A 144179-nucleotide genomic window follows, 5' to 3' on the forward strand; every position below is an offset into this window, starting at 1 on the left:
GAACACGACTGAAGCGACTTAGCAGCAGCAGCAGCAGCAAGCTTCCCCTTCTTAGAGTTCTCCATTCTTATGGGTTATGGAGTGCTTTGGTTTGAATGTTAGTGCTCCCAGAATTCAAGGGTTGGAATATTGATGCCTAATATGACAGTGTTAGGAGGTGAGGTCTTTGAAGGTGCTTAGGTCACAAGAACAGAGTCCTCATGCATGGGATTCATGTTCTTAGGAGACACTCCACAGCTTTTTGGCCCCTTCCACCCCGTGAGGACACCATGAGAAGTCCGCGACCAAGAAGAGGGCCCTGCCCTGACTGTTCCAGCCCTCTCATCGTAGACTTCTCGTCTCCAGAGCCATTTAACTTCCCAGTCTGGTATTTTGTTATCACAGCTCAAACAGACTGAGGTATGCAGGTTTATATTGTTCATCAAACCTGGAAATGTTCAGCTCTTATTTTAAAGACATATATTTTAAATTCTCCCCCTCTGCTCTACTCCTGTCCTCAGGAATCTCCAGGTCCACACATGCAAGGCTGCTATTGTTCCCAGCTCACTCTGCTTCTGTGCAATTCGGTTCCATTTATTTTTCTCTCTGTGCCTCATTTTAAATGTTTTCTAAATGCATAGTAGTCAATTAGTTTAGCTTCTTTGAGGGATTCTGAAGCAAGTCTTAGCAGAAACGGAAAAACAGAGGAAAAAATTTAAGAAGGAGGCACCAGTGTCTGTGATCGCTTCCATTTACAACTTCCTCAGGACCTCGCTCTCATGCTCAGCTCTGCCTCAGTGGGAACCGAAAAAGCACACGTGTTAACACATCCTGCTGTTCAGGACGTCGCTCTTGGCTGATGGCGTCACTCCCCTTTTCTCGTAGGCACACAGCCTCTGTTAACTGGTTTGGGGGAGGTGGTAGGAATTGAATTCTCTATGAGCGCTGAACTCTCCACAATAGCAGGACCACTGCCCTTTAGCTGTTGTTGTGGTTCAGTCGCCAAGTCCCGTCCACCTCTGCGACCCCATGGACGGCAGCACGCCAGGCTTCCTTGTCTTTCACCGTCTCCTGGAGTTTGCCCAATTTCGTGTGCATTGAATTGGTGATGCTATTCAACCCTTATGGCAGAAAGTGAAGAAGAACTGAAGAGCCTCTTGATGAAGGTGAAAGAGGAGAGTGAAAAAGTTGGCTTAAAGCTGAACGTTCTGAAAACTAAGATCATGGCATCTGGTCCCATCACTTCATGGGAAATAGATGGGGAAACAGTGAAAACAGTGGCAGACTTTATTTTTTTGGGCTCCAAAATCACTGCTGATGGTGATTGCAGCCAGGAAATTAAAAGACGCTTACTCCTTGGAAGGAAGGTTATGGCCAACCTAGATAGCATATTTAAAAGCAGAGACATTACTTTGCCAACAAAAGTCCGTCTAGTCAAGGCTATGGTGTTTCCAGTGGTCATGTATGGATGTGAGAGTTGGATGGTGAAGAAAGCTGAGCACTGAAGAATTGATGCTTTTGAAGTGTGGTGTTGGAGAAGACTCTTGAGAGTCCCTTGGACTGCAAGGAGATCCAATCAATCCATCCTAAAAGAGATCAATCCTGGGTGTTCATTGGAAGGTCTGATGTTGAAGCTGAAGCTCCAATACTTTGGGCACCTCATGCGAAGGGTTGACTCATTGGAAAAGACCCTAATGCTGGGTAGGATTGGGGGTGGGAGGAGAAGGGGACGACAGAGGATGAGATGGTTGGATGGCATCACCGACTCGATGGACATGGGTTTGGGTAGACTCCGGGAGTTGGTGATGGACAGAGAGGCCTGGCGTGCTGCAATTCATGGAGTCGCAAAGAGTCGGACACGACTGAGCGACTGAACTGAACTGAACTGATCCAACTATCTCATCCTAAACCTAAGGAAAAATATCCTGCTCAATTCTTGGTTGTACTACATGGGAAAGGTCATTCTTAAGACTCCTTTGTCCTCAAATTTAGATACAAATTGCCAATGCCCAGAGGAATTCTATTTTTTTGAAAATTAAGGTTGCCAGACAATATTCAAAAAAATTTTTAGAAACATTAAAATTCTGTTGGGTTAATAGTTCAATTTTCTGTAATAGGCATTGGCAGTGTTTCCATTTTTGACTACTATTTAAAGGAAATCCAGATTAATGGACATTAATTCAAATATTCACTTTAAACATGAAAATTTTAACATTGACTAGCTAAGACAAGAGTCAGTTTCCAATCCTTAGTCTTCTCAGAATTAGCAATTGGAAGTAATTAATAGCTATTATACAATAATAATTGATCCCATGGTACACATACCCTTCCCCTGCAACTCATTAAAATAAAAACACTTAATTTGATGATCAACTAAAATACCACTCAGCTAGCAAGATGTAGCATTATTTACTGGTTTTATAGTCATTAAATGTGGCAGAATACTAAATATCTTACAGGAACATCTGGTAATCCTTTAATCATTGAACCCTCAGCTTTGTTTATATAAATCTCAATTTGGGCCTATGTTGCTTAGATTTCATAAGTTTAGTTTACCTTTGATGATTAAGTAACTTAATTATTTGGTTACTCTGTTATGTTTTACATTCTAAATAAACATGAACTAATTAGAGTACAACATTATAATCTAACACTTTATATTCTAAATTCATTTATGTAAAAAAAATCAACATAGAAACCAATTTCTTTCTAAATATTTAAAATATTTCCATATCATCTTGTAATATGAAAAGCTGATTTTGAAATAATGCAAAACAGTGAAAGTCAAAATGATTTTTATATAAAATTACATAGTTCATATTGTTGTCTACTTCTTAATTCATCACAAAATACGTTATCATCCTTTAAATTCATCACAAACTTATGAAGAAGTCTGTGTTATCCCTAATTTGCAGATAAAAAAGTGATACCCAAAGAGGTTAAGTCACTTGCCTGGGTTATTAAGTGATTCAGTCAAGATTGAAATTTTTGCCTATTTTATTCCAACAGTTATTCACTGTACCATTATTCTTTTCTTTACTTTTTCATAGTAAGTATACAAATGCATTTTTATTTCTGGAAATTTTAAAGGAAAGGAATGTCATTTTTTTCTTGGGTTAAAATAAGAGTTGCACGACTAAACTGCTCTCGGCTGAAGAAGTCAAAGCAGTAGGGAGAGGAGATGGAGGAAAAGGAGGAGGGAAACTCAGGGACAGAAAGAACAGGAGCAGGAAGATGACTCCTTCCACCACATCACCCATGTCCCCATTGTATCCTTGTCTCCAAATTAACACATTTGTCTCTCCTCTTAAAACTAGGTGACTGTTTTCTATTGGTCTCAGCCTATCGATAACCAGTGTTGTGGCTGGACCGGCCCTTGGGGTTCTTATGATTGTAAGATACCCTCAGGAATAACCATCAGGGAGCTTTGGGAGAAAACACAAACAAACAAAAAGTCTGTTAGTCACAGGTCCTGGAGAGCAATGGCAAACGGGGGCCACACAGTGAGGTGCTGGAGAGAGAGGGCGCGGGGAGAATGAGCCTTAGGTTCTGCTTTTGTTGGGGTCAAGGGCAGAGGGGATTTAAAACGCAGGAGGAGAAAAAACCAAGTGGCCTGAATGTTCACTTACAGAAATCAACCAAGATCTCTAAACCAAAAGAGGGAGCCCCTGGGGACAGGGGCTTGGGGTGTGGGGTGGTGAGTGGTGGTGCGGCCGACGTTTTATCTAGTCCTGTAGCTGGCTGTGTGCCAGTTTAGAGATAGCCATCTTTGAAGCGGATGGCTTGACACTCGTATTACCAAAAAAAAAAAAAAAGCCAACTTTCAGGGCTTACACTACAAAGTGATAGCTTAATAGTCAGTGTTTGTTTTCACCAACCTATTTTTGTATTTTTTTAATCTATATCGGTTGTTGTGTACTGGATTGACCACACATAGGGAGGTCATGAAACTTTCAAGTTTGCCTCCTAAAGCGAAGTTCCCTGGGGTAATGTAATGTACTGATTTGAAAACAGAAAGGACTTATCCTGGAAACCCTGATAGTATTTCCCAGAGTACTGCTAAATTATGCATGTACTAGGATCCTGAAAGTACTACTCTCTCTGTTTTTCTTTCTTCATTATAGGATAATAGTGAGTCGAATTTATGTAACTTGATAGAATAACAATTATCAATAGCAAATTTACAATTTATTATCATATCACATATCAGCATGCTTTGCAAATATGATTTTATATGATTCCACTTTTTTCTTAGTATAGAACTGCTATTCATTTCTTGATTTCTGCTTCAAGTTCCTTATCTGGGAATACGTAACTAATCCAAGTCACAGAATAAACCAACTAAAATAAAGGTAAGGGAATATCTAACACTATGTTTTCTCTGATGCATTAATTTACCATAATTGAATATTCTAGAGTTAAAAGTATATCATAATTTAATATTCTAGAATTACAAGTTACCAGTAGGCAGATATCACTTATAAAGAAAAGTTAAATACCTATCTGGAATACTAACAAGCCAATATCTTAGAGGAGGAAGGATTCAAATCATTTCCATGAACTTGACCTAAGACTGAGACAAATCTCTCAGGACATAGACTATGAAGTATGAAACCTGACAATCTGTTATACTGCCAATTTAGAAAATAATCTCATCCCCTACTGATTCACTGCCAACTTGTCATGTTGCAAAATTTCCTCTTATTCTGTCAGATCATTCAACATAACCACTGTTTTTTTCTCAAAAAACCTCTGGGGACAGAGGTTAGAGGAAGGCTGTTTCTTCTATGTTAGGAATCTTTTATTTCTCCTTAGAAAAATAAAGGTGGGAAATAGAATCCAGGAGCTGAAAGGTACCCAAGTGTATTCCCAGTCATCTTTTGCTGCAGGAGCAGAGAGTTTTCCAAACTCCATGAAAAAGAATATAAGTTTTGTTAAATTGAAAATCACTTGATTGGTAGAATGTGGTTGTGAATCAGGTTTTCTTCAGGATAGCTGTCTTTTCTTTACAATAATATCTATTATTATATCACAGTCTTGCAGTTAGTTCTATATACACCTGACTCTACAACTAGAAGCTAATGTGCGAATATTTTTGAATGTAAGAACCTCCCTCACACTATTTGCAATGATTTTTGCATCAATGGGGTACATTTTTTAAAAAGGAACGTTTAGGGAATACACTGTGCCGTGCTCTGCTTTGTCACTCATATCTCATGCTTTCCGATCCCAGGGACTCCATTCTCCAGGCAAGAATACTGGAGTGGGTTGCCATGCCCTCCTCCAGCGGATCTTCCCAACCCAGGGATCAAATCCAGGTCTACTGCATTGCAGGAGGATTTTTTACAATCTAAGCAAACAAGGAAGACCACACAGATCTTTTTGAAAATGATCAGTTCAATTTAGTTCAGTTCAGTCACTCAGTCATGTCCAACTCTTTGTGACCCCATGGACTGTAGCACACCAGGCCTCCCTGTCCATCGCCAACACCTGGAGCTTGCTCAAAGTCCTGTCCATCGAGTCAGTGATGCCATCCAGCCATCTCATCCTCTGCCGTCCCCTTCTCCTCCTGACTTCAATCTTTCCCAGCATCAGGGTCTTTTCCAAAGAGTCAGCTCTTCGAATCAGGTGGCCAAAATATTGGAGCTTCAGCTTCAGCATCAGTCTTTCCAATGAATATTCAGGACTGATTTCCTTTAGGATTGACTGGTTTGATCTCCTTGCAGTCCAAGGGACTCTGAAGAATCTTGTCCAACAGCACACTTCAAAAGCATCCATTCTTCTGCGCTAAGCTTTATTTATAGTCCAACTCTCACATCCATATATGACTACTGGAAAAAACATAGCTTTGAGTAGATGATCCTTTGTTAGCAAAATAATGTCTCTGCTTTTTAATATGCTGTCTAGTTTGTCATAGCTTTTCTATCAAGAGGCAGGCATCTTTTAATTTCATGGTTGTAGTCACTATCTGCAGTGATTTTGGAGCTCAGGAAAATAAAGTCTCTTACTGTTTCCATTGTTTCCTCATCTATTTGCCATGAAGTGATGGGACCAGATGCCATGATCTTAGTTTTTTGAATGTTGAGTTTTAAGCCAGTTTTTTCACTCTCCTCTTTCACTTCCATCAAAAGGCTGTTTAGTATTCTTCACTTTTTGCCATAAGAGTGGTGTCATCTGCATATCTGAGGTTATTGATATTTCTCCAGCAATCTTGATTCCAGCTTGTGCTTCATCCAGTGCAACATTTCTCATGATGTACTCTGCATATAAGTTAAATAAGCAGGGTGACAATATATAGCCTTAATGTACTCCTTTCCCAATTTGGAATCATATTTGGAACCATTATTCCTTATCTGGCTCTAACTGTTACTTCTTGACCTGCATACAGGTTTCTCAAGAGGTAGGTAAGTTGGTCGGGTATTCCCATCTCTTTAAGAATTTTCTACATTTTCTCTGGATCCACATAGTCAAAGGCTTTGGTGTAGTGAATAAAGCAGACATAGATGTTTTTCTGGAACTCTCGTGCTTTTTCTGTCATCCAAAGAATGTTGGACATTTGGTCTCTGGTTCTTCTGCCTTTTCTAAAACCAGCTTGAACATCTGGAATTTGTCAGTTCATGTACTGTTGAATCCTCACTTGGAGAATTTTGAGCATTACTTTGCTGGCGTGTGAGATGAGTGCAATTGTGCTGTAGTTTGAACATTCTTTTGCATTGCCTTTCTTTGAGATTGGAATGAAAACTGACTTTTTCCAGTCCTGTGACCACTGCTGAGTTTTCCAAATTTGCTGGCATACTGAGTGCAGCACTTTCACAGCATCATCTTTTAGGATTTTCTGCAGGAAATTGGGACACATCAAGTCGATGTATCAAACAAATATATCCTTCGCATAATACAGTCTGTGGTAATCTTTCTTACAGTAAGTTTTGCCCAAGGAGTTGGGAGTGAGAAGGGAGGGAGAGCATATGTACTGCAATTACCCCCATGTGCCTTAGTCTACATCAGAAAGGATATTCTCTCTTAGATTCACGGTCTTTGTGACTTTATATTTTATAATACATAAGCATCCGTGCCACTAATATATCTGATATTGGAAGAGGGAGTGGGAGGAAAAGAGACAAAGAGTTTGAGTGTATATGCACATTTATGTTTATATTTCTGATAGATTGTGAGTTCTTTGAATGAAGAGATCGTACTGTATTAGTCAGGGCTCTAGAGAGAAACAAAACCAATAAATTTCATGTAAGTTTGTGTATATATGGAGAAAGAGAAAAAGAGAACTGGTACATGCAATGCATTCATGGGATCTCACAAGGCCAACATACACAGAGCAGGTCAGCTGGCTATAAGCCTGGGGGAAAGTTGGTGCTGAAACTTGAGTGCAAAGGCAGTCTAAAGGCAGTCATTAAAAGAAATGTGGTATGTATGCATATATGTCTATAAAATACACACACACACACACATATATCCATTAGTATTTTAATGGAACACTATTCATCCATTGAAAAGAATGAAATAATACCATTTGTAGCAGCATGGCTGGACCTGGAAATGTGATAGTAAGTGAAGTAAGTCAGACAGAGAAAAACAAATATCATATGCTATCAGTTATATATGTACAATCTTAAAAAAAATGATACAAGTGAATTTATTAACAAAACAGAACTATACGCATAAACAGAAAAACTTATAGTTACCAAAGAGGAAATGGGGGAGAGATAAATTAAGAGTTTATAGAATTAATAGATACACATTACTATATATGTATAACTGAATCACTTTGGTGTATACCTGAAACTAACAAAACATGGCAAATCAACTTCAATTTTTTCAATTGAAAAAAAAAAAAAAGAAAAAGAAGAAGTCAAAGGCAGTCTAGAGGCAGAATTCCTCATTCTTTGGGAACCTCAGTCTTTTTCTCCTAAGACCTTCAACTGATTGAATGAAGCCCATCTACATTATGGAGGGAAATATGCTTTATTTAAAGTGAAAAAGTGAAAGCACTAGTCACTCAGTCCTGTCTGATTCTTTGCAACCCCACGGACTCTAGCCAGTCAGGCTCCTCTGTCCATGGGATACTCCAGGCAAGAATACGTGAGTGGGTGACCATTCCCTTCGCCAGGGGATCTTCCTGACCCAGGGATCGAACCCAGGTTTCTTACGTTGCAGGCAGATTCTTCACCATCTGAGTCACCAGGGAAGCCCTTTACTTAAAGTCTACTAATTTAAATGTTAATGTCTTCTGAAAAAATATTTTCTTAGAGATATCTATAGACTTGTATTTGATCAAATATCTGTGAACAATGTCCTGGTCAAACTGACACACAAAATTCACGACCACATATGCCATACGTTTGATCCCCCATGGGATTTTCATCCCAGGTATACTTCCCAAAGTTGGATGATTTTTCATATTTCACATATTAGCTTATAATTACTTCCCTTTGGAAGCTTTCACTGATCATGATTCAGTTATAATGACCTGATCTTCATTCTAAGATCAATTTCTGAATAAAAATATTAAAAAATAAATAAATAAAAAGAAATATACAGAAAGCAGTCTTGTTTATCAACTAACTGTAAATGGTTAAGGGTGGAAATTTAGATGTATATCACCACATCAATAATTTAGTAAAATTAACTTCTATTTCAACTTTGTTTACTATCAGGACATTAATCATATATTCTATGAATGATAATCCTATATAACATGATTTGACCATCTTGAAGAGAAACTCATTTTGGCCTTCTGTCATAAAAATATTACTTTCTAGTGATACAAGATCTGCCCAAGATGAACTCTGTATCAACAGCCACTGTTACTTCTCTATTGTCTCAGTAAAGTATAAGTATATACAAAATGTGAGAATGAACATCCTAGAGGAAATCAGTCTTGAATATTCATTGGAAGGACTGATGCTGAAGCTGAAACTCCAATACGCTGGCCACTTGATGTGAAGAGCTGACTCATTTGAAAAGACCCTGATGCAGGGAAAGATTGAAGTCAGGAGGAGAAGGGGATGACAGAGGATGAGATGGTTGGGTGGCATCACTGACTCAATGGACATGAGTTTGAGTAAACTCTGGGAGTTGGTGATGGACAGGGAGGCCTGGTGTTCTGCAGTCCATGGGGCTGCAAAGAGTCGGACATGACTGAGCGGCTGAACTGAACTGACCTGAGTATGAACAAACACGGTATATTTAAGAATTCAGAAATTTCTGACTGAAGTCATAAAAGTCAAAAAGTGTGGTTTTAGAAAGTAACAAAACATGTTTGAGAACTTATTCTTATTGAAATAAAAAAAAAAAAATTCTAACACCATCTCAGATGTCGTCAGTCCTGACTAAGTAACATAACATCAACAAGTAAGCTATAGCTGGTTTTTTTGGCGTTTTTTTTTTTTTTTTTTTAATGATATATTAACAGGGAGTAGGGCTTTTCTGCTGGGTCAGTGGTAAAGAATCTGCTTGCCAAAGCAGGAGATGCAGGTTCAATTCGTGGGTCAGGAAGATCACTTGAAGAAGGAAATGGAAACCCACTCCAGTATCCTTGCTTGGAGAATCCCATGGACAGAGGAGCCTAGTGAGCTAAAGTCCATAAAATCACAAAGAGTAAAACAGGACTTAATGACTAACAACTACAAATAAACAGAGAGTCAGAAGTCAGAAGCAGGATAATATTCCGAAAACGATTATTCTTCTGCAGTGTGCCCACTTAGCAGAATGCTTGTTTCCTACTGGCAGGGCCCTCAAGCAGAAGTAGTTGCTTTTGGGGGAGAAAAACACAATTGAAATTATTTAATTCCAGGAAGGCTTGATCATTTTTCATTATAAAAGACTGAACACATCATGGTTGATGAATTTTGTCTCCTTTAATTTATCTAGCCACTTGCCTCTAGACCAATGATAGCTCCTACCCCAAAACCAATTCTGTAATATATTACCTAGTATATTAATAAAAATTGAAGCAGCAATATTACTAATAATGCTTCACACTATGAAAAGGCATGACTTCACTAGACTGCTATTGTTTTTGTTGGTTTTTTTTGCAAAAGTTTGACTTTGAATAAAGTCTTACAGTCAACAGAAGTACTGATTCACTAAATGCAGAAGCTCCTGCAGTTTCAATTCATACATCTTTTAGGCAAATCTATTTAACATCTTTGCTGAATTTGACACAGACGGAAGCTTAGGCAAAGCCAGCATAGTTAGTAGCCTTATTTTCACATAGGCTGTAAGCATCTACAAACTATTATTCAAATAATATTATACTCTAATGTTACTCTAATAATATTACGAATAACATTTCTGGGTGAACATTAATAACATTCTATTTTGTTTTTCCCTTGTAGGAGAGTACTTCAACCCACTCCAATATTCTTACCTGGAGAATCCCATGGACTAAGGAGCCTGGTGGGCTACAGTCCATAGAGTCTCAGAGTCAGACACAACTGAGGCAACTTAGCACACGCGGCATTTTGTTTGACATATAAAATGCAAATACTTTATCAGGTGAAAGAACTGACTGTTGGACATTAAGCTCTCTAATAGGTCACAGAAGGTGACAGGAAACCAAAATCTGCTAAATTTTTAGGAACGGACTTGCTGTCAGATGTTAAAAAGGAATTCGAGGACGATTTTCCCTCCTTTCTTTCTTTCCTCCATTCCTACCTCTCTCATCCTTTCTAGCACTTATTTCAGTGCTTTTTGTTTTTGTTTTTTAATACAACTCAATCTTGGGGGCTAGGAAAGTACCACTTGTGCAACAAAAATCAGAGAGACTTTAAATAATAGCAATTAACTAGTACATTTCACCCAGATTTTCCCTGCCCTAAGGAAATTATGTTGGGGTCATAGTTTCTTTAGAAAGTAAACAAAGTACTAACAGTAAATCATGACACCTCTTGGAATACATAAAAATTACCAACTATCTTAATGGACCATCCGAATGACTCTGAAGCAGTGTTCCAGTGGGATTCTGAGTAATTGACATTATCCTGACACAACTATTGTGTCACCCCTTACCCGCCCCCCTTACTAAGAAAGACAATTGCTTAATGAATGCAAATGGCAGCAGGTCAGGTACTCCACGGTTACAGTGAGAGTCTGTGGTACAGTAATTCCTGCCCTGTGCAACAAGCATGTCAGCAAAGATCTGTTAATCATATTTTCCTTTTATATTAATGTGCAGGGCAAGACAATAACAGGAATAAATGTCAGCAACCTGTTTATCTTTCTTTCTACCCCTCAAGGTGGAAATACACTTATACAACTATGTCATAGAAAGAAAAGAACTGTATGTTGTCAGGATTGATATAAAACTTACCCTTGCAGGTGATGGAGAAAGACCTACATGCTCATTTGCATAGGAAAAAGTTAGTGCTGTTTTATGGGTCTGTTCCCAGGGAAGGAATGAAAGCTTTGTAAACATGCTCTAAGCATCTCCTTTAAACATCAGCACAGCATAATCATCCAGATCTCTAGATTCACATGGCAACTAGACAGAGGACATGAGCTCTTCACTCTTCTATTAAAAAAGAAAAAGAAAAAAAAGGTTAGAAGGATATAATCTATTTAGTTTTCTCATGGATATTTTTTTTTTGCCAATCAGACTTGCACTATCAAGTCCTCCTTTTATCTGATAATGAATTTCCTGACAAAATTTAGGCATAGATCTGTGGTTCACAGATCTTAATTTATTCTATTTAACTCAGATCTAAACTTAAGGACTGCATTATATCTGTCTTAGGTAATTCAGATTGGAGTCTGCTTCCATTGTTGCAATGAAACTGCTCTTGTCAAGGACACCACTGAATTTATGCTGTTAAATGAATATTTTCTGGTCTTCTTCATGAAACTGAGTAGGACCCTACAGGGATCCTGAGGATGAAAACCTTTCTGTGACCCACATTTCTTGACTTTAACTGAGTTTTAAAGCATGAGTTCAAACAGATGTTGATTGGGGAAGGGAGGAGGTGCAGAGACAAGGGATAAACAGTCAATAAAAAAAATACTACTTTGGGGCAGTTTCCTGATACTGCCTCAAGGAATATGCACAATATATTTAATGATTTTGGTATTGGCCATCTGTAATGTCCATGTGTAGAGTCATCTCTTGTGTTGTTGGAAGAGGGTGTTTGCTATGACCAGTGCATTCTCTTGGCAAAACTCTATTAGCCTTTGCCCTGCTTCATTCTGTATTCCAAGGCCGAACTTGCTTGTTACTCCAGGTATCTCTTGACTTCCTACTTTTCCATTCCAGTCCCCTATGATGAAAAGGTCATTTTTTTTTTAATGTTAATTATAGAAGGTCTTGTTGGTCTTCATAGAACTGTTCGACTTCAGCTTCTATGGCATTAGTGGTTGGGGCATAGAATTGGATTACTGTGATATATTTTTTTTAATTTTAAATTAGTTTATTTATCTGTTTTTTAACTTTACAGTATTGTAGTGATATTTAATGTTTCACCTTGGAAACAAACTGAGATCATTCTGTCATTTTCAAAACTGCACCCAAGTACTGCATTTCAGACTCTTTGGTGAAGGCTACTCCATTTCTTCTAAGAGATTCTTGTCCACAGTAGCAGATATAATGGTCATCTGAATTAAATTTGCCCATTCCAGCCCATTTTAGTTCACTGATTCCTAAAGTGTTGATGTTCACTCTTGCCAACTCCTGTTTGACCCCTTGCAGTTTACCTTGATTCATGGACCTAACATTCCAGATTCCTATGCAATACTGTTCTTTATGGCATCAGACTTTACTTTCACTAGCAGACACTTCTACAAGTCAGTAAAAACAAGACTGGGAGCTGAACGTACCTCAGATCATGAACTCCTAGTTGCAAAATTCAGAGTTAAAGAAACCAGGGAAAACTGCTAGGCCATTCAGGTCTGACATGAACGGAAATGACAAATAGGCTCCAGGGATTTAATCTGATAGAGAGAGTGCCTAAAGATCTATCAATGGAGGTATGTAACAATAGACATGAGGCAGTGATCAAAACCATCCCCAAGAAAGAGCTGCAAAAGGGAAAATGGTTATCTGAGGAAGCCTTTCAAATATCTGAGGAGAGAAGACAAGTGAAAACAAAGGAAAAAATGAAAGATATCCCCAACTGAATGTAGAGCTTCAAAGATTAGCAAAACGAGATAAGAAAGACTTTCTCAGTAAACAGTGCAAAGAAATAGAGGAAAACAATAGAATGGGAAAGACTAGAGATCTCTTCAAGAAAATTAGAGATACCAAGGGAACATTTCATGCAAAGATGGGCACAATAAAGGAAATGGTATGGACCTAACAGAAGCAGAAGATATTAAGAAGAGGTGGCAAGAGTACACAGAACTATACAAAAAAGATCTTCATGACCTGGATAACCATGATGGTGTGATCACTCACCTAGAGCCAAACATCCTGGCATGTGAAGTCAAGTGGGCCTTAGGAAGCATCACTATGAACAAGGCTAGTGGAAGGTGATGGAATTTCAGCTGAGTGATTTCAAATCCTAAAATGATGCTGTAAAAGGGCTGCACTCGGTATGTCAGCAAATTTGGGAAACTCAGTGGTGGCCACAAGACTGGAAAAGGCCAATTTTCATTTCAATCCCAAAGAAGGGCAATGCCAAAGAATGCTCAAACTACTGCACAATTGCACTCATTTCACATGCTAGCAAAGTCATGCTCAAAATCCTCTAAGCTAGGCTTCAGCAGTTTATGAACCAAGAACTTCTAGATGTGCCAGCTGGATTTAGACAAGGAAGAGGAACCAGAGAGTCAGAGGAGCCAGAAATCAAATTCCCAACATTTGCTAGATCATAGAAAAAGCAAGAGAATTCCAGAAAAATATCTATTTCTGCTTCATTGACTATGCTAAATCCTTTGATTGTGTGGATCGTAGCAAACTGTGGGAAATTCTTTAGGAAGTGGGAGTACCAGATGACCTTACCTGCCTCCTGAGAAAGCAACAGTTAGAATTGGACGTGGAACAACAGACTGGTTCCAAATAGGGAAAGGAGTACCTCAAGGCTGTATACTGTCACCCTGCTTATTTAACTTCTATGCAGAGTACATCATGAGAAATGCTGGGCTAGATGAATCACAAGCTGGAATTAAGAATGCTAGGAGAGATATCAATAACTTCAGATATGCACATGACATCACCATTATGGCAGAAACCGAAGAGAGACTAAAGAACCTCTTAATGAAGGTGAAAGAGGAGAATGAAAAAGCTGACTTTAAACTCAGTATTCAAAAAATGAAGATAGATCATGGCTTCCGGTCCCATCTCTTCATGCAATATAGGTGGGGAAGCAATGGAAACAGTGACAGAATTTACATTCCTGGGCTCCAAAATCACTGCAGATGGTGACTGCAGCCATGAAATGAAAAGATGCTTGCTCCTTGGTAGAAAAGCTATGACAAACCTAGGCAGCGTATTAAAAAGCAGAGACATTACTTTACCAACAAAGGTCCTTCTAGTCAAAGTTATGTTTTTTTTCCAGTGGCCATGTAAGGGTGTGTAGGGTTGGACCATAAAGCAGGCTGAGCACCAAAGAGTTGATACTTTGAACTGTGGAATTGGAGAAGACTCTTGAGAGTCCCTTGGACTGCAAGGAGATCAAACCAGTCCATCCTAAAGGAAATCAATTCAGAATATTCATTGGAAGGACTGATGCTGAAGCTGAAGCTCCAATTCTCTGGCCACCTGATGTAAAAAGCTGACTTACTGAAAAAGACCCTAATGCTGGGAAAGATTGAAGGAAGGAGGAGAAGGGGATGACAAAGGATACGATGGTTGGATGGCATTACCGACTTGATAGACCTGAGCTTCAGCAAGCTCCAGGGGATGGTGACGGACAGATTAGCCTGGCATGTTGCAGTCCATGGGTTCTCAAAGAGATGGACATGACTGAGTGACTGAACATCAATAAAACTAAAACGAGCAACAAATTGAAGATGTGAGCATTCTTCTTGTTAAAGAAGGTCACGGATTGATAACCTCAAGAAGCTCATCAGGTGGCCACCTGAGGCCAGATAAGTGGTATATCGGTGAAGAACTGACTCATAGGAAAATACTCTGATGCTAGGGAAGATTGAAGATGGGAGGAGAAGGGGACAACAGAGGATGAGATGGTTGGATGGCATCACCAACTCGATGGACATGAGTTTGGGCAACTCTGGGAGCTGGTGATGGACAAGGAGGCCTAGCGTGCTGCAGTCCACAAGGTAGCAAAGAGGAACTGAACTGAACACACCCTAATCCTTATCAGCAACCCCACCCTCTAACCCTCTAACCATAGCTCTAAAACTCCTCACCTAATCCCCCTGGGTTGGGATACACAGTTTTGAGGGACGTGAGTCAGCTGTGTTCCCCTTTGCCTGGCAAAGTGGTGTTTTCTACTTCACCTAAAACCCTGTCTCTGAAACTTTGATTAAGCCCCAGTGCACAGAGGCCTGTTCTCCACATCCTCCACGTTGGTCACTCTCAGTCTTTGAGGCACATCCAAGTTGGCCTCTCCCTTCCTCTTAAGCAGCCTCTTCATTTGACCTCTGTGATGTCTCACTTCATTACTTCCTGCTGAGACCTAAGCACTCTCATTGTCTCTGCCCCATTCTTCCTCTTAACTTTAGATTTCAGACTTTCTCTTATCTCAATTTTGCAATTCTCTTCTTTTTTCTATGTGTCTCCTTAGAATGATGTGTAGATTTCCATGCCCTTAAAAGATATTTTAATTTAGCGATCCAAAAATTTGCATCTCCAGTGCCAACTTTTCCTCTAAAGTCAATTCTTACACCACCAACTTCTTCCTTGATTCCTCTATATGTGTCAGTGGCACAATGTATTCTACATGTTAAACTGAATTTGCAAATATGGCCCTAAAAACTTGTTTTTATCTCCTCATCTCAATAACGCCACTTCTTTCAAGGTAAAAGATCCTGAAAGCTGGGACTTAACTTTGATCCCTTTTGTACAATCATCTGAACATCTAGTCAAATGCCAGAGCCCATTATTTTTATCTTTGACAGAGAGCTAAATCTATTTTCCTTGCCACCTCAGTTGTAACCTCTTCCCTTGATATCTCCAAGAAGAGTTGATTCATTGGAAAATATCCTGATGCTGGGAAAGATTGAAAGCAAAAGGAGAAGGGGGCGGGAGAGGGTGAGATGGTTAGATAACATCACTGATTCAGTGAACATGAACTTGAGCAAACTCAGGGAGATAGTGAAGAACAGAGAAGCCTGGCATGCTGCAGTTCACGGGATCACAGATTTGGACACGACTTAGGGAATGAACAACAGCAAATAATCATAACCTGAGTATCTGGTTTCCAGTCTTGGCCACTTGAACTACTGCTAGTACTTCTTAACTGCCTCCCTATTTTCAGATTTATGCCCTTGATAGATTCCTCACCATGGTGATCTTTCAAAATTATAAAGTGCATTCACGTTAAATCATGTTACTTCATTGTTTTATGTTGATAACAATTCACAATAATCCACAAATGAATCTTTTTGCCATCTAATCTAAATGTGCTTGTATACCTGCTATGGATTGAACAGTTCCCATCAAAATTCCTGTGTTGAAGCCTTATCTCCCCAATGCTGTGGTATTTAGAAATAATCTTTACAAGGTAAATAAGTTTAGATGAGGTCAAGAGGGTGGAGCTCTCCATAATAGAATTCATCCCCATACAAGAAGAGACATCAGAGATTTCTTCCTCTCTATTTCATTCTCTTCCTTTTGCTTTCTTTTTCTCTGCAAATTGATGACCCAGTAAGAAGGTGGCTATCTACAAGCCAGGAAAAAAATCCTCACTGGAGAATCAAATCAATTATTAAAAACAGAAATTCAAGGTTGAGAGTCCCTTGGACAGTAAGGAGATCAAAACAGTCAATGCTAAAGGAAATCAACTCTGCATATACATTGGAAGGACTGATGCTGAAGCTGACACTCCAAAACTTTGGCCACCTGATGCAAAGATTCGACTCATTAGAAAAGATCCTGATGCTGGGAAAGACTGACAGCAGGAGGAGAAGGGTGTGACAGAGGATGAGATGGTTGGATGGCATCATCAACTCAGTGGGCATGAGTTTTTCGAGAGAACTCTGGGAGATGGTGAATGACAGGGAAGCCTGGCATACTGCAGTCCATGGGGTTGCTAAGACTCAGACATGACTGAGTGGCTGAACAACAACAAATACATATGTCTTTTATGTACATTTGATTTCTTAATATGTTTCCAGCACTAGACCCTATGACTAAGATTCATGAGAATTGTTTCTGTGTCTGTTTTATTCACTTGTTATCTCCCTACCTGACCCAAAGTGCTCTTCTGAAAGTGTGCCCTGACCTTATGAATGACAGGAACTAAGCTGGTTCCAGGAGGTGAGGACAGACCAGTCCTTGTTGTCAGGTCATCATAGTCTTAATAGTTAAGTAATAGAAACAAACAATAACCCAATAAATTCATGATTACAGTAAATGTTGGGAGGAAAAACTGTAGAGGCTATATGTATGCCCACATATTAGTATGACTTTATGAGTTCAACCAGGCAAATCAAGAGCAGAGAAAGACAACATCATCCCATAGGGAGTGACCAGGTATGGAAACTCCAGTGTGTTTACCAGGAAAGAGAGTAGAACGTTATGACTGGAATAGAGTAAGTTTTATTTCTGAAAATACTCTACTATTTGAGCGTATTTCTCATGTGCTGGGATTCCCAAGAATCCTCTATGAAGAGTCTGCTAGCAAATTTACATAATAGCAGAAGGGACTGGTTTTTCTCTTTTAAGAATTGAAGCAGTTAATCAGGGACATTCATTGACCATGGGTGTGTGACAGTTTCATGACATTCTGTTGTGATGATTGATTGACTTACTTGATACACTGTATATTTAGTATTATCTTATATTCAGGGGGAATTTTTTCAATAAGATATATTTCTACAGCCATTAGCTAAATTATACAAATTTTGGAAATTTCTGTTTTTCAACCATGTGAATTAGTATAAATAAAGCTACAGTGAATGTAGTGAGCCCAGCTATTCAGAAGCATGTTAGGCATCATTGCAATGCTCAAGAGAATTAGTTAGTTATCTGCAAAATAGAAAAGTGCTTGTCAAGAACCACAACATGAAGTGATGGTATGTTATACTTTTCTTCCATTCTTTTCTTTAGCCAAAAAAATCTATACATCAAATTATGCCTTTGTAATAATTTTAGCGTCAGTACACAATACATGTGGCTAAAAAAAAACCTTCAAGTTCAAGGCATTAGAATCCTCATTACAAAATAACTTTAATTAGTTTGAGTAGTGGGTTTTTTTATTATTATTGTTGGATTGGATCCAGTGGTTATTTTCAACAGACAGATTGAAAAAGAAGCCTCTCTAGTGTTGGGACTTCCTGGCTATAAACAACTTAATGCTTAATTAAACAACTAAAGCTGAGAAAATAGAATTTAGGGCCGCAGCAAGGTGTTTGGTTACAGTCATCCATAAAGAAAGGAATCCAGGAAATTATTCATAGAACTCTCTGGGCTCATTTAAATATTGCTTGGAGACTTGAAATAGCACTCCCTACAATACATGGAAACATCTAAATCATTCCTAGGTACATTGCATTTTATAAGTTTGTGTGTGTGTGTGTTTGAAGGTGTGGGAAGCACATTCATGTAGACAGAGGTTTAAGGGAAGCAAAACAAACAAAAAGACTTCATATATTCTCAGTTGTATTTGGCAGAAGTAGTACCAAGACTATAAACACTAGAAAAGAGTCTTGTAAGTTTCACGAAAATATTCAGACTGGTAGAAAAGATAAATATATATGTATGTGTAATCGGATGTGTTAATTTTTTGTTGTTGTTTTGTAAACTTTTTAGAACAAACCTTTGCAAAATTCCAGGAAAGCAGGAATGCTTTTGGGTACAAGTACACATTGGTCAATAGGCAACTGCTATAGAGAAATCTGAGCCAACTGCTTTTAATTGCTGGGAATTATAAATGTGTTGATAAGTCTATGACATATGGATTATTTTGGAGGCAGTAATAATAGCCGCTAACACTCTCTGAGTGCTAACCGTGTGCACGTCTTCTTAGAATTTTATATTTAACCTTCAAGGTGAGGGGAGTGCTACTAATGGTGTTTATGTCTCCATGATAGAAATGAAGGAGCTGAAACACAGAGAGGCTAAGTAACTTATACAGGGTTACAGCTAGTAGGTGTAAACACAGGAGTCTGGCTCCAGAACATGTGTTTCTTAGCCATCATACTCTAGTGAAAACAGAAGAAAGAAAGAAATAAGTGGGGAAGGCATAAAAGGGTGTAATAATGAATGAGATAATACGCAAAAACTTAGTATGGTAACCGACAGAGTAGGCACAAGATAAATTCAAATTGGATTGAATTTTATCATGCCATATTATGATGATAACAAGTTTCATAAACAGTAACTATTGTCCCTAGAATGTCCTCTTAAACATAATAACTACAAAAAGACAGCCTGCTCCACAAATAACTAAAACTGTATTCTAAGGGCTCAACATTTATTCAACTGTTTAATTCCCACAAACATCACATGAATTAGGTAATGTTTTCATTCCAGTTCATGGATGGGAAAATTTAAGCACACAAATGTCAAGAAATTTGGCTAATGCCACACTTCAGTTCAGTTCAGTTCAGTTGTGTCCGACTCTTTGCGACCCCATGGACTGCAGCACGCCAGGTTTCCCTGTCCATCACCAACTGCCAGAGTTTACTCAAACTCATGTCCATTGAGTCAGTGATGCCATCCAGCCGTCTCATCCTCTGTCGTCCCCTTCTCCTCCCACCTTCAATCTTTCCCAGCATCAGCGTCTTTTCAAATGAGTCAGCTCTTCGCATCAGGTGGCCAAATTATTAGAGTTTCAGTTTCAGTCCTTCCAATGAATATTCAGGACTGATTTCCTTTAGGATTGACTGGCTGGATCTCTTTGCTGTCCAAGGGACTCTCAAGAGTCTTCTCCAACACCACAGGTCAAAAGCATCAATTCATCCCTGCTCAGCTTTCTTTATAGTCCAACTCTCACATCCATACATGAGTACTGGAAAAACAATAGCCTTTACTAAATGGACCTTTGTTGACAAAGTAATGTCTCTGCTTTTTAATATGCTGTCTAGGTTGGTCATAACTTTCCTTCCAAGTAACCATCTTAATGCCACACTATTAGTATGTTTTTGAAATTTAAGGTGGTCTAGCTTTCTAGTCTGTCCTCTTAATACTATACTGTACATCCTGAGACAGTCTAAGTTTACAGTCAATTATCCTCCTAAGTCTGTAGCTCATATCATAGCATCAAATGGTCCAAAACTCCCGATAAACTCACAGATGCCTTTATGACTGGTAGCAATAAGAAACTATGGGTCCAGATTTCAGTAAACATGCCTGATTTACTAGAATTTTACAAAGATGCTTAAAACTCTTAGCAAGCTCTTCATTCTCCATTTTGGTGCAATGTTCTGCTAAAGGGTGTTATTTCCAGTAATATTTATCAATAGAGCCAATCACACTTGAATGAAAGAGATGGTAATATAATACATTAGACATACAGACTCAGAAGATAGAATTAATCTTAAGCAAAATTAGCATAGTTTCTCCTTGTAGAGTGTCCTTTGAAGGGAGAGAGCTCCCATGGATCCTTCTTTGTCTAAAAATATGTACTAAACAAACAACTTTCATTAACTCATCATTCAGTTTACTAGTTTTATGTCATATTGTTCATTGTTCATAACACCATTTCCCTGTATCCATTCTTCGCTCTCAAGTGTGGAGGAATTGGGTTTCCCAGAATCCTTGGCAGGGGGTTCTGGGTTAGATTCAGCCAATGAGAGTCACTTTCTGGCAATCTCATGAATGCAATGCAGAAGCCATCATTGCTACCGAGGCAGAAGCTAGTCACCAGGTGAGCTTAGAGTAGAAGAGAGTGTTGGTTAGGAGATTTCAGACAGCCTTGCATAAAACATGTTCTGTCTTTCCAGGCATCTGAGATCTGAGCCAGTAGCTTCTTCTGACTTCAGTACCCACTGGTCTGCTGAAGGCTACTGGTAGCTTTCCTGGCCTTTGCCCTATTAGCCTTCAATAAGCCTTAACTCCCTAATACTTTGTTTTAAATCATGCTCTTAAAATACTTAGGATGCCTTCCATTTTCCTGATTGAACCCTGACTCATAAATGCATTTCTTCATTTTAGCAAGACTAGTATTATTATTACCTCATGTCGCTATGTCATATATAAATTTGCAAAGTACCATCATTTATATTTATACCCCAATTTATTTTAAAATACATCTATGAAATGGATGCTGCCTTTAGTCTCTAAGTCATGTTTGACTCTTTGTGACCCCATGGACTATATATAGCTCTCTAGGCTCCTCTGTCCATGGGATTTCCCAGGCAAGAATACTGGAGTGGGTTTCCATTTCCTTATCTAGGCATGAAATAGATAGAATGGGTATTATTTCCAATACATAAATAATTTGTTTGAGCCCTGATTTCTGTAAGGAATGACTTAAAATGAAAAAGAAACTGAAAGTGAAGTTGTTCAGTCATGTTCAATTCTTTGCAACCCTATGGACGGTAGCCTACCATGCTCCTCCTCCATCCACGGGATTTTCCAGGCAAGAATACTGCAGTGGGTTGCCATTTTCTTCTCCAAGAAATGACTTAAGCTAGTCACAAAATCAATACAAGAACTTAGCCCAACTGATCACCAACTGCTCTTCATATCATGTTCAGTTCTTTCATAATGCTCTCCACTGAGAAGGACCTGAATTCTCAACTAAGATGAAAAAGAAAAGCTGAAGTACTGTGAGTTACTGAAATGTAGACTTTTTACTTTTAAAATTTTTATTTATTTTTTAATTGGAGGAAAATTGCTTTGCAATGCTGTGTTGGATTCTGTCCAACAGAAATCAGCCATATATCACCTCCCTCTTGAGCTTCCCTCCCATTCCCCTATCCCGCCCCTTTAGGATCATCACAGGGCACCAAACTGGGCTCCCTCTTTCATATAGCAACTTCTCACCAGCTATATATTTTTCACGTAGTTGTGTAGATATGTCAGTGGTTGCTTTCTCCATTTGTCCCACTCTGTCCTTCCCCCATTGTGTCCATAAATTAAAGATTTTTTTTTCAAAGGTGAATATGAAGCCTAGGGTTATTTTTCATCCCTTTACTAACTCTGTAGAAAGTTTAATCACCATTTTGTAATGTAAGCTACATCTGCTTCAATTAAACACAACAAGCAAATAAAATAGTACCTTAAAATGCAGTTTAAAATTATATACATTTATGCTTATGCAACCCAGTTTCCCTATGAAACAAAAATAGAAATTAATAATTGAACATCAAATAAATCAGCAGTAGCATCTCTTAACTGTAGTATCTTTTTAAAGTTCCTCCTTTAAAAAATTTTCTCTGTTTTCCCTTCCTTCTGAATTAAACAGAGGAAACAGTGAAATTGAAAGTTTAAAAATGGCTTTTAATTAGCAAACCTTTCTTGTTATTGTATTTAGCATTTCCATTAGAGGAGCAAGGCCTTGTGGAAATATTTTTAATACTTATTTGTTTTTCCTTTGAAAATTTATTTGACTATTACCAGTAAATGAATTTTTTATAATAACATTGCTTTCAAAATTATAATATGCTGTATATCAAGCTAGAGAGTTGTCATCATATTAACCGCATTGTGTTTGCAAGAGAAAGTTTTATAAAATAAATTATCAATTATCTGTAAAATTTTCTGCATTTATTGACAGTTAGAGGTGATAATTTTTCTCTGTTTATAAGTTCATTATTTCATCAATCATGTACTATTCCTTCTTATTCTCATTCATTTCTTCTGTGATAGACATATCTGTTCAAAACATTTTACATTAACTTTACCCATACATACCCTTAGAGGCAGTGAGGGAGAAAATGTGATTTTTATCCTCTTTGTTTTCATGAATTTGCATATAAAATATGTAGTTGTAAACTCACTACATCTTGTCCGACTCTTTTTGACCCCACAGACTGCAGAATGCCAGGCTCCCCTGTTCTTCACTCTCTCCTGGAGTTTGCTCAAATTCATGTCCATTGAGTCAGTGATGCTACCTAACCATCTCATTCTCTCCCACCCCCTTCTTTTGCCCTCAGTCTTTCTCAGTATCAGGGTCTTTTCCAATGAATAGGCTCTTTGCATCAGGCAGTCAAAGCATGGGAGCTTCCGCTTCAGCATCAGTCCTTCCAATGAATATTCAGGGTTGATTTCCTTTAGAATTGACTGTTTTGATCTCTCTGCAGTCCAAGGAACTCTCAAGAGTCTTCTCCAGCACCACGATTCAAAGTATCAATTCGTCGGTGCTCAGCCTTCTTTTATGCTCCAACTCTCACATCTGTCTGTGACTCCTGGTAATACCACAGCTTTGATCTACAGACTTTTGTTGACCAAGTGGTGTCTCTGCTTTTTAATGCAGGTTTCTTTTTTTAAAATGTAGGTTAGAGTTTTTATCTAGAGTTTTCATTCTGTGTTTCACCATAACTAAAAACCTTATTAGAGGTAGGATTAAAAGAGTCATTGAGAGACCTTGTAGAGACATTGAAAGTTTTCAGGGAAGTGGAAGACACAGTGGCCGTTGTCAGTCTAATAGGTTGTGCTGGTCATATCCATGCTGCTACAGGCTTCGACTGACAACTTCACTTCAGCTCCTGGAATCACAACTTCATCACCTGTTAATGGGAAAGTTCCAAAATAAGCATTGCAAATACATTTGAGGGCTCCAATGAGTTCCTTAACCTCTATGATATCTATCATTAATATTTCTCACACAAATTGATGTTTCTATTTAAGATACATTGACTAGACTAATTATAAGAAATGGAAATAATAGGAATGACACCAGCCTTTCTCCACCACTAAGAATGACCACCACATGATCTTTCCCTCTGTGTCTTTCTGTATGTCTTATGCATCTTCTCTTTTTCTATCTCTCTTTTTTTTTTTTTTTACCATGTTGACCTTTTTTTTTTTTTTTTTTTATAAATTTATTTATTTTAGTTGGGGGCTAATTACTTATAAGTATGTTTGTCATTGGATTTGAGACAAACTCTCATCCTGGAGGACTTCATTTCAAGATCATTATCTTAGTTCTATCCGCAAAAAAAACAAAAAACTTATTTCAGGAAAGGTCATACTCTGTGGTTTTGAATGGACGTATCTTTGGGGTCGCCACTATTCAATGTACCATGGTAACTAAGATTTATCAAGAGGATCTTATCTTTAGGCTCTGACCAAATGCTAGCCAAAGAATTGAAGCTTTTGAATCATGGTACTGGAGAAGACTTTGAGAGTCCCTTTGACAGCAAGGAGATCAAACCAGTCAATACTGAAGGAAATCCACCTTGAATATTCAGGGTAGGACTGATCAGGAAGGACTGATGCTGAAGTTGCAGCTTCAATACTTTGGCCACCCGACACAAAAAGCCGACTCATTAGAAAAAAACCTTGATGTTGGGAAAGATTGAGGGCAGGAGAAGTGGCCAACAGAGGATGAGATGATTGGATGGTATCACTGACTCAATGAACATGAGTTCGAGCAAATGCTGGGAGATAGTGAAGGACAGGGAAGCCTAGCAAGCTGCAGTCCATGGGGTCACAAAGAGTCAGGCACTACTGAGCGGCTATAAAATAACAACAACATGAATCTTCTGTAGTTCTCACAACCCTCAAGGGGTGGATGCAGTGGGAGAGGAATGATAAAATGAATGTGTTAGTATCTTAGTAATAAATTATCACAGATACAGTGGCTTAAAATAACAAAATCTGTGCTGTCATAGTTCTGAAGCCCAGAAGTGTGAAATCAAAATTATCAAATGGCTAGGATCCTTCCAGAGGCTTCAAGGGAGCTTCTAGTCCATGTCTCCTTCCCAGCTTCTGGGCCTGTCAGCAGTCCCTCCTGTTTCCTGGCTTGTAGTTGCATTACTGCAGTCTCTGCCACCACCATCCCATGGCCCTTTCCTTTGCGTCTCTCTGTGTGTCTTCTTTCTGTCTCATATGTATACTTGTCATTGGATTTATGACAAATTCTAATCCACAATGATCTTGTCTTTAGGTTCTTACCTTAATTCCATTTGTAGGGACAATGAACTCAAATAAGTCATATTCTGTGGTTCTGCATGGACATACCTTTTGCGTGGCCACTATTTAAAGCACTACAGTGAATATCCAGCTACACAATTTAGTATTTGAATCAGTTCAGTTCAGTTCAGTCACTCAGTTGTGTCCGACTCTTTGCGACCCCATGGACTGAAGCACACTAGCCCTCCCTGTCCATCACCAACTCCTGGAGCTTACTGAAACTCATGTCCATCGCGTCAGTGATGCCATCCAACCATCTCATCCTCTGTTGTCCCCTTTTCCTCCCACCTTCAATCTTTCCCAGCATCAGGGTCTTTTCAAATGAGTTGGTTCTTCTTATCAGGTGGCCAAAATACTGGAGTTTCAGCTTCAGCATCATTCTTTCCAGTGAATATTCAGGACTGATTTCCATTAGGGTGGCCTGGTTGGATCTCCTTGCAGTCCAGGGGACTCTCAAGAGTCTTCTCCAACACCACAGTACAAAAGCATCAATTCTTTGGTGCTCAGCTTTCTTTATAGTCCAACTGTTACTTCCCTACATGACTACTGGAAAAACCATAGCTTTGACTAGACAGACCTTTGTTGGTAAAGTAATATTTCTGCTTTTTAATATGGTGTCTAGGTTGGTCATAGCTTTTCTTGCAAGAAGCAAGTGTCTTTTAATTTCATGGCTACTGTCATTATCTGCAGTGATTTTGGAGCCCCCCAAAATAAAGTCAGCCACTGTTTACACTGCTTCCCCATCTATTTGCCGTGAAGTGATGGGACCAGATGCCATGATCTTAGTTTTCTGAATGTTGAGCTTTAAGCCAACTTTTTCACTCTCCTCTTTCACTTTCATCAAGAAGCTCTTTAGTTCTTCTTTGCTTTCTGCCATAAGTGTGGTGTCATCTGCGTGTCTGAGATGGAGAACAACAGGTCAACAATAATTGCAATCTCTCTTTCATATGCACACCTAAATTAATTCAATTTACTTATATTATTTCCCTTCATTGCTTCAGCCCCCTTTTATTTTAACATAGTATAAATCCCTTCCACACTTCACTAAACATCCCACCTTCCCCTACATGGAGCTACCCAAACCACAAGTACCTTCTGACTTCACCTCTAATGAATAGTTACATGACTTGACATTTTTTTAAGAAAGGAAAGGGTTTCCTCTTGCCATGGCTACAGAGAGGGCAACATAAGGAGTTAAGTCTGAGTTAGTCCTTCTATTCGACTTTTCCAACACCAACTGGAATTTTGTTTCTTTTCATATTTATAGTCAGAAAATGTCTTCACATAGACTCTGCTTATGAATTTGCCTCTTCCTAATAGTCGAGCACGATTGAAGCAACTTAGCATAAGGTCTTTGTAGGAGGTTTCTGGTGACTCAGTGGTAAAGAATATGCCTGAAGTTCAGGATACGCAGGAGATATGAGTTTGATCCCTGGGTCTGGAAGATCCTCTGAAGAAGGGCATGACAACCCATTCCAGTATTCTTGCAGGAAATATCCCATGGAAAAAGGAGACTGGGGGACTACAGTCCACGAGGTCACAAAGAGTCAGACAAAACTGAAGTGACTGAGAATGTGTGCAGACAAGATCTTTGTAACCTATAGTCATTGTTTTGTTTTCACTGACTTCCACATTCTTCTCTACTAACCAACATTGATAACTTCCTTTCCTCCAAAACAATAGATTCTCTTCCAGTCCATAATGAGAAACCAATAGTTTTCAGTAGAGAGATGGATAAAATAGCAAAGATACTTCCTGTGGTTGAAAATGTTTTTATCACTAAGTAGGTGTTTCTGTGTCAAAAAACAAGAATAATGTTGCTGCTCACGAAAATAATGCCTCATTTCTCTTGGTTGTCTTCATAAATATCTTGTATAAATATATAATCATCTGGGATTTTAAATTGCAGTCCTTATGAAAAGTCTATTTCTATATGTTTCAGTAAGAATTCAAGTTCTATTTTACTTAGTGGTTGCTTTATAAACCTATATTTGAGATCTACTTAGAAATCTATTTTAGAATTTATTGCTTACATTTTTTAGTATAGTAATTATAATTTTAAAATGTCAGCTAGAAAACAAGTAATATATGAGAACTCATTGATTTGTCACTTGGCACAAAGCACTTCTATCAAAGTAGAAAATGTATAAGCATTTTAAAAATGATTTATATATAATTTATAAATTGGATATGAGTTAGAGTGGAAGTCTGACTTTTTTTTTATATTAAAACTTTTCCTTGATGTCACACTTGATTTGCACCTCACAGACTGTCAGAATGGATAGGAGGAGACTGGTAATTGAATGAAAAGGGGGGAGTTAGTATCAAGAAGGTAGTAAGAAGTACTAGACACCAGGAGGCTGTCATGCTGGTTACTGTATTGATTACAAGGGTTGACTTGGCCAGTAGGGTCTTCATGAGAATTCCTTAATCTTCACCAATTACTGTAATAGAATTTCACTCTAGGGACTATCTATGAAAGGTCTCTGCTGTGCTATGCTTAGTTGCTCAGTTCTTCAGTCCAACTCTTTGTGACGCCGTGGACTGTAGCACCCCGGTCTCCTCTGTCCATGGGGATTCTCCAGGCAAGAATACTGGAGTGGTTTGCCATGCCCTCCTCCAGGGGATCTTCCCAACTCAGGGATCAAACCCAAGTCTCCCGCATTGCACGTGGATTCTTTACCGTCTGAGCCACCAGAGAAACCCATGGAAGGTCTAGTTAATGTCAAAAGAACAAGGTGAAATCAGAAGGTGAAAGAGGATGTAGAATCAGACATGTTCACTTAGAAACATATGTAAGTGATAAGAAGCTTGGATACGTTTCTAAGTGATAAGGGCTGAACCAGTTTCATCATGGGAAAGTTTCATCATGAACCAGATTCATCCTGGCAATGGTACACAATAAACATTTAGGAGTTAGTTACGGCTATTTCAACTTTAGGTATTCCACTATTCTTATAAATTGTTATTTTATATTTAAGTTAATTTTTGTAGTATAATTTATACACAATTAAAAGTACCTATGGACAAATCTATGAATATGTGTAACTGCCACTACAACCGAGACTGTATCCATTATCCCAAGGAGATTTTTTTTTTTTTGCCTCCTTGTAGTCAGGAGGCCCATCTCCAGTCCCAGAAAATAAGCGATCTGCTTTCTGTTACTAAATGCAAGTTCTGCCTATTCTAGAAGCGTGTATAAAAGGAACCCCACAATAAGTAGTTGTTTGTCTTTTTATTCAGCAGTTTTCGAGATACAGCTCTTGTGTATCTATCAGTCCTTTGTTTTTATCTATTGCTGAGTTATATCCCACCGTATGAATGTAACACAAGTCATTTAGCAATTCACCAGCTGATGGGCATTTGGGTTGTTTGCAGCTTGTCACTATTATGAGTACAGCTTATATGAATACTTCTGTACATCTTTGCAGATATGTAGTTTCAATTATTTTAGATGAATGCATAGGAGTAAAATTTCTGAGTGATATAGTAACTTTATGTTTGACTTTCTATGAAACTGTCAAAGAGATTAACAATTTGCAGTCCCACCAGGAACGTATGAGAGTTGTAATTATTTTGCATCTTTGCCACTTTTGGGGAGTGTAAGTTGTTTTTTTTTTCTTTTTCAGTTGCTTACATAGGTTTCCGATTGTATCTCATTGCACTATTACTTTGCAGTTTTCTGACTACTGATGGTTTGAACATTCATCCTGTGGTTATTAACTGTTTGTATACCTTCTTTTGTGCTATTTCTGTTCAGTTTTCTTGCTCATTCTTAAAACTGAGTTGTCTTCTTTGTACTGAGTTGTAAATTTTTTTTTTTTATTCTGGGTGTGCGAGAGGGTCTGCACTGGTCTATGGGTTGATCACTTCCTTTCTGGTTGCTGGGGAAAAGAATACAAGAAGTTGCTGCAACTCAGCGCCATTGTGCAAAGACGTGCACCCCAGAGACACGATTTGGTTCTGAATAATCTGCTCAGGGAAGGGAAACATTTCAACCTAATTTAGGCAACAGTGCTAATGAACAATTCCTATGTCCCAGGGATTTCAACTATAGTTGTTTATTTTTTGCTCGTGTTACATGAGGGTGAAGAACAGTCGATACTGCTCTAAGCTGCAGGCCGGTGCCAGGCTGTGGGGTCTCCTCTTTCTGCAATTCTAGCAAAGGGAGTACCCCTGATCTGGTCCTCCCATTCTCATGGCGGAGGGAAAGACCGAGAGTGACAGGAGCATCGCATGGTGACACTAAGCCTTCTGCTGGGATGTGTGTGCTGCGTCACTCATATTCTTTGGCCAAAGCACACCACAGGGCTGAGCCCAACATGAGTGAACAGAGTGAGAATACTTGTTCCAAGATAGGGGTGGGGAAATAAAGCTCTGTGAATAGCAATATAATCTACCACGTACACGCTCAGTTGCTCAGTCCTGTCCAATGCTGCAGCCCCATTGACTGTAGCCTGCCAGGTTCCTCTGTCCATGAAATTTTGTTGGCAAGGATACTGGAGTGAGTTGCCATTTCTTCCTCCAAGGGGTCTTCCCAGCACAAGGATTGAAACTGCATCTTCTGAATCTCCTGTATTGCAGTGGATGAGCCACTGGGGAAGCCCATAACCTCCTATTAACAATCAGTTGCAAAAAAAAGAAGAAAGACCACGGCCCAGACAGAGAACTTTCAACAAGAATTACATGCAAAGCTCAGAGTATAAAGCCTGCACATGACAAACTTTGAATAAATGTTCACTCTTATTTTTATTATTTCTTTCTATGGAGACCAGACCCTATATCACATTATAAGAAACCACTCTCTGGAATGTATAGGACAATTTTATTAATAGTGCTGATTGTTGAATTGCTTAGAAATCAGCTGGCATTGTTATCTCTTATTTTCTTAGTTCTAGACCTTTACTCAGAATGAGATACAGATTTCATTCTGTTACATGTGAAATGCTGAATTATGAACCATTAAAGATTTCACATACTAAATACAGAATTAAAGCTATTGATAATGAACTAAAAATGTGTATGCTTGTTTAGATATAGAGTTGATTTTTATGCTTGTATGTTAAAATCTTACATAGTATAAAGACTCATTAGTTTGTGATAGGTGCGGTGTGTCTTACATAGAGGTTGTCTAGGAAATGTACCTTTGTTCCTCTCTAAAATATCTCTTCCCAGTCACTCTTACAGTACCTTGTCCTGGAATTCTGTATTATTGTGTGCCATCTTCTCTAAACAGTCACCTCCTTCATGATAGAGTCATGTCTCAGAAGTTGGGAACACTATAATATATTATCTAAGACTATAGCAAGGTAAAAACACAGCACAAAAAAATAATAACAAGGAAAATAATGATGATGATGATATTTAAGACAAAACTTTCTATAACACTTTCTATGTTAATAATAAAAAGATGCTTACTCCTTGGAAGAAAAGTTATGACCAACCTAGACAGCATATTAAAAAGCAGAGACATTACTTTGCCAACAAAGGTCTGTCTAGTCAAGGCTATTGTTTTTCCAGTGGTCATGTATGGATGTGAGAGTTGGACTGTAAAGAAAGCTGAGCAGGGATGAATTGATGCTTTTGAACTGTGGTGTTGGAGAAGACTTTTGAGAGTCCCTTAGACAGCAAGGAGATCCAACCAGTCCATCCTAAAGGAAATCAGTCCTGAATGTTCATTGGAAGGACTGATGTTGAAGCTGAAACTCCAATACGTTGGCCACCTGATGCGAAGAGCTGACTCATTTGCAAAGACCCTGATTTTGGGAAAGACTGGAGGTGAGAGAAGAAGGGGGCGACAGAGGATGAGATGGTTGGATGACGTCACCGACTTGATGGACATGAGTTTGAGTAAACTCCGAGAGTTGGTGATGCACAGGGAGGCCTGGGATGCTGCAGTCCATAGGGTTGCAAAAAGTCAGACACGACTGAGCGACTGAAGTGAACTGAACTGATCTTCTGTGTGACAGTCCCCATTCCAAACACTTTACATCTGCTACCGGCTTAGTCTTTAACCCATTGCCATGAAAGAAGCACTGCGTTTAATGCCATATTACCTAAGCAGAAGCTGATATCAGAAAGGTTTAGTAACTGGCTCAGGGTCCAGACACTTAGAAGCTATGTTAGACTGGTTCATAGTGGCCTACAGTGAACCATGCTTCCTGCTGTTCACACCCTAATTGTTGCCTTGGCCATGTGACTTTCCTTGGTTAATAGGCTATTATAAAATGTGGTGTGAGCAGAGGTCCAGAGGTCTAGTTATCTTAGAACATTCCCTTTTGGAAGTGAGCCACCATGTTAGATGCCTGGTTTAGGCTAATGAAAGATTACTGAACACATGGGAAGAGAGATACTGAGTCCACCATAAAAGCAATGTTCCACCATTCTGATGCTCTAGCTGAGCCTCGTCCCAACAAACCCACTAGCTGAAGGCAAATACATGAGCAACCTAAGGAGATAATAGCAGAATTGCCCAACCAACCCAAACTTTTGTGAGAAATGATGTGCTTTTCATGCCACTATATTTTGGATTTTTTTGTTTTGTTTTTAATGGAACAATAATTGCTTTACAGTATTGTGTTGGCTTCTGCCAAATATCAACATGAGTTTACAACTGCAACAGGAGGCAAGCCATTGTCTGCCTCAGGGAATTCTGTTGTTATTGAAGCAGCTTAGAAATTGCTATGTAATATAGTTAGTTAATATAGTTAGTATATTATGTTAACCTCATCCATATCTTCTGGATTTTCTACAGAATCTTCCCCCAATTACAATCTATCCTGCAGGAGACTTCTCCTTGTCACAGAATACCGAGTGCCAACTTTTTACTGGCACATAATACAGAACTTGCTAAATTAAATAACCTGATTTCCTTAAGTCCCAGAAATCTCATTTTAAGGACAATGTCAAAATGAACTCTGATGAGATTTCAGTAGCGATCATGGGGGTTTGGTTACCAGTGGGTGTTTGACACTGTTTCCTCACTCTTGGCCAAGTGCTCCTAAACAGAATCAGAGGTATTGTTTAACTGGCTACTGATTAATGTTCAGACAATATGGTGATCAGCTATCCAAATGAGCAATTAATCAGAGTAGTGAGAAATGAATGGCCTCTTTAGACCACGCTTTAATGCAGCCTGAAAATCAAGTTTGTTTCGAGAGTTCTCAAACCAGAAATGACGTGAATATTAGCCATGAATTACACAATCAGTCATTTAACACTTGACCTTTAGAGTTACATTTCCCTGAAAGAAATCAGTGAATGATTTTGCAATCATAAAGAGAACTAAGAATATATTCATATTGGAGGTTTATTATGAGGAATTGGTTCACATGATTTATATAGGCTGAGAAATCCCATGGTCCACTATCTACAAGCTGGAGACCCAGGAAAACTCACAGTGTAATTTAGTCTGAGTCCAGAGACCTGAAAACCAAGATCACTGATGGTGTAAATTCCATTTACTGAACTTGTATACTGACCAAGAGAAGTTGAGATGAAATGCCTTCAGCTCAACCAACGCATCAGGAAAAAAAAGGGTGAATTTTTCTGTTTAGGCCCTCAATAAATTGAAAGATGCTCACCCACACTGGAGATGGCAATTTACTTTATTGAGTTCACTGATGCAAATGCTAATCTCATCTAGAAATACCTTTATAGAAACATCCAAAAATAGTGTTAATCTGGAAATCCCATGGCCAGTCAAGTTGACACATACAGTTAACTATTACAAATATGAAAAATGAAGTTACTGCACAGTGAGGTGTTCAAAAATAAATGTTGATGACAATGATGATTATTAGAGTACACTGCAATGGAAGCAAGGTTCACCTTGTAATATTGGTCTCCAAAGTCCCTTCAAACGTTAAGAAATGTTCTTTTCTCCTCTTAACAATACCCGAGTTTCATCCTGAGAGCCCTTTCTAGCTCTGTTATACTTCAGGAATTCCTGGAAGAAAGATTCAGAGATTTGAGACTGCTGCCCATCCTCCTGCTGGGGAAATACGAAGGTTCCAAAGAGCCCTAGGACTTTGAAAATTCCCTGGCACACAACAGACCAGTGCGAACTTGAGAGACAGAAAGCCTTGCACCTGCTTAAGATTTCAAAGTTTTAGATCAAGAAGATGCTCAACGTCGCTATTTATTAGAGAAAGGAAAATTAAAATTGCAATGCGAGATATCACCTCACACCAATCAAAAGGGCTAACATCAGAAAATCCACAAACAATAAATGCTGGAGAGGGTATGGAGAGAAGTGAACTCTCCCACGCTGTTGGCAGAGTGTAAATTGGTACAGGCACTACGGAGAAGAGTATGGAGATACTTTAAAAAAACTAAAAACTGAGCTGCCGTATAATCCAGCAATCCCACTCCTGGGCATATACCTGGAGGAAAAAAAAATGGTTCAAACAGATACATGCACCCCAATATTCATTGCATCACTGTTTATAATAGTGAGGACATCAAAGCAACCTAAATGCCCATTGACAGCGGAGTGGATAAAGAAGTGGTCCATGTAATGGGCTTCCCAGGTGGCTGCAGTGCTAAAGACTCCACCCGCCAATGCGAGAGATGCAGGTTGAATCCCCGAATCAGGAAGATACCCTGGAGTAGGGAATGGAAACCCACTCCAGTATTCTTGCCTGGAAAATTCTGCAGACAGAGGACCCTAGCAGGGTATAGTCTAGGGGGCCACAAAGAGTCGGACATGGCCAAGTGACTGAGCTCAAGCCACAAGACACATATATACAATGGAATATTACTCAGTCATCAAATGAATGAAATAGTGCCATTTGCAAGAACATGAATGGACCTAGAGATTGTGATACTGAGGGAAATAAGTCAAACAGAGAAGGAGGGATATCTTATGGCATCCCTTGTATGCAGAATCTAAAAAGAAATGCTACAAATGAACTTATTTACAGAACAGAAACAGACTCACAGACTTAGAGAAAGAACCTGTGGTTGCCAGGGGAGAAGGGTGAAGAGAAGGGATAGTTAGGGAGTTTGGTATTGCCATGTACACACTCTATGTTTAAAATGGATAACCAACAAGGTCCTACTGCACAACACAGAGAACTCTGTCAATGTTGTGTGGCAGCCTGCATGGGAGGGGATTTGGGGGGAGAATGGATACATGTATATGTATGGCTGAGTCCCTTCATTGGCCACATATGGTATATCGATATGTTGTTGGGAATACATGGAAGATATCTCTTAACTCCTTTAATGGTTCCTAATGAAATAGAAGATAGTCATGTACTTAAAAAAAAAAAAAAATCAGGCAAAGGTGGTAGAGGTTTGCCATTGAACCAACAGGAATCAGAATCCTGGCCCTGCAGCTTTGAAAATGCATTCTCTTTGGCCATAACCTGGTCTTCTCGATTCCTCAGTGTCCTCAAGTATAAAATGGGATAATAGTACCTACCTTGTAGGACTGCTATTAACATCAAAAGGGAAAATATACTTGAAAACATACTTCACCATAGAACTTTCATCCATAGAGCTTTGGCTGTATACATTGGCAAAATCTTTAATTTTTAAATTTTATTGCAAATTTTAATTTTGATTAACCATAAAAAATCATAGCATCGTAGCACCAGAGAAAAGGAAAAGAGTGTTATCATTAGTAGCTACTCTACCTGGAAGAGTTGCAGAACTCAGAATTCCAGGTCACGACTATACTGTATCCATTCTAATACCAGTGGCTTGATAATGGCATCAAGCTCTTCTGACAATGGCACATATAGTAGATAGGATGGAGTCCTTTTCAGAATTTGTACTAACAGCGTTTGTGATATTCTTTTCTCCTTGGGAAAAAGAGAGTTATAGCCTATATGTGACTAGCAGCCTCAGTTACCATGTTCCTTTCTACATTTTTATAAACAGCAAGTCAGAAATAAAAAGAAGTCAACAATCAGTAGCTAGTCAAAACTATCTCTATTGCTTACATAGATACGCTCCTAAATGACATATATAAATAAACACATGCATACATATACATATAGTGAATGTGAAAAGTATTTACATGAATAAATATATAGCATAGGTTTGAGAAAGCATCTTTTATAATCAAGTCACTTCTAGAACTCAAGAACTTCAGAGACCCAGGTGAATTCCAGATTGTGAGACTCAGCAAGAAAAATTTTAACAACTCTATGGTAATACAATTGACAGGCATAAACTGTATATGTTTTGATTGTACAGTTTTATGAATTTGAAACTATCAGCACAGTCAAATTCCCTGATGGCTCACTGGATAAAGAATCCACCTGCATTGCAGGAGATGCAAACTCAATCCCTGGGTCAGGAAGATCCCCTGGAGAAGGAAATGGCAACCCACTTTGGTATTCTTGCCTGGAAAATCCCATGGACAGAGGAGCCTGGCTGATTACAGCCTACAGAGTCTCAAAGAGTCAGACACTACTGAGGGACTAAGCAAAGCAAGAAAAAAATACTCTGAAATGTTTCCTTATACTTTTTTATAATCCCTCTCTCTAGCTCTTCTTTCAGGAAACCACTAATTTGTTTTCTGTCAGCCTTTGTTTTATTTTCTTAGAGTTTAGATAAATTCAATCACGCAGTAACTATTCTCTTTCCTTTGTCTTCTTTCATTCAACTTGATTATTTTGAGATTCATTTATGCTGGAGTATGAATCAATGTTGTTGTTCAGTTGCTAAGTCTTGTCCCACTCTTCACAGCCCTATGAACTACAGCATGCCAGGCTCCTGAAAGTAGCATTATATTGTCTGACTGTACTAAAATTTCTTTATTCATTCATCAGTTGACATACTCTCATTGTTTCTAGCTTTTCCATAACAAAGCCACTAAATAAAAATTTGTGTGCAAATCATTGGTTCATCACACACTTCCTTTCCTCTTAGAGTGGATGTCTCATATGGTAGGTGTGCACGTAACTTTTCTGCAGAGTGGGGGCTGCTTTTCTGGTGGTTCAGTTGGTAAAGAGTCTGCCTGCAATGCAGGGGACCTGGGTTCGATTCCTTGGTCGAGAAGATCCCTTGGAGAAGGAAATGGCAACCCACTCCAAAAGTGGTATCCCTTTACATTACCATCAGCAGTATATGGGAGATCCGAGTACCTCCGCAATTACCATCAGCAGTATATGGGAGATCCGAGTACCTCCGCATTCTTTCCGACATTTGGTATAATCAGCCTTTTTAATTTTAGCCATTTTAGTACCATAGGCACAGTGGTATCTCCTACGCTTTTAATTTGCATTTCTATAGTAACAAATGATATTGAATTTCTTGTCATTTGCACATTTACCATGCATATTTCTTCTTTGGTGGGACGTCTGTACTTTAATCCATTTTAAAAATTGGGTCGTTTGTTTCCTTGTTAAGTTTTGGAATTTCATTACGTGTTGCATATACAAATCCTACAACAGATATGTGATTTGCAATAGCATTATCCTGCTCTGTGGTTTGTTTTTCCATTCCCTTAATGGTGTTTCTTGAAGAACAGAAGTTTTTAATTTTGATGAAGTCCATTTTTCTCTTTTATAGGCTTTGATTTCTTGTAATAGCTAAGAAGGGCTTTCCTGGTAACTCAGCTGGTAAAGAATCCGCCTGCAGGCAGGAGAGAGACCCCAGTTCGAGTTCTGGTTTGGGAAGATCCGCTGGAGGAGGGATAGGCTACCCACTCTAGTATTTTTGAGCTTCCCTGGTGGCTCAGCTGGTAAAGAATCTGTCTGCAATGTTGGATACCTGGGTTCGATCCCTGGGTTGGGAAGATATCATGGAGGAGAGCATGGCCATCCACTCCAATATTCTTGCCTGGAGAATCCCCAAGGACGGAGGAGGCTGGCGGGCTGCAGTCCACGGCGTCGCAAAGAGTCAGATATGACTGAGCAACTAAGCACAAGTACAGCACAAGAAATCTGTGCTCAATCCAGATCTCAAAGGTTTTCTCCTGTTTATTTCTAGGAGCTTTATAATTTTATATTTCATGTTTTCATCTTTGATCCATTTTAAGTTACTTTTCAATGCAGTGTGAGCTATGGATTTAATTTCATTTTTTTGCATGTGGAAAACAAGTGCTCTAGCACTATTTGTTAAAACAATTATTTTCTTTTCTCTGCTGAATTATCGGGGAAAATTATTCAAGTTATGATGTATAAATATAGAACAGATTATACCCAAAGTGTGTTTAAGCCTCACTGTAAAAACGCCTGGACTATTGAGGAGAGATTTTGCTTTCACTCACAGTTACAATTGCTTTTAAATACAATAGAAGTATTGAAGTGTAAAAAACCAAGCAAACCAGACCCAACAAATTGATCTGAGGTCTATTTTGAGCCTGTGGCCAAGCTCCGTGACCCGGCTGAACCACACCTACTCCTACTGACTGTGCTCTTTATTCTTTAGCCAAATATTGACCTATTTTAGACACAGGATGGTAGCCGATTATTGCTGAGGACTAGAAATTTCCTATATTGTTACATTATTAATTTCTTTTCAAGGGATACACTACTAATTTTGAAGTCACGTGTCAGAAACTTGTAGAAAGTGTACTTTTCCCCAGAGAGTCAGCCCATATTGAGTTTCATCCTGCATATGTAACACACAAGCCCATCTCGTTAAAGGAGTCCATTCTACTCTATTTTGAGAGAAAAAATTTCTAGTATTGAAAGTACAGAAATTTTGAGATCTTAGTGACTGCTTTGCATCTTTCTATTGTCTAAAATGTTCATTCTAGTTCTATAGTCCTGAAATAATATTTGAGGCATAACAGTATTTTTTCAGATTTTACTTTATAAAACATAAACAATGATTTATATTAAATCACTCTGACTTCCTCTTCTGAGCACAAATGAAAGCCTTAAAAACATTGTAATCTGAACCAATAAATCAAAGGAGAGAAGCCCATAAACTTAGCCTGACTTTGATGATCACAACCACTGATGCTGGAAAATTGATTTAATTTTTAGGGTCTACCAAGAAAGCTCCAGCTCCCACGGGAAGCAAAGACACACACACACACACACACACACACACACACACACACTTGAATAGTCACTGCTTCTACTTTACCAACAAGTAAAACCATGTTCATTGCTTTACAAACAGCCCACCAAGTCTCCATAAAGCAGCACTATTTTGTCTGAAGCTGTTCCCCAATAACCTTTTATTTTGCAGTTAAATAAATTCCTCTGGCATAACTCCTGGGTTTTGTTGGTCAACATTGTCATCAAGTATGGGTGCTGTGCCAGGGAAGAAGGGCCTGGCATAGTACTGACCGGAATGTCTGTGCTAATGATGGTACAAAAACTGTGCTTTTTGTTAGTGTTTCACAATGCTAATTATTTTCACACTATATTAGAACAACTAGAACTGAGACTTGTGTTTCATACAACGTAGAACTCATTCATAATCTGTGACATTTCTGAACAATTCTAATTGTACACTGGGACATTATATTGTAATGCTGAAGTAAAGATTTCATTGTAATGTGGAAAGGGAATGCTATGGTCTGAATGATTGTGTCCCAGCAAAACTCATATGTTGGAATCTTCATGCCCGATGTGATGGTATTAGGAGGCAGAGCTTTTGGGAGGTTCTTAATTTGTAAGGGGAAAGGCCTCATGAGTGAGATTAATATCCTCATAATAGAGATCCCAGGGAGGTCTCCAGCCTCTGCTTGCATGTGAAGACATAATAGGAAGTCTTCATCATGGAAGAGGGCCCTCACCTCACTAAGCTAACACCTTTATCTCAGACTTTCAGACTCTAAAACTACAAAAGATACCTTCTGTTATATATACTATTTTCAGTCTGTGGTTTTTGTTAGAGGAACCAGAGTGGGCTGAGACAGCGAGGCACATGTACCCGTGGCTTCCTGACTCGATGGGCATATTTATAATGCACTATAGTCCCAGGTTTCTGGACAAAGGATCTTCCTGACCCAAAGATAGAACCTGCCTCCCCAGCTTGGCAGATGTATTCTTCACTGATGAGCCACCAGAGAAGCCCCCCAAAAAGGACTGGAGAGCAACTGCAGGTCTCTAACAACCACCCTCAAAAGTGTAGCTGAATCACAAGGTAGTCAAAGGAAACACATTTGACTACAAATGGCCTCTTTAATACGTTTTATGATTTTTGACGCTCTAAGCATCATGAATGCCAGGCTTTGTCTCCCCCCATGCATATATGATAGTTGCCTAGCACCTTGTAGGTACACAAAAATGGGTGGCGAGGGAATAATTATATCTGTGAAAAATCAAGCACATGCAATTCCTACTTGACATCATTTTGCAAATTTTGTTAAATGTCTATAAATATCTTGCCTACTGGGCAAGATTCTAGAGATACAAAGAAAATAATATCCGCTATCTGATTTCAAAGAACTTGGAATCAATATAAGTTTGGTTAAAACTGGAGTATTTACTTTAAGATGCTTTTGAAAGGAAAGATCAAAAATTGTTACTCGTAAATTAGCTCACATTGTATATTTTTGTCAAGTTTTATAGATCTTATACAGTGTTATAGCTCTTTATCATTCTCTATCACACCTGAATATCATCATTGTAATCTAAAAGCTAAAAGGCTTTCTAAAGTTCAGGGTCAGCTGAGTGCTGTGAAATGTCAATATAGGTAAAAATGTTAAGATTTAAAGAAAAATGAGTGGTGGTATCAATGTTTATAGGATTCTATCCACATTAATTATTGATAGAACAGTTTTTAAAACAATTTGAAATGCCAAAAATTTCTATATTAACTTACATTTATTTTACAGGCAAATACAATTTAAATCATGACTCTATCAGTATATTATATATTATATATACATTATATATGTATTTAATATTAAATACATATATAACATATCTACTATATATTATGACAAAGGAAAACAGAGTTGCAGTATGGATACGAAATAACTAGTTCTTTACATAATTCTGTTATGATCAGAGAAGAGTCTCGGTCTATTGTTAAGCCATTCATGAGAATATATACAGAAATTATCCTACTTTATGTAGAACTTCTCAATGGAAAATGTTGAAGCATATATTGTTTTGTGCTTTGAATGCCAGTACAGGCTTGATTTATACCTTGACTTGACTTTTAATTAGAATATCTAGACCAACCAGTCAAAGTATGAAAATTCAGCGGAAGGAGGCAAAGCTACGTTACTTTGTTTTGAGTCTCAGTGTTTTGATATTAATAGCTTCATAAAGGCCATGTTGAGAGGAAAGGGAAAACTGAGACTGGACAGGAAAATTTCAAAATGGGAAGGGGGCATTCTCATAGACATGTGGGGTCAAAAAGGGGAGTGGGATGAATTGGGAGACTGGGATTGACATACATACACTATTGATACTCTATGTAAAATAGATAACTAGTGAGAACCTACTGTGTAGCTCAGAGAACTCTACTCACTACTCTGTGGTGACCTAAATGGGAAGAATTCCAAAAAGGAGAGGATATATATATGTGTGTGTGTGTGTGTGTGTGTGTGTGTGTGTGTATAAAGCTGATTCATTTTGCTGTACAGTAGAAACTAACACAACATTGTATAGCAACCATACTCCAATAAAAATTAATTTTAAAAAAAAGTATAGGATTGTAAACCGTCTGAAAAATCATTGTAGTCACTTGCATCATTTTACATCCTCATATAACCATGATCCACAGAGGTGCTGTAAATTTGCCAGCTTCACAAAGTAGGTTATGGACACAAGTAGAATAAAACTCCAAAGAATTTTAATTCTTAGTTCAAGATTCTCTCCAATATTAGAAGCCTTTTAAAGGAACTGCTGTTGCTTTAAAGCAAAGTGCCTCCTTCTAAGTCTAATTGCTGAATAAAGTCCCTTAAAGACACATCCTGAGAACTGAGACTTTTTAAATCATATAGAAATTACATTCACAGAGACCCTGCTTCAAAGAATAATATTCAGGGGAGAAGATACTTATAGAAAAGCAAGTAAATACTCATGCTATTATATAGCTGATTTAAAATCTAGGCACCAGTATCATGGCAAAGAAAAATATATTTCAAGACATATGAATAGAGGAAACGCTCTTTTTTGTATCCATCAGGCATTCCATTAAGAAGTCCATAACTTGTCACTTGTGAAATGAATTCAATTTGCCACTTCAATTCTAACAGAATCTTCAGTTCATTTCTCCTTTCCCTCTTCATACTTTCTTGTACAATGTTATCAACTTCTATTGGCTTCAATTATCATCCATTGGGTTAAACCTCTTCCATGTATATTTCTATCCTCCACTTTTTCTTTTGCATTCTAGACTTACATGCATTGGACTCATCTACCCAGAATACTTACAAGCACCTCTAGTTAAACACGCTGGTTATTGAGCACATTATCGATTTCTTTCAGATCGTACTTTTTCCTGCATCCCTTATGCCCTTTGAAAGAACTGGCACCTTGTACTTCTGCTGTGGCCTCACCCTTCATATCTGTTAAATCTAGCCTGAAATCGTTCTTAGATTTATTCCCTTCTTTGCATTTCAGCCACCTCCACATGACTCCTGGAATTCACCTCCTCCTATGTGCTTTCTTCATCTCCTTCACTTGTCTCATCCAACTCCATTTCTTTATTCAGTTTGTTGCTGAGGCAATCAGGTCATGTCCGCTATACACAGAATAGTCTATACATTATAGGTGAGCAAAAGACCCTTCACAGGTGATCCCTGGCTTTCCTCTCTCATCTCATTTCACATCAGTTACCTAACTCTTACTCTAGTTTTCTTATACCCAAACCACTCTGAATTTTCAACAGTTTTTGAACGCTGTTCACCACTTCATGCTTCCTTCTCATGTGATAAAATTTTATATATTCAAAAAGATTTGGTTCTCTCGACTCTCCATAAAGGCTTCATTCAACCCCCAACACATCTAATAGAGCAAGCCCCTCTCTCCCTTATGTTCCCATAGCAATCTGTCCATGTATCTGCTGTGACATGTAACACATTGTACTCCAGCTCTTTGTGTATCCAGCATTCCTAAGCACTGTAAGCTCTCTTACATCAAGAATTGTATCACATTTGCAAGCAATCAACCTGGAAACAACCACAGTGCTTAAAACCAGGGAGCATTCGGCAGTGTATGTTTGCTAAAGAAAAGAATAATGACAGATAGGTAAATGCACAGATGGATGCCAGAGTGATGAGTGAACCAAACACAGCCCCTCAACTTCACATATCAAGGTGAGACTGGAGTAGCAAATAAGTAGGAAAGTTCCCTGAGCCTGGTGTTGTAGGAATAGACACATGTAGGATAAAATCTCAGGCAATCAATAGGGCTCTTGTCCTCAGATACCTTTGATGCTTGTAATTATCTAAAATAGAACAATGGTTTTCATTATATATAATTAGGAAAGAAGTTAAATTTTAAAATGCCTGTCACTAATTCATAGTGCAATGTGGAGTAAGGGGTCTACATTGCAGTTCATCTCTACCCCGTATGGAATGTTGCTACAGAACTGGAATACCTGAGATTAAGACCCAACTCTGTGATGTACTGATCTGATGAATACACAGATCTCTCTGGGCCTTGGATTTTTCATATGTAAAACAGGAATATTTTTATAGGTGTGTTACAATGATAAAACTCAGTAAGTTACTACATGTGTAATGCATACGGGAATGTCTTATATTTTGTTGTTATTTAGTCGCTCAGTCTTGTCCAACTCTTTGCAACCTTATAGACAGCAGCCCATCAGACTCCTCTGTCCATGGGATTTCCCAGGAAAGAATACTGGACGGGGTTGCCGTTTCCTTCTCCAGGGGACCTTCCCAGCCCAGGAATCAAACTCACATCACCCATATTGGCTGGCAGATTCTTTACTGCTGAGCCACTATGGCAGCCCATCCTACACTTGGTCTACGTTGAATAAATTACTTTTAATTCCCAATAATTTATAATCGATATCAGAATTTCTATGAAGGGAAATTTGTAATAATAGAATTAGGCTATTTGTAATAATAGAATAGGGTGGGATGCTACAGAAGAGTCAAGGAAGACAGAATCAGAACTATCACATGAAATCTTAACCTCTTGGAACATGTTTGAGCCTCTACCCAAATCCATAATAATAATAATAATAATAATAATAAATCCATGGATTTTGGTTTACTTTTCAGAATACCCTAAGATGCTTTCTTACAATAAGAAGGTTGAATATTGATGAAAAATAAAGAAGATCCAGTTTCAAAGTATTTTGTATTTGCTGGAGAAAAAAAAATATTGCGGGAAGAATTAGAAGACAGTCATCCACAGTTGAAAACACTCATTATTAAAAAAAAAAAAAAAAGCAGTAAAAAAAAAAGTGCAGTAAATCAGAAAGACAAATACCATATGATATGTGTGGATTCTAAAACATGACACAAATGAGCCTGTCTAACAAGCAGAAAAAGCCTCACAGACACAGAGAACAAACCTGTGTTTTCCTAGAAGGAGGAGGGGAGGAGAGGGCTGGATTGGGAGTTTGGGGTTGGTAGACGGACACTCCCCTATAGAATGGGCGAATAATAAGGCCCTACTCTACAGCACAGAGAACCATATCCTATATTCTCTATAGTTCCTGGGATACACATAGTGGAAACAAATAGTAAAAATGTGCATGCATGCATAACGAAGTCCCTATGCTGTACCGCAGAAATTAACACAACACTGTAAATCAACTATAATGCAATTGAAAAAATTAAAAATTAGAAAAAAAAAATCTGTAAGACAAAATGGAAAACAGGAAGAAAAAGACCTAAGAGTAACTCTATGAGAGTGAGGGAGGGTATGATTGAAAATGTCAAACACGGGTGTAATTTTGTAAAAGGCCATGAATCTATTGCAACACTGTGGACGAGAGCGTATAGTCCCTCCCCTAGAAAGTGAGAAATATGTACTCAGGTTTTACTTTAAAATATAGAGATGTGCAGATAAAGCAAAGAGAAGAAAATAATAGGCAAATACAATCCATATAATATTTATTCAATGCAAAATACTATGTATAATAAATACAATATGATATACAGTGAGTATAAAAATCTGAAATATATAAACAAAAAATGTGACAAGTCAAAGGAGCAACAGAAAAAAGCTATAAAAATTAAAAATAAAAATTCAAGACACATAAGCAATCCGGGAATAGTAAAACCAAGGACATCTATAGCTACAGAAGAGAAGTACTGTATTATCTCAGAGGCTAAAAAAATGATGGATATTCACACTTAAAAAATTAACACTTAACAGAAAGTTTAAATTATAAAGAATGAATGCAAAATATTTAAGAGAAATGCCTGCTTTTTATTGCTATGTTTTGCATCATATATGTAGAAAATTTACCTATATGAAACATTTCATTTGAAGAAAATGATGGGAAAAAATGACTACTGCATTTATCAGAACTATTCTGATCATGGTAAGATTGTAAATTAACTATCTCACATCCCAAGTAGTTAAAAATAGCTGAACTGCTTCTGATATCTTTCTTTTATGGGCGGTTTTAAAAATGGGTCCTATGTTGGAGATAATTGAAAAACAAATAAATACTTCAGATTATTATTTCAAAATACCTGAACCTTGAAAGTCTTTATTAAATTTAATTTAAATAGAAATTCAATGAGGATAAAAATTGTTTTAGTATAATTTCTAATAATTAAAACCTTTATTTAAAATAGTAAGAGGAGACATAAATGACAATGCTGAGCACAACAGAACTTGCATTTCACTGTTTCCCCAACCTCTAAATGTTTCCCTCTGTTCAACGTAAAGAATACAGGTCTCAAGGAGCCCTTTGAACTATTCGAATCAATCAAGCAATTCTTGGAGGCAAAGCAAGACAGGACAAAATGCTGTTATAAATCTGTACTGTGGACTAGGTATGGCTGAGACAAATAGTCTAAGCTTACCCACAAATCACTGAAGGTCTAATCTGAAAGTTTCTTATCATTCATAAACCCACTAATAAAACATACCAAATGACAGTGCTAAGGAGATGGCTGTGTGCTCACTAAAATTCCTCCTTCCCTTTGTTCAAACGTCTAATCTAGGTTATTTTCCAGCCTCTCTTGAGGTTAGAAGTCTCCATGTGACTTAAGTTTCTCTATAGAAACACAAGCAGAAGTGCTTTTGTCAAATTCACACCTGACTAGGATGCACACCACACCTTCTTCTTTCTCCTGGAAATAAGAGACTATATAAGGTCCTACCTAGGTGGTGACTGAGCTTCAAGACCCAAGATGCCTGGATATGTATGAGATCATTTGGAGAAAGTGATCCTGCAGACCGGAACGCTGGTCCATCACTGTTACATGAGTGAACAATCTACTGTGCTAAACCACTGACATTCAGTGTCTAACTTACCCTAACCAATTCAAATGGTTAAGTAGAACGTTTGGAGTTATATAAATCTAGCTTTCAGTCTCCGCTCCCTATTTATTAACTGTGTGATTTTAGGTAAGTCTCTCAAGCTCTGAAAACCTCTATTGCTTCATCTTTCTAAAGAGAAACAGTAAAACTCCATACCCACCTCAGAGCGGTGCTATAAATTTTAAATGAGATAATGTACAAAAAACATTTTAGCACAGTATCTAAGAAAACATTTACTATATGGGAGTTATTATAATTTAGTTTGGTGAATAAATACCATAACTACTATTTAAAAGAAAGAAAATGAATATCTGAATAATTTTTCAAAACTATCAGTTCAGTTCAGTCGCTCATTCATTCGTGTCTGACTCTTTGTGACCCCATGAATTGCAGCACGCCAGGCCTCCCTGTCCATCACCAACTCCCAGAGTCTACCCAAACCCATGTCCATGGAGTTGGTGATGCCATCCAGCCATCTCACATTCTGTCGTCCTCTTCTCCTCCTGCCCCCAATCCTTCCCAGCATTAGGGTCTTTTCCAGTGAGTCAACTCTTCGCATGAGGTGGCCAAAGTATTGGAGTTTCAGCTTAACATCAGTCCTTCCAATGAACACCCAGGACTGATCTCCTCTAGGATGGACTGGTTGGATCTCCTTGCAGTCCAAGGGATTCTCAAGAGTTTTCTCCAACACCACAGTTCAAAAGCATCAGTTCTTTAGTGCTCAGCTTTCTTCATAGTCCAACTCTCACATCCATACATGACTACTGGAAAAATCATAGCCTTGACTAGACTGACCTTTGTTGGCAAAGTAATGTCTCTGCTTTTAAATATGCTATCTAGGTTGGTCATAACTTTCCTTCCAAGGAGTAAGTGTCTTTTAATTTCATGGCTGCAATCACCATCTGCAGTGACTTTGGAGCCCAAAAATGTAAAGTCTGACACTGTTTCCACTGTTTCCCCATCTATTTCCCATGAAGTGATGGGACCAGATGCCATGATCTTAGTTTTCTGAATGTTGAGCTTTAGGTCAACTTTTTCACTCTCTTCTTTCACTTTCATCAAAAAACTCTTTAGTTCCTCTTCACTTTCTGCCATAGGGTGGTGTCATCTGCATATCTGAGGTTATTGATATTTCTCCTGTCAATCTTGTTTCCAGCTTGTGCTTCCTCCAGCCCAGCATTTCTCATGATGTACATATATATATAGACTCTCACCTCAATGCAACTCAAATGGTAATTCAGTTTTCTCTATCAGAAAACTGTATAAGAAGAGGATCTTTGCAGGTTTATAGGTTTAAATAGTATTAAATTCAAAGATACAACATCAAATGTGATCCAGACCCCTCAAAGCAAGGAAGTAGGACCATTTGTATGCATTACCTAACATGCAAATGTACACACGTGCACATACACACACACACACATACAACCTATTTAGTGAAGATCTTTCCAAGAAGACAGCTTTATTCCACTTTAGGTAGAAAAGGTAAAATGACTTTATAAAGATAAAATAATTACCTCACAGTTCTAATATTTGAAGTCTGTGAAGGGGAAGTCCAAGTTGTTACTCGTGTTCTATCTGTTTCACAAGCTAAAAATTAAAATGGAAATATATAGTCTCCTAAAGACAAAGAGTTATCCCTTATCAAACTCACATTGATGACACTTTAAAATAACTATTTCTATAAATAAGAGTGTCAACATTATAATTTGATTGCTCATCGGCCTCAAGTGCATTGGAATTAGATTCAAAACAGGAACGTGAGAAGAGTAAAGTAAGCAAGACCTTTTCCTTTGTAAAACACATTTCAGTAATGCATGGCAACATGCCTTTGTCTTTATCTTTAGTTTTATTAGTGCTATCTTGAATTGCAAGATCTTTATCCCAGCCCACCAGCTCCCCCACCCCCGCCCCCTTGCCTTTTCTTTCTTCACCATTGTTCCTCCAAACTACAAGACCATCTGTTCACTTGGCAGATGCAAGTCAGTCCTGTAATTGTTGTCATTCTTAGCATAGTGCAAACCCTGCACAATCAAGAGGACGAGAAGTACTGCATTCATGAGTTAGCCAAATGTGTATTGTTGTTGAAATTACTTGTCAAAACGTCAAAGGGAACAATATTTGATTTTCAAAGCACAGCGTACATCTACCCAGATTACAACATGAGGGCTCTATTATGCTGTTACTTATGCAATGCATCATTCAGATTTTGACGAAAGTAAATGGCATGAGCTCTCACAGGCTTTGATTTCTATTGTGTTAAAGGAGCCTAGGAGTTAGTTACAAAATCCTTTGTTCAAACAGTGAATTGAGAGTTTTTTTCTGAAGTGTATCAAATGCACACATTTGGAAGATAGAAGTCTCTGATATGAATGCAGCACACTTTTAAACAATGCCAATATACGAAAATCAGGATTTAAACACAGAACATATTAAAATGTAGAATTGGAGGATTTTCAAGATGGAAGGCAATAAGATGTTGTATGAGAGTTTCACTTGTGCTGTAACAAATCAGGGCAAATTTAGTGGCTTCAAACCACATAATTTATTATCTTACGTTTCTACAGATCAGGAATCTGATATGAGTCTTTCTGGACTAGTATCAAATGTCAACAGGGCTGCTCTCCATTTTAGAATCTCCAGCAAATAATTAATTTTCTTGGTCTTCCAGCTTCTAGAGGTAATCTTTATTCCTTGGCTGTGACTTCCTTCCGTCTTGAAAGCCAGCAGCATCGTTGAATCTCTGACCATTCTGCCGTGATCACACCTCCCTCTCTGACAATAGCCAGGGAAGGTTCTCTGCTTTTAAAGAATCATGGGATTTCTCTTTCTGACTTACATACTAACATCTATATACGGAATCTAGAAAAGTGGTTCCGATGAACCTGCTTGCAGGGCAGGAGCAGAGACAAAGAGAACTGTCCTGTGTACTCGGCCTGAATTGGGAGACTGAGGTTGACGTGTATACACCGTGTGTTAAACAGATAGCTACTGGGAACCTGCTGTTTTAGTGCAGGGAGCCCAGCTTGGTGTTCTGTGTGGCCTGGATGTACAGGATGAAGGGACTAGGAAGGAGGGTCAAGAGGGAGGGATTGTATGTATTCGTACAGCTGATTCACTTCATTGTACTGTAGAAACTAACACAACATGGTAAAGCAAATATAACTCAATAAAAAAAAAGAGACATGGGGTTAATTTGGGCTTATCTGGGTAAACCAGGATAATTACTCCAACTCAGAGTCCTTAGCCTTAATTGCATCGGCAAAACCCCTTTTCCAAGAAAGGTAACATATTCGAAGGTTCCAGGGGTTAGGTGCTGGTATCTTGGGGAAATATTTTTCAGCCTTTTTCATCCATCTCAAGCTCCTCTTTTACAAGTGAGAAAAGAAAACTGAAAAATTAACACTGTAACCCTGAGATTCCATTTCCCTGCTCTTATAACTAAAAGATGCCATTTCTTTGTAATTTAACATAACTCATCTTCTGAAAAAGAAATGAACCAAAAAGTCCTCTAAGTAGCATTTGTACTTCAGGGCTCTATTAACAGACCTAGGCTATTAGTTGATGATACACATCAGTTCTACATGTAAATTTCAGCAATGCATAGACCTTCCAGACTTAAAATAGGTGTTTAATTAATATAAATGTGCATATATATATATAATTAGATGATATATATATTATTATTTGACAACAGGGATGATTTCACACCACAACACTTTCTCTAAGGCTTTAAAAATGCTTTTAATTTCTGACTGATGTATGAAATAATTTTAACATACTCACATTGAAGATAGATGAGTAAGAAACCAACTGATCAGAATGTTTGTACATGCAAACCCTCTACAAAAATCTATTAGGTGAGTGCTCCAGGCTAAACTTTGAACTAGATGCTGGGAGATGAAGGGTAAGTAGGTCCTGGAACTGCCCTGGATTAGCCTGGTGTTATTGGGTACTATGGTTTCTCACAAAAGTGCATGAAAGGTGAAGTGAAGGAAGTAGCTATGAGCAGAAGGTACATCAATAGAGAAAGTGGCATTTAAATTAATTTTGAAGAATAATTGGTATTTTAAATGTTCAGAGAAGTAGTAATAGGCTTTCCTTTGTGTTCTTAGGAACCATAAAATATCAGGTTAAAATGCAAAAAAAAGTCTAGCGAAATTAACCTTTAGGAAACTTCTATGCCCCACATCATATGGGGCCACACATATGATACAACACCCCACTTTATATGCCCCAACTTTTCTTCTATATTAAAAGATGGATCTGGAGATTATCATACTAAGTGAAATAAGCCAGAGAAAGACAAAGATCATATGATATCGCTTATATATGGAATCTAAAAAAATGATACAAATGAACTTATTTACAAAACAGAAACAGATTCACAGACATAGAGAAGAAACTTATGGTTATTAAAGGTGAAAGGTAGGGGAGAAGGATAAATTGGGAGCTTGGGATTGACATATACATTCCTGTATGTAAAATAGATTATCGCCAAGGACCTATTGTATAGCACAGGGAACGCCACTCAATATTCTGTGATAACCTAAATGGGGAAAGAATTTGAAAAGGATTAGATATGCATACAGGTGTAACTGAATTACTTTGCTGTACCCCTGAAAGTAACACTACATTGTAAATCAACTATTGTTTTTGTGGTGCTGTGTGCTCAGCCTTCAACTCTTTGTGACTCCACAGACTGTAGCCTGCCAGGCTCCTCTGACCGTGGAAGTTTCTGGGCAAGAATACTGGAGCAGGTTGTCATTTCCTCCTCCAGTGTATCTTCCTGACACAGGGAACGAACCTGCGTCTCTTGGGTTTCCTGCATTGGCAGGCGGATTCTTTACCACAGAGCCACCTGGGAATCCCATAAATCAACTCTACTCCAACATAGAAAAAAAAAAATTAAAAAAGAAAAATAAAAATCGTGGCAAACAAAAAATAAAATAAAATAATAAAGTGAAAATAAATAAGCGTTAAAATGTAGGTCTGAGGATGGATAATAGCACACTCTACATCTTGCAACCAGATTGCTTTCCCCAGTAAGCCGTCTTGTGCTCTTGAGGTGAATGTACAAGTCCGTTCTGCTCAGTAAGTGCTTTAGGGAGGAAATAAGGCCCTTATCTAAAACTTCCTGTCACATGAAATACAACCTTCAGCTCTGGATGCCCTTTTGAAGAAGGGCATTAAAGAAGGAAATGGCAACCTACTCTGGTATTCTTGCCTGGGCAATCCCATGGACAGAGAAGCCTGTTGGGCTGCAATCTATGGGATCATGAGTTGAACACAACTTGGCAACTAACAGCAACAACAAAGAAATAGTCAGAAGTCAGAAACAAGGATAATATTCTAAACAAACCACCACCAAGCAAGGAGATAATTAGGAGCCCATTACAAAGTTATTCTTGCCACTTTTCAAAGTGGAAATTTTGGATCTATCTGTACTGGCATAGAATGATAATAAAGTTAAATCCATGTGACCAAGAAGGGCTGTAAAGCTTGTGGAATTGGGAATATCTAGATATGATTCCTGAGTATCACAAAGACATTGAGTAGTACTGAAAACTATTGCCACAGATCATTACAGTCATTATTTACAAGACATTGTTTAGAAAATATTTATGGTCAATTGTGAAACATAGTCAATTAATTTCCCTCATTTTAAATATTTGTGCTGAGTATTTATTTTTAGTATACATTCTTACAAGCCTGCTTACTTATTATATTCATTTGTTCTATTCAGTAACACACATATTAGAAAAATAGTATCCTAAAATTACTACAACTCTATAAAGTTGCTAAATAACATTTTCAGATATAACCATCAATATTTTCTTTGAGATAGTCAAGTTTACTAGCTATTATCATAAAGGTCAAAGGTTAAACAATGGTTAATGTGTATTTATACAGATAGAATCACATCTATAAATGTGTACTTCTGTTATTAGGAAAGTCTTTAATAAGTCCATATACTTTAAATCCCCCTTTCTAATGAAGCATTTATGATATTTAGTTTCCAGGCCATATGTACAATCACTTCAGAGATTGCTTGGTACATGGATAGCACTGGTTTTTTTTTTTTTTTTTGGTTGGGTATTGGTTGCTAAGGTTACAGACCCTTTTCTCTGCTAATAGCAGACTCTACTGGGTGTGAAACTTGAGTCTCCACCGCTCGCAGAATCTGATCGCCCCAAGTCTCAACTTTCTAGGCTTTCTTTGTATCCAGGGCCGAATTTTCAGGTTCCTGCCCTGTGTCAGCTGACACTAGTCCTCTTGCTAACTGCATGTACCCTTTTCCTCAATGAATAAGGGCTTAATTGTGCATTGATTAACATGGCTTATTTTAGTGTTAAAGTAAAGTACACACAAATGGCATTTCCTCCCAAACAAAAATAATACCATAGTAACACAACCTTGACACTTCCCTAATGCTTTAATCTGACAATCTCAGTGCACTTAACAAAGAGCAATTAATTAACCCTTACAACATTCCTGTCAGGAACACCTGATTATACCCACTTTACAAGTTAAATGCTAAGAGATACGTACCTTGGACAAGGTTACACAGTTTGTTTGTGACAGACCAGAGACCATAACTCAACAGCCTTGGCCCTGGTCTCCGGGGCAGTCACCAAGCAGTCACCAAGCAACAATCAGGAAAACGTATTGTTTCTGTTCCTACTACTAAAACCCAATCCTCGTTTCACAGGAATCTGTGAATGGCTAGTTACCAAAGGCTTTATTCTATTTAGTTATCTTTCTCATTCAAGAGGAAAGAGAACTTGAAAACCTATAAGCTTGAAAATCCATAAGCACATCTTGTTAAGGGTACTACTCTTAAAAAAAAAAAAAAAAAGACTGCATTAAATGTTAACTAGCAAAATACGGCCACAGGAGAGGTTTGCCGGAAGAGTGTTAGAGCCCCAGTGTGCCTTCGGGTGAGCTACAAAGAATAGCAGTCAATGTGTTCAATCTCGATTTTCCTTATAAATTCACATCCATGTATATAATACCAGAAAGTGGAAATGTTTCCTTATGATTCATACACACAAGCAGAACCAGCTGGTAAAAAAGATGCAAAGCCATTTGAGAACACTACTGGATACATCCATTTGGTGAGGTTTTTTTCTTTTTTTATAAGCAATAAATGTTGTGACTCCGTGGCCAGTCATGTGGCATCTTCAAAAGCTGTGCCCGCAGTTAAATTGGGTCCCAAAGCATCGGCAGGGATGGCTAGCATCATACTGACATTGTAGCTGCGACGTCTGTAATCACCAAACTTCAGTGGGTTCCTGACATCAAGGGCAGAGAGCCCACATCATTCCCCTTCTCATGCTGTTCCAGGAGAACACAAACTAGTCAAGCCCCTCATTAAAATTTATGTTTCCTTAGAAACGTCCCTAATGAGAATCTGATTTTAGTAGTTTGCATCTGGCTTCCCCTGCCTGAGACACCAAGCTTATTGAGGCTGTGGATGATCAACAGCTGACTTGCACTTAAACCATTATCATGAGCAGATAAAGGGGAAATAGACTCGAGCACTGACCTTCCTCTTGAACGCAGCTTCGTTTCCGCCTATCCCCTTCTCTTGACCTGAAGGAGCTTGCTCTTATGCACCTATGTAACTTGGATGTCCATTTTTGGTACTTTTCCATTTTCCAAGTTCATCGGCCTGTTTTTGGAACCACGTCTTTAAACCAGCAGCACCCCAAGCCCAGTCAAGGCACCATGTTCTCGTCAACATCCCGTAACTCTGTCCTTCTCCGGAGGTCACCTCTGCAACTATTTCTCCAGTCTCTAATTTCAAAGAAACACGTTTCCTGTCTTCATCTCTCTGCCCTTCCAATATATGACCTTTCATCAATCATGTGTCAATTCTCCTTTATATTGTTCTGATTGTTCAGCTGCTAAGTCATGTCGACTAATTAAGACCCCGTGAATTGCAGCACGCCAGGCTTTCCTGTCCTTTGCTATCTGCTAGAGTTTGCTCAAACTCATGTCCATTGAGTTGGTTCCAGTTCCAGTTCAGTTGCTCAGTCATGTCTGACTCTTTGCAACCCCATGAACCGCAGCATACCAGGCCTCCCTGTCCAACACCGACTCCCGGATTCCACCCAAACCCATGTCCATTGAGTTGGTGATGCCATCCAACCATCTCGTTCTCTGTCATCCACTTCTCCTCCTGCTCTCAATCTTTCTCAGCATCAGGGTCTTTTCAAATGAGTCAGTTCTTCGCATCAGGTGACCAAAGTGTTGGAGTTTCAGCTTCAACATCAGTCCTTCCAATGAATACCCAGGACTGATCTCCTTTCGGATGGACTGGTTGGATCTCCTTGCAGTCCAAGAGACTCTCAAGAGTCTTCTCCAACACCACAGTTCAAAAGCATCATTCTTCGGTGCTCAGTTTTCTTTATAGTCCAGCTCTCACATCCATACATGACTACTGGAAAAACCATAGCCTTGCCTAGACGGAACTTTGTTGACAAAGTGATGGCTCTGCTTTTTAATATGCTGTCTAGGTTGGTTATAACTTTCCTTCCAAGGAGTAAGCATCTTTTAATTTCATGGCTGCAGTCACCATCTGCAGTGATTTTGGAGCCCAGAAAAATAAAGTCAGCCACTGTTTCCACTGTTTCCCCATCTATTTGCCATGAAGTGATGGGACCGGATGCCATGATCTTAGTTTTCTGAATGTTGAGTTTTAAGCCAGGTTTTTCACCCTCCTGTTTCACTTTCATCAAGAGGCTCTTTAGTTCTTCATCACTTTCTGCCATCAGGATGGTGTAATCTGTGTATCTGAGGTTATTGATACGTCTCTCAGCAGTCTTGGTTCCAGCTTGTGCTTCCTCCAGCCCATCATTTCTCATGATGTACTCTGCATAATAGTTAAACAAGCAGAGTGACAATATAAAGCCTTCCCGATTTGGAAGCAGTCTGTTTTTCCATGTCCAGTTCTAACTATTGCTTCCCGACCTGCATACAGGTTTTTCAAGAGGACGGTCAGGTGGTCTGGTATTCCCATCTCTTTCAGAATTTTCCACAGTTCATTGTGATCCACACAGTTAAAGGCTTTGGTGTATTCAATAATGAAGAAATAGATGTTTTTCTGGAACTCTGTTGCTTTTCCCATGATCCAGTGGATGTTGGCAATTTGATCTCTGGTTCCTCTTTCCTTACTAAATCCAGCTTGAACATCTGGAAGTTCACGGTTCATGTACTATTGAAGACTGGTTTGGGTAATTTTGAGCATTACTTTACTAGCGTGTGAGAAGAGTACAATTGTGCATTAGTTTGAGCATTCTTTGGCATTGCCTTTCTTTGGGATTGGAGTGAAAACTGACCTTTTCCAGTCCTGTGGCCACTGCTGAGTTTTCCAAATTTGCTGGCATAATGAGTGCAGCACTTTAACAGCATCACCTTTGACGATTTGAAATAGCTCGACTGGAATTCCATCACCTCTACTAACTTTGTTTCTGGTACCCCACTTGACTTCGTAAGGCCCAAGACCTAAGCCCCACTTGACTTCACATTTCAGGTTATCTGACTCTAGGTGAGTGATCATACCATCATGATTATCTGGGTTGTGAAGATCTTTTTTTGTATCTTTTTGGAGAAAGATAGACTATTAAAAATGCCATGATGTTCACATAAGAATGAAATTCTTAATGGATACCTTTAAAAAGAAATTAAAACTTGATGTTTATTTGAACAGAGATAGTAGATTCCAATTATTTAATAGCTGTTTGGTCTCATAGGTATTTGAAGTGAAAGTTAAAGTGTTAGTAATTTAGTGTTGCCCGATTCTTTGCGACCCCATGGACAGTAGCTCACCAGTTTACTCTGTCTATGGAATTGTCCAGGCAAGAATACTGGAGAGGGTTGCCATTCCCTTCACCACGGGATCTTCCCTACCCAGGGATTGAACCGGGTCTCCTGTATTACAGGCAGATTCTTTACCAACTGATTCACTCAAGAAGTTCTAATTTGATCATACTTTAAAAATTACTTGATTTTGTAATAATTTAATATTCTTTATTAAAATGTTAAAATAAAAAGGAAAAAGAAAGTAGGATAAACTATAAATCCATTCACTACAGACAATATTTTAGTTTTTGCCTTCCAGTTTGTTTTGTTTTTACATCTTAGAATTATGTTATATGTGTTTTGTAACTATTATTTAAAATGTATTATGACATGCGCAAGAAAAAGAGAAAAGAACTTACTGTACACGTGATTCTTAAGTTTGCTTTGTAATTTCTAAATCATTCTAAGAGGAAAATATCCCATTATGTAAAGGTATTGTTCTTATTCAAATCTTAATTTATAGCCATTCAGAGTGGTTCTAGTTTTGAAAGAAACACATTTGCATTCTGCACAAATGTTTTTTAGAAAAAAACCTATCAAAAGTCAAGTTGAGTCAACACACTCATTCTTAATGTCTACTTTAAGATTTGAAAATTAAGCTTTGAGTAAAAATAATATCTTCATAAACTGGGATATTTTGCCTCAGAATCATTTCAAAATTGCAAAGCAAACTTAAGAATCATGTGTATAGTAAGCTCATTTTTTACTTAAAGGTGAAGTTAGGTACAAGTATATATATACATATATATGTATGTATATATATGTATATATATACAAATGTCTAGAAAAATGTCTAAGTGAAAGTGAAAGTCACTCAGTTGTGTCTGACTCTGTGATCCCATGGACTATACAGTGCATGGAATTCTCCAGGCCAGAATACTGGAGTGGGTAGCCTATCCCTTCTCCAGGGGATCTTCCTGACCCAGGAATCGAACCAGGGTCTCCTGCATTGCAGGCAGATTCTTTACCAACTGAGCTATGAGGGAAGCCCCAGAAAAATGTCTAGAAAGATTGAAATTCATGGGCATATATTTTGTAGTATTATTACGATTGCTTTATTTTCTATGTTTACCCTTTTCCTATTTTGTCACTATGAACATGCATTTATTAGGTAATTAAAATCTTAGCTGCTATGGCAAAAAAGTTTATTCAGATTAATGTTTATTGACATAAATATTGTGCATGTCTTAAGACATTTTAAATGATAGTTAGATGTGGTCAAAATTGCCCGCCAGAATTTTTTTTCATGTTTAGAATTTTGCCACCCGCATATGTCGGTGTATTTTCCTACATCCTACCTAGCAATTGCTATTATTATTCTTTTTTAAAAATCTTGCCAATATTCCAAGTGAAATGTTACCTTTTTATAAATTATATTTAAAGGATTGTTGATATGATTTAAGTGTCTTCATATTTATCGATCCACTGAACTTTTTCAATGTTTTTCTGCAGATGCCAAGTGCTCATTTTTTCTAGCAGATTGTTTATCTTTTATTTATACTGATTCTAACAAAATAATATTTGCTTACATGTACTGAGCAGTTGGGCTTCCTTGATGACTCAGACAGTAAAGAATCTGCCTGCAGCGCAGGAGAGCTGGGTTCAATCCCTGGGTTGTTAAATCTCCTGGAAGAAGGCATGGCAATCCACTCCAGTATTTTTGCCTGGAGAATCCCCATGGACAGAAGTGTCTGGCAGACTACAGTCCATGGGGTCACAAAGAGCCTGACCCGACTGAGTGACTGAGAGAGAGAGAGACTGTGCAGTTACTGTGTGTGCAGTGCTAAGACTATAATATCATTAGTTATCATTTTCTCTGTAATACCTAATATGGCTTAAACTTACAAATTTGAAACATCTCTTCATATAAAAAGAATATTTATCATTTTTCATCATATATGTTATCATTTCCCCATAATTTATAATTAGCTCTGTACTTTCTTAATTGTTAATGGTGTTAAGGATGTTAATGGTGATTCTTTCTTTCTTTTTTTGGTCAAATAAATTTGTAATAATATATTACACAGATACATCTTTCAATGATTTTGCTGTCAGACACAAAATGACTTTCTAGATCTCTAAATAAACAAACAAATGTTACTACAATTTCTCCTAGCTCTTCTGTGGTTCAATTTTTTACATTTAAATCTATTCCCTGAGAAATTTATTTGGTATATGATGTAAAGAGAATTCTAAATTCTTATTCACAACTAATAATTCATTTGTCACCAAATCTACCTTTTCAAATAATGCATCTCTTCTACTCTAATATGAGGTGGCCAGATTTATCAAATTCATAATTTTATCATTAATTTTTCATGGCTTCTAATTTTCTTCCTCATCCAACTATCTTTATAATTTATGTAGTTTAAAATATTGTTTGTTGTTTAGTCACTAAGTCATGTCCGACTCATTCTGTGCAGGGAAGAGCTTGGCAGACTCCTCTGTCCATGGGATTCCCAGGCAAGAATACTGGAGTGGGTTGCCATTCCCTTCTCCAGGGGATCTTCCAGAGGCAAGGATCAAACCATCGTCCCATGCATTGTCAGGCAGATTCCTTACAACTGAGCCACCTGGGAAGCCCAGTTTAAAATATAAAGGAGTATAAATACCAATGTTACTTTTTTCTGGCAAATGATTTTGCTATTTTATAGAAAAATTAGAAATCACTAACTTTATTCATTAATTTGGAGAAAAAATGATATATTTTTATTTCCATTTTTTCCAAAAACATTTAAAATATTAGCGCATAATATCTCTTGAGAGTTTATTATCAGTGGCCTGCATTTGTTTCCTAAAATGGCTGTAACAAATCAAAAAAAAATGAGTGGCTTAAAATAACAGCAATTTGTTTTCTCAGTTTTAGGGTCTTAAAATCTGAAATCGAGATGTTGGCAGAGCTATGTTCCCTCTAAAGGCTCTAAGGAAGAATCCTTCTCTTCTTCTTGGCTTTTGGTGGCTCTCGGAAATTCTTCACTTTTCTTGGCTAACATTTGACTCAATACACTCTCTGCTTCCATCTTTATTTGGTCTAATTCCATATATATATATATATATATATATATGATCTGTCCTCTACTTGAATGTCATGATTGAATTTAGTGCCCACCCGAAACCAGTATCATGCTTTCTTAATTAATTACATCTGCAAAGGATCTATTTCCAAATAAAACCATATTCCAAAGTTCCAGGTGGACAATAATTTTGGAGAGGACATTACTCAACCCAGTACACAGCCCATAAAATTATCCTGGGATGGAGGAAGATCTCATGGGTCTGGGTTTTTTTTTTGCCTACATGCAGATTAAAAAAAATATAATTAAAAAGAAAAATAAAATCACTTTAAGATAGTACATTCAATCTAGACCCTCTATGCATATTGTGTTAGAAGATAGGGTAGTTAACCAAATGATAATTCAACAGAATGTTCATGGCTTTATTTATTGTACTGTCAAATATGTAAAATTACTCCTACTGATTTGGAAATACAGATGGATCTCACTCAAAAATATTTTAAGGCAATGCTTAGAATTTGTCTGTTTTATCTACACAAGGGTGTGATAAGGGGAACAGAAGCCACTCATTGTATGCCAAATATAAAAATGTTGACATTAATCAGTGCTTGCATGATTATTGGAACAGCTGAGGAATAGACATCTGGGAAACTGCCAGTGAAAGTCATGGTAAAACTGCCATCAGTGATCTCCCAAATTGACATTTAGAGTCTCAAGTGGAAGCACACAAATGTTAGATCTCAAGAGCTTGCTGGAAACCTCAGTGATTTTTGGTCTACCTACAAGTCTGGCTGTGATCACTTCTGGAAAAGAATGGCTCTGGTTCACTTCTACTTTCTAAGTTTAGTGTGAACTCCTCTCTGGGAATTTTCAAGTCAGAACTGCACAAGAAAGGTGACTCTGAAAAAAAAGAAAAAAAAAAAGGTAACTCTGGGAAATAGCTTCCATCCTTTCAAGGAGTGGAGGTGGTGTCACGTTGACATTAAGTAACCTAGCATATTTGGTATCAATTAGATTAAGCCTCACACATAGAGTGGTCAAGGGATTACATTGGCAGAGATTTTGATTATTTAGCTGTGAACTGTGCTGTTAACAACTGTAAGGAAAAAGAGTTGAGAATCTTGGTAGATAAATTGCACAGATACTTGCATTTTGGATCTTAAACTCAATTCTTTGCTGTTTGAAACATTGCATAAATTAAAACTTTATTAAAAAGGAAAGAAAGTACCAAGACTCTTAAGCAGGCAATCATTTTCTGTATTATTGTCATATTTTGTAGAGAAACAAATGATAAGTAAATTGCATTAGCTATTATAAGTGTTTGATATATATGAAATTTTAGAGACATCTCTTTGCTTAAGCATAAATATTATCAATAATATCATAGCTAATATTTACCTATTATACACTCACTATGTACTAGTCACTGCCTGAAACCTAGTTGCTTATTTAATACTCCCAGAAACACTATTAAGTAGATACTAAATATCAAAATCCACCTTTTAATTATAATAATTCTGAGAATAATAAGAAATAAAATGACTCAGAACTCAGAGTGGAATTAATCTTTCTATTGGTTGGACATGTAGCTACTGTTCATTAAGTTGTGTAACTTGTTTTGCAATGAGTTAAAGATCTAAGTAGCCAAGATTTGAAGAGATTCTTCTTAAAAGAAATTGTATAGAATTTGTGTGAAATATTTACATTATTTTATTGGTCTAAAATTTGTCCATTACATATCCATCCTTAAAAAAACTGAGCAAATTAATTGTGCCTTTCCTAGACTAATTCCTCTATAGTCCATTTGGATCACTTGTGAGTAAAGGAGAAATTCTAATCAGAAAAGAAATTTCTTTCCTTATTTTGAGGTCCTGACCTCATTGGAGGATAAACAGAGCTACTTTCAGTAAAGGAAAGAAAGTAAAGAGCTCTCATAACTAAATGTCATGTGTGTTAGTTTAACTGAAAATGTTCAAATCTTAATAGACAGTAAATCAGGACATCCTATGACACAGTAATTGAGAAAACATTAGCCTTTTACCTTTATGAATTGGGGGATGATTCTGACTTAGGTTAAAGGGAAAATAAATCTATTATTTTTGGTGTCCACTGGTCTGTGATGCAAAATTGCATTAGCCTCCACTTTGGTTAAAGAGGCCTGACAGATGGATCAATTTCTTCAGCCACTCATATATACACTGACAGGGGAAAGTATTAAGAAACTGAACAATACTAACTCAATAGTTATCATTTAAGTTTTAAACATATGTTTAAAATAAAAAAAAACTTAAAAACATAATCATTCGACAGGATTTTTCAAAATAAAATTTCAGCAAATAAATGCCCTTTTTGCACTGTATTATTTTACAGTGTTAAAAATCTCTTCAATTATGTCGTCTTCAATTGCATGTGTTGAGAATATTAAATGCATGCCCAAAGTAAAAACATGCACTGACCAACAGACACCAAGGAAACAAAATGGACCAAAAGTACAGGCAAATATGTTCCAAGTTAAATCAAATCAGTTCAGTTCAGTCACTCAGTCATGTCTGACTCTTTGCGACCCCATGGACTGCAGCACACCAGGATTCCTTGTCCATCACCAAGTCCCAGAACTTACTCAACCTCATATCCATTGAATTGGTGATGCCATACAACCATCTCTTCCTTTGTTGTCCTCTTCTCCTCCCACCTTCAATCTTTCCCAGCGTCAGGGGCTTTTCCAATAAGTCAGTTCTTCACCTCAGGTGGCCAAAATATTGGAGATTCAGCTTCAGCATCAGTCCTTCCAATGAATATTCAGGACTGATTTCCTTTAGGATGAACTGGTTGGATCTCCTTGCAGTCCAAGACTCTAAAGAATCTTCTCCAACACCACAATTCAAAGGCATCAATTCTTCAGCACTCAGCTTTCTTTATAGTCCAATTCTTACATCCATACATGACTACTGGAAAAGCCATGGTTTTTACTACATGGACCTTTGTCGGCAAAGAAATGTCTCTGCTTTTTAATATATTGTCTAGGTTTGTCATAGCTTTTCTTCCAAGGAGCAAGTATCTTTTAATTTCATGGCTGCAGTCACCATCTGCAGTGATTTTAGAGCCAGGAAAATAAAGTCTGTCACTGTTTCCAATGTTTACCCATTTATTTGCCATGAACTGATGGGACCGGATGCCATGATCTTTATTTTTGGAATATCAAGTTTTAAGCCAGCTTTTTCACTCTCCTCTTTCACTTTCATCAAGAAGCTCTTTAGTTCCTCTTCACTTTCTGCCATAAGGGTGATATCATCTGTGTATCTGAGGTTATTGATATTTCTCCCAGCACTCAAATACATGTAAATTAACCTAAAATGAATATTATGCTTTGCCAAAAAACTAATAATGGTACCCACTATTAACTGAGGTTATAAAAGCAATTACTTTCATTAAATCACTGTACTAAGCATAAAATATACAGCCTTGATGTACTTCTTTTCCTATTTGGAACCAGTCTGTTGTTTCACATCCAGTTCTAACTGTTGCTTCCTGACCTGCATACAGATTTCTCAAGAGACAGGTCAGATGGTCTGGTATTCCAATCTCTTTCAGAATTTTCCACAGTTTATTGTGATCCACAGGGTCAAAGGCTTTGGCATAATCAATAAAGCAGAAATAGATGTTTTTCTGGAACTCTCTTGATTTTTTGATGATCCAGTGGAGATTGGTAGTTTGACCTCTGGTTTCTCTGCCTTTTCTAAAACCAGCTTGAACATCTGGAAGTTCATGGTTCACGTATTGCTAAAGCCTGGCTTGGGGAATTTTGAGCATTATTTTGCTAGCGTGTGAGATGAGTGAAATTGTGCAGTAGTTTGAGCATTCTTTGGCATTGCCTTTCTTTGGGACTGGAATGAAAACTGACCTTTTCCAGTCCTGTGGCCACTGCTGAGTTTTCCAAATTTGCTGGCATATTGAGTGCAGCATTTTCATGGCATCATCTTTCAGGATTTGAAATAGCTCAACTGGAACTCCATCACCTCCACTAGTTTTGTTCGTAGTAATTCTTCCTAAGGCCCATTTGACTTCACATTCAAGGAAGTCTGGCTCTAGGTGACTGATCACACCATCGTGGTTATCTGGGTCATGAAGATCTTTTTTGTATAGTTCTTCTGTGTATTCTTGCCACCTCTTCTTAATATCTTCTGCTTCTGTTAGGTCCATACAATTTCTGTCCTTTACTGAGCCCATCTTTGCATGAAATGTTCCCTTGGTATCTCTAATTTTCTTGAAGAGATCTCTAGTCTTTCCCATTTTGTTGTTTTCCTCTATTTCTTTGCATTGATCACTGAGGAAGGCTTTCTTATCTCTCCTTGTTATTCTTTGGAACTCTGCATTCATATGGGAATATCTTTCCTTTTCTCCTTTGCTTTTCGCTTCTCTTCTTTTCACAGCTATTTGTAAGACCTCCTCAGACAGCCATTTTGCTTTTTTGCATTTCTTTTCCATGGGGATTGTCTTGATCCCTGTCTCCTGTACAATGCCACGAACATGTATATTGTCACCCTGGTTATTTAATTTATATGCAGAGTGCATCATGAGAAGAGATGGGCTGGAAGAAGCACAAGCTGGAATCAAGATTGCCAGGAGAAATATCAATAACCTCTGATACGCGGATTACACCATCCTTATGGCAGAAAGTGAAGAAGAACTATAGAGCCTCTTGATGAAAGTGAAAGAGGAGAGTGAAAAAGTTGGCTTAATGCTCAACATTCAGAAAACTAAGATCATGGCATCCGGTCCCATCACTTCATGGAAATAGATGGGGAAACAGTGGCAACAGTGGCTGATTTTACTTTTTTGGGGCTCCAAAATCACTGCAGATGGTGATTGCAGCCATGAGATTAAAAGATGCTTACTCCTTGGAAGGAGAGTTATGACCAACCTAGATAGCATATTCAAAAGCAGAGACATTACTTTGCCAACAAAGGTCCATCTAGTCAAGGCTATGATTTTTCCAGTAGTCATGTATGGAGGTGAGAGTTGGACTGTGAAGAAAGCTGAGCACTGAAGAACTAATGCTTTTGAACTGTGGTGTTGGAGAAGACTCCTGAGACAGCAAGGAGATCCAACAATCTATCCTAAAGGAGATCAGTCCTGGGTGTTCATTGGAAGGACTGATTTTGAAGCTGAAACTCCAATATTTTGGCCACCTCATGCGGAGAGTTGACTCATTGGAAAAGACCCTGATGCTGGGAAGGATTGGGGGCAGGAGGAGAAGGGGGCGACAGAGGATGAGATGGCTGAATGGCATCACCGACTCGATGGACTGAGTTTAGGTAAACTCTGGGAGTTGGTGGCAGACAGGGAGGCCTGACGTGCTGCAATTCATGGGATCGCAAAGAGTCGGACACGACTGAGTGACTGCACTTAACTGAACTGAACTGAAGCATAAAACGGTAAAATTCTTCTGGAAAATAGTTTATAAGCATATACCCACATAAACTACAAAGTATATACTTTTCACCAAATTAATTTCCTTGTAGAAAACTTTCTTAAGAAAATAAATATCCAAAATATAGATATATATACACAAATTATATATATATATATCATATTTGATTCAAAACTATTTTAATGATAAAAGTATAACCCAAATATTTAATTTAAAATAAAATTACAACAAATTAGAGTACATCCACATAATGAAATAAAATGCAGCAAATAAAAAGAATTTATAAAATCTTTCATGAAAAAAAGTTTGTAATAAAGTCATCACTGGAAAATGTAGAATAAAAATTGCTTTAAAAATATTGTCTTGACAATATTGATGGATGTAGAGAGTTTTATATTAAGTGAAGTAAGCCAGACAGAGAACAAGAAATATTATAGGATCTCACTTACACATGGAACTCAAAAAACAAAATGAACAAACAAGATAAAATGAAAAAACAAGATAAAATGAAAGCAGACTCATGGATACAGAGGAAAAAATGGTGGTCACCAGAGGGGATGGGGGTAGGGTCCAGTGAAATAGGTGAAGACAAGGACGAGGTTCAAACCTCCAGTTATGAAACAAGCTGCAGGGATATAATATACAAGATAAAGAATATAGTCAATAATATTGCAATAATTTTGTATGGGGACAGATAGTTACTAAACTTATCATGTTGATCATTTCATAATGTATGCAAATGTCCAACCCTTGCAAATGTCCTAGCAAGTATCCAACAATGTCTTAGCAATGTCCAATCCTTCAAATGTCCAATCCTTGCAAATCCTAGTAAATGTCCAACATCTGAAGCTAACATAACATTGTATGTCAACTATATTTCAATTAAAGGAAACCTCAAAATTGTAAAAACAAAACAAAACAAAAATTGAACCTCTTTAGAAAATACTCCAATCCTTAAGGAAATCAACTCTGAATATTCATTGGAAAGACTGATGCTGAGGCTGAAGCTCCAATACTTTAGATACCCAATGCAAAGAGCTGACTCACTGGAAAAGATGAGAAAATTGAGGGAAGGAGGAGAAGGAGACAAGAGAGGATGAGATGGTTGGATGGCATCATTGAGTCTCTGGACATAAGTTTGAGCAAATTCTGGGAGATAGTGAAGGACAGGGAAGCCTTGCGTGCTACAGTCCATGGGGCCACAAAGAGTCAGACAGGACTTAGTGACTAACAACAAGAGAAAATACTCAAAGAGAACTAGATGAATTTCTAATATTGACTGTCTTTGATGGTTGATATTGTGGGAACATTGAAAATTTCTGTTTGGGACATTTTACTTTGGAAAATAGATGCATGAGCATATTGTACCTTTCTGTTTAAAAAATAAAGACATACCTATTAAAATATTTAATTTCTTATCCTTTTTTTTCAAAATGGCCCATTAGCTGAACCGAATGTCTAAATTTAAGTATGATATTTAAAACAATTATATGCAAAGCAGCAGATAAACTGTATCAAGTTACTCAACTCAAGATCTATGATAACATAAAGAGTGAACACAAAATATTATAAACAAGATCATATTTTCTTTGGTTCTAAATTGATTATTATAAACTAAGTTCAATTTATAAATCATTAGCTAAATCTATAACCTGCAAATTCTTTGGTTCATCACATATCCTCAGATGTGCTCTTTTACATGGGTTAGAGTGTTTACCCTACTTCTCTGTTAACTCAAGAATTGCATAGCTTAAGCTTTGAGGGAGCTTTATTGTTTATAGGGCAAAAATGCTGATTATAAAAAATAATAAATCAAACTCCATGACTAATTCAACCAAGTATATTTGGTAAGGCAGGACAATTTTCTTCTCATATAGCAAAAGATACATTACTATTATGGTTCAGTTCAGTTCAGTTCAGTTCAGTCACTGAGTCGTGTCCGACTCTTTGCGACCCCATGAACCGCAGCACGCCAGACCTCCCTGTCCATCACCAACTCCCAGAGTTTACCCAAATTCATGTCCATTGAGTTGGTGATCCCATCTAACCATCTCATCCTCTGTCGTTCCCTTCTCCTCCTGCCCCTAATCTCTCCTGGCATCAGGGTCTTTTCAAATGAGTCAGTTCTTCGCATCAGGTGGCCAAAGTATTGGAGTTTCAGCTTCAGCATCAGTCCTTCCAATGAACACCCAGGACTGATCTCCTTTAGGATGGACTGGTTGGATCTCCTTGCAGTCCAAGGGACTCTCAAGGGTCTTCTCCAACACCACAGTTCAAAAGCATCAATTCTTCGGCGCTCAGCTTTCTTCACAGTCCAACTCTCATATCCATTCATGACCACTGGAAAAACCATAGCCTTGACTAGACAGACCTTTGTTGACAAAGTAATATCTCTGATTTTAATATGCTTTCTAGGTTGGTCATAACTTTCCTTCCAAGGAGTAAGTGTCTTTGAATTTCATGGTTGCAGTCATCATCTGCAGTGATTTTGGAGCCCAGAAAAATAGAGTCAGCCACTGTTTCCCCATCTATTTGCCATGAAGTAATGGAACCAGATGCCATGATCTTAGTTTTCTGAATGGTGAGCTTTAAGCCAACTTTTTCACTCTCCTCTTTCACTTTCTTCAAGAGGTTCTTTAGCTCTTCTTCACTTTCTGCCATAAGGGTGGTGTAATCTGCATATCTGAGGTTATTGATATTTTTCTCGGCATCTTGATTCCAGCTTGTGCTTCCTCCAGCCCAGCGTTTCTCATGATGTACTCTGCATATAAGTTAAATAAGCAGGGTGACAATATACAGCCTTGATGTACTCCTTTTCCTGTTTAGAACCAGTCTGTTGCTCCATGTCCAGTTCGAACTGTTGCTTCCTGACCTGCATACAGGTTTCTCAAGAGGCAGGTCAGGTGGTCTGATATTCCCATCTCTTTCAGAATTATGCTTAAATAAGTACTATTCTCTACAACTAGCGGTGGCAGAGCGCTAACTACAATTCTCCCTATTAATGCATTTTGCATGCATTTCATTCATTCACTTCAGTCATGCCTGATTCTTTGTGGCACTATGGACAGCAGCCTGCCAGGCTCCTCTGTCCATTGGATACTCCATGAAAGAATATTGGTGTGGGTTTGGGTTGCCATTTCCTCCCCCAGGGGATCTTCCCCACCCAGGAATCAAACCCACCTCCCTTACGCCTCCTCCCCTCCGTTGGTAGGTGTGCTCTTTCCCACTAGTGCCACCTGGTGAGCCCATCAATGCATTTTATACCTAATTAAAAGCTGTGAACTATTCAAGACTCTCAAAATGACATGTCAGAAGGTCAGAGGCAAATAGTACATTCAGGTAAAGTTCTCTATAGCCTATTAACTTATATTTACTCCTTTTACCTGTATTACTCAATAATTAGAGAATAATAAATCCTGTAAGTTGAGGATTCGCAGATGGTTCAGCAGTAAAGAATCCCCCTTCTAATGCAGGAGATGCAGGAGACACAGGTTCGATATCTGGATGAGGAAGGTCCCTGGAGAAGGAAATGGCAACCCACTTCAGTATTCTTGCCTAGAAAAGCCCATGGACAGAGGAGCCTGACGGACTACAGTTCATAGGGTCACAAAGAATCCGACATGACTGAAGCGACTTAGCACACACGCATGCAAAAAATGTTGAGCCATGTGCTTTTTTCCATATTTCATAGTTCCAGCAAACTTTAACTGCAGAAATGATAGTAATGATGATGTTGATGAAAATGCTTGAAGAAGAGGTTGGCATAAAATGTAGCCTTAAGAAAAAAGAATGCAAACAAGAAAAACCGAAAATGACTTCTTTTATTCACCTCTTGAAATAAGGTTTTGAGAACATGGATAAAAAGAAGTTAGAAAAGAGGGGTTGCCATTGTAAAAGAAGCAATAGAAAAAGGTCAACAGAGAGAGAAGGAATGGATTTCTAACATATGTATATTTTAAAAGCTCCTTTTATCTTCTCTGTACCTGAGAGCACTTTTCAAATAGCTCAAGAAGCCGCCTGGATGCACTTACCTGGTAACAGGTGGACAGAATTAAGCGCCAGTCAGAATGTCACTGCATATTATGTTTCCAATATGCTCTTCTAGTTTTAGCAAGTCGGCTGTGATCAGGGTGCAAAATAAACACATTTTATTCTGTCTCTGATTAAACTAATGATAAACCAATAACTGCTGTTAGAAGAAAAAAAAAAACACTAAAGTTCAGGCTGTCGGGATGCATTCTATCTCCAACTAAAGATTTTCATGCCTGATAAGCTTTCATTTAAAGCAAAGATTAAGCCATATGTCACTTTAGTCATTGATATTTTAATTTGCATATGCCGATATCATGTATAGGAAAACTGTTCTAAATCTGTAGAGTGGGTGGTACTTAGCAATTCGGAGGAACTGCATATTGGTAGTCAGATGATTTATACGGAATTGATTTCACAGAAACCCAAATGTTGTTGTGGTTGATTTTGCCCTCCTGTTACATAAAGGCGCTCTCTTTCTTTAAACCCCTTTCCTAACCACTCCCTACTAAAGCTGAGGCAGGGAGTGGGGAGATGAGATCAGAGAGTATGTGGATTTCTTAGTAGAATATGTTGATTTGCTTATTTTTCCATCAGTCTATCCATCCATACATCCATCCAATATGTATTAAGAACATATTCTCTTCTACACGCTGGCAGAATTAGTGGTTGGGGATGGAAAAATGAATAAAGCATAATAAATTAAGGACTTTTTGGCTTAAAGACTGTTTCTGTTAAAGGTGAGGCAATACAATGAGAAGAAAGCTAGGGCACAATATGATTTTGTTAGCTGAGACCTGCAATCGTGGTATTCATAGCAAACTCACAATTCTAGGGGCTTCCCAGGTGGCTCAAATGGTAAAGAATCTGCCTGCAATGCAGGAGACCTGGATTCAATCCCTGGTTTGGGAAGATCCCTGGAGAAGGACATGGCAACCCTCTCCAGTATTCTTGCCTGGAGAATCTCCATGAAACCAGTCTGGTAACAGCAGAAGAGGTGACTATTTAATGTGCAGAAAGTGACACAGAGCATCAGGTAAAAAAAAAGAAACAGGGAAAATATTCAAAACTCAATATAAGATAAATCTCCAGAAACAAATCTTAAGAAAACGGAAGCAGATAATTTACCTGAGGGAGCTGAAAGTAATTATTAAAGATGTTCACCAAAGTCAGAAGAGCGATATTTGAACAAACTGAAATTTTCAACAAAAGTATAAAAGCTGTTTAAAAAAAAAAAACAAACCAGAAATCATAGAACTGGACAGTATAATAATTCAGCTAAAAAAAAAATCAGTAGATAACTTAACATTGGTCTAGATCAAGCAGAAGAAAGGATCAGCAAACTCAGAGAGGGCAGTGGAATTAACCCTATCAGAGGAACAAAAAGAAGGAAAGAAAGTAAAGATAGCTTAAGGAATTTCTAGTACATCATCAAGCACTGAATATACATATTATAGGAGTTCCAGAAAGAAAAGACAGAGTAAAAAGGGCAGGAAGATTATCTTAAGAAATAACAGGCAAAAGCTTCCCTAACCTGGGGAAAGAAACAGACCTCCATCTGTGAAGCCCAAAATGTACCAAATAAGATGACTCCAAAGAGGCTCATGCCAAGACATATTAAATTGTCAAAAATTAAAGACAAATAGAGGATCCTAAAGTAGCATGAGAAAAGCAATTTGTTATACACAAGAGAACTTCCATAACACTATAAGTGGATTTTTCAGCAGAAACCTTGCAAGCCAGAAGGGAGTGGGATGATATATTCAAAGTGCTGACAGAAAGAAAAAAAATACAGCAACAACAACAAACCACCAACCCAAAATGTTCTATCTGACAAAGCTGACCTTCAGTACTGAAGGAGTTTTCAGAAAAACCAAGCTGAAGGATATCATTACAATCAGACCAGCTTTATTATAGGGAATATTTAAAGAAATTTAAGATGCAATTAAAAGACAGTAATTAATGACAGGGAAACTTACAAAAGTATAAAAGTCACTGGTGTAGATAATTATATAGTCAAATTCAGAGTACTCCAATATTGTAATGATGATGCATAAATCACAACTCAAGACAAAAGTATTAAACATAACTATGACTGAAATAATTTTTAATACATACACAATATATAAAGATGTAAATTGCATCATCAAAATCATAACATGTTTGGGAGGGAGTGTCAAAATATATGCTTTCAAAGTTAAATTGCTAGCTCAAAATGCATTGTTACATGAATTTGATCTTTCATGTGTCATGGTAACCACAAAGGAAAAAAAAACAGCTATAGTAGCTATGTGGAAGGTATAGAGAAAGGAATGAGAGCTCAGCACTGCAGAGGATCATCAAATCACAAGAGAAGAGAGCAAGAACAGACAAAGGGAAAAATAACTGTAAAGTAACCAGCACATAATTAACAAATGGCAACAGTAAGTATATATCTGTACTTATCTATCAGCAAGTAAATGTAAATAAACAAAATTCTGCAATCAAAAATATAGAGCGCCTTCATGGATTAAGTAAATAAATAAATTCATAAAGAAATACAAACCAATAAGCTGTGTGTTGCATACAAGAGACTCATTTCAGTTTTCAGTTCAGTTCAGTTCAGTTCAGTAGCTCAGTCGTGTCCGACTCTTAGTGACCCCATGGACTGTGGCATGCCAGGCCTCCCTGTCCATCACCACCTCCCAGACTTGACTCAAACTCATATCCATTGAGCCAAGGATGCCATCCAACCATCTCATCCTCTGTGATCCCCTTCTCCTCCCACCTTCAATCTTCCCCAGCATCATGGTCTTTTCCAATGAGTCAGTTCTTCACATCAGGTGGCCAAAGTATTAGAGTTTCAGCTTCAGCATCAGTCCTTCCAATGAATATTCACGACTGATTGCCTTTAGGATGGACAGGTTGGATCTCCTTGCAGCCCAAGGGACTCTCAAGAATCTTCTCCAACACCACAGTTCAAAAGGATCAATTCTTTGGCAGTCTGCTTTCTTTATAGTCAAACTCTCACATTCATATATGACTACTGGAAAAGCCATAGGTTTGACAAGATGGACCTTTGTTAACAAAGTAATGTGTCTGCTTTTTAACAAGCTGTCTAGGTTGGCTATAACTTTTCTTCCAAGGAGCAAGTATCTGAATTTCATGGCTGCAATCACCATCTGCAGTGATTTTGGAACCCAGAAAAATAAAGTCAGCCACTGTTTCCACTGTTTCCCCATCTATTTGCCATGAAGTGATGGGACCAGATGCCATGATCTTAGTTTTCTGAATGGTGAGCTTTAAGCCAACTTTTTCACTCTCCTCTTTCACTTTCATTAAGAGGCTCTTTAGTTCTTCACTTTCTGCCATAAGGGTGGTGTCATCTGCATATCTGCTGCTGCTGCGTCGCTTCAGTCGTATCTGACTCTGTGTGACCCCATAGATGGAAGCCCACGAGGCTTCCCTGTCCCTGGGATTCTCCAGGCAAGAATACTGGAGTGGGTTGCCATTTCCTTCTCCAATGCATGAAAGTGAAATGTGAAAGTGAAGTCGCTCAGTCGTGTCTGACTCCTAGCGACCCCATGGACTGCAGCCTACCAGTCTCCTCCATCCATGGGATTTTCCAGGCAAGAGTACTGGAGTGGGGTGCCATTGCCTTCTCCCTGCATATCTGAGGTTATTGATATTTCTCCTGGCAATCTTGATTCCAGCTTGTGCTTCTTCCAGCCCAACGTTTCTCATGATGTACTCTGCATATAAATTAAATAAGCAGGGTGACAATATACAGCCTTGATGTACTCCTTTTCCTATTTGGAACCAGTCCGTTGTTCCATGTCCAGTGGTAACTGTTGCTTCCTGACCTGCATACAGGTTTCTCAAGAGACAGGTTAGGTGGTCTGGGATTCCCATCTCTTTCAGAATTTCCAAAAGTTCTACATTTTAGTTTTAGGGACACACAGAGACTGAAAGTAAAGGAATGAAGAAAGATATTCCCTTCAAATGGAAAGCAAAAGAAAGCAAGGTGGATATATTCACTTCAGATGAAAATTGCTTTATGCCAAAAACAGTAACAAGAGATAAAACAATGATTATGGGTCAATTAATCAAGAGGATATAACAATTGCAAATATTTATGCTTCCAGCATTTGAGTACCTAAATAACTAAACTAAATACTAAAAGGTCAAAGGAGATAGATTGGCAATACAATAAAAACAGGGGAACTCAACACTCTAGTTTCAACAATGGAGAGATCATCCAAAACAAAAAAAAATGCAAGGAAACATTGTGCTTAAACTATAGGTTAGATCAGATAAACCTAATAAACATATCCAAACATTCCATCCAATAGTAGCAGAAGACACATTCTTCTCAAGCACAAATGAAATATTCTCTAGGAAAATTATATGTTATGCCATAAATCAAGTCTTAATTAGAAAGACTGAAATTATATCAAGCATCTTTTCTTACAACAATAATATGAGAATCTTTTAAAAATGTCAAACTTGTAGGAACAGAAAGTGGAAGGATATTTGCCAGGGATTGGGCCATGTGGGAAACAGGGAGAGGTTAGTAAAAGTGGTACAAACCTTAAACTATAAGATGAATAAGTTCTGAGAATCAAATGCATAGCATGGTGACTATAGTTTATAGTACTGTATTAATAAACTAATATTTGCTAAGAAAGCAGAACTTAAGTGCTCTCACCCTCAAAACAGGTAAACATGAGAAGCAATGAATGCACTAGCTAACTGGATGATGGAAATTCTTTTACAGTGTATACATATGTCAAATCATCATGCTGTCTACAGTGAACAATCACAACATCTTATCTGTCAGTTATACCTCAATAAAGTTGAAAAAAAATTATAGCCAATTTTGAAAACGAATACCTGTTTGCTGCTATTTTGTATCTCTAGGGAAAATGCATGTGAAAAATTGATATTATCATTTAAGCAAAGGGTGGACACTACTGGCATTTTTGCATTCTATCATTATGCTGCGGTTCAGGGGGTCGCAAAGAATCGGACACGACTGAGTGACTGAACTGAACTGAATCACTATACTGGGATCAACAGTTTCGAGATGCACTTTTTTGTATAATTTCCTCTATGTGAGGTTTGGTGGTAAATATATTTTTGTTTTATTGTGCATAAATGAAGTGGGAAGGGCATATGGCATTGACGCTGATTTCATGAAAGACTTGAAAGAATTTTGTAGGTTTATCTTGAGTACAATTTGATGAGTTTGAAAATACAGTCCCTTTGTCCACCACCTCAAATGCCTCTGGAATTAGTATGATCACATAAGTTCAAATAATGCTTACCTCCCTTATAAAAATAGCCCCCTTGGAAAAGCAAATTTGAAACAGTCTCTGTGTTTGATGTCTTTCAAAAGATGCCCCCAAAAGTGAATTGAGGCCTTAGTTTGTCCAAATTATTTTTCCACCAAAATGTGACATAATCATCGATGCATGAAAGAGTGTCTTTTTGCCCACGATTCCCACACACACTATGCCCCAGGGACAGAGATGAAAAGGATGAGGGTGAGAAATCTCGGATCGGGTAGTTCCCTCTCTCCGAAAAGCTTCAAATCAAGAAAATGACGTGTAGCTTCTTTTGCAGTGGGATCAAAAGAAACCTACAGACAGCTGTGTTTTTGTGCACATGGATTTTTTTAAGCAAGTTTGTAGTTCGAAATTTTGGTCTCAAAGACCAGATGTTGGTGATAATAGAAACTTCCACGTGTACTTGGAAGAAAGAAGAAAGAGAAAGGAGATGCTTTACCAATTGAAAGCATGTTTTTCTTTTCTTTCTTTTTTTTTTAATCATAAAATGTAACTGTAAGATATCACACAAAAAATAGACATTTAAAAACTTCAGGATCCACCAAGCTCTTGATTTCCAAAAACCCACAGTCAGAGTCACAGATAAAAATGATAAGATGCTAACCATAATTAAATCAGGTGAGCAGAATGGTCAGTGAACTTGACTTTGGACTTCTGCTTAAAATATGACATGCTTACATCTTATGTGTTTGTTTTGTTATTAATTTTTCTTTTTGCTAAGAAAGAGGGAAAAAGAACGGTAAAGATAGAGTTCTTCCCATGTTTAGGGAGTGGCATGAAGGAAGCTGCACGCTGTGTGCTAAGTAGCTTCAGCCATGTCCAACTCTGGGCAACCTATGAACTGTAGCCCACCAGGCTCCTCTGTCCATAGGATTCTTCAGGCAAAAATACTGGAGTGGGTTGCCGTGTCCTTCTCCAGGGAATCTTCCCAAACCAGGGATCAAACCTGTTGTCTCTTGAAGGAAGCTGGGAAAAGTAAAAAAAAAAAAAAACAAAGAAAGAAGGAAAAGAAAAGCATATATTTAAAGCAATAGAGTTGCAAAGGGGAAAATAAAATGGAAGCAGAGTTTGGAAGGTGTGTGGGTGTGGGTGTGGGTGGTGGGGATGTCAGACCCTGTAAGGGGTCAAGGGTGAGCAGAGCAACAGCTTTGATGGATAACCATGGATAGGTTTCAAATGGAGACAAAAGAATATGTGTTTTATAAAATCCTAAAAGTATGTTTGTTCCCTCTCTTAAGAATATTCAATGTATCTTCACTTAATTTGATCAGCAGTATGTAACTCAAGGATGGAGAGGAAAGGTAACAAGTGTTGCCACAGACACTGTGATTTTGATTAGCATCAGGTCCTTAGATCTTCACTTTGCATCTCAGTTTTTTTTTTTTCTTGTATACATATAAAAACATCTGTGAAAATATACCTTTCAGCAGGCTCAGCAATTGCCTTTTAAAATAATTTCAAAAATTATATTTTCCTTGAAGGCCTGCACGCTGTAGAGCTATTCACCCAAAATGAAGTGCTTGTTTCACTTTAAAGCTAGAGAAGAAAGTATTACTCTCCAAGAAGTGCAAGACTCTGGATTTTAAATGCCTCCAGCATCATTAGCTTTGTTCCCCAAACCAATTGCTGCAACTCTCTGAGTTTCAGTTTGGGTATTTCTTAACTCACTGGAAGTTTACTTTATACTCTAAGCAGGGTTTTATTGAAAAAAGTAAATTATATACGCGTGTGTGTGCTTATTTCCTCAGTTGTGTCTGACTCTTTGCAACGCCATGGACTATAGCCCGCCAGATTCCTCTGTCCACGGGATTCTCCAGGCCAAAAATACTGGAGTGGTTAGCCATTTCCTTCTCCAGAGGACCTACCCAACCTAGCGATTGCACTCGAGTCTCCTGCATTTCAGGCAGATTCTTTACCACTGAGCCAGCAGGGAAGCCCATATCAATATCTTTATCTATCTATCTATCTATCTATCTATCTATCTATCTATCTACACACACACACACACACACACACACACACATATACACATATGAGAATATTCTTTGGAAACAGAAATCATTGTTATATGAGACACTTTGCAATTAACAGAGAAGAAAGATCATTGGAATTTCAATGCCTTCTATTGTTTTCAACACTAAGAATTTTGTTTAGTGATAGACAAACTGAAGCCTGGAATGACAATTACATAGATAGGTACGTAAGTAGGTAGATGGATGATGGCTTGGTATTGCTATTGATACAGACATATGCCATTTTACTCCCATTCGTTCGGTTGCACTTTGTTGAGGACTGAGATTTAGGGAGACTCAAGCAACCTGCCCAGAGTGACACAGTCAGAAAATAACAAACTCTTTGTCCCTAAAGCCTACTGCCTTCCCTTAATAACGTATGAGTCAGAGAGTACCTTCAAATACATATACTGATTATTTGTTATGCTCCTGTGGTTCGGGTGGCTCTTCTGGTCTGGGTTGGCTCAACAGGCCCGTGGCTGGGATTCAGCTGGCACAGATGGGCACGTTAGATTAGCTGGTCTAGCTGGACCCTCCCTCCCTGTGGTTTCTGGTCAGTCTGAGCTTATTCACGTGAAGGCCGAAAGAGCTGCATACTGCGGTAAGAGAGGCAAGCCTCGGGACACAAGCGTTTTTCAAGGCTCTGCTTGTGCCACGCTCACTAATGTCTTAATAACCAAATAAGTTATACGATCAAGCCCAAATACAAAGGCAGTGAAGTAGACTCCACTTCTTGAGGGGAGAAGCAGCAATAGGATGAGCATATAAGAATAGAAGACTTTATGGTCATTTTTGGAGTCTATCAGACTATGACATCTATTATATCATAGAAACCACATTTATTATTTCACTGTATATATGGATGTTGTACATTTATGCTTGCGTATTACGTATTTCTACATGTGTGTTGCTTTGGGGGCTTAGGAGGCAATGAAAGGAAACAAGAAAGATGCTTCTAACACCTTGTTTTAAAAAGAATAAAAAGACATTAAGGAAGCTCAAACTAATGTCTTGAACTTGGTGCTTGATATATCCCTGCAAATTTATGTGCATTTTTGCCCATCTTTTGCCACACACTGTTTTAATTCTGAATTGTTTCTAATATTTAAAAATATGAGTGGTGCATGGAAAAATATGGATTTCTGGCTTTATTTGTAATATTGAAAGATCTGACACCACCAGGCCACATGACTACAGTTTACTGAAGAGAAGAATTCTTTAAATGGGGTGGAAGCCATAGTTTACTAGTCTCTGCAAGTGTCTGCTTGTATTTCCCTCTTCCTAATGAGGCTGAAGGTTTAAAAAGACAAGGCATGAGAAGGTGACTGGAGATTGTTTTTAAATGCAGTATATCTAGCCTCAGTGATCCTTGCTATTATTATCATCAACCAAAAGTCCCTTACCTCTGACTTAAGAAATATTTCTATATAGGTAGTAATTAACATCGTTAACATGCGTTGAATTTGGCATCATCAATTAATTAAGGTAAGTTGTTTTTTTTTTTCCTCTTGGGAATTCAGTAAATTGTATATAATAACACGTGTATATCTGCCAGTGAGGGTAAAAAAAAAAAAAATCACTTCATAGAGAGGCTAGAGATGAGAGCTTCAAATAAGTTCCATCTCTAACTGTCAAATCTGAGCAAATCACTTAACACCAAAGTATTTCCCTACCAGTTAAAAAAGAATAATAAAAGAGACTTTCATAACCTTCCAGGGATGCCTTTGGTCTTAAAAAAAATTAAGACAGATGGAATGCACATATTTCTGGGGGGAAAAGGGAGGGGAACCAGGAATCTTTAAAGTGAGCCTCAGATTCTGCTAGGGTTAGTCATGCTACTGGGGTTTAGCAGCAGAATCAACACCAAGAAGAATCTTTACCAGCATCTTGGCTTGTCAAACCTGTACTAAGCAAAACACTCAGGCTTATCTGATTGCATCTAGATTCAGGTGCGCAGGTACCAAGTTACCAGACCAGATCAAAGAGAGTTTTTTCCATCTTTTTGGGCCATAGTGTCATATCCTTGGCCAGACAATTTCCCAGCCCATCCCGCTTTTCCTGGCTCTCTGTGTAGTGTTTCAGTAGTAATAGAAAGATGGCGATAGTCTAAGCCTAATGTGTATGAGCTCATCCTCTGTGTCTATCACAGGGGGAAAAGGTATGCCTATGAACATTTAAAGAATGTTTTTGAACAATGTCTTCTTTCCATTTGAAACAAGTTTTTTTTTTTTAAAAAAAAAATGTGTTTCAGTTTATCTTTTTAAAAAAATGAAGTATAGTTGATCTGCATTGTTGTGTTAGTTTCAGGTATCTAGCAAAATGATTCAGTTATAAATGTGTACATACACACGCATATTATTTTTTTGTGTTGGACTAATATATGTTGAGTCCTAAAACTTGAATATCTTTATATTATGGCACTGTGGGCTCTTGGGCTCATCAGAGCATTCAGTGCTTAAATGGAGATCAAAAATCAAACTTAGGAAAGCAAGTAATTATTCTCTAAATCTAAGTTTTAATCTGGTTTTGGTTTCATGAGGCTGTAGTGGATTAAAGATGGCCCCTAAATTTTGCTACTTATTCTTTTTTATAATTATTTATTTTTTGGCCACATCATGGAGCATGTGGGATCTTAGTTCCTCCACTAGGGATCAAATCTATGTCCTTTGCTGCATTGGGAACACAGGAATCTTAACCACTGGACCACCTATTCTTTTAAAGAAAAATAGTAAGAATCTGTTGCTCAGTCATGTCCAACTTTTTGCTACCTCATGGACTGTAGCCCGTTAGGCTCCTCTGTCCAAGGAATTCTCCAGGTAACAATATTGGAGTGGGTAGACAGTTCCTTCTCCAGGGGATCTTCTCAATCCAGGGACTGAACCCAGGTCTCCTGTGTTGCAAGCAGATTCTTTACACTTTGAACCACCAACGAAGCCCATTCTTTTAAAAGGTGAGGCCTATTCTTTTTCCCCTTGAATTTGAGCTGATACGATGGCTGGCTTTGACAGCTAGCTTTGACTAATAGAATGTAGTCTTGACTGTACAGAAGTGAAGCCATATATTGATAACTCTCAAGGACAAGCCTGAAGACATTTGAAGTGTTCACTCTCTTCCTTCTTGAACTGTTCCTTCTTGGAAGCTTGCGACCAGGCTGTGAAGAGCTTAAGCCTCCACTTAGAGAGGGTCATGTGAGAACAGCGCAGCCTCAGCCTAAATTCCCAGCCAGTCACCAGCACCATCTGCCAGGAGCAGGAAGGAAGCCATCTTGGACTTCCCAGCAGCCCTTGCTCCCCAGCTGAGACCATGTGAAGCCGATGATTTGCAGAATTGTACTCTGCCCACATTCCTGACCCCTAGCATCATGAACAAATAAAATAATTGTTTTATGCCATTCAGTTCAGGAGTAGTTTGTTACATGGCGAGAGAAAACTGAAATACTCCTCAAAATGTTTTACTGGGTAGGGTTGGTGGGAAATTGGTTACAAGTGGCTTATTTTTATTTCTATGACTGCAATGGTGGTTAAGTTTTATGTTTCTTCCTGAAGGATAACCACAAAGTGGAGGATCTTCACATCCTCTGCATTAAAGGTAAGAATCTGACAGAGCTGGTCCAAGGAATTCTTGAGCTATAAAGAATATCTTTTATTTGCTTAGTCTTTGAAAAAGCATTCTTTTGTTCTCATAGGAGCTGCTTGGTTTTGAGAGAGGGTGTGGAGGCGGAATGACGGGTCAGTTTTCCCATTTGCAAAGAGTTATTTTCAATGGTCTGCTTGGGATCCATTTGCAGGGACACTCCTGGGGCGAGCAGATCAGAAACAAGCAGTTCTGTTTTCCTGTATATTCTTCTGGCAGCAATTAATGAGGCAAAGGGTCTCATTAGTATCTCCTGTCTGAAATGTGTAAGTCCACTAGGTGGGCAGGAGCTCTGCAAACACATCCATTCTTTCCATGCAACCAGTAAATGAATCACATCATTATCTTTACTTTTGTATGAACATTTCAACTGAGAATAAAACACATAGGGGTGCAGGCAGACATTCAGGATGTAACTTATTTTTTTTTCCTAAGCATAGTATTTCCAGCCTGTGTTATGGCATCTGCGTTCACCAACTCAAAGCAGAATTTGGCAGTGAACACAAATACATTCACATAAGCAGATGAAGCCACAAGCAGGAACAGGCTGATTTCAAAGCAGGCTTTTCAATTAATGGGTGTATTTGGCGTAATGTTGACATCTACATTGTAGTGAGAACTGTGGCTTTGAAATTACTTAGCTTACCTACTGTTGTAAGCCATCTTTGCGAAACCCTCAGAGTGATGATGTTTTTAAAGTAGGCTTCAGGTATGAACCAAGCCTTGTAAAAAATAGAAAGTAAAATTATTTTATAAACCAGAAGGCTGAGGCATAAACCAACACTGACAAAATGAGTTGGTGCTCACTGCTGGGGCAAACTTGGAATGCTTATAACAACTTGGATGCTTCTGTTCTATCATCTGTTAGATCTCAAATTGCTCCTCAATCCATCACTTCCCTTTCAAAATTGTGCTATTATTGGTTGATGCCTATAAATAACTTTCTTATTATTTTCTCCTTCTAACAAGTAATGAGCTATTATACCCTCCCCACCCTGGGGGCTGGAATTCTTTAACTTTCATCATCATCAAAACTGGAGTTAAAATCAAGAGTGTAATTAGTTTTGAGTAATGCTGTAATTATACAGTAAAATATGACATCCAACAAGAGAAAGAAAAAAGCTCAATTTAGTTTTGACTTTTTAATGTTTTTAATTTGTTATTAAGAAATTAAATAAAAATTGCATTCAAATCCATGATGGTGTTTATTGTATAGCTTAGGAATGCTTTAGTTTAAAAATTTATAACCACGTATCTTCTTTGAGTGTTTATAACACCAGTTGCTTCACATGCTTTATCCCCCCTCATTGATTCCTAATAAGAACACTCTTATTTAGAAATTCTATTGGTCTTTTTCTTATAGTTGAGGAAACTGAAGCTTAGCAAGTTCGACTAGCTTGGCTGAGTTACTGTCAGTATAGGACAGAGGTGGGATTTAAACTTAGACCTCAGTGACTCCAGGCTTGTGGTCTTAAGCTTCTTAGTCACTTCCTTCCCATCAAAAATTTCATGGACTGAGGAGCCTGGCAGACTACTGTCCACACGCTCATAAATAGTCAGACTCAACTGAACGTGCATGCACACATATACCATCACTGGTACTACTTGCCTTACTTGCCTTTCCCTAACTCAGGAGATGAAAGCATCATTATTTTTCATCTAAGCTTTGTTTTTTTTGGTCACTGATTGCTTAGGAATGAAAGTCAAAGATACCTGACTGTGAGTGATTCTACAGAGAAATTCTAAATTCAGTGGGATCCTGAGTACTTTGGAGACGTTAGACTTTGGAGGTACAACTTTAATAACTATTGCAGCAACAGAGTGACTGTATGTGAGTACAGGTGCATTTTCTGTGTCATTTCATGAGTTCATATGGAAATGCCACGTGAGGAAAGGGGTGAAGCCTGCTGCTTGAATTCCCACGGATACTGTCTCCCAGGCTTACTGTGGTATACAGGTAGGACATCCTTCCCACAGCTGCCATGCAAATCCATGGAGGTCCAGGCCTCCTTATCTCCAAGGCTAAGAACCACTTCTGTCTTTGACATCATTACTATTTTAGGCTCTGATATTTTTAGAATGATGGAATTAACGTCGGGAAAATTCAGCTGGGCATGTCAGGAATCCTGGCATCTTTAGGAAGAAAGGAAGAAAACAGAGCAGCTTTTTGAAATCTGACCAGCCTGGTGTGTGTGTGTGTGTGTGTGTGTGTGTGCGCGCGTGCGTGTGCGCACGCGCGTGCGCGTGCATGTGTGTCTCAAGTGGAACACTTGTCCTTGTTTGTCCCCTTAATTGCGTCTCATCAGCAACGTGAGCTGTTGTTCATTAGCCTCTTCTTATTGTCATCGCCTGGAAGTGGAGCATCCAGCTGGCAATTTCTAGCGCTTGCTGTTTATAACCAAAGTTACATTGCTCTTGATGAGAGACAAAGAGAGAGAGAAAAAAAGAATGATGTGGGAAACCAGTAACTGAAAAGAAAGAATATTCATTTTGGTAAGAGACGATAACCCAGTTCTTAATGAGCAGTCAAAGTAAAAAGTCCTTAGTTGAAAGTGTATAAGAGGACATTTGCTTTCCTGTGCTTCACATTCACGTGATTTAAGTGTATTTTTGTTCCTCACCCTTAATCTCAAGTTAAGAGGCCCTGACACGCCTCTATTTTACTTAACCATCATCCAAACACAGAATTTGTCCCATTCGCACTGCCATCCTCATCCTTAAACACACACGCGAACTCACGTCAGTGAGTATCAGCCCTTAGTCAGTGGTTTATTGGAGACAGTCTGCAGCTGTAGGACTTGCTCTGTATATTCCCCAGTGCCATGTCTGCCTTGGCCTTACATGAAATTCAGTTCTACAATTGTCAAAATATATTGTTGCTCAGTTCTTGAGGTACTGGTTTAATTACTCAAGATCCAAAATGCCGACCTTCATATTAACTAATAACTCATGAAATGAAGGGAAGGAAAAGCAAACCTGGCACAAATTAGGATTCCAAAAGTACACATAGACAATGGATGGATTTGTAAATGAGCCAATAGGAGACTGTCCCCATTCTTCTCTGACACAGGGCAAGGACAAAATTCAGAATGCACAGCAGCGGACACATTTGCAAACTAGTTCTGGAAGAACAGAAAGCCGGATGGACAGAGGTGCAGATGGTGAAAGAGATGGAGCATAGTGGGGTTACTGTGGGTCCCTCGTGATTAGACCAACCTGACTCCTTAATATTCCAGAGGGTGCAGACTACCTCTGGTAGTGACCCTTTAGGTGATAGCTCACCTAGGTGTCTGTGAAATAATAAGCAGAACTTTTCTGTTCAAAGTTTTACCAACTTTTACAGGTAGTACGAGGGACTTACTTGGCAGTGTGGTAGTTAAGACTTAATCTTCCAGTGTAGAAGATGTGGGTTTAATCCCTGGTCAGGGAGCCTCATGGCCCAAAACCCGGAAAACATGAAACAGAAGCAATATTGTAACAAATTCAATAAGGACTTTAAAAATGGTTCACAGCAAAAAAAAAAAAAAAGATTAAAAAAAGGTAGTAAAAAAGTAAATAGCTCCAGTGCTTGAATACTTAAAAAGCTGCCAACTTGTCATGGATTATAAAACATATTTTTCTATAGTTTTACTGAGTCCAATAAGCTCATATATAAATTTTCAGCTGACTCTCAAATAACACAGTGAGATAAGCTGGACAAACATGTATATCCTGTAACACGGATGAGGGAAGTAGGGGTCAAGAACTTTGGAAATAATGGGTTGCATTTGGTTACAGTAACAGGGAAAATATGAGTTGTTTCCTACTACAGATTAGTAGGATAACAAGTGATGGAGAATAAATTAGCCCTTGGATAATTTGTCCTGATGAGACTTTAAACACAAGAGATTTTTGCAATTGGGTGTTGAGAGCCACACAATACTGTAAAATAAATGATGACAAGTTGGATCTGAACTTCAAGGTGTTCCTTCCAAAGAGTTCATTAATTAGTTGAGAATGAAACAAAATACAAATGTTTGTCCCCCTTAAAACGTATGCCAGACTGTCCTCAACTCAAAGCCTCTAATGGGTTTCTGAACTAAATCAGAGTAAAAGTCAATGTTTTACAAATCGGCTGCTTCTTGCCCTTCTGATTTCCTGTTCCGTTATTCTCTATATTTATGAGTGCTGTGATGGTTTCTTTCATATGTCAACTTGACTGGGCTAAGGGATACCCAAGTAGCTGGTAAAACATATTTCTGAGGACCTTGGCGGAGGTGCTTTTTGCTTTGATTCAGTAGACTGAGTGAAGAGGATCCGCACTCACCAGTGTGGGTGGACATCTTCCAGTCTGTTGAGAGCCCCAGTATAACAAAAGAGAGAAGAAAGGGCGAATTTGCTCTTATGTTCCATTCATGAACTGGGAAGTCCGTCTTTTCTTGCCCTTGGACACTGATGGTTCCAGGCCTTTTACTCTGGGGCTGGCTCTAGTGATCCTCCGCGTCTCAGGTCTTTAGACTCAGACTCCACACCTCCAGTCATCACAGAGCCGCGAGCCGAGCTCCCAGCGCTGTTCAGCAGCTTCCCACGAGCCATCTATTTTGCACGCGCTCGAGTATATACATCAGTGCTACTCTCTCAGTCTGTCCCAGCCTCTCCTTCCTCTATTGCGTCCACAAGTCCATTTTCATGTCTGTGTCTCTGTTCCTTCAGTGGCTGCTCAGAGTAGGATTCAGATTATTCTTTTGGTCTGATCAGTTAAGAGATCAAACAATCCCATAAGGAGAGGAACTCAGAGACTAACAGCAAGGTCCATTGAAGGCTTTTTCTTTCTCCTTCTATGTATGTCCATGAATGGATGATATAAAATGTGTGTATAACTCTCACTCTAGAGTTTGACCTCTGTCTTATTTGATGAATCACCCTGGTAGCTTACTGATAAGAAAAATTATTTTAAAGAGGTATTAATGTATTGTGTGGGTATATTTTATTTTTTTAATACTTTTCCATCCTAACAACTTAGCCCAACCCAAAATGAATTGGTCAGCAACCAGTGAACTTGAGGAAGACCCTCAGACCTCAGATGAGAGAATGACACCAACTAACACTGATTTTGGTCTTGTGACATCTTGTTACCAGCTAAACTGTGTCCCCATCAAATTCATATATTAAAGCTCTAACCCCCAGTATTTCAGTGTGTGGCCGTATTTGGACATAGGATCTTTTAAGGTGTAGTAAAGAATATGAGGATGTTAGCGTGAACACTAATCTGGTGTGACAAGTGTCCTAAGAATAGGAAATTTGGATACAGTAAGAGACATCCTGGTGGCTCAGATGGTAAAAGAAAAAAATTTGCCTGCAATGCTGGAGACTCAGGCTCCATCCCTGGATTGGGAAGATCCCCTGGAGAAGGGAATGGCTACCCACTCCAGTATTCTTGTCTGGAGAAATCCATGGACAGAGGAGCCTGGTGGGCTACAGATCAAGGTGTTGCAAAGAATCAGACATAACTGAGCAACTAACACTTTTACTTACACACTTGAGACACCAGGGAAGTTCATGCCAAGAAATAAAACTATTTGCAGACACAGAAAAGGCAAGAACCCAGTTGAGCTCTGGGTTAGGACCTACAGAAACTAAGAGATAATTAATGGATTTTGTTTAAAGTCACTAAGTTTGTGGTAATTTGTTCTGCAGCAATAGAGAATTAATACAACATATAATTACAACCGTGTCCTCTTGGGGCTTACAATTAAGCAAAGTATAGTAACTAAACAGATAACAGACACAAATACAAATGAGTCAATATGTAGTTATTTCTCTGTCAGTAAAATCTTACCCTGGCTGCTTTGTTGCAATGGCTGTTTTGGCAGGTAGTATTCTATTAGTCAAGATTCTCTCAATGTCTGTTCTGTGTATCAGGACAGAAATATGCATAATATCTACAATGTTGACCCAGAGGAATTTCAGGGTATTACATTTCTTTTGAATTATTGTGAAAATGTAAAAGTTACATTCAGTAGAACTTGTATACATGTAAATACATGTGTGTGTGCTAAATTGCTTCAGTCATGTTAGACTCTTTGCAATCCCATAGACTGTATAGCCCACCAGGCTTCTCCGCCCATGGGACCCTGCAGGCAAAAATACTGGAGCAGGTTGCTAGATCCCCTCCAGGGGATCTTCCCCACCCAGGAATCAAACTTGCATCTCTTACATCTCCTGCACTAGGAGGCAAGTTCTTTACTACTTGTCCCACCTGGGAAGCTCTTTATGTGTAATAGTGAATAATCTTTGTTTAAGTATATGGAGTCATTTGATAAAGCTAAATATGCAATTTTGTAACTATACTGGATAATAGAAAAATGTTTGTAACTGTTATTCCTTACCTCAAAAAAATCTTTGAGGAGAGGGGACCAGCATTTTTTTTTGAAGGCTGTGTCAGCCCTGAGTAAACCACTCTATATACATGTTCTTGTTATGACTCAGAGGAAGCTGAGAAAAACAGCTAATATATATTGGATACTGTATCACTAATGCTTCCATTTCTCAGATGAGAAAGCTGAGTCATAAGAGAATTTGTGTAATAAATTCTTAAGAGAATTTAAGTCAAGTCTTACTGCTGATAGGTGGTTATTTGTGTGTTATGTCCAATTCTAAAGGGCATGATCTGACTGACAAAATATTTGGAAACTGTAGATATTTATGTCTGATGCTGGAAAACTACTAGAATCTAAAAAGACACCAACACCTAGAAGTTTACAAGTCATGCATTCAACATGCATCTGAAACAGTTGATAAATTGCTCCAAATTTGACTTGATCACCTGCTTTTTGAAAGCCAAACTCAAGAGACCCTATCTGCTAAAGGCCATCTGCCTTTGAGGAGGAAATTTAGTGTATTCAGAATCAAGACTATACCACTTGACTCACCTCAGCTCTTCAAAGTGGTCACGTGAGCTGTCTTCCCAGCTTCCTGGAGGCTCTGGGGGTCGGACAGCCACTGTAAAATGGGAAGGATGCTACCCGTGGGGTGATCAGACCAAATGTTCTGTGTGCACAGAGATCCTTCTTCTTGGTGTACTTTTTTCAAATTATCTTTCTTTTGTTTGAAAAAGCTAACACAGAAGTTCTACAGAATTCATTTCCCCCTTATAACTTATGAAGTTTTACCAACCAGAGGTGCTTGAAGGAAAGGTCATCCTGTGAAAGGAATAATTGTTCCCTTGGAAGATTTTTTTTCCCAAAAAAATTCTTTATTGTAGAAAAAGCTCATTGAACACTAGTTTCTCTCTGAAGAAATTAAGCTTCTATAGCCTATGAATTCAAATGCAGTACAGGAGACTGAGACATTTTAAGATCCATTCAGTTATCAAGCCCGTCTTTCTGTAGCCTACTTTAAATTCTCTCTGCAAGGTGATTAAAAGTAACATTTAATAACAGGTCAGTTGACAAGTAATTATTTAGCCCCCACAGGGTGTAGAGTTCTATTCAAAATGCTCAGATTTAAAATTTTAATGTTACCTAATGGGAAGGGAGACAATAATATCTTTTCCTCTGAGCATGGGAACAATATCCAGTCTTATTTTTTCCCATATTTTGGGAAGATAGGCTGTCAAAAATTATGCAAAAAGTTAATAATAAGTTACTTTTTACAGTGTTCTCTTCTTTGTAAATTTTTTTTTGCATTTTGTTGTAAAATCAAACACTCCTTTTATGGAATAACAAATACATTATATGCCTATATTTCAAATGAGGAAACTGAGGCCCAGAATGATGACTTATAAATATACATTTCCTGGACAGAAGTCTTCCATCCACCATACCCTACTTATATATCTTAGTTTGTTGTTACTCAAACTTCAGCATGCTGAGGTCCATCATATGAGGTTAGCTCTCCTCTATTCTAAGCTTCCCCAGTTTTCTCTATTTTCCAAGTACTGATCCTTGTAGGTAAAATTTGGGTTTGTATAACTAAGCCCAGTATAAAGAAGCAGAATGCCAGAGCAGGGGTTCTTTTTAATGTTTGCTTATTATTGTCTCTCAGTGTCTGGCATAGAATTTGAAATATTGTAAGAGCTTAATAAATATGATTTGAATATTAAAAAAATTTTTAATTAGTTTATTTTTTATTTTTTAACTTTACAATATTGTATTTGTTTTGCCATACATTGGTATGAATCATTTTTGACTCCATGATTTTCTCTCTAATAAATGTTTGTTGTATTGCCAATCTCATGATGCTCAGCACACTAAAGATGCTCAATAAACCTGTGTTCAATGATTGAATTAATGTTGAATGCATTTCCCACTTATAACACTCGAGCAACCCCAGCAGGAAAGGACATATGACACACTTATTTGTGACAAATGTTCACCTTGGCTGTTATTTTCTTGTTGTTGATTTACTTATATTAGTTTGAATCATGCAAATTATCTTTGTTGCAGACAAAAAGTATTATTAGTAAATGCAGTCAATTTCACATAGCTCATCAACTTAACGCTTCTCATAACAAACTTAATTTACCTGTTATGGTATATTTGCCAATAAAATAGATAAAACATATGCTGTACCTTTGTGAAAACTCTAGGATTGCAATGTGAAAAACTATGGATGAGGAGGGGATCTCTAATGGACCAATAGATTCTATTATTATATTGCCTTTAAAAAAGATCACTCTTAACCCAGCTAAATTTAGCTCCGAACTTGCTTATGATAAGACAAAAAAGAAAAGCCTGATAGATTCAGGCTAATTTTGGTGACCAAGTTTAAATGCTTACAACTCACACTATAAAATGTTGTGATGCTAAAGTTCTACACCCATAGATTTTCTTTTTCCATTGAGTTTTCTCCCAACAGTCAGGTCTTTGGTTCTACTCATAAACAAAATATTAAACTTGAAGTAATTCTCTAGATCCATTAGTATTATTAAAACTATTTTATTGAGACACAGGTATTTTTCCAGATGAGCTGATTTAGCTTCACTGCCCATAGGTATGACTTGCATCAGGTAACTTTGAAATTCTGTTTGACTCATAGGCTTCCCTTGTAGCTCAGTTGGTAAAGCATCTGCCCACAATGCAGGAGACCTGGGTTTAATTTCTGGGTCAGGAAGATCCCCTGGAGAAGAAAATGGCAACCCACGCCAGTACTCTTGCCTGGAGAATCCCATGGACAGAGGAGCCTGACAGGCTACAGTTCACGGGATCATAAGAGCTGGACACGACCTAGTGTTATCTTTCTTTCTTTCTTTCCTTCATGGTCTTAACTCAAATACTTTAACATGGCTAGAAAAGGTCCCTTAGGCTTCATGGACCTAGGATCCTGAGCTGCATTTTGACTTGCTTCTCTCAGTATTCCCACAATCTTTGTTAACATCTTCTAACTAACAGTTAAACTGATCTGTTTCTCTGAAGATTTAAACCCTCTAATTCCAACATTCTCTCAAGATTCAATTTATTTCTACAATAAGATGCTAAAAGAGTTGGAGTTCTTTCTAATTTTTAGACTTTCTAAAATGAAATTCAAAGTTTGCCTTGAAATGGTCAAACATAAAGGAATCTCAAGGAAAAAAGGCAAAACAGCAATGTAGGACTATATTTGGTTAAACAGTAGTTTCCCAAAATCATGTCCACTCAAAAATCTGTGAATGTGATCTTATTTGGAGACACTTTTTTGTTGATATAATCAAATGAAGATGAAGTTACACTGGGTTAGGATGGGCCTTAATGCAATGATGGTCATCCTTATAAAAAGAGGGTCGTTCAGACAGAGATCACAGAGAGGAAAGACAGCTGTGAGAAGCTGAAGGCAGAGACTAGAGACAGAATTCCATAAACCGAGGAACATCAAGGACTGTCATGACCACCATAAGCCAGGGCAGAACAGGAAGGAGTCTGTCTACCCAAGAGATATCAGAGGGGGCTGTGCCTCAGTGACACGTGGATTTCAGACTTCTGGGCTCCAGAAATGGGAGAGAATAAATTTCTTCATTTTTAGCCACCCAGCTTGTGATAATTTGTTACAAAAGCTTTAGGAAACTAATACAAATAGAGAAATAAAAATTGTGCTTTCTTTCCTTCCCATCATTAATGAGACGTAAAGGTGAAAAAACAATTCTCAAGAATTCCAGGAGTTCTCAGTCTCCACCCATGAGGAGAATCTCTGGAATTTGGAAGCTGACAGGCTTGCAAAATGCTTGAACTTGAGGTGAAAAGAGTGGGTCATAGACATTGTTTCTTGGATAATAATATCTTACAATTTTGTAGCACTTTCTACTAATTTGACCCTCAAGGAAGCCTTCCACGTAGATAAGGAAGCTAATCAAACTCTCCAGAGGAAGATGAAGAAGCCTAGATTCAGGAGGATTAAATGATTTGCTCGAGTTGCTCAACAGATCAATAAAAAAGTCTAAATGGTAACTTAGATGTCCTCCTTCAAGTCTTTATTTTTATGATTCCTCCATGAAGCTCCCAAATAGGTGTAACCAGCTTACTATTTTCTGACACGATATTTGACCTTCTGTTTAACACTTGGGACCAGCAACCTTGCAGGCTGGATTGTTTAACCAGGGAGACAGGTATTTGTGGGTCTATGGAAAGAAGAAGAGATTCAACAGTCTGAAGTAACATATATTGAGTGTTTGTGATAAAATATACTTGAGAGCACTGGAAAATGTATGTGGGCTGGGAATTAGATCCCTATGACAGGCAAAGGGCATTGGAGAAAATGAGAATTTAAAAGAAATGAAAGCAGAGAGTCACAAGTTGCTGAAAGTGCTCTAGGGAATATGATTTATGGCCAGAAACATAAAAGGCCCATAACCAACAACAGAACACAAAACAGTGGTTCCCAACTGCTAGGCCACAAAAAGCGCCAGACTAAATGCCAGAGACTCCTCTGAGGGATGTATTAAAGACAGTGAGACCAGAAGTCCTGTTCAGGGAATTCTTCAGCCCCTTGGGAGATTCTAATGCCCAGGCAAGTTTTGTCATTCTCAGGTCAGGAGAGGTATAAGGTTATGGTTTTCCAGGGTTGCTCACAAGTCAAATTCTTCCTGCCCTCATTTATGCCTACCTGTAACTGCCTAATATCCCCATCAGCCAGGGACTGGAGAATGTCAGATGCATAATAGACAATAAAGGGGAAACTGAGGCTTTAGTTCTATGCCTCTCACATCAGCTACAGAGGCAAAACTTCCTAAGGTTTTCTTTCTTTTGTTTTTGGTGCAGTGTTTTTATAAAATATTCATCTCTTTTTCACTAGGTGATAGAGCCTGTAAGAAGATACCCATTGTTTTATCTGAAATCAAACAGTCAGTTGGCAAAATCTTAAAGTAGAAAATGTTTAGAATTTATCAATGACCTCTTTTAATATGGTTCATTCATCAAAACCCTCTTTCAACCTGTTGTGAAATATCCAATAGGCAGGCAAAGAAAGTTCAGAGGACAAATTATAAGATTGAACAGTTCATTCCAAAGGGAAAACAATACTGTTGGCTTTTAGAATTTACTAGATTTATCTAGTGGTTATATTATTCTGAATTGTATATGAGAGAGGTGCCATAATATTTTCAGTTTTCATGGCTTCTAAACATCCTAATTACACCTGTTCTTTAACTTTTTGTCAACTACCAATCATCACATCTTTTGGATCTCTCTGTTTTCCACTACTGTCTATGTGTTCAAAATATTTTCACTCATTCCAAAATTAAAATTGCCTTAATAGGATTTGATAAACTAATTCACCTGGAAGAAATGTCACAGACTATCTCTGACAGAGATGTTTGCTATATGGTACTTTCTTCTCTGCAACCACAGAATTTTAGGCATAAATTGCAAGTCCATAGTGCATCTATTTTGAGACCATGTTGCTTTCCAATTCTCCTCAAATTATATTCAAAGGCAGCTGTCCATGTTAGCTATTCTTGAAGCCACTTCTGAATGCTACAGCAAACAAACAAAATAACACAAGTGTTGGTCTCATTTTTTCTTCAGTTTTTAGTCTTTCTTTCTGCTAATGAGCTAGCTTAGCCTGTGTGTTGGTTTATTAAATGCTTAAATCACTTCAGTTAAAGCTATTGACTACATTTTAAATTATTAACCATCTTCAATATTGCATTTCCAAGGATTTAAACTGATTTTACAGGAGTTCAAATAATGATCTAGGGACTTGAAACTCGGAGAAAGCCCCAGTGCTTTGGTATTCTTCAGAACTTGAGGTCTACAGAACCTATTTCTCTTGTAATTTTTGTGGTACCCATGATCTCATTGGAAACCAGAATCATTTATCTTGTAGATTTTCATCACATTTGACTGCTGTTCCCCGTTCCATCAAGGAAACAAAGAACAGAAGATTTAACTTAGAGTTAAATTCAAAAAGTGCTTGGTATGGGATTACAGAGACAGGTTTGTAAAAAAAAAATCGCTTCTTTTCCTTCTTTTAATCACACAGACATACACAAAAAGCAATATGGCTTTACAATCAGAGAAGAAGGCCATTAACTTCTAACTGTTGCATGGATTGAAAATCACCATAAATATTAATAAGAGAATAAATTCAGATCCTGGATCTTTAAGTTTTGGATTCTATCCAAGATAGAGTTAGCAACAGAACAATAGGTAATACTCTAATGATGGCTAATTAGCCCCTGCTTCGGAATTTCAGTTCCCATAGGATGCCTCTAATGGTTATTTTCCACTACCATTCCCTGCAGAGGATTGTATAACTTGAAGGGCTCAATGTGATGAAACTGGCTCCTTTCAGACTCCCTAACTTTATTATTATCAATGGATTTTTATATAAAAGCAACGAAGCACCTTTTCCTGGCTCAAACCTAAGAGGATATAACAATGTGTTTCAACTGTGCATATATATGATCTCTCTAAGATACACATAATTGGAAATAGTAAACAAATTCTTTAAGAAATTGTCTTCTGTAAAGATGACTAGATAGCCTAACAAGTATGGAAGACAGGCATAAACTTTGCCCAGTATATATAATGGCATTTGCATCCTTAGATTGGGACAGGCCAACCTGGTTAACCAGAGACCCTATAATTTACAGTAGTTGTCTTTAATGAGGCCACTGAGAGACCTGGGAAAGTAGACAGAAAGCAGGAAGAGAGAAAGTGGTTCTATAATAGAAAACAGAGGTTTCTAAATGCAGTTTAGGAAGACAGAGAAGGGTATAGTAAAAATTAGCCTAACAGCCATGACTATAGAAACATTCTTACTTCTAAGCTTTCATTAAATCAAATACTAAGTGGCAATTACTGAAATACAATAGGCACATTCAGACTCTTGACAACTCTCAACCATTCTGGGCTTTATAAACCATTTGTCCCAGTTCACATGATGTCCCCATCACATGAGGTGACTGTTTTACCACAGTCTTCAATGCCATGTGGAACAATCTAGAGTTCTTGAATGGCTCAATTATTTTGAGGTAATTCAAGACATCTCTATTGAGGCATCCAGTATTCAACCTGTGTTTAAATAGACTCTTGGGTCCTGAAAAGCATAAATGTATGCAATAGACAAGTCATCATCTGTTTCGGAGGGAGTAGGGCTTTGCTTCCTGACTTAGAATTGTTCAATTGTGGGTGCACACATAGAATACTGTGCACAATGAAAAGTCTGATGCTATAAATATTTACTACGCCACGGGGTTCAGAGAGGCCTGTACTAAGGAATTGAAAAATAGGCAAACAGAATCTACTGGCAGCATTTTGTTTTTCCTTTCTGGTTCTATATTGTTCAATGTAGAGTTACTTCCAGCAATTCTTAAAATGCTTCACATTTGTCTGGGGTTGATAAGCAATGACACTCCTGCTGCTGCTGCTAAGTCACTTCAGTCCTGTCCAACTCTGTGCGACCCCATAGACGGCAGCCCACCAGGCCCCCCCATCCCTGGGATTCTCCAGGCAAGGACACTGGAGTGGGTTGCCATTTCCTTCTTCAATGCATGAAAGTGAAAAGGGAAAGTGAAGTCGCTCAGTCGTGTCCGACTCTTCGTGACCCCATGGACTGCAGCCTACCAGGCTCCTCCGTCCATGGGATTTTCCAGGCAAGAGTACTGGAGTGGGCTCCCATTGCCTTCTCCAAAGCAATGACACTGTATTTCACCAATTTGGAAATTGAGGCTTGGACATGAAACTGACTTATTGTATAATTAACTCTAAATTGATGATGTTTCCTAGAGGTTAGAAAAAGAGTAAGCTGTAAACTGGAGCGGAAAAGTCCCTCACCAGGTGACAAATCAGCATGCTATTTCTGCTCCTTGGCCCTTTTACCCAAACTTGTCCTACGTGCAGTCCTTACAAACTGGAGGTATCGGCATACTGGAGAGCAATTCACAGAGATGCTTAGGAAGACTCAACTCATGAAAGGGTCTTACAGTGTATATATGTGTGTATGTACAGAGTGGGTGTTTAAAATGTCGTGATCTTAGTCACGGTCTCTTTTGTAAGCAACCACATTTTACCTACAATGTTTTTCATATTGATATTGTCAGGGTGATAATATCAAATCAGAATAAACTCTTCACGTATCCTGGAAAAGTTGTAGCTGATATACGGAAAAATATTTCTAATGGCCAGGGCATTAGTAGGTCTCACAATATTAAGGAAGCACCATGTATACCATGGTTGGGAGTGAAGTAAGGTGAGTTTGGGGGATTGGAGTCAAATCATTTCTAGTTGGTCCTCAGTACTGATTGAGGCTGATCTACCTGTCTTTAGGGTTTAAAATGCTGCAACACATTCTACACACACCCCTCCCCTTCCCCGAAAACTGGCTGATTGTTCCATTGTGAATTCTTTTCTCATTAGGGCTACCCTTTGAGATAACATTCAACAACTATTAGCCTACATGAAATCACTTTTGAGACTTGAACAGAGTTATGGAGAAAGGAAGCTGGATCAAGGCTCTGCAACCTAGTGAAGATTCTTCATACTGTAACTAAGACTGCACACAGTCAAAAATTAATCAATCAGTTAAATAGGGGGAAAAGAAGTTCCTGGATGACAGACGGATCTTTCCATCCTTCCTCTAATCCCAGATCCAGGGTCCATGTTCTTTCCTTTCATATGGAGTCTAGTTTATCTTTAATCCAATTCAATATAACTTAACCCATCAAGTCTCTTCAGAGTTATTAAATATGTCCTCATGCTCAGCCACTCAGTCGTGTCTGACTCTTTTGACTGCATGGACCGTAGCCCATCTGGCTCTTCTGTTCATGGGATTTTCCAGGCAAGAATGCTGGAGTGGGTAGCTAGTCCCTCCTCCAGGGCATCTTTCTGACCCTGGGATCCAGTTCCTGTCTCCTGTGTCTCCTGCACTGGCAGGCAGTTTTCCTCACCATTGAGCCACCTGGGAAGCCCCCTATGTAGTGCTGTATAAACCTGCGGGATTTGGGGGAGGCAGTGAGATATGAGAGCATTTAAAAATATGTTAACATAGCCCTTGGGAGACTTATAAGAACAGGAAGGATTAAATGAAATAGTATCAATTATCAGTCGGCATGCATGTCTGTGTGCATGCTTACACACAGACACACACACACACACACATACACATGCACACACAGACCAGTCTATTTGACTGTCAGATGAACATATAACAGAATCCTATGGATGGGCCCATTTCTAACTCTGGGTGAGTCCAGAGACTGGAGCTCTATCTTTTCGGAGCTTCCCCCCAGCACCTTCTATAATCACATCAAAGGTCAGGCTACTTTTTCTCCCTGAGGATCAGCTGTTAATGTTAACCCTCCCACAGCAAATTCATCCATGCTCCTGATCTTAGAATTTTCACCTTGCTTCTTTTTATTCTTACTCTACATAGTAATCATCTGGCTTAGACGTAATCATGTGAGAAGCTGTCAAAAACTTTATTATTATAAAATGTTTCAAAAACATACAAGATCTACAGAACAGTAAAGTCAACTCTCTCATGACTCCCAACATTTTGCTTCAATATGTTTCAGTTCATGGCCGAATTTTTTCACTTCCTAATCCCCCAAATTCATTTGAAGTAAGTACCAGATTTTTTATCATTTCATCCAAAAATATTTTTCAGTACATATTTTAGAAAAAATATTTGGAAGTATAATTACATACTGTCATCACATTTCAACACAGCATTAATTCCTTGATAGAACATAATATTCTGTCAATTGTAAAATCAATTATTTCATAAACTATTATTTCAAAGCTTGTTTGATGTTATCAGAACTAGAATATGGTTACGTATCTCAACTGGTAGTTGATATATATTTCTTAAGTGTCAAACCAGTCAATCCTAAAGGAAATCAGTCCTGAATATTCGTTGGAAGGACTGATGCTGAAGCTGAAACTCCAAAACTTTGGTCACCTGATGCGAACAGCTGACTCATTGGAAAAGACCCTGATGCTGGGAAAGACTGAAGGCAGGAGGAGAAGGGGACGACAGAGGATGAGATGGCTGGATGGCATCACCGACTCAATGGACATGAGTGTGAGTAAGCTCTGAGAAATGGTGAAGGACAGGGAGGCTGGTTGTGCTGCAGCCCATGGGGTCACAAAGAATCAGACGTGACCGAGCAACTGAACCACAAAAAGTGTCTTTTAAAATATCCCTTCCCACACCCTCTTCTCTTTTTCTTGCTCTCCCTCTGTCTCTGCTTCTGTCTCTCTTTTGACCTTACTAATTATTCCTTGAACAAATGGGTTGTTTCTCTTTTTTCTCACCATCTGGACTTTTCTCATTATCTTACTGAGGTGTTATTTTGCGCTTACTCTGTTGCTTGTATATTCTGAAAATAAATCTAAATGCTCCATCAATTTTAGGTTTGAGCTTCTTGAAAAGCAGAAGTCATACCATATCTGGTATCTCTGTTTCTGTGATGTTAGCAGTGATTAATGATTATTACCTCAATTCATTATGCCATAAGGAGTTGCAAAATAACGATATTCTAGTTCTAACATTCCTATGTTAACATTCCTATGATATTCTAGTTCTAACATTCCTGGACTATGTATCTTAAAAGAATCTCCTCCATGCAACTCCAAATACCATTGCATTGGGAGTTAGAGATCAAAGATAATGAATTTGGGGGAGGGGCAATGGAGGAGCACAATTCAATTCATAGCATATGGTTACATAACTAAATTGTAAAGTCATTTGGAATAAATTGTCTGTAATGCCACCAACTGAAAATAAAGACAGATATATTATTTAATTTTACTTTAGATTTCTAGGAAATATTAATTTTGTTTTGTAATTATGTAAAAATTTTCATGAATCCAAACTGAATTACACAAAACTAGATATCATGACGGAAGATTATTTCTAAGCCAGCACCTCTTCACTATTTCTTCCCTCCCATATAGAGAGCATTAAAATAATGTATTGTTTATTCTTTTAGATAGTATATTTAAGAGACATATTCTTAGGAACTAATTTCAGTCTACCAAGTTAGAATAATAATAATTCCAGCAAGTTAGAATCCCAGAGGGAGGCCAGATGATTCTGATGCACATATCTGATTACAAATCCTACATACTCTTCTTCAATGATGTCATTTATTCCTTGCTTTCTGTTATAACTTAAAAGCCAGTGACTCAAAAATCTATTTCTAATCTTCAGTCTCTTTTGGATAACGGATTGTTGAAAAAAACCAGATAACATAATGTCATCCTATCTTAATATATTCAAAGTAATCTTATTTGTTAAGTATATCTGAGTATCTATATTGACACATTCTTAGAGGTCCATAATTCTTTCCTTTTTCTTACATTCTGTATCAGTCCTGACATTTGTTCAAAGTTGTTCCTCAAAGTTAGCCTTTATCTTTACTGCCATAGCCTTTGTCAGGACAGGGTTTCTCAACCTTGGCAGTATTGGCATTTTGAGCAGATGATTCTTTGTCACAAGGAGCTTTCTTGCACTTTGCAGATTTTCTAGCGGGATCATTGTTATCTTCTCTCTTAGGTGTTATCAGCCTCTTAGGTGTGAAAGCAAAAATACATCCAGACATTACCAGGTGTCCCGTGGTGTGTGCGTGTGTGTGTGTGTGTGTGTGTGTGCGTGTGTGTGTGTGTGTGTGTAGGTGAACTCTGTGGGGTAAGGTGGAGGGCTGATGGAGAATCTCTTGACTGAAGCGTCGTCACCTCGCTCTTAGACTACTACAAACCCTCAGGCCTGGTCTACCTGCTTGTAAAATCATTGACCTTCCACATTACTGTATGTTACAAAGTGCATTCTTCTTCATCCCAGACTTTGTTTTTTCTACTGGAAATAGGCAAATTGCACAGTTGGCTCTACACTGCTGTTGACTAAGAGTCCTTTCCACCATCATCTTCTGCCTCTCACTCCCTCCTCTGCACAGTTTCACCCCCTTCTGTAGCGGCAGCTGCTCATCCCGCCTCTCCAAATCTTCCACTTATTTCTCTTCAATTTCTGTGCATATTTTTCTTCAGCTGTATGCCACTTGCTTTTTCAAGACGGAAGATCTCTAATCCCTCTTCTTGTAATCTTTATTTGTTCATTCTTATGCATGTGGCATCTTAGTTCCTCAACCAGGGACTGAACGCTCAACCCTTGCATTGGGAGCATGGAGTCGTAACCACTAGATCGCCAAGGAGGTCTCTCTAATCACTCTTTAAGCTGATTTTCAAAATTTGCATAGTGAATGAGGCTTTTCCCTTTACCCGCATCTCAAGTACAATACCAAAGATATCATATTGTAACTCTTCATTTACACTCTCTGTCACTTCTTTTCCAGGTACCTCCCCAAGGGTGGCTGGATTTATTCACAGTGCTTACACAGTACCCCAAAGAGACACCTACTTGTATCTTCACCTGCACCCGTCTGGAATAGTCCATGTCAGTAGAAGTACAAAAACAGTGAAGTCATTCCTTTGAGATCTGCAGCCTGCTGGATTTAAAGGGTAATTGACTGGCTGCATGTGACCCAGAGTACATTATAAGAAAACATATCACTCAAAACACTTCTTTCAGAGTTACTTTTAACTTTTAAAAGTATTTTATTACTGCTAGAATTTGAAATAAAAGTTAGTAGTCCTTAACCGAAGAAAATGGCACCCAAGGCATTTCTAGAACTGATTGCAGAGTGTGCCTATGCTGCTAGAAAAGGTCTGTTCTTTCTGACAGCACAGCCTCTGATCTGTAACACTGAACTTCATTACTCACCTGTGCCTTTCAGCGGTGGCTGCTGTCTACTGGTCCACGCATGCCCTTTCAAGGATTCTCAAAAGAGGATCAGGGTGATATTGAGATGTCAGCAATGTTAGCCTGTCTGGAGAGAAAGTTACACTTGATATGATGGAGATGATCTGACCAGAAAGACACAGGGAAGTGGGGAAAATAAGCTCTATTTGAGTCCCTCATTAAGTTGCATACAGAAAAAGAGCACTTGCAAAAGTTAGAAACAAAACTAAATGAAATAGGGATTGACCATTTTTAAGAGCTATCTTTCTTTATGAAAGTTTATTCTTAATTTTAGCCTTTGCTATTCTAGTCATGATAGTTATATAAGCTTCCCACTTTCTAGATCAAATGGGAAGAAAAGGAAAGAAAAGCGAACGCTAACTGAATGTATTTTCTATGTGAACAGTAATGTAACAGAGAACAAACTGGACTCCATGTTGGATCTACTCCTTGAGCTCTTTCACTCTGTGTCCTGTGTTTAGTCACTCTGGCTCTGCACCTTTGTAAGAGCATGTTGCCTCGAGCCCGAAATTTACACGACAGCCCATTCTCAAGGCTCTGGTCTATAAAGGTATACACTTTTCCATTCCTAATCCCATGGACGGAGGAGCCCGGTAGGCTGCAGTCCAAGGGGTCTCGAAGAGTCGGACATGGCTGAGCGACTTCACTTTCACTTTTCACTTTCATGCACTGGAGAAGGAAATGGCAGCCCACTCCAGTGTTCTTGCCCGCAGAATCCCAGGGACGGGGAAGCCCGGTGGGCTGCCTTCTATGGGGTCGCACAGAGTTGGACACGACTGAAGCGACTTAGCAGCAGGAGCAGCAGTGATAAAAAGATGCAGAACAGAAAATAACAATTGCCTTGTTGGAGGTTTATAAGAATATTGTGACCAGACCTACAGGGAGAGTTGCAAGAATAAAGGATTCCTGCACCAAGAAGTTTTCAACAACTGGCTTCTTAGTATAAAAGAAGCCTGAATTCTAACCTAGGTAAGATGGTTCTTTGGGACACTAGTTCACCATCTTGTACATCTGGTGGCTCTTCAAACAAAATCAATATTCCTTGCTCCAGCACCTCATCTCTTGATTTATTGGCCTGCTGTACAGCAAGCTGTGTGAGCTTGAGCTTGGTAACAATAATGCTGCAAAGAATGTAATATCCGTTACTTGGAAACTGAGGCTCTGTGAGATTAGAACTGTCCTTATGGACACAAAACTGGTAAGCCTTGATGTATTATTCAAATATGATGCTTTCTGTCTCTAAAGTCTATACACATTTTAGTTACCTCTTCTTTTCCCCTTTATCACTTTTGAGGCTTAAGTGCAATTCTTTATACTTACTGCACTGGGGTTGAGTACAGAGATGTGTGTTCACTATGTCCTACGGCCATATTGGTAGAAAAATGCCCTTCAATTGGTTGACTTTGTTCTTCACACCTGAATAGGGATGAAAGAAGCAGGTGAGGGTTACTCAAAAGCAAAAACAAACAAACAAAAAAAAACCTAGTACTTGTCACCGATTAGGGAATGGTTAAAATCAAGAAACTCATGTTCAAATGCAACTATCCGAAGAATGGTTAAGTCTAAAAGTAGATTATGTTCATCAGGAATGGAGTTTGTTTTACATGATGGTATTTTTAAATTCTTGCTCATGAAGAGAAGCAGAAGAACATTTATATTAAGGACAGAATCCAATCCTTACAAATTCTCTCCTGTTTCTGCCAGTAAGACAAGGCAGTGCACAGCTGATATCGTTTGTAAGAGCAGGGAACCTAAAATCAATCTTGGAGAGAAAGTCTTGACATCGGGGCTTGAGAAAGTGAATTTAATCATTTTGTACGGAGTATTTTCACCCTTCATGTCTAAAGAGAAAGTGGATGAAAAGATACAGGACCAAGGGAGAAAATGTACACTAAAGAGGGCTAAAGATCACACTTTTTTGGTTCATTTTTAATTTTTCCAAAAGCTTCATAAAAATGAATTCTAGAGTATCACTAAAAATCACCAAAGTGATGATGTTAGACGTGGCCACATCCCCATCTCTACTGCTCTGTCCACTGTGAATGTAGTCCAAAATACTAACCACTTCTGTTGGAAGAATATTGGATAAGTCAAGCAAGGAGAAACAGACTGACTCTAAGAGTCAACCAACAACTGCTAAGTTTTATTTGTAAGTAGCCATTAATTCAAGATCTTCTCCTGATACTACCCTTAGAGATTTATCTATGCTGATTCACAAAAACATCCTGTGGAGTTAGAAAACTGGTATAATTATCTCCACTTTATAAAAGCATAAACAGAGCCTTAGAAACAAATCAACATTTCCAGAAATACATAGCGACAAAGGAGAAGAACCCAAGTCCAGAGCACTTTTGGTTTAGACAATCTGATTTCACGCAGTCAAGAAACAGTATTTCTCTTGGGTCTGGGCCTTCCTTCCTGATGATGCCTGGTATTGCATGACCTTTGAAACACATCAGCATAGACAGATGACTATAAGAAATGTGCAGTGTATTTACCAAGAAATGGTTCCTTGCTAAATTACATTTGGGAAAACAAGAAGTTAATCTATAAGAAATAGTAACAATTGTGCTATAACTGGTGATCACTGGTAATAATAAATAAGACTTAAGAGCTCTGGGGTCGCATTTTAAATATACAGTAGCTAATTAACTAAAACTATACAATTTACAAACACATCTATTGAATACTTGAAACTGCTAGTAGATATGTCCATTTACCACATGTAGCAGCTATTAGATCATAAGAATATTTTCAGTCACCTGCTGATATTTTAAGACTTTCATTATAGTTAAATAATATGCATAAGAAAAAGTTTTTCTTCTTTTAAAGTGACAAGAAAAGACTTCAAAGGTTTGATGACACTTGCAAACTAAAAGTGACAGGGGATATAAAATGCTTATAAAATTCAAGCAGTTAAGGAATTTCCTCCAGAAACTGGCACTCTTTGCCAGTGTTGAAAGGTGTTTAGTTTTAGTAATCCTAACAGACAGACAGATGGATGGATACACACACATCATATATTTATTCTCTGGAAAAAAACAATCAAGTAATGTCTCCGCCTTCTCCATGGTTAAGAGTTACTATAATGAAAGATGCTCATAATGTGTGTGTGTGTAGTTTCAACTGCTTGTTGTCACAGCATTTTCAGCATCTGAAAATAAGAATTTAGCCTAGCTTCTCTTTATGCCTACAGCTCCTAACTTGTGCCGACTCATAGTTTATATTCATTAAATGTGTGATATTTGTTTGACTAGTTCTCAATCTGGCAGTTATTATAGTTGATGGTGCCATTCAGGACCACTCAAAAACTGATGTGTATGGAGAAAAAGCGGATGCAGTAGTGGGAACGTATAGGCAGATTATATACATAAAGAAACAAGCCTCTTTTATCTACCCTAACTTAGCCGTTTCAAACTCTTTTTTTCTTAGGGGTAAATATTGATTTATGGAGCTTAGAGTAGGTATAAGGGCCCTGAGTGAAGGGTGCTACATATGTCTTGTCATTTAAACCTCAAAATAGCCTTGTCTGGAAACTATAATATCCTAGTTTTATGGGTAAAGACACTTATATTCAAAGGGGCTTAGCAATTTGTCCAAGGTCAAAATCACTTAATTTAGAAAAAAAAATGACAGCAAGAGAAAATTACGATTGCATGGCCAGCCCACAGTTCTCTTTACAGTCCATCAATTCCACCTCTTTATGCTAGCGTAACATTTCCAGGCTACAGTTCTGAAAGGAGAGGTCAAGGGAAGAGGAGTCCATAATAAAGCAACCTGAGCTTTTAAAATTCACTCTGACTTAAGCGGGCAGTTCTCTCTGATCATACGCTGCTTTGCTGCCTCCTTCAACATCTGGGGTTCCTGTTACCCTCTCCTCCCAGATTCCTGAGCTCATTTTCCTGTGACATCCTCTAATACCTTCCAAACTCAAGTGTCCATGCCCCAGATCTCTACCCATTGTACCAGCTCCAATCCATTTTCACAACTTTGTTTTATGTTCCTAACATTGATCCTAACATTGACTGATACACCAGTTATAATGAATTCAGCCTTTGCCACTCAAGAGAAAGTCCCAGAGACCTTTTCCCCCAAAACAAAGGACTTGACTTCAAGGTAGAGGTGAATCTCGACATCTAGGGCATCCCAATCCTTGTTTAGAGAAGGAAATGGCTCCAGTATCCACTCCAGTATTCTTGCCTGGAGAATTCCATGGAGAAGCCTGGCGGGCTACAGTCCATGGGGTCGCAAAGAGTCGGACATGACTGTGCAATTAACACACACATACACACACACACACACACACAATCCTTCTTCTTGTTTTTGTGTCACTTTGAGGAAAGTCATTCTCCCATTTTCCACTCTCTGCTCTCCCTAACATTTCACATCCAATCACTGTGGGTCACTCCAGCTTTTATCTCTCTCTCTCCTTCTTTCTCTCTCTCTTTTTTTTCTTCAATGAGTTCTCCTTCCTTTTCCTGCACTAGTTAACAACAATTTAAATTAAGGGTCCTCAAACCCCCAGGCCACACACCAGTGGTGGTCCGTGGCCTGTTAGGAAGTGGGCCACACAGCAGGACATAAGTGGCAGGCAAGTGAACAAAGGTTCATTTGTATTTATGGCCACTCCCCATCACTGGCGTTACTGCCTGAACTCTGCCTCCTGTCAGATAAGTAGGGGCATTAGATTGTCATAAGAGCTAGAATCCTACCGTGTTTGAATCATCCCCAAACCATCTCCCCTCACCCCACCAGGTCGGGGGAAAAATTGTCTTCAACGAAACCAGCCCCTGGTGCCAAAAAGTTGGGGACTACTGTTTTAAATTATTCAATTTGACAGCAAAGCCCACAGGTCCAAGGGACTGCTTAATAACGTTAGTTCATCCCCAGAAGGGATTTTTTTGGAGCACAGCTCTAGTATTAGCAGTAGGAATAGTAGGGGGTTGGTGGTGGTCATCTAATAAACAACAAACATTAGTTTTGTGACTTACTAGATGCCTCGTACTTTGCTAAGTCCTTTGTATGCATTATCTGCTTTAAGTTGCACAGTAATTACCAGACAGACAGTACCTTTGCTTTTAAAATGTGGAAAATTGTAGCTGAAAAGTCTTAATTGCCCAAGATCACATGGCACAGAATTCAAATGCGTGTTTATTTAAAGCTAAATACCTAGCTATTAGCTACCGTCAGCCACTTCCTCCCTTTAGTATCTCTCTCTACCACTCATACTTTGCCTTATTTTATTGGAGAAAAGAAGGATTTGTGCACTTCTAATAACATGTTCAAGACCACACAGCTAGCACATAATAGGGCCAAGATATCACCTTGCCTGCCCGAGTCTTTTTATGATACCAGGTGAAAACATCCTAGAAGGGATGATACATAAAAGTATGACCATCTTTATAAATTTGAGATACGTTGCAATAAAAAATCCTAAATTCACTGAGAATATCTAGACTTAGTTCAAAGAAAAAACTTCTATCTCTCCCGAGAGCCACTTTACTGACAGCCTGAGTCATTTTAGCGAGCTGGGGGACCCAGTCATTTCAATGCTTGTTGCCCTGGATGAGTGTCTTTTACAGTCTAGCTGAGTGCTCAAGTCAGAACCCTGACAGACCTGTTAACAGGCAACACTTCTTTGAGGAAGCCAACAGGAGGTGTGTGAAAGATTGCAGAATTCCCAGGGCTTTAAATTATCTCTGTCACAGTGATTCAGCATCTCCCAGGAACAGAAGATACAAGCCCTAAGGAGGAGATTCCTGAGTCTCACCCTGAAAATATGACTTTACAGACACAGCTTTTAAAGACCAATACTGTTCACTGTATTTTTACTTGGTGTTTGTTCCTAGGACCTCCAGAAAATATTTTGCCCCAGGGTATAGCATATCTGGTGGAGAAGGCAATGGCAACCCACTCCAGTGTTCTTGCCTGGAGAATCCCAGGGATGGGGGAGCCTGGTGGGCTGCCGTCTATGGGGTCGCACAGAGTCGGACACGACTGAAGTGACTTAGCAGCAGTAGCAGCGTAGCATATCTGGCAAAATATATAACTGCCTCTGGATATATCCTTTAATATCATGTGGCTACATGTCCATTCCAAACTCCCTAACTATCTCTTTCCTCACCTTCCCCCCGCAGCAGCCATAAGTTTGTTGTGCCATATTTAAAATGGATAACCAACAAGGACCTGCTGTATAACACTTGGAACTCAGCTCAGTGTTACCTGGCCTCCTGGATGGAAGGGGAGTGTGGGAGAGAATGGATACATGTATGTGTATGGTTGAGTCACTTCTCTGTTCATTGGAAACTATCTCAGAATTGTTAATTGGCTATACTCCAATATAAAATAAAAAGTTAAAAAAAAATTGTCAAGTGACCACTCAGTAAGAGTCTGGGGGAATCTGTAGGGAGCTAGCTGCTTTCAGAGAACAATAGGAATATAAAAAAATTTCCCACTGAAACCAAAACAGTTGGTCCTAGGACTGGATTTCATTTAAAAACAAAACATAACACTTGACTCATTTCAATAGTAGGAACTTTTCATTTTCTCATGATTGCTTAAGTAAAGCATAATAAAGTTTAAAAAGCAGGAGAGGATCTTAAATTCAGTAAAAGACCAGTAAGGCTCTTTAAATATTTTAAAACTTTGGGCAGGGTACTTATTCTCTCAGACTCTCAGTTTCTCTAACTGCTGAAATGAAAAACAGAAGCAAAACACTGTTTTCATTTGAGTTTAACGAATTGTACTCCCAGGCAAGTTGTGTTTTTTGGTATTTAAAATGCTCAGCTCAGGCCTGGACAATCTTGTGTTGCTAAAGTCACTGCAGTTATAGTGGCACTTGCATAGCTTATGATAGAACACCAGGTCAATCACTTGTTGGGTGAATGACCTTGGACTAGGTACTAAACCCCTGAGTGCCTCTATTTCTTCATCTGTAATATGAGGATAACAACAGCAACAATCCCTAAGTGTTGCTTAAAGATTAAGTCAATTAATATGTATAAAGTACTCAGAATAGTTTCTGGAAAAACTCCATGTATACATGTTTCTTAAACAAATGTGAGTTTTTACCCAATTTCTGGGAAAGAACCTAGAGTCCACACTCCACTGAGCTTAGCATAATTGCTCGGAAGTTTTCATGAAACAAGGATCCTCTAACACATAACTCGTTTGACTCATGCTTGTTACCTGCCTGATGTTTGGTACCTGCAGGCATTTGCCTTTGTGGCTCCTGTTCGAACAGTTATACTTCCAAAGTCGCTGCATTTTAATGCAAGGAAGTGTATCAGTTGATTCACCTGAGAAAAAACGAGGCTTTTGTATTTTCATAGACTGTCTCTAGATTCCCCGTAGATCTCCTCAACCCTAACTTTGCAGCCCAGACACTGACAATAGAGTCAGCCCTGCTCATGTCTGTCTTGGTTTTCACTGAATGTTGGAGTCCAGACTATTAGCATCCAGCCACCTGCCAGAGGGTTTCAGAAAGGGTGCTTGGGGAGGGGGTGGGTAAGGAAAGAGCTCTGAGAGGAGTCCTATTTGCTTGTTAGGTCTTACTTTCAATAGAGTTGTTGAAAAATCATGATAGTAACACTTACCAGCACTTGCCAAGCGCTAGCCTCCGTCCCAAGGGTTTTTCACGTGCTGATCTTCAGAACTCCGGGAGGTACGTCCTATCACTAACTTGCTTTACAGGAGGAATAAACCAAATCTGAAATCTTAGTGTCATGTGCCAGCGTCGCACGGCTGTGTGCGAGTGAGTGCTTAGTCACTCATTCGTGTCCAACTCTTTGCCACCCCGTGGACTGGAGCCCCCTGGACGGGAGCCCCCCTGCCAGGCTCCTCTGTCTATGGAATTTTCCAGTCTAGAGAACTCTAGAATGGGTTGCCGTTTCCTACTCCAGGGGATTTTCTCCACCGGGGGATCCAACCCACGTCTCTGAGTCTCCTGCATTGGCAGGTGGATTCTTTACCACTGTGCCACCAGGGCAGCCAGAGTTACACTACTGAAAGGGGTAAAGCAAGATTTCACAACCCGAAATGCAGGCTTACACATGGGCACATACACAAGCAAATGATGCATCTAGGTAGAAATTTAATTTAAGGTAAAATGGGTACCTTGGTACCTAGTCTTTGTTCTCAGTTTAACCAAGTGGAACTCAGATACATCTTACTGGCTGTGTGCCTTCTGTAAGATCTTAATCTTCCTGAGTTTCTCCATCTGTAGAAATGAAAAAAATATTACCTGCCTATTGTGATATGAGACAATGTATATGAAATACACAGTAAATGCTCAAATGATTTTTTATCTATGACAATAAAAAGTATTAATAAGCAAGTATGATGACTCTGATGTTAGGAAAGTGTCTAAAGCAATGCTCAACTCTTAGCTAGTTATCAATATATATTCATTTCATCTCTTTCCAATATGATGTACTGACTATCCTCATGACAAGCATGTTTCTATAGCCAGGATTACAGAGTACCCTGAGGAAAACAGACTAGCTCTCAAGGGAAGAAAAATGCAAGATGGTAATGCAAGAAAGGATCACTTCTCCAGAGAGAACTTTTCCACAGTGGTAATACTGAAGAAAGAATTTAGTTACTCATATTTAATGGGTGCAAACAAATATTTCAGGATGATGCAAAATTGGAGTCAATTCCTCTGTCTCTTAAGGGGTTTAGATTTTTTCGAGGTTCTGTTCAATTACTTTCTTTCCAGGGATGAGAAAATCTAGTAATATTTCACAGGGTTTGGAATACCAATATGGAGCACAGGAGTCATGCCCAGGTAACTGGCATACCCTGAGGTGAGGCCTCCAGGACCGATTAACAGCAGAGGACTTCCTCATTTCAATATCAATAGACTGGCCAGCTTCATTATCTTCTAAGGATCTTTAGGAAATGGTCTTCTCTGGTTAAATGCAATTTGGTGTTCATAGCCCATCTCTCCTTCTTGGTGCCTTGATATCATGATGCTTTGTCCAAAGCAGGTGCCAATCAATCTATAGCCATCATGTTGAAAAGCGAACCAAACACTACCTTTTCTGATATAGTGAAAAATCAATTAAGCAGGACTTAATTAACCAAGATCATATATTAAAAATCTATTTCAAGCCGTTTTCTATGAGAAATTAACCTTTAGAAATTAGAGCAGGGTTCTCCACTTTGGGTCTTACCATTGCTGAAATCGAGAAGTCACCCAGACTGGGACTCCCTTTTATTTCTTGAAATCCACTTCCAAGTTCATGTTTTTGTTTGTTTGTGTGTTTTGCTGAAATTCAGTTTCCTTGTGGCTGTAGAACTGAGGGCTCCACTCTGTTCTGGCGTCAGTCAGAGGGCACCGTCGGTCCCTAGAGTTCCTCGCAGTTGCCTGCAGCCCTGTCTCGCACAGAAGCTTTCCCAGGCAGTCATAGCATGGCCAACAAGAGAATCACTATCTTTATTTCCCGTCTCTCTTCAGCAAAGGCCACCACCGTCCTTTAAGGATTCACTTGAAGCCCACTCAGGATAATTTTCCTTTTGATTAACTCAAAATCAATTAATTAGTGACCTTAATTGGACATGCAGGACCAATTCACCTTTGCCAAATAACAGAAGTAAATCATGGGAAGAACACTGCTTTATAAACACAAGTGCTGTGCACCCTTTAGGGGAGGGGATCAAATGAGATCTGTGTACAAGGAAGTGGGCTTCTTGGAGGCCCTCTAGAATTCAGCCAATCACAGGTACCAAGAAAGCTTTGCCAGAATCAGAGCTTTAAAAGTCAATTGATGGATGTACCTTAAGATCCGTTAGGGATATAATTAAATAAAGACACTCAATACTTGATTATGGCATTCACTCTTTTCTGGGATTAATTTGGTGTTTATGAGATGAACAACTTGCTCATTGATTCATTTCTTCTTTTAATTCGTTTATTTTTTATTGATTTATCTTTCTTTTCTAATGTCTTTTTTTCTATTTATTAAATTAAGTTTATAAATATATCTCTAAGCAAAGCACTGGCTGCTTCATATATATTTTGGTATTTCATTATCATTTAATTTCAAATATTTTCTAACTTCCATTATGATTCCATATTGATCTATGTACAATTTATAAATATATCTTTTAATTTCCAAATATATGGAGATTTTTCAATCATCTTTTTTTTCTTTTTTTGGTTTGTTGTGATCAGAGAACACACTTTATATGATTTCAGTGCTGTTAAATGTAGTAAAACATGGCTTAGGTCCCAGTACATGGACAACTTTTGTAAACATTACATTTATATTTGAAAATAATGTGCATATTGCTTTTACTGGTTTTGATATATGACAATCATATATGCCAATCAGGTGAAATATGTTGATTATGACGTTGAATTCTTCCTTTTTCTTAATGAATTTTGACCTTTTACTATATCAAAAATTAAAAGATATGTCACAGTAAATGTGGACTTGGGGGTTTTTTCCTGTTTTTCTTTTAATTCTTTTAATTTTTGCTATATCTGTTTTGAGGCTCAAATTTGAAATGCTAAATGTTCTGGGTGGATTAAATTTTTATGATTGTAAAATGTTCCCCAGGAACTCTGGTAGTGCTTTTTATTAGAGATAATATCATAAACTCAACTTTGATAATAATTTAGCCACACCAACCATTTTAGTGTTTACACAGTAACTATATTTTTCTATCTGCTCCTTTCAATCTTGCTGTTCTCTTATAATTTAAATATGATCTTATAAATAGTATGTTAATGAAGTCTTATTAATTCTTTGACATTTGAAACATTTTGAGGTAAATAGAAATGATTAATATGTATTCATTTATATATATTTGCTTTTGATTTTCCACACTAGTTGTGGGAGGTTTTTTTTTTTCTTGTATGTGTTTGAATTAATTGTGTAGATTATGATGATGATTTAGTTTCTCACATTAATAGATTGGTAGCTTTATACTACTGTGTTGGTTACAAGCATTCTTGTTCTACTAAAAAATGGATATTATTTGCTACTTTTGCCATTTATAAATAATGCAAGTATGGTTAAGACCCTAACTTCATGTTCCACTTAGTTTTGGATTGCAATTTTTTATATATTGCAGACCTCACAAGGTGCTATTTTTATTGTCATATATCAATATTCACTGAATGTTGATGAGATTTGCCCTTTCCTATCATCATTCATTGCTTTCTGCTTCTCGGATCTTCTGTCTGGGATCATATCATTCTGCCTAAAGAAACTAAAATTAACTTTTTGCCAACCCAATATTTCCTTTAGTGTGAATATGCTGGTGACATTCTCTTGGTTTTTGTTTGTGTGAAATGTCTTTACGTTTATTCTCCAGTCATATTCAGTATAGGTATAGATTTGTAAGTTACTTTTTTTTTAGTGCCTTTAAGATATTTCATTTTGTTCTAGTTTGAAATACTACTGTTTTGACATCAGCTTGAAGTCTAACTGCTCTTCAAACATATTATCCACTTTTTCTGGAAGCTTTTTAATAATTTTCCCTTTGGCTTTGGGTTTAGTGATTTTATTACATGTGCCAAGTGGAGCTTTCTTTCATTTGTGTCTCTTGGGGTTCAAAGGCCTTCTTGAATCTGAAAGCTAATATCTTCCTAGATTTTGGAAAGTTTTGTGATTATCACTTCAAATATTGCTTTAGCTCTATTTTCTATCTTTTTAAAATTCTGGACACCAGTTATACATGTATGCAATCTTCTCATATAACTTTTCATGCATTCTTCTCTATTTCCCATACTTTCAAATTTTCATTCTACAAAATTTTCTTCATAGTCTACTTTCTTTTCTTTGTGGTTAAATTTGCTTCAAAAGATCCTAATTAAGATCTTCAGATTTATTAGATAAAAATAGAGGATGTTCATTTAAATATAGATTATAAATAAGCAATGGATACTTTCAATAAAATTATCTTTCAAAATATTGTTGTTGTTGTTCAGTCACTAAGCCAAGTTCGACTCTGTGATCCCATGGACTGCAGCATGCCAGTCCACTATCTCCTTAAGTTTCCTCAAATTCATGTCAATTGAGTCGGTGTCATCCAACCATCCCATCCTCTCTTGCCCCCTTTCAAATATAGTGAGAGGAAATTTATATGTTGAAGACCTTAAGCCTAGGAACTCAGGATGTGACTGTTTTTGGAGGCAGGGCTTTTAAAGAGGTTCAGTTCAGTTCAGTCACTCAGTGGTATCTGACTCTTTGTGACCCCATGAACTGCAGCACTTCAGGTTTCCCTGTCCATCACCATCTCCCGGAGCTTGCTCAAACTCATGTCCATTGAGTCAGTGGTGCCATCCAACCATCTCAACCTCTGTCATCCCCTTTTCCGCCTGCCTTCAAATCTTTCTCAGCAGCAAGGTCTTTTCTAATGAGTCAGCTCTTCACATCAGATGGCCAAAGTGTTGGAGCTTCAGCTTCAGCATCAGTCCTTCCAATGAATAATCAGGACTGATTTCCTTTACGATTGACGGGTTTGATCTCCTTGCAGTCCAAGGGATTCTCAAGAGTCTTCTCCAACACCACGGTTCAAAAGCATCAATTCTTCAGTGCTCAGCTTTCTTTATGGTCCAACTCTCACATCCATACATGACTACTGGAAAAACCATAGCTTTGACTAGATGGACCTTTCTCAACAAAGTAATGTCTCTGCTTTTTAATATACTGTCTAAGTTGGTCATAGGTTTTCTTCCAAGGAGGAGGTGTCTTTTTAATTTCATGGCTGCAGTCACCATTGGCATTAAATTAAAGAGGTAATTAAGGTAAAATGAGCTTATATGGGTGGGTTCTAATCCAACATGACTAGTGTCCTTATCTAAACGGCAGATTCGGACACAGACGCACAATGAGGAAAGACCCATATGAAGACAGACAGATGACCATCTGTAAGCCAAGGAGAGAGGCCTCAGAAAAACACCCACCCTGCTGATGCCTTAATTTCGGACTTCTAGCTTCCAGGACTGTGAGAAAATACATCTCTGTTTTCAAGCCACTTAGTCTGTGTTACTTTGTTGTGGCAGCACCAGCAAGCTAATTTTAGTTATTTTTATTTGGACTCTGTATGTATCTGTTTCTATTGCTTGTTCTTTCTCTTGGTTTTCATTCACATCAATTCTTGAATGACTTTTTCCCCTTGTCACTTCAGAACACTTTATATGTTCATTAAATCAAATTTTTCAGTGAAACAAAATTTTCACTTTGATTTTTGACATACCACTTTTGTGAATCCACAAATAGTAACCTGTTGCTAAAACAAAATGGTTAAGTTCTATGACAATGACAACTACTTCACCTAAGATTTTCCTGATTTTAGAAATGCTGACCTGTGAAAATATACTCAAATAAGTAGCTGTGTACTAATCATCTTGTTTATGATATAAAACAATTACTAACACCACTGAAACTCACGTGTATACATACCTGATAATGTTTCCCTCTTTTACATCATAGATTTCTTGTTTATCTCTAAGTTTTCCAAATATGTTGCTCTAAATACCGTGTGTGGTGTTGGTTTAGAATTGCTCTAGAAATTGTAGGAGTTCTGTGACTTCAGTTTTTTCATTTTATTTTTTTTAAGCTTCATCCATGTCAATGCTCTTAGCTGCAACCCTTGTAGAGTATCCCTTTGTGTGACGGACATGAGTATTTATATATTCTACACCATAATTTATCAATTCTCCCATTAATGGGCATTTACGATGCTTTGCTCTTATAAGTTATTTTGCTGCAAACATTCTCATAGTTGTTTACCTGTGACGCATGTGAGAATTTCATCCTAGGGTATCTTCCTAGGGATGGAATTGTTAAGTCTGCATGAGAAGTTTTCTTATTCTGATATGAGCAAAGGCTGCTGTACTCCTCCTCTGCTCTTTCATTATCTTGAGAGGACATACGGTCTGTTCCTGCTTAATCTACAGAATGAGCTTGTCTATGTCCAAGGATTTTCAGGGAGAAATGGAAGGCGAGGGCAAGGAAGCGGTGGTGCTTCTTCGCCCATAGGATGCTTCTTTCAACCACCATCTTGGGAAACCAAAAGCTGACGGGTCCAGGCAGGGTGGCCCAGTCCGCCTAGCTCTGTTGACTATGGCTGTGAAGTTGCATTCTGCTGACTGGATAGTATTCAGGATGCAGCATAGTTGATGTCACAGAATCCACTGTGAAGTCACTACTATCCTGTGAAACATGCAAATTCAGAAGGAAGTTTGAGATTCACTTTGAGAATTGGTGGTTTCATTTATTAAAAAGTGATGAAACGAAACTGGAAACAACCTGGTCCTCATCCTCTGCTCCTGCTTGTTGTTGTTGCTGCGTTTTGATGGCTTCAATGTTTGCTGTCACTTGGACTCATTTACCAGGACACCAGTGGTCAAGTGTCTCACCACAGACTACTGGCTGCCTGATGGTCCCCACACCACTCTCGTTGGTCCTAGATATGATCTCCATCTGTACAAGGTGCAGGGTGGTGAACTTTGAGATTTGTTAATAAAGAGTCAATTCTGCCGGGTATTTATCTTGCAGGACCTGGGACTACTGTTTATGTGATAGAACTGATGTTGAATTTCATTAAAATCCAATCTTTCTGGATCTTTTTCATTGTGAGACCTGGGGCCACTGTTTACAAAGTAGGACAGATTTTCAATAGACAGCCAGTCTTCTGTTTTTAACTGTAGAACCTGGGACTATTGCTCATACAGTACAATGGGTTCTGAAGTTATTAAAGAGACAGTCAATTGAGTTGGGGTCCTTAAAGAACCCAAATTATTTGTTGACTGGCTCCCTGCCAAAGTCTGAGATAACCTAGACTTCTTTTCAGTGGGCTGAGGCCGGTGTGTTTGTGGAAGGAGGAGCTGTGTGCTGTGCCCACTGGTTTTCTCTGGAGTTACTTTTTCTCATCCCTGGTGGTTCCGTAGTGGGCTAAGTGCCAGCAGGAGGATCATGTCAGAGCAGACTTGTCCTCCCTGTCTGAGGTGATGAGAATGTCTTCCAGTGACACTTCAGTCCTTTTCCTTCTTCCCAGTCTAGGCTGCAGCATGGGGTTGAGAGACTCTCTCTAGACTTTCATTCTGTTCATTCCAGTACGTTTCACTCCGTAAGGCTGAGACAAGGAGGGTCTTGACTACTATACTTTTAGTTGTTCCTGCAACAGGCATGTGTGTAGTCTCTGCTCTTTCCAACATCGTGTGTGCAGGCTAAGCCACTTCAGTCATGTCTGACTCTTGGTGACCCCCATGGACTGTACCCCACCAGGCTCCTCAGTCCATGGGATTCTTCAGGCAAGAATCCTGGAGTGGGTTGCATTTCCTTCTCCAGGGGATCTCCTTGACCCAGGGAGTGAACCTGGGTCGCTCCTATCTCCTGCATTGGCAGCTGGGTTCTTTACCCCTGGTGTCCCTGGGGAAGCCCCAAAATATTCGTATGCTAGGCCTGTATGACGGAGTGAATAACTTACATCTAAGCTTTCGACTGAGTCTGTTCACACACTAAGATTGAGAAACTGACTGGCAATGGATAAATACAGGCCAATCATCACAAGCCCGCTTTCCTCCGGGAAGAGACTGAAGCTTCTGCTGATGTTCAGAACAACCCTCTGACCTGCCAGTGCTGCGCTAATCTTGTCCTGAGTCTGCAGACTCAGTTGTGGGCACGCCCACGGTGCCCATGCTGCTGCTAGCCCTGTTGCTGCCCCTTTGTCAATCACTGCAGGTGTCCTGTTAAGGACAGTGTGCTTTCAGGAACACAGGATGTGTGGCAGACACGTTGGAGTCCTTTCCCACCAGATGAGATGATGAGGCCCCAAACAAGAACTGTGTGAAGCTTCTTGATCTTGGTCACCTTCCTCACGGAGCTGCACAGCCTGTTGTCCTTTGCCTCAAGCATAATATCTGTGGTGTCCTTGGTTGGGACGACCTGCAGAGCTGTAACTCTCCACTGGTGGTCTCAGGAAGTAAACAGTTTATCCCCAAATAAATGAAGAGATGTCTTGCATCAGAAAGGGGACACAGCTGAAGGTCAAAAGAGCAGTCAGTGGCAAGCTTCAGACAGAGCTATTTTTCACAGTCATGGATGGAGATGTTTACAGACTTCAGGGCAAGCATCTGGTTAGCTATCAGACAGATCTTTGTAGGTTTTGGGCCTCTTCCCTGGCTGACCTGGCGATGTCTGAGATACTACTCACAGCCTGCAGCTCACGGGGCCAGAGGCAGGATGTCGGATAGGGGCTGATGGATGTGAGACTCACGGTCACCATCTGCCCATGAGTGCACACATCAGTTGGGCTTCCCCGGTGACTCAGAGGTAGAGAATCCACCTAAATGCTAAATGCAGGAAACACAGGAGATGCGGGTTCCATCCCCGGGTCGGGGAGATCCCCTGGAGGAGGGCAGGGCAACCCATTCCAGTATTCTTGCCAGGAGAATCCCATGGACAGAGGAGCCTGGCAGGTCATTTTATGTTCACATCACTGCACTGGGGTGGGCAAGCAGCTGTTCTCTGCAAGCATCCCTTTCGGTCTCAGCGTCCCACAGAGAGGAGTTCCGAACAACTTAAGACTGGATGGATGATGGTGGTTACCCGTCACTCAGTCCTCATTGCCCCAGACCACCTGGGCACCTGGACCCAGACCATGTCCACCTGGCATGTGAAAAGACAGAGGTGTTCTCCAGAGGAGTTTCCCACCAAGCCTGACACCCTGGTGGAGCTTTTAAACCTCGCCTGCCCATTGTGACTGTCACCACAACACAGCGCTCTGTCTGCGTCCCCACGGCCAGTCCCTCTGGGCAGGGGCCCCGGCCTCTACCTCAAAGGCAGCGCCACTGAGCAGCAGAGCGCCCTCTGAAAGCCGACCCTGGTTTTTTCAATATTAACGTTATTGTCGTTTAATGTTGAACAATGTACTTGAAAAGTGGCAGAAATGATTCGAGGCTCCATGTGTTGTTATCATCCCCCAGAGATGATTCAGCTTTGCTTCTGATGAATGGTCAGGCTAAGGGACTAGCATTCTGAGATCAGTTTGTTTATTTATTTTTTTAATTTTATATTGGAGCCCACTTGATTAACAATATTGTGTTTGTTTCAAGTGTACAGCAAAGGGATTCAGCTATACATATACATGTATCTATCCATTTTCAAGTTCTTTTCCCATTTAGGTTATTATAGAATATTGAGCAGTGTTCCCTGTGCTACACAGTGGGTCTTTGTTGATTATCTATTTTAAATATAGCTGGGTACATGTCAATCCCAAACTTCCTGACTATCTCCCCTACCCCCTCACCCCACGGTAACCGTAAGTTGCTCTCTAAGCCTGTGAGTTTGTTTTTGTTTTGTGAATAACTTCACTGGTATCATGTTTTTTAGATTTCACTTATAAGCAACATCGTATGATGTTTGTCTTTCTCTCTCTGACTTACTTCACTTAGTATGATAATCTCCAATTTCATCCGTGTTGCTGTAAATGGCATCGTTTCATCCTTTCTGATGGCTGAGTCATCCATTGTATACATGTACCACGCCTTCTTTATCCATTCATCTGTCAGCGGACAGCTAGGACTTTAATTCAACTTCAGTCCTTGAAAGTGTCATTCTACCTCTTTTATCTAAACTTTATCCCACAGGGCTTCCCTGGTGGCTCAGCTGGTAAAGAATTCGCTTGCAATGCTAGAGACCTGGGTTCGATCCCTGGGTTGGGAAGATCCCCTGGAGGAGGGAAAGGCTCCCCACTCCAATATTCTGGCCTGGAGAATTCCATGGACTCTATAGTCCTTGGGGTCACAGAGAGTCGGACATGACTGAGAAACTTTCACTTTCACTTTTATCCCTTAACCCCATCCCAAAGTGGACAAATTTATGACTCCACCTTGGTAGGCCTCACACATTAATTTTTGTCTGTTTCTGCCTGTGAGGCTTCTGAGAGAACTGCTCAGCTTTTCCACCTTGAAGACAACTTTTCCAAGATCAGAAAATGCCACCAGGGAGAGAGTTTTCCAAATCCTAGGCTTACCTCACTGCTCAACCTTCTTTTCCTGGACCTTAGCCTCATGAGTCACCACTACCTTGATTTTCTCTGATGTTTTCAAGTATTTGATGTTCTATTTTAAAATATTCTAATTATTCTCATTAGAGCTAATTCACAGGTTCCATTTAAATTAACCTGGTTCAGAATTGCTGAAAATAGAACTATCCTCAATTGTCTTTTCCATCTTAGAAAAATCAGGTAATTAAAACATCCAGCTAATAAGCACCAGAGCAAAGTGTTAGAACTAAGATCTGCTTGAGCCCAGAGCCTACATTCTTGGCCTTCATACCACACTGCCTAAGGATGAGGATGAAGGTGTCAAGAAAATGTGGATCCTATAGATCTCTTTAAAACACCGCATCAAAAAGGACTCTGTTACAAAGCAACGTATGCCCTCAGTTTGGTGTCAATAGAGAAAAAGTCACTGTTTATCTTTGTAGGATCTAGTGTTCTGTGGCTGGAGTGAATCTATGGATAGTAAGGAAAAAAGTGTTATTGCTGATAATTCCATACAGACAGTGATTCCACAACTTGACCAGCACCTTTCCAGCTGGGCATTAAGACAGAAAGTTGCTCAGGACAACAGTGTAAAAATGAGACTGGCATAAAGCTCACGCTCATCACGACAAAATAATCAAACTGAGTGAAATCCTTGCCATCTTCATAAAGTTGGTAAAGTGGGAGTGGAGTAATATCTAATAAAATAGTAAAAAAAAGAAAAAGGACTGCCTGGTAGTTTGAGAGATGCCAAATAAGCCAGAAGGTAATGAAAGTCCTTAGAATGCTAAGGGGACTCACTGGCTTTGCATAAGCAAATCAGGAATTTCAAAAGGAAAGATTGATCCAGAACTAATGGGCATTGCAATCATATATGTTGGGCTTCCCAGGTGGTGCTAGTGGTAAACAATGCAGGAAATGTGGGTTTGGTCCCTGGGTTGGGAAGATCCCCTGGAGGAGGAAATGGCAACTCACTCCAGTATTCTTGCCTGGAAAATTCCATGGACAGAGGAGCATGGCGGGCTACAGTTCATAGGGCCGCAAAGAGTCAGACACCACTGAACGACCAAGCACATCATATGTATTATTAAATTAATGCATATTAAAGTCTTTCAGAGATCCAAAAGGGGAGAAACTGATAAGTGCGTATTTGCCCCAAAAAAGCCCTGGATCAAAGAAGGAAAGTGACTTTCAGCTTCTAAAACTTTATTCTAAACTGTAAAAATGGAAAAACACAGACCTGAAAGTATAAGAAAGGACTTGGCACCATCCACCAAGTTTTCTTAAAGCCTTAGTTGTTCTGAGAATCAGCCTCATGGTCCCACATGCTTTTAAATACTAAGTTAAAAAATTACAGAGCATAATATCTTAGTTTCTGGTTAAATATAAACTAAATAGATGTAAAATTGTACCAAAACAAGATTCCTCTATACAGAACAGAACTCTTGCTTTCTGTACTCCAGGAGAATGGACAAATAAAAGTCTTCAAAAGAATTTGCAAAGTGAAACCATCAGTTTTGGTTTCACTGATGGAAAAAAGCATTTTTCCTACATTTGTTGTGGTATTTACTTGGCATTTTAAGCATTTTCTCTTGATGTGACACATCCATTTTGCACATATGGGTTATTTTATTATTAACTCATAATGGAGTAGTTAGACAGGCAATAGCATTTCATACCTAAGCATGTGAAAATTAATCTAGCCTTTCAAATAAATCCATATTCATTCTATAAATTCTGCTTCCTTGTTCTAATTCCCAGACCTGTGCTTTATGTTAGGTTCAAATTCCTTTACATTATATTTTTACATACCACACACAAAAACATATTTTTACATACCACTTCTTCTAAGATTTTTTATATATATATATATAAACTGGGCTAGTCTTAGGTAAAAGCTTTTTGTTTATTTAAATTATTTTTTAAAACCAGTAATCTTGATAGTAACATAGAGCTACTTTCTTTCTAGTTTAAGTATTTCATTTCTATTCTTTAGTCTCCATGTCTGATTTGAATGATACCAAAGTTAGTAGTAGTGAAAAAAAAAAAAAAGATCTACAATTTTACTAGAAATATTTGTTATTGTTTGATCCTTTCCACTAAGATTTTGTCTCTAGAAGACCAGCTTTTGATAACACACAAGGAAGGAACAAAGGCAACTGAATCAATTCTTAAGCTGCTAACACATTATCACAGCAGGTTCTCAGATCAGCTACTATGTTTAAAAGAAAGATTCAGAGAAGGAAACTCAGGGCTTGTGAACTGTCACTGCCATGCCATGAAATTACTGGATCTTGAGACTTATATTTTGTTCCAGGTTTAGAAAGCTGAACTTGAACCTTTTGTTTTCCTGCTTAATGGTGCTTTAAAGTATCTTGAGATGGATGAGTTCAGGCTCTTTAACATGGCATATAGAGCCTTCAACTTATAGCTCATGGCTACTGCTTTCGCCATCACTTTATGTAACACCACTCAGCGAATTGAACTTGACCCTTCAGTGATACCCCGTCTGTTGTTTGCTTCATGGTCGCTCTGCTCCTGGCCTCCACCTTGGCTCCCTTCTCTGCCTTTGGAATGTGTCTGTCCTTCATTCTTCAGGAAAAACTTGCTCATCTCTTTCTTGCTGGATGAGGTATCCCTTTCTCTATTACCATGTGTATTTCTGTATCTCCATGAATATGTCTGGCATGGCAGTGACTATGTTTTATTATAATCACTTATTTTTATGGCTTCCTCCCCACAAACTATGCTGAGAAAAGGGACTTTCTTCTGCTTTGTATTCCCCTGATGGTTATTTCATGACTGAAAAGAGGTGGCATTCTAAGCTGCTGTTACAGCATGCTGCTGCTGCTCCTAAGTCACTTCAGTCGTGTCTGGATCTGTGCGACCCCGTAAACGGCAGCCCACCAGGCTCCGCCGTCCCTGGGGTTCTCCAGGCAAGAATACTGGAGTGGGTTGCCATTTCCTTCTCCAATGCATGCATGCATGCTAAGTTGCTTCAGTCGTGTCCGACTCTGTGCGACCGTATGGACAGCAGCCCACCAGGCTCCTCCATCCTCAGGATTCTCCAGGCAAGAAGACTGGAGTGGGTTGCCATTTTCACAGGTAAAAGTCAAAGACTCAATGCTGCTGCTGTTGCTAAGTCGCTTCAGTCGTGTGCGACCCCATAGACGGCAGCCCACCAGGATCTCCCGTCCCTGGGACTCTCCAGGCAAGACCACTGGAGTGGGTTGCCATTTCCTTCTCCAGTGCGTGGAAGTGAAAAGTGAAAGTGAAGTCGCTCAGTCGTGTCCGACTCTTAGCGACTCCATGGACTGCAGTCCACCAGGCTCCTCCGTCCATGGGATTTTCCATGCAAGAGTACTGGAGTGGGCGGCCATTGCTTTCTCTGAAAGACTCAATGAGGGAGAAGATATTTTAATTAGGAAACAATGGAGTGCGTTATCCTGGTTTTGTTCCAAACATACTCTGAGTCCTAAACCTTGTTTGACAAGATACTGTACTACTTATCTGCAGTGTAATAGAGACACAGTATTTCCCTTATGAAGTTTTAATTCTGAGGACAAACACTAATAAATGATACCAAGCTAGTACAGAGCCAGAGAATTTAAATATTATGGTGATTAATGGGAAGTCATTTTATTGTTGTTACTTTTGAAATGATGTTTCAAAGTGGAAATAATATTTGAGCTAAAGTATTCCAGTGAAAGTGTATGCAATAGACAGGGAGAAAAAGAGTTCAGATGTTAAAGTATGAACTTATTTCATGTGTTAATAGTAGAAGAAAAGAAAAAAATATGGAAAAAAGTTATTTATTTATTTTTTGGCCTACGCCCCACAGCATGTGGGACCTTAATTCCCTGGCACGGGGTTGATCCCCAATCCTCTGCATTGGAAGCATGGAGACTTAGCCTCTGGACCACCAGGGAAGTCCTTGAAATAATATTTTTAAAAAGAACAGGTATTGTATCTAAAAACAACTCTGACAATTGAAAGATGGTCTTAGGGGGGCACTTATATGTGAAAAGTAAAAGCTGAAAGAGAAAATTTCAAAATGGTAGCAAAACAGTAGACAGCCTAGAGAGGGAACAATAAGGCTATAACAAGTTCAATTGATGGCCCCAGTATTTTCCCGTCTCTCATTGACATTTAGTGATATCTTCCCATTCTGACCTTGGGGTGGGCCATGTTACTTGTTTTGGCCAGTGGGACAATAACAAATCTGACATAGAGACCTGAACAAGCACTCATGTATTTCCACTTCTTTTCTTACTTCTCAGCAGAACCTGCTCAATGATGAGGTATGTGGAGCAGAAGCAAGCCAGTTCAGATTTCTCCATCAAGATCCAGACATGTGAGAGGACCCCACCATGGTTAGCAGTCTGCTAGTCCGCATGCAGCTGGCCAGAAGTGTGAGTCAGAATGAGTCTCTGCAGCCCAACTCAGACAAACAGAAATAGCAACTGACCTCTAGATTTGAGTGAAAAGAAATATGCGTATTACACATTAGTGAGCTTTTGTACTTGTTTGTCACACAGCATGATTGTGGCCATCAATTACTCGTGTAAGTATCATGGATGCCAAAGAAGATGCTTTCTATAGAGGCATGTATGGAGGGTTGAACTGTGTTCCCCCAGATGATACCTGATGTTCTGTTCCCAATAACTGTGAACGTGACCTTGATTGGATATATTGTGGATATAATCAAGCTAAGATGAGGGTTGAATCCAATATGATTAGTGACTTTACAAGAAGCAGAGAAGAGGCATTGGGGGAAACAGTGCGTGAAGACTGGGGCAGATATTGGCCTGATGCATCTGAAAGTCAAGGGACATGGGATTTAAAGAGGGGTAGGAACATGTATAGTATAACAGGTTCACTTGTCTGTACGCCTGAAGCTAACACAAATGTAAATCAGCTACAGTCCAGTATATATTTTGAAAGGGATGTGAAGGATTGCCCACCACCACCAGAAGCTAGGAGAGAAGAATGGAAGAGATTCTCACTGAGGCTCCAGTAGGAACCAATTCTACTAGCACCTGGATTCCAAAATTGTAGCCTCTAGAACAATGAGAGAACAAATTTCTGTTGTTCTCAGGCACTCAATTTGTGGTAATTTGTTACTTACACAAACTAACACAACATATGATTAAGGAACAATAGCTACAGAAAACTAAAGATTTATAAAAGAAGCCTAAAACATATGCAGAGTACTTGGCTAAGGCCCAAGAATCCATATACATTAAAAGCATTATTCCTGACATTAATAGCAGGGATCCCTATAACTGAGAATGCACTTACATTATTTCTCTTGTGAAGATTCAAAACCTGCTTAAAAATGGGATACAATCAGAAACTTCTACTCAACTTTCCTCTTCCTTGTATCATATAATTTATCTTTCTTATCATGCTTCCCTTTATTTTACTGAAGTTCTATATCTTTTTCACAGAAATCCTTTCTCAAAGTCTGAGCTGGAAGCCATGTTTAAGTTCCCTTAGTCCATGTCCTCACAACTTTGGTGATTTTGTAGTTAATGTTTTAATTTTTCCATTTTCTACCATCAAGCTCCAAATTCTGTGAATTCAGTGCTATGACTATATTCAGCTCTTAATACAGTGCTGAATACAGTGCCTGGAACAGGTGCTCAATAAAAAATTTAAGTGAATTATATTATTAATTTACTAGCCAGAGCTGTTTTCCTCAAGGCTCCAGTTCTGCAATTGTGTTCTTCTTTTCTAGCTTATTATTAATCTATTGGATTCTAAATATAATAGTAGGCATTTTTCAATCAACAGAAGTGATCTTACTTTGCTTTTAACCAAAACTTTAACAGTTATTTTACCATTTGAACAGCACATAGGCGATATTTTGTCAAAGATAGCTCCATAAAAATATAGCATAGTGATTAAAGGAAATGTTTCAGACTGAGACACGTTCTAGTTTCAGCCTTTGGCTTAGTGACATATGAGCTGGGTGACCATGGAAAATTACTTAAATTCTCTTGACCTCATTTTTTTCATTTGCATCATAAATTCAAACTAACAATATATAAATCATAGACTTGTCATAAGAAGCAAATAAGAACATGTACAAAGCTATTAGAACATATGAACCTGAATGGAAAAATAGGGCTTTGAAAAGAATTATGTGAGAATCCCATTGTATTAGTTTGCTAAGGCTGCCATGACAAAAATGGCGGGACTTAAGACTAAGGTACCAGCACCATTGATTTCTTCCGAGTGAAGTTTTTCCCCTTGTTTTGTGGATGGTTCTCTTTCCATGTTTTCACTGGGTCTTATCCTATTCATGTTTGTGTCCCAACCTCCTCTTACTCATAAAATGAGGCATGTTTACATACTAGGTTAGGTCTCACCGAAATGATTACGTTTTACTTTAATTACCTCTTTAAAGGTTTTGCCTGCAAAAGCCGTCACATTCTGAAATTTAAGACTTTAGCATATGAATTATGGGGGGTACATAATACAGCTCATGACACCCTTATTCCAGTGTCATGTTGTCAGGCCAAAATAATGTTTCTTATTTTCAATATCATGCTTAGCTTATTATCCTAAAGCTATGGTTTCATATTTAATATTAGAGGTGTTTAGTTTTTAATCTGTCATACATGTCAAAAATGATAGGGAACATAGGCTCCATGGTTTTAAACAAAATTCAACTCTAATCTTCCACTTTAAAAATGGGTTTTGGCAAAAAGTTATGTAACTCTTGTTAGAATATTATCACAATATTGTCTATGTCCCCATGGAAATGGAGTCTTTCCTTTCTATTTCCATCACATTTCCTTTATGTCCTTCCATACTGAACACTGGCACAATAACCATTACAGGCATCTTGTGTCCCTATGGGCTGCCTGCCTGTTCACTTCTGAAGAATTTCTTTCCCTTAGTCCCCTAGGACATGGAAAAGAATATATTTCTTCCTGGCAATCAGCCCTTGGTACATGTATGGATTGTGGCTGTCACTAAATCTGCATTTCAACATTTTAAAAGCTAAAAATATGAACATACATACATAGATGAACAGAATTCACAAAGATATATTTGTTGCCATTGCCATTCAGTAGCTAAGTCGTGTCCAGCTCTTTGTAACCCCATGGAATGCAGCACGCCATGCTTATCTGTCCTCCACTATATCCCAGAGTTTGCTCAAATTTATGTCCATTGAGTCAGGGATGCTATCTAACCATCTCATCCTCTCTTTTCCTTTTCCCCTTTTGGCTTCAATCTTTCCCAGCATCAAGGTCTTTCCAATGAGTGTCAACTCTTCGAGTCAGGTGACCAAAGTATTGGAACTTCAGCCTCAGCATCAGTCCTTCCAATGAATATTCAGGACTGATTTCCATTAGGATTGACTGGTTTGATCTCCTTGCAGTCCAAGGGACTCTCAAGAGTCTTCTCCAGCAACACAATTTGAACGCATCGATTCTTTAGCACTCATTCTTCTTTATGATCCAACTGTCACATCTGTACAAGTCTATTGCTGGCTAGTTATTGTTAATTAAACATAATTAGAATAAAATCAAGATGTTTGATACTAGGATACTGAACCAAATCACAATGGAGAATATTAAGCAACTTTCTTTTTTATGTTGAGGGACAGAATTGCCAAATCTAGCCATGTAAATTTAATCAACTAAAATACCTTGGACACCTATGCTTCTCTGGCTTTCAGTTGCAGGATGTGGGTCACAAGGGAGATTGACTCAAAGAAAATCTTTGCCCATTACATGAGGATGAAGTTAAAAGCCATGCTGGACACATGTGGGTCAATAGAGAATCATAGTACTTTCATCACAACTACTGTCAAGTTGTCAATAATTGTCACATAGGAAATCATTTTGGTCTAGATACCAGCAAAAAATTATGTATGGAATTTTTCCTTTCAGTATACCTTTTATTGAAAAAAATTTCCAACTAGGAAATTACTTGGTTACACTTAATACAATTCATGACAAGATGAAAATACAGATTCAAATTTAATAAAGCTTATGTTTTGTGGTTATTGACTATTTGAATATTGAATATTGAATATTTTCTTATATATGTAGTGTTAGCCAGCAGCACAATAATCTATTGATAAGATACCTGAAGTTCAGGTCACATAAGAAATGTCCTCATTTTTAAGCCTGTATTCTATGAAGAACAAAATTGTGTTGGGAAAATAGGCTATCCATTTGGGGAGAAAAGGGAAATTAAAATTGCTTCCTATTCTGCTTGTCTTAGGCAGCAATTTTCCTTGAATCAAACATTTGCATGTAAAAATGAAGCTATAAATGGGGAAAAATAGATCATTTTTTTCTTTAGTAATAATTGATTAGGATAAGCCTTTCTAAGCAAGAACAAATGTCTAAATGCCTAAAAGAATGTAACTGATTAAATTGTATAAATATGTATGGGTTTTCTGTGTTAATAAATACCTTTCAAAACACCGAAAGCCAATTGGCAAAATTAGTTTTTAACTGGTTAACTGATGAAGTTCCATTGTAGGCATAAAAGTACATATAATTTTTAAATGTAAAAATAGTTTTAAAATCATTAAAAATGAAAAATCCAAGGAAAAATAAGCAAAAGATATAGAGTTAGAAAATAATGAGAAAGTAATAGAAATTATCCAAAACAAATAAAAACACACTCAACCTTTTCTCACAATTAAAAAAAAAAAAAGCAAGAATGGCATTAAACTATGTGCACTCTTAACAAAGTCAAGTTTTTGAAAGCATGCAGATAAATATACAAATTCGAATAACTTCTCACAAGTTAGTTCAAGATGCTCAGTCACTGCGTGCATGCTCACTCAGACATGTCTGACTCTGCAACTTGATGGACCATAGCCGGCCAGGCTCCTCGGTCCATGGGATTTTCCAGGTAAGGATACCGGAGTGGGTTGCCATTTCCTCCTTTCTGTGATCTTCCAGACCCAGGGATCAAATCCATATCTCCTGAAGCTCCTGCATTGGCTGGTATATTCTTTAGCACTGAGCCACCTGGGGATAGTTCAAGGTAAGTATATTTAAAAAATTAAAATACATATTCCCTGTGGCTTATAGTCTCCACTGTTAAGAATTCACTCTATAGGTAAAATAGGTATATAAGATGTTCACTGAAGGACTATTTTAAAAGAAAAACATGGGACATTTTATCATAATTAAATGCATAATTAATAATGTTCAAATAACTGAAGAAAATGAGATTTAAGAAAATTTTGTCTGATGGAACTGGTAAAAGTCACCTTTCTTTTTCTGTTTTTCAAAATCTGGCATCAGTGAATAATATGCAGATAATATTATAATTTTTTCAACCTCTTCATATATAGTGAAAAAAATTAGTTTTATCTCTTATAGAAGCTACTTTAACTTTAGAAAGTGATTTTGTTTTTCTCTTTTTCCAGGCATGCATAAAAGTAGAGCTGCTATACAAGTAGATCATCTTTTTATATAATACAACATGAAGAAAATACATTCGTAGCAGAATGAAATATATTTACTTTGATCTTGTTACAATGAGAAAGGGCCAGAATGGACCTAAAGTCCCATTCATCATGTATTTACGATGAATGCATTAATCAAGATAGCACTGTGTCTCTTGTAGTAAGAGCAGTGGATCAGGAAACATACGGAAACAGTTTCAGACGAGTACATATTTTCTTGAGATCCTCTGCATTCAAAGTCAAAACACTCCCTGTCCAGGGCACCTCATATATTTTCAACCCAACATCTCCATGCAGTTAAAATGAAATATTAGATCAGGTTGGGTAATGTTTAAGAGCACCCCATGAAATATTTTGGCAGCCATGGACCTTCTAGAAGAGTGTGGGGAATCATAATATCTGCCCTATGGGGATAAAGTCAGCTCCAGCCACTGCAGACCACTTGTGCTTTTGGCAACCTAAAAAGTGATGGTTGTACTCACTAAGATCATCCATTTGAATTTCTCACAGGGTGGTCAGGACTGAGATCCATTGTTCATATGAACTAGACTTAGTAATAAACATAACATCCAACGTTAAAATATCAAGAAAGTTTCTACATTTAAACACCAATAGGGACACTTTATTATCAGCTCTGATCTAGGAAAGAGCATCTTCACAAAATCAAAATACTATGGGGTATATTCTTTTAGTAGCAGCACATGCCCATCATTAGCATCCTAATTGAATTGTTGGTGCACTAGTTTCAATGGCTTGGAGAAACTGCAGCTCTTTGTTTTCCTTTGCCCTCTGTCCTCTGTTCAGCTCCTATTCACGCACACGTTCATAGATGCCACCAGTCTAGGGCTCTCGTTTCTAAAAACAGAATTCAGAGCTGTGTGAGCACAATATCTCTGTTTTATCATCACAACGGAAGACATGATCAAAAAAAGATGCTGGATTGGGCTTCTTATGCAATGATTTGCTATAAAAATCTATTTAATCTATTTGTTGTAAATGCCTTACTGTAAAGTGGTTACTGATACTGACAGTTTGGGCTTCATTTTGTAACTTTAGGAAAATGTCCAAGGATCCTTATTCATCTTGCTCATGGGAATTGCTGAATGTTTTTATTTGTCAAACTGATGGAGCTTATAGTGATCAAGGGATGGGCTTTTGACTGGTGTTGGTCTTGCCTCTACAACTAACCAGCCATGTAATTTTGGAAAATATGTTTAACCCCTGACTTAACTAGGAGGATTACCGTGATATTGAATGGTTTGCCTTGGAAATGAACAGAGATCATTCTGTCGTTTTTGAGATTACATCCAAGTACTGCATTTCAGACTCTTTTGTTGACCATGATGGCTATTCCATTTCTTCTAAGGGATTCCTTCCCACAGTAGTAGATATAATGGTCATCTAAGTTAAATTCACCCATTCCAGTCCATCTTAGTTTGCTGATTCCTAGAATGTCGACGTTCACTCTTGCCATCTCCTGTTTGACCACTTCCAATTTGCCATGATTCATGGACCTAACATTCCAGGTTCCTATGCAATATTGCTCTTTACAGCATCGGACTTTGAGTCTATCACCAGTCACATCCACAGTTGGGTATTGTTTTTGCTTTGGCTCCATCCCATCATTCTTTCTGGAGTTATTTCTCCACTGATCTCCAGTAGTATATTGGGCACCTACCGACCTGGGGAGTTCATCTTTCAGTGTCTTATCTTTTCGCCTTTTCATACTGTTCATGGGATTCTAAGGCAAGAATACTGAAGTGGTTTGCCATGCCCTTCTCCAGTGGACCACATTCTGTCAGACCTCTCCACTATGACCCATCCATCTTGGGTGGCCCCATACGGCATGGCTTAGTTTCATTGAGATAGACAAGGCTGTGGTCTGTGTGATCAGATTAGATAGTTTTCTGTAGTTATAGTTTCACTGTGTCTACACTCTGATGCCCTCTCGCAACACCTACCATCTTACTTGGGTTTCTCTTACCTTGGATGTGGGGTATCTCTTCATGGCTGCTCCAGCAAGGTGCAGCAGTTGCTCCTTACCTTGGACAAGGGGTATCTACTCATGACAGCCCCTCCTGACCTTGAATGTGGAGTAACTCCTCTCGGTCCTCCTGTGCCCACGCAGCCTCCGCTCCTTGGAACTGGGGTAACACCTCTCGACCGCCGCCCCCGGCCTCCGGCCCAGGCTAGCTCCTCTCGGCTGCTGCCCCCAGCCTCTGGCAGAATGATCTCTGTTCATTTCCAAGGCAAACCACTCAATATCACGGTAATCCAAGTCTATGCCCCAACCAGTAATGCTGAAGAAGCTGAACTTGAATGGCTCTATGAAGACCTACAAGACCTTTTAGAACTAACACCCAAAAATGATGTCCTTTTCATTACAGATGACTAGAATGCAAAAGTAGGAAGTCAAGAAACATCTGGTGTAACAGGCAAATTTGGCCTTAGAGTACAGAATGAAGCAGGGCAAAGGCTAATAGAGTTTTGCCAAGAGAACACACTGGTCATAGCAAACACCCTCTTCCAACAACACAAGAAAAGACTCTACACATGGACATCACCAGATGGTCGACACCAAAATCAGATTGATTATATTCTTTGCAGCCAAAGATGGAGAAGCTCTATACAGTCAGCAAAAACAAGACTGTGAGCAGACTGTGGCTCAGATCATGAACTCCTTATTGCCAAATTGAGACTGAAATTGAAGAAAGTAGGGAAAACCACTAGACCATTCAGGTATGATCTAAATCAAATCCCTTATGATTTTACAGTGGAAGTGAGAAAAAGATTTAAGGGACTAGATCTGATAGACTGAGTGCCTGATGAACTATGGACAGAGGTTCGTGACATTGTACAGGAGACAGGGATCAAGACCATCCCCATGGAAAAGAAATGCAAAAAAGCAAAATGGCTGTCTGAGGAGGCCTTACAGATAGCTGGGAAAAAAAGAGAAGCAAAAAGCAAAGAAGAAAAGGAAAGATATTCCCATCTGAATTCAGAGTTCCAAAGAATAGCAAGGAGAGATAAGAAAGCCTTCCTCAGTGATCAATGCAAAGCAATAGAGGAAAACAACAGATTGGGAAAGACTAGAGGTCTCTTCAAGAAAATTAGAGATACCAAGGGAACATTTCATGCAAAGATGGGCCCGATAAAGGACAGAAATGGAATGGAGCTAACAGAAGCAGAAGATATTAAGAAGAGGTGGCAAGAATACACAGAAGAACTGTACAAAAAAGATCTTCATGACCCAGATAATCACAATGGTGTGATCACTCACCTAGAGCCAGACAACCTGGAATGGGAAGTCAAGTGGGCCTTGGGAAGCATCAGTATGAACAAAGCTAGTGGAGGGGATGGAATTCCAGTTGAGCTACTTCAAATTCTGAAAGATGATGCTGTGAAAGGGCTGCACTCGATATGCCAGCAAATCTGGAAAACTCAGCAGTGGCCACAGGATTGGAAAAGGTCAGTTTTCATTCCAATCCCAAAGAAAGGCAATGCCAAAGAATGCTCAAACTACTGCACAATTGCATTCATCTCACACGCTAGTAAAGTAATGCTCAAATTTCTCCAAGTCAGGCTTCAGCAATACGTGAACTGTGAACTTCCAGATGTTCAAGCTGGTTTTAGAAAAGTCCGAGGAACCAGAGGTCAAATTGCCAACATCCGCTGGATCATCGAAAAAGCAAGAGAGTTCCAGAAGAACATCTATTTCTGCTTTATTGACTATGCCAAAGCCTTTGACTGTGTGGATCACAATAAACTGTGGAAAATTCTGAAAAAGATGGGGATACCAGGCCATCTGACCTGTCTCTTGAGAAGCCTGTATACAGGTCAGGAAGCAACAGTTAGAACTGGACATGGAAGAACAGACTGGTTCCAAATAGGAAAAGGAGTATGTCAAGGCTGTATATTGTCACCCTGCTTATTTAAAGTTAAATAATGTACTAATGTTAAATAATACATTAATGTACATAATGTTAAATAATGTACTCTATATGCAGAGTACATCATGAGAAACGCTGGGCTGGAAGAAACACAAGCTGGAATCCAGATTGCCGGGAGAAATATCAATAACTTCAGGTATGCAAATGACACCACCCTTATGGCAGAAAGTGAAGAAGAAATAAAGAGCCTCTTGATGAAAGTGAAAGAGGAGAGTGAAAAAGTTGGCTTAAAGCTCAACATTCAGAAAACTAAGATCATGGCATCTGGTCCCATCACTTCATGGCAAATAGATGGGGAAACAGTGTCAGATTTTATTTTGGGGGGCTCCAAAGTCACTGCTGGTGGTGATTGCAGCCATGAAATTAAAAGACGCTTACTCCTTGGAAGGAAGGTTATGACCAGCCTAGACAGCATATTTAAAAGCAGAGACATTACTTTGTCAGCAAAGGTCCGTCTAGTCAAGGCCGTGGTTCTTCCCGTGGTCATGTATGGATGTGAGAGTTGGACAGTGAAGAAAGCCGAGAGCCGAAGAATTGATGCTTTTGAACTGTGGTGTTGGAGAAGACTCTTGAGAGTCCCTTGGACTGCAAAGAGATCCAACCTGTCCATCCTAAAGGAGATCAGTCCTGGGTGTTCACTAGAAGGACTGATGCTGAAGCTGAAACTCCAATGCTTTGGCTACCTCATGCTAAGAGTTGACTCACTGGAAAAGACCCTAATGCTGGGAAGGATTGGGGGCAGGAGGAGAAGGGGACGACAGAGGATGAGATGGCTGGATGGCATCTCTGACTCAATGGACATGGGTTTGGGTAAACTCCAGGAGTTGGTGATGGAAAGGGAGGCCTGGCGTGCTGCTATTCATGGGGTCACAAAGAGTTGGACAAGACTGAGCGACTGAACTAACTAGAAGGAATTATTCTAATTGAAAGTTGCAGAAATCCAAGTTTAATTAGCTAAAAGAAAAGATATAGAAATGTTGAGCGACATGACAAGATCACAAAATGCAAAAGTGATGCTGAATGGGGAAATGATTTGATCTAAGGGCTTCACACCATCCATTTTCCTGTTTGAATTTCTTTGTATCAAGCTCACTTTCTTTTAATAGAGATAGACATTTTCTATGTAGAATATACCATGAATAACTTCAGACATACACACATAGAATCCCAAGCAGAAATCCAGGGGAATAATCTTCCTCAGTTTCTCACTAACTCAACCAGAGAAATCTACGGGAATGACTGTGATCCAGTTGGGACAAATACCCATCCATGAAAATATTCAAGAGAGGTGGAGGGCTATAACTAGTTCTCCCTAAATCTCAAAATATGACTAATGACGCCTCTCCTTTCACTATAAGAAAAGAAGAGAAAAGAATGCAGGGTTGAGGTAATTTCCAGTTTTGTTTTCCATTATTTTCAGCTGCAAATTGGGAATAACAGTACTTATTCTCTGGAGTTTCCAGGAGATGTTGATGGCATAATATATATAATCACTAACACAATTCTTGGCCAACGGTTGTTGTTCAGTCACTCAGTCGTGTCCGACTCTTTGTGACCTCATGAACTGCCCCACACTAGGCTTCTCTGACCCTCACTATCTTCTGGAATTTGTTCAAACTCATGTCCATTGAGCTGGTGATGCCATCCAACCATCTCATTCTCTGATGTCCCCTTCTCCTCCTGCCCTCAACTTTCCCAGCATCAGGGTCTTTTCTAAGGAGTCAGCTCTTCACATCAGGTGGCCAAAGTGAGGGAGCTTTAGCATCAATCCTTCCAATGAATACTCAGGGTTGATTTCCTTTAGGATTGACTTGTTTGATCTCCTTGCAGTCCAAGAGACTCTCAAGAGTCTTCTCTAGCACTACAATTCAAAAGTATCAGTTCTTCAGTGCTCAGCCTTCTTTATAGTTCAACTCTCACATGTTGGCCAATAGAATAGAATCAGTAAATAGTGACTATTATTATGACATGTGTATTAAAGAAAACATACAAAATGATATTTTGTGGCATGTCTAGTCTTTCTATTACATGAGATAGAGCATAAAAATTTAATAATTATCCACATTTACATCATTTGAATTCCATCATAAAACATACATATTTCTTATCCTTAACTCTTTGATTCACTAAGTATCTCCATGTGCCTTTATATCATTGCTAATGAATTTTTTCATTTTCAATAATTATGAAATTCTTGATTGCATTTCTCATGAAATGTTAGTCTTCATTTCAATGGTTTATTTAGTAATATTTATTGACCAATTAAAATCTTTGAAACATCAAAGAAAGTATTTTTTAAAATGCAATTAACACTCCAAAAAGGAATGCAATATTTTATTAAATTTGAAACAAAAGCTAATGTATTGATGTCTTTAATAAAGATCAAAAATTTCAGTTAACAAATTATCCAGAGAAGCAAAAACATTTCAAATGATTTGCTTATTATTAACAAACACTACTGTTTGCTATAATTTGTAGGCAAAAAATACTTAATCAATTCTTATTACACACAAGAAAAAATAGAAATAATAAAATTATGAAATAAAGTCATTCTTTAGTGAGTATATCCTATTTTTCAGAGGCTGTGTGAAGTTTTTACATATATTTCCCCATCTTCTCTTCTCTCAAGGCTTATGAATTTAGATATTATTGTTATTTCATATCAATATTGAGCACACTAAAGCTCAGAAAGAGCCAGTAACTTGTGTCCAAGTTTTACAAGTTAGTTAATAGTAGAGCTCATATTTGAATCTAGCTCTGTAAAGCCTGTGCTACTGACCACTATAAAACACTGGGCATTGTCTTACAGATTGAAACACCAGGGCTTGTACATCTGTGTTTTCCTATCATCCTTCCTATAATGCATTCTGACTACCTCTCAATTCAAACCACGCTGGCTCCAGGGAGGGTAATTAAGAGTTATGACTTCAAGGGACTTCCTGCTAGGTCACCAGCTGGATTTTTCACGTGTTAACAAAGATAATGTGAAATGTAAATACACAACATCATTAGGCAAAAACGGGTGCTTAAATTAAGAGCAAAGGGCCCAATTTGCTGCAAATATGCATAATGACAAACCAATTACCCACTTGGAATGTGCTGACACTATTATTTCCCACCTTATCAGACGTATGCCATTGTTTAAAGTCTTCTTTAGGTCTTGCTTTTTTAAAAAAAAGTGCCATTACCTTTCAAATTAAAGTTAACACTGACGTAATGCTAACAGCCTTGGGATGATCTTTCTGCTTGTAAAATTTCTGTGCATCCTATCTGTAATCTCCCCTCACTATGATTTGTCTTTCTTTCCCTGCTTCTAGTACCTTATCCCAGTCAAGTAATGTTGGCTATATGTGAGACTAGCATTTCCCAACATGCTCTGCAAAAGTTCTATGGGACATAATTGACATTGCATGAGATTCATATTCAGCAAGTTTGGAAAAGACAGGGAGATATTTGTAAAGACTTTGCAAACCTTCTCAAGGGTATTGAAATGCAAATAGGTATATCCAGAAAGGAGATATAAAAAGGCAATAATTCCCAGATGCATTTAATCATGAAACACTGCTTTTTGGAGTATCTCTCTAAATCTGTGGTCTATAACACATGGAGAAGGTATTGCTTGATACCCGTTCAGTGTGCTCATTTTGTTTCTGTTTCTGCTTCCTAATCAATCTTCATTTTCTCACTCTGTCAACGGATTTAGATGTCTGTAATTAATATGCATCAATATCTGCAAAGCAAACATTTATTACATGTTTAGCTATGCGATGGACTCTGAACTAAGAGCTAAGAACTTCTACTGATTTAACTCAAAGCAACCCCTTTAAGTGTTCTAATTAAGCCCATTTTAGATATTTTTAAAAAAATGACAATCTGAGAGGTTATGGGAATTGTCCAAGGTCACTTGATTATTCAATGGTGAAACAGAGAGGCACTCAGCTATCAGATCCTAATGTCAGAATTCAAACTCTTTAGAAAAGGCATTAAACAGAACTTGATACTGTGCCATCCACCCCTCTTATCTTCCCTCTATCAATCATCTAGTAATATAACAATTTATATGCATTTTTTACCTATTACTAATTTATGGTTCTATTATAAGTGTATATGTTTATGCTTTAAAAATAAATAACTAGCAATATTTAAAGTTATTTGGATAATTGATATTCTTAAAATATTGTAAATTATATTTTAATGAACTTAATGCCATATTCTACAAACATACATATATATGTATATATATATATATATATATATATATACATATATATGCAAGGGTATATGGATTTGCTTGTCTATGAGTGAAGATAAAATGAGAAAAACATGTGAACAAAATTATTAGGAACATTTTCTCATCTCACCAGCTCTAACCACACTGGAAACAAATATAGTAATTATTGGTTAATCTAAGTTTTCAATAAAGCAGATTATGGGATTTCTAGCCATATATTTCCCATGGTGGATTATATAGGTCCTTTTTTAATATGTTTAATATTAAGCACCAGGGAAAAAAACTATGGTATTTCAGTCTGAGGCAATTATATACAATTATACACAATAATACAGTCCTGTTCATTGATATTTTATATTTGAGTAGCAAGTGACATAGGTCTGTCTCTTGAGAGACCCATTTTCTTATGCATTCTTGACCTCCAACATCACACTGATGAGTCCCAATGGGAACGAGATGGTGTATTTATCTTGTATAATTGAGGAAAAAACATAATGAAAAGATGCTTGCATAGCACTCCAGGGCTAAGAAGAAGTGGGAACGATTTCCACTCCTGGATTTGAAGGGTAAAGGAGGGCATGATCATTAGAACCTAGACGCAGAGGGCTGCTGCCCTGGGGCAGGGGCTGAATAGGTGCTCTGGGCATTGTCGGGAAACACAGTTAACGCCAAACTGTAACCCATCGTGTAGCAAACTTGGGAAAATATGTCTAACTTTACTACGTACTCTCTTTCCACTTTTCAGTTCCTTGCCAATGCTTTCCATTGACTATTCTCAACTGCAGGCTAAAAGGAAATCCAGTTGATGAAGTCCATATAATTCAGCTTCCAGGAACACAGAACAGGAAGGACAAGGGTAGAGAGTGAATCTTAGGGGCAAATGGAGACTACTCGGTACAATCACAGATCGTTAGTAAAAAAAAAACACCAGCACTGAGCAGTGGTCTTATGACTTGAGTAACTTTTGGCTGTAACCAAGTGTCATTTAACTTCTCTGAACAAAATTCTCAGGTTTGGAGTGATAAGTTTATCAGGATAGAAAGTCTGGAAATGATTATTTTCTTAAAACTTTTCCCAGCTACATAGAACTAGTCTGTCCTTGGGCTTCAGATTTTTCCTCTGTAGCTAGCAAGAATTTATCATTCAGTCTAATAAAGAAGGAGGGAGATTTTTTTCCCAATATTTATGTAGATCAATGTAGGAAAGTAGTGAGTGTAGATACACTGTCCCAAACATCTTAATGTACAATAAAACAAAACTACTGCAATTTTAAAATCCATCAAATTTCCTGTAATAGTTGAGTACAAAAATATTACCTATAATCTTGCCATAACCTTCAGAGAAGAAAATTTTGGTTCTTTTACATGGGAAACAGGAACTTAAAAGAACTGTAGAGAATATTCTTAGCTTAAACAATGAAGTTAAAGCCTGTAAAGAAGTAAAATATTTTCATAAAGCTAATTTCTCGTAGCACTTTCTTCCAAAGTAGATATTTCATTTCAATTCCTAAATGTTTCAACATCACAGTAGAACTAACTCCTGTCTAATAGAAAGAATGCTTTAAAATTTTATTTAGACTTTCACTTAAAAATTACACATACTGACACTAAACACTGTGAAAAGTGCTGTGAGAAATTCAAGAGTGTTCTCACATAATACCAGAAATTTATTGCAATTTTTTTTTTTCCTCAGAGAGTAGGACCATTATAGAGATATTTAAGATACGGGCAAAATGAACTATGAGACCTTAAAAAGGTCTCATAGTTTTATATGCTATTACTGGTTTTAAATGGTGTTAATTACTAATGTTTATACTTTATAGTTTAAAGATATTTTCTTGTTTACTGTGCTCACAGATGTTATGAGTCTATTGATATATAATTATTATTGCCATTTTGTAGATGAAAAAACTAAAGTCCAGATTAAGGAGGTGATAAGGGTTTAAATCCTTATTGTTTGTTTCAGGGTTTTTTTGTTTTTTTTTTTTAATGTGTTCGCTTATCCTAATTCACCAAGCCTCTTTTCCTCAAAGAAGAAAAAGACTTGGTGCATCTGTGAGGGTGAGGAAACAAGGCAATGAAATAAATATGATGGATGAGTACACCCAAATTTGAGTTTACCTACCTCAGCTCTAAAGGCCCATATTTTTCTAAAAATTTGGGCCCTTTTCCTCTCAGAACTGGAGCAAGAAATATTCTCCTCTGTCACTTGGCACAAGAATGGGAGTGTTAACCATGTGTCAGGACACATTTCAACAGCGGTAATTGCAGTTTTGTTTCTGCACATCCATTAAATTGGTGCTGTGTTCTCAACCAAGATAGCAGCTCATCTACGGCAAATGCAGTGACCTCCGCCTTCTGTCTGAGTCTGTTACTCATAAAAGCACCCAGGCTGCACTTCCGGGTGCCAAAGCATGCATGTAAGGACAAGCACACTTACTGTCAGCAATCAAGGGCATGAAAACCCCTGTGTCAAGCTTCCTACAGAGATTTTCTCCTTGGCAAAGAAAATGCCTCCCTCTCCTCCCTCCTCCACTTCCTGTATATGTCAAGAGAAGCTGGCATCTGGAAGAAAGCTAGAGGGCTATCTCTAAGCCTCCCTAGCTGGTGTCTACACTTGCTGTGGAACGCCTGCCATGCTAATTGCAGCCTTTTCCGTAACCTTTATGTTCTCCAAGGCTCCAAGGAGCAATTAGCGCTGTCCACTGCCACGAACGGATTCACCCAGACTTCATTCCTACGCTTGTCTGCTATTACTGGGTCTCAAGAAACAGTTTCTGCTAATGCCTTGGCAGGAATATAAAGGACATTGCAATGGATTAATGACAGATAATTAGATATATTTTTAAATAAATTTTTGATTGAAACTTAACCTATATATATATATTAGAAAGTTGCTCAAATCATATCATCAAATTAACATACCATGTAATAACAAGCCAAGTCAGAAAAGAAAACATTACCTGCATACTAGAAGGCCCCTTGGAGTATCCTCCCATTCTCTACACCCTCCAGGTAACCAGAATCCTCACTTCTAATTTCATAGGCTAATTTTGCCTATTTTGAACTTTATACAGATAGAATAATACTGTTATGTTGTCTTTTGTGTATGATTCCCTTTGCTCTGTGTTGCATTTTTGAGATATATCCGTCTTTTGTCTGTTTTAAAAAAAAATTTGTTTTTTTTTTTTGATGTGTGCCATTTTTAAAGTCTGCATTGCTTCTCTTTCATGTCTTGGCTTTCTGTCCATGAGGCTTGTGGAATCCTAGCTCCCCAACTAGGGATCAAACCCAGATACCCTGCATTGGAAGGTGAACTCTCAACCACTGGACCACAGGGAAATCCCCCAACCGTGGTCTTTTGTGTAGGAGTCATTTGTTCACTCTCACTGTAACATAGTAGCCCATTGCAGGAATATATCAGAATGTACTTATTCATGTGACTGTTGGTTGTCATTTCGAGTAGCTTTCAGTTTGAGGCAATTACAAATAATGCTACTAGGAAGCTTCTTATGTATGGCTTTGGTTAATCATATGTACCCAGTTTTGCTGAGTATATATAACTAAGACAAGACTTAGTAGATAAGGGAATATATGCATTTTTATCTCTGGCAGCTTTTGTCATATAAGTGTCCAAAGTGATTTTATGAAATGACATGCCCAACCGTGTAGGGAAGCTCCCCTCGACCACATTCTCTGCGCACTTGGCTCGCTCAGCCTTTTCTCATTGAAGCCATTCTCTGGGTTGTGTGGTGCTATTTCTTGTGGTTTTAATTTGCTTTCCTTTGATAATAATAATGTTGAATTTTTTCATATGCCTATTGAAATACGAATATTCTCTTTCATAAAGTGTTTTTCAGATCTTTAACATGTTTTTATTTTTCCACCTTTGGTTAGCTATTTTTTGTTATTAATGGAGAGAAATTTTTATATATTTTAGATATAAGTCCTTGTAGGATACATGGATAGATGTTTTATACACATAGGATAGATGTATAATATTTCTACCCACTCTATGATCTGATTTTTATTATTCTAGTATCTTTGATAAACTTGAATTCCTTATTTCAATGAAGCCTATATTTTATCATTTATTTCATTATGGTTGGCATTTTTTAATGTTCTGTTTAAGAAATGCCTGTTCTCTCGTGTCTTCTTGAGACTAAAGCAGCAGCTAAGGGTTTTCTTCTTTTAATAAAAATTAGGGGCCAAGATTCACTTTTTTTCCCCACATGAACTCCCAGTTTTCCAGACTTAGCTCTCTGTCCACTTTAAAAAAGTCTCTTCCATTCAGCACTACTGCGTAGTTATAAATTTCAGGTTATAAAACAACACGTCTCTTCACTATAAATCCAGTAATTATGTACAAATGAATCTGTGTCTGAATTTATTTTTCTATTGATCCATATACACCCTGGCTCCAATACCACATGTTCTCAATTTCTGTGGCATTACTGTAAGTCTTGATATCTGATATTTCTTCTTCCAGCTTTGCTATTTTTTAAGATTATCTTAGTTATTTTTGGCTGTTTATATTCCCATATATATTTTTATACCAGTTTGGCAGTTTTAACAAACATACATAGACACATATATGCACAAATTCAAGATCTGTTAACATTTTTTTTAATTATTGCATTGAATCCATAGGTCAATTGCTAGAGAATTAATGTCTTTACAATATTTAGTCTCCCAAGCTTTGAAAAGGTAAGCACTTCATTTATTTAGGTGTTACTTAACTTTTTTTCTCAGTGTGTGCTTCATGTGAAAAGTTTTGTACACTTTCATATTTGATTTATTCATAGGTATTTTATTTTTATGCTGTTATAAGTATTTTAAATATAATCCAATTTTAGTTATTGTTGTGTGGAATTGCAATTTATTTTTGTGTGTTTATGTATATAAAAATCTTACCACAGTCTCTAAGACCTAATTTCTAGATTATTTTGAATTTTCCTCATAAATGATGCAATTTTTAAACAGTGAATCTTTCCTAACTTAGGACTTTCATCAATTATGTTGTCTTTTTAACTGTTATCGTTCATAAGACCACCTCCTTCACCACTTAGCAATTAATTGTTCTAATTATAATCAGTATTATTATTATTATTAATACAGCTGCTGTATTATATAGTCTGTTCATTTATATATGCTCCTATATTTACATTATATTTATTTTTTATTCTTTATGGCATTTCTGTTCTTCTGAGATTTTTATTCTTCTGCCTAAATAAGATTCTTTTAGTATTTGCTTCAGTGTGGGTCTACCAGTGACAAATTCATTCACTTTTTGTATTTCTAAACATTTCTTTATTTTATGATCACTTTAAAGTGACTTTATCTTTAAGATGAATGATAATAGGAATCTCACTCTCTTCTGGATCCCATTGTTCCTGTTGAGACGTCAGGTCAGATGTCCTATCACTGCTCTCACCTCCCCACTCCCCGCATCAGCTGCTCGAAATAGTTTCTCTTTGCCATTGAAAACCAGCAATATTCTTTAATGAGCTTAGACATAGTTACTTTTATACTTAACCTGTCTGAGCTTTTAAGTGCTCTTGGGATTTATAACTTCATATCTTTATTCATTTTGGGAAATTCTTGTCTCTTTCTGTTCAGTTATTGTTTCTGCCCCATTTTTTGTCCCTTACGCTTCTGGAATGACAAATACAAATCCATTAAACTTTTTCCCCAGTGCTACTTCTCATATCCTTTTACATATTTTTCAACTTTTTTACTTTGCATGCCTCAGAAGATATTTTCAGCCAGCTCATCTTCTGATTGTCTAATTGCCTCTGCAGATTATGATCCAACTTATCTATTAAATTTTGAATTTCAATTACTGCATCTTTTAGGTTTAAAAATTCTGTTAGATTTTCATTCTTAATTAATTTAATTCTGTTAGATTGTTAAAGTTCTCTGATTTTAATTCTTCAAAAAGAAAAAAAATCCATTATGTTACTCATTATCTGAAATACATTAATAATATTTATTTTAAAGCTTTTGTCCGGTAACTCTGACAAATGGATAGTATGGCTAACAATTTTTGGTTGCATGTCCGACATTAAGTGTGGAAAAATTGCAGCGTTTCAGATGGTGTCATCTTTCTCCAAAGAGAGTTCATTTTATTCCTTGTACATCAGTAGAAATGGGGGCACGTAACCTTAATCTGGTCAAGACCAGACCTGACTCTAAGCTCTTGCAGCTTTTGGAAGACTGGATCTACTTCTAATTCTTCAATGCTATTAAATATAGCTTTTCATGGATTTCAGCTGAGAGCCTGGGGTTTTGACAGTCTGGGTCCTGAACTACTTCTTATGTAACATTACCAAGCACTCATTCTGCTTGGAGACATTCAGAATTTATTACAAACATTCCAGGCTTCTGTATGTACATAACAATAGTAGTTTAAACACTTGAAAACAAGGAGTCACTAGATAAGATTAGTTCCATATTGTACCATGAAGGTAATGATAGCAGTAAGTATACCTTTGAAGTATGTTAACCAAATAAACACTCTAATATTAGTATCAATTTATAGGATTTGTTTATAAAAGTACAAAATAATTTCAGTAATTATTACAAAAATACAACATTGCAAACTCATGTACACAAATAAATTTTTCTGTAAAACTCAAGTCAAAAATCTGAACTTATGGAAATCTAAAAACTGGCCTTGATTATGGCATTCTGCAGTTTCAACCTCTATTTTTTTCCTTGAATGCAAGACACAAGAGTATTTTTGTCAAAACTAAAAAGTGAAAATGAAATACTTCAGCCTGCTTCTTAAAGTTTCAAATGTAAGTTGGAATGAAAAGTTACAGGAAAAGACTCATCATATTGTTAAAACTAATTCACTCAAAGATCAGAAAATGTTTCAAAAATGCATAATTGATGAACTTTCAAAATTTGCCATAGGTAAATATAACAGTAATAGTAGGGTTAGTCACCCAGTCATGCCCAGACCTTTGTGACCCAATGGACTGTAGCCCACCAGCCTCCTCTGTCCATGGGATTCACCAGACAAGAATATTGGAGTGGGTAGCCATTCCCTTCTCCAGGGGATCTTCCCGACCCAGGGATCTGCATTGCAGACAGGTTCTTTAACATCTTAGCCAACAGGTAAGCCCCAAATATAATAAGGTGATTAATTATTTCAAAAAATTTTTAAATGAGATGTAGAGAAGTCAGAGATCATCCATTGAGAATAAGACTGCAAGGCCCAAGGCCCCTCAATTAACTCTTTTTTTTTTCTCAATTAACTCTTGAATATGTGAAATTTTACATTTAGCTGTTATCTCCTATATGATTAATAGTTGCTTTACATATAACAAGAAGCCCTTTCTACTGTAGTTAATGAGCACTAGTTTTCATCAACACAAAGGGGAGAGAGTGGGAAAAGCAGATTTAATTCACTAGAATGAGGGAGTAGAGTAGCTGAGTTCGCATGTAAAACCTCCTTAAAATAATGGGAAATGAGTTTTGAGAAGAGCAACCTAATGATCACTACAGAGAACTTTATAAAATCCTGACCCCTATTTTTAATGCAAGGACCTATCTTAATAGTTCAAAGTACTTTTTGAGGAGCTATGGGGACATGGGAATATCCTGGGGTGGAAGAAGGGGACACATTTGAAGTTGAAATTCTGTTTTCCATTTACAAGCTGTGTAACGAGTCATTTAAAGGCTCTAAGCTTCAGTTTCCTCTGTTATCAAACGGTGGTAAAAAATGATCTTTTTGCGTGTTTGTTCTCTGATTGAGGGAATTAATTTTCAGGGTTTCATATATGATCATAGCTAATACATAAAGAGAGCTTACATTTAACCCTTTTAACCACCCTATTATAAACATGTTATTAGTAGTATTCCAGGATTTATCTGTCAGTCCAGTAGTTAAGACTCCTTGCTTCCGATACAGGAGGTGAGGGTTTGATCCCTGGCCATTTGACATGGTCAATAAATAAATAAATAAACAGTATTTCCAATCCCTCGGGGAAGAAATGAAGCACAGAGATATTACACGACATGCTCTCGGTCACGTATCAAATAAGTGGTGGAAACAGGTTTTGAACTCAGGCAATCTAGCTTGAGAGTTTATTATTTATTTTTATTTATTTATTTGGCTGCGCTGGGTCTTCCTTGCTTTGCACAGGCTTTCTCTAGTTGTGACAAGTGGGGACTCCTATTCATCGCGGTGTGGGTGCTCCTCATTATGGTGACTCCTCTTGACTTGCAGGCTCCGCAATGCAGGCTCAGGAGTCGCGATGCACAGGCTTAGTAGCTCTGCGGCATGTGGAAACTTCCTGGACCAGAGATTGAACCTGTGTCTCCTGCGTTGGCAGGTGGATTCTTATCCACCACACCACTAGGGAAATCCGAGAGTTGATTTTTTTAATATCAGCTCTCTAAATAAGCACCATTAACAATAGAAGTTATATAGTCATGAAAGTGAGAGTGAAAGTGGAAATTGCTGAGTCATGTCCGACTCTTTGTGACCCCATGGACTAGACAGTCCGCGGAATTCTCCAGGCCAGAATACTGGAGTGGGTAGCCTGTCACTTCTCCAGCCGATCTTCCCAATCCAGAGATCAACCCAGGTCTCCCGCATTGCAGGAGGATTCTTTACCAGCTGAGCCACCAGGGAAGCCCAAGAATACTGGAGTGGGTAGCCTAGCCCTTCTCCAGTGGATCTTCCCTACCAAGGAATTGAACCGGGGTCCCCTGCACTGCAGGTGGATTCTTTACCAAGTGAGCTATCAAGCCCCAATTATATTGTCACGATACTTGATTTATTACCATAAATCATACTGATTTATTACCAGTTTGCTAAAGAGGGCACATGGACTGACTGATGCTGATGCACCCTTCGGTTGTTGCTATAAGGAGCTGTTGTTGTTCAGAAACTCAGTCGTGTCCAACTCTCTGTGCCCTCCATGGACTGCAGCACACCAGGCTTCCCTGTCCTTCACTATCACCCGGACTTTGCTCATACTTATATCCATTGAGTTGGTGATGCCATCAAACCATTTCATCCTCTGTCGTCCCCTTCTCCTCCCGCCCTCAATCTTTCCCAGCATCAGGGTCTTTTCCAATGAGTTGGCTCTTCACATCAGGTTTCCAGAATGTTGGAGCTTCAGCTTCAGCCTCAGTACTTCCATTTATGATCGGAGGTGCTCCAGTGGTTCCATTATCTTCTCAGGAGAACAAGGTAATACCTTCAGTCATTCTCCCTAAGCCTGTGCACCCCTGTACCAGTAAGTACTAAATAATCATTAGTCACTTCCATTTCTCTCCCTCTATTTGCTATCATACCCTATCCCTGATTTCAATGAACTAAAGCTAAAATTAGGGTTTTGATTCAATGGACAAGAAATTCCCCATGCCATTTCTAAGGTTGACCTTTCTCTGTCTCTCTCTCTCTTTTTTTTGTCTTAACCTGTGCCCTTTTACTCTGACATGTCTTTGGAAAGCTTAATCACCTGAAAGTTTCTCTTTCCAGAGAATCAAGTATGTGGTGCAATCATTTTTAACAACCTATGCCTGTGAAGCACACATTCTTTTAAGAAAAAAATTCATTGAAGAATCACATTTATATAAAAAAGTGCATAAATCATGAGATTATAACTTGATGAGTTTTCATAAGCTGAGTACTCTTGCAACCAGCATCCAGATCAAGAAAGAACATTATCAGCCCTTCCAGGCCCTAGAGATTCTATCCTTTGTCCTGGTACGATATTACCTCCATGTGTGTCTACTCTCCTGCCTTATAACCCTATGGCTTACTTGTACTTATCTTGGTTTCACACAAATAGAATCACATTGTATGCATTTATTTCATAAATAGTTTCCTTTGCCTGGTTTGTAATGTCCATCTACATTGTTAGTGTAGTTGTACTTTATATCTTATTGTTCCATTGAGGATATGCATTCATTATAAAATGAAAGGCTCGAGTTATGTCTAGTTTGAAACTATTAAGAATAGTAATGCTATAAACAGGCTTCCCTTGTGGCTCAGCTGGTAAAGAATCCACCTGCAATGCAGGAGACCTGGGTTCAATCCCTCTGTTAGGAAAATCTCCTGGAGAAGGAAATGGCTACCTACTCCAGTGTTCTGGCCTGAAAAATTCTGTGAATTGTATAGTCCATGGGGTCAAAAAGAGTCAGACATGACTCAGCAACTTTCACTTTCAATGCCATAAACACCGTTTTACATATATTAAAAGTGAAAGTTACTCAGTCATGTCTGACTCTTTTGCTGACAAAGGTCCATCTAGTCAAAGCTATGGTTTTTCCAGTAGTTACGTATGGTTGTGAGAGTTGGACTATAAAGAAAGCTGAGCGCCAAAGAATTGATGCTTTTGAACTGTGGTGTTGGAGAAGACTCTTGAGAGTCCCTTAGACTGCAAGGAGATCCAACCAGTCCATCCTAAAGGAAATCAGTCCTGAATATTCGTTGGAAGGACTGATGCTGAAGCTGAAGTTCCAATACTTTGGCCACCTGATGCAAAGAACTGATGTATTGGAAAAGACTCTGATG

General features: G+C 38.3%; 1 long non-coding RNA gene across 23 annotated transcripts; it reads right to left on the reverse strand.

The window, feature by feature from the left end:
• Positions 1–7442: 7442 nt before the first annotated feature.
• Positions 7443–112117, reverse strand: LOC145512171 (uncharacterized). Of its 23 annotated transcripts, none has more exons than XR_014058355.1 (8): positions 111427–112117; positions 106124–106226; positions 99329–99424; positions 97970–98075; positions 97607–97691; positions 23582–23724; positions 11306–11506; positions 7443–7524 (listed from the first exon to the last, which is right to left on the reverse strand). It is a non-coding gene; the product is annotated as an uncharacterized LOC145512171 (long non-coding RNA). The 23 variants fall into 23 exon arrangements; XR_014058346.1 differs by lacking the exons at positions 7443–7524; positions 11306–11506; positions 23582–23724 and adding exons at positions 58766–59264; positions 67179–67312; positions 67827–67914; XR_014058354.1 differs by lacking the exons at positions 7443–7524; positions 11306–11506; positions 23582–23724 and adding exons at positions 58766–59264; positions 67179–67312; positions 67827–67914 and having other exon boundaries at positions 97607–97694.
• Positions 112118–144179: the final 32062 nt, after the last annotated feature.

Source organism: Giraffa tippelskirchi, chromosome 7 (genome assembly GCF_054371585.1).
Source record: "Giraffa tippelskirchi isolate mGirTip1 chromosome 7, T2T-mGirTip1v1.2.pri, whole genome shotgun sequence".
In the NCBI taxonomy this organism is placed as follows: domain Eukaryota; kingdom Metazoa; phylum Chordata; class Mammalia; order Artiodactyla; family Giraffidae; genus Giraffa; species Giraffa tippelskirchi.